Source organism: Mytilus californianus, unplaced genomic scaffold (genome assembly GCF_021869535.1).
Source record: "Mytilus californianus isolate M0D057914Y unplaced genomic scaffold, xbMytCali1.0.p SCAF_6, whole genome shotgun sequence".
NCBI classification, from domain to species: Eukaryota; Metazoa; Mollusca; class Bivalvia; order Mytilida; family Mytilidae; genus Mytilus; species Mytilus californianus.
Window position 1 is genome coordinate 109,853,740 of NW_026262712.1, and position 144,179 is coordinate 109,997,918.

The 144,179-nt window shown below is 32.3% G+C and overlaps 4 protein-coding genes across 8 annotated transcripts; 3 read left to right on the forward strand and 1 right to left on the reverse strand.

Annotated features, from left to right (window-relative positions):
* Positions 1 to 3,291: 3,291 nt before the first annotated feature.
* LOC127704856 (low molecular weight phosphotyrosine protein phosphatase-like) lies at positions 3,292 to 24,239 on the reverse strand. Its single transcript, XM_052209082.1, has 6 exons — positions 24,132 to 24,239; positions 19,755 to 19,828; positions 18,356 to 18,472; positions 16,484 to 16,545; positions 5,017 to 5,116; positions 3,292 to 4,115 (listed from the first exon to the last, which is right to left on the reverse strand). Exons 1-6 carry the CDS (start codon positions 24,166 to 24,168, stop codon positions 4,029 to 4,031), a joined length of 477 nt encoding a protein of 158 aa, XP_052065042.1. The 5' UTR covers positions 24,169 to 24,239; the 3' UTR covers positions 3,292 to 4,028.
* Positions 24,240 to 24,270: 31 nt separating this feature from the next.
* Positions 24,271 to 35,434, forward strand: LOC127704854 (transmembrane protein 237-like). The gene is made up of 5 exons (XM_052209080.1): positions 24,271 to 24,563; positions 31,018 to 31,288; positions 31,914 to 32,232; positions 33,660 to 33,834; positions 34,911 to 35,434. Exons 1-5 carry the CDS (start codon positions 24,273 to 24,275, stop codon positions 35,085 to 35,087), a joined length of 1,233 nt encoding a protein of 410 aa, XP_052065040.1. The 5' UTR covers positions 24,271 to 24,272; the 3' UTR covers positions 35,088 to 35,434.
* Positions 35,435 to 42,874: 7,440 nt separating this feature from the next.
* On the forward strand, positions 42,875 to 67,205 carry LOC127704440 (heat shock 70 kDa protein 12A-like). Of its 2 annotated transcripts, none has more exons than XM_052208486.1 (9): positions 42,875 to 43,018; positions 43,633 to 43,667; positions 52,125 to 52,277; positions 52,759 to 52,797; positions 54,287 to 54,355; positions 56,706 to 56,993; positions 57,914 to 58,147; positions 58,659 to 58,818; positions 66,121 to 67,205. In XM_052208486.1, the coding sequence occupies exons 2-9, from the start codon at positions 43,644 to 43,646 to the stop codon at positions 67,176 to 67,178; spliced, it is 2,025 nt and encodes a 674-aa protein (XP_052064446.1). In that variant the 5' UTR covers positions 42,875 to 43,018; positions 43,633 to 43,643; the 3' UTR covers positions 67,179 to 67,205. The 2 variants fall into 2 exon arrangements, with proteins under 2 accessions (XP_052064446.1, XP_052064447.1); XM_052208487.1 differs by lacking the exon at positions 66,121 to 67,205 and adding an exon at positions 60,053 to 60,242.
* A 9,530-nt stretch (positions 67,206 to 76,735) lies between these two features.
* LOC127704635 (uncharacterized) lies at positions 76,736 to 99,470 on the forward strand. 4 transcript variants are annotated; one of them, XM_052208766.1, is made up of 2 exons: positions 76,736 to 76,773; positions 78,217 to 81,163. In XM_052208766.1, exon 2 carries the CDS (start codon positions 78,219 to 78,221, stop codon positions 80,103 to 80,105), a length of 1,887 nt encoding a protein of 628 aa, XP_052064726.1. In that variant the 5' UTR covers positions 76,736 to 76,773; positions 78,217 to 78,218; the 3' UTR covers positions 80,106 to 81,163. The 4 variants fall into 4 exon arrangements, with proteins under 4 accessions (XP_052064726.1, XP_052064725.1, XP_052064727.1 ...); XM_052208765.1 differs by lacking the exon at positions 78,217 to 81,163 and adding an exon at positions 96,950 to 99,470 and having other exon boundaries at positions 76,745 to 76,773; XM_052208767.1 differs by having other exon boundaries at positions 76,746 to 76,773; positions 78,700 to 81,163.
* The last annotated feature ends 44,709 nt before the right edge of the window (positions 99,471 to 144,179 follow it).

Here is a 144,179-nt window from a genome sequence, read left to right on the forward strand (position 1 = left end):
CAAGCCTATTAAAAGAATTACCATGTCACAAAAAGCAACAATATAAAGTTTGAATGACAAATTTTTAAAATTCAAACTCTAACATAATTTATAATCTATTGATAAGGTAGGATGTTTTGCTTTACTAAAAGTTTTATTAGAAAGAAGTCATTTTTTTGTGCATGAGCACAGACTTTACAACAGTGACCAATGTAAACCACTGAATTTACACTTCTGACTTGGGACAGGTACATACAGAATGCAACTAAGTGGGGTTTTCCTGTGTTATTCCACTATTTGTCATATTGGAAGCAACTCTGCATTACCTTGATTTGAAATTTGGCATAACATTGCTTTGGTATAAGTTTTGATGCATTTTAATGTCTTGCACTTGCCTGTTTTCTTTATATTTTTGACTGGGTGGTAAGAGCCTGCCTAAATTCCTTCTGCAAAAATATGTCAATTAGAATGTACCCTTTTCTATACTAGACTGAAATTGCCACCTCTTAATTCAAGTCTGTAGAAATATGCGACACAATAATGAAGCACAATATTCTGACAAAACAGGCCTTGCGGTCATAAAAATTTGAGCACGATTATAGTACTCAGACTTAAATCAACCAATCAAAATACTGGATTTCGTGTTTCGAGTACAAATTTTGTACTCCGAGAACTGAGTAAAGTTTTATGACCGAGACCCCTTGGCTCTCGGTCATAAAACTTAACTCAGTCCTCGGAGTACTAAATTTGTACTCGTAACATCAATTTCAGTATTTTGATTGGTTGATTTAAGAGTCTGAATACGATTATCGTGCTCGAAATCTTTATGACCGTAAGCCCAGTACTCACTCCTAGTTTGCTGCATGCTTTGCAGTGAGTCAACCACAGAGGCACTTCCTGAAGATTTTAACACATGTGTTTGTTTGTTGAATCTAAAGGTCAGTGGCGGATCCAGAGGGGGGCGTAGAGGGCGTACGCCCCCCCCCCCCCCTTTGCTTGCACTTTTTTTTTTTTTTTTTTTTGTAAAATGATTAATCAGACTAGACTTCGTAAACTTTGCCATTTCCCGTGTATTTAATTTTTATGCGACAATTCTTTACTTATAAAGATATTTTTCGCTCGTATTTAGTGTAATATATTATTGATTATGTCAAAGTCATGTGATTCTCTACGGTGGAGCTGACCAGTTCGTCGAAAAAAACGTCACTCAGTCATTTTGAAATTCAAATCACAGTAACACATTGCTTAGGCTGAGGATGACAAGCACGACGCCTTCAAAGCGACAAAGTATTGAGCAAGAACGTATTGAATTCTATTTCACAATTCCACCCAACAGAAAGTAATACTCTATTACACTCTCATGAAAAAAGTTCCACAGCAATATTATTTACCTACGAAAACATGTTTAACCCCACACGCCCCAGCCCATTAATAACATTGCTGAATAGTGATCCCCAGTCAGTAAGCTATAGATATAGATTTAAAGTCTAAGGTAAGGACCATTTGATCTGAGGGGGCAATCTCAGATTTTTAAGAGAAAAATTCTGACCCTGATTTTTGCCTTAAACAAAAATTCTGGCCGTATCTGGATTGAAAACAATAATCTTGTCCACTTTTTTGCTATTAGAAAAAATATTTTCAACAGAATTATTTAGCATTAAATGAACATGATGAATAAAAAATGGGCGTAATTTTTTTTTTGGGGGGGTTGCATGTGAATCCCATATCTGACCGGAATGTCTGTTTCGCCGAACTGATATACTGAATACTTTTTCAAGGCCCGACTGCAACCTGTCTGCTGGGTGTGGCCTATATGTCTCCATGTGTCGACCGTCATTCACAACTTCATTGTCATTTCCGACTAATTCGTAGCCTTTGGTTGATTTGGAACCCCTCACTTCCCTTGTTGGGTAAAACATTTCAACCAAACATTTGGATGAAAATTGCTTGTTTGTCTTTCTTTGTGTCGGTCGTATTGTAAATTTCATTGAATAGCTGTATATCTTGTTTACAACAAGAAATCTGTGAGGTTATGCTAACTAACCATACAACAAACGATTATTTTCCATGTCCATTTTTTACTGACAAATCCCACATCAAATATATTAATTAGTACATAGCTTTGGATCCATCCAATCATAATAGACAATTGGTGGAGAGAATACGGCACCAAAAATGTCCAACCCCTACACTTTAACTATAAAATGCATTTTACACTTATTTTATGTTTTTTAGCCAAAAAAAGGTCCAAAATATTTTTTCGCCTCGCTTCGCTCGGCGAAGTTTATTACTACGCCCCCCCTTTCCAAAATCCTGGATCCACCCCTGAAGGTGGTAGGTATTTGAAAGCTTATAATGCAAACAATGTTGACATTACACTCTTGATACCAATTCTCAAGACTAACCTCAGTTTTGATTCATAACTAATTGAACCTAAAGGATGGAGTATTTGAAAGCCCATTGCTTAAGAAGGGGCCTCAGTGGCCGAGTGGTCTAAGTAGTTCATCTACTGTATCACTAGCCTGTCAACACTGAGGTTGTGAGGTTGAACCCCCTCAGAGTCTGGTGCGTTCAACTTCAATTTTAATTGGCTAGAATGTCAGTTTTCCGGTGATTTTCTCCATGCGCTCTAGCTTCCTCCTCAAAATTAAACTGACTGCCAAGAAATAGCATATAGTGCAGAAAGTGGCATTAAACACCAACAATCAATCAATCTTAATAAGCAATGAGATTAGTATTTTTGGACTGTCCCATGGATTTCTGTTTCTTACTTTCCTACCAATTTTATTTGTTTGGTATCATATATTGTGGATTCATTTATTTTCGTGGGTACCAATTTTTCCTGGATAATTGAGTTGGTGGTTTTACCAAAATTTGCATATTTTACCTCTAGAAAATGTGTCCTTAGATGTACAGTTTAATTTGTGGTTCATTTATATCTATGAATACTGCGAAAATTGGTATCCCCTGAATAATACTAGACATTCAAATAGAAAATAGTGTGTTTGGTGTAAATTTTTGGAGTTTTCCAATGTTACTCTAAAAAAGAAGCATTCTTAATGTTATCATATCATATCATATCATGTATCATATACTTATAGTGTTTTTAGTTTTCTAAACATATACTGAGGAAGGTTTGGGTGATGAAATTTTATAAAGTGCAATTTTCCAATTTTCATCAATTTTAGTTGTAAAAACGTGAGGTTTATTAAACAAAGGGGCATAACTCAGACTTAATTGGTTTTGTTTTATATACTGTGGTTGTTGTGCTATTTGCAACTGATAAATATCAGAAAAAAAATAAACAAAAAATGCAGAATGGATGCTTTTATGATTAAGAAAATGACTATTCACCATACAATAGTTCACCTGCACCAAAATATGCATTACCCCAAGTCTTGTAGACATATTACAGTCAACTCAAAAAAAAAGAAGAAAAATACTGCAACTTTTTACAATTTGTTTGGTTTGCAAAATACTTTTGATATCAAAACATATTGTTGGTATGGTCTTTAAATGAGCACTTAAATTTACAACAGTAGCACCAGCTATAAATATGTTTATAAAACTGACATCAAATGTAACTAAAGTTTCAATTCAAAAGAACTTTGACCTTGACATATTTTGTACCTTTTTAAATCTCATCCTCCTTCGACAAAAATATGAATGCTGGCAAAACTTAAGTCATATATTTTGTTGATTTAGAAAAATAAATTAATAAAATATTACATTAAAGAAAAATAGCAAGCTAGGTGAAATGAAAAATGAATATAAAAGTGTAGCTTTATCAGTCATACATTTTTATAATGTATTCCATTAGTTGAGAGGACTGATCTGATATATTAAAGCTACATGTCCTTTTAACCAATAAGAATATGCAAATCATTTTTATAAAAATCTGACGTAATCTGTTTAAGCCATACAATATTTTAAAGCCTTAAAAATGTAAAGAAAATACCCATGCTAGGACAAACATTCCTTTCCATAAATAAACATGAAATATATTTTTTTCATTTATCAGGTAATTAAATCTACTGTATGATAATTTGTTAAGATCCAGTTACAGCATTAAAAAATCCTTCACAGCATCTACAACACTGTTCATAAACTTTATCGAAATCCTTCATATCATTGCCCTGAAAATATAAAAATACAAATAAAAATCCCTGTTCATGAACTAACTTGACCGTGTGTTGTCTTTGTTTGAATGTCTGTTTTTTCCCGAGAAGTTGTGTGTTGGTGGTTGTTGTGGTCTGTTGTACTGTGCTTATTTTTGGTGATTCTTGTTACCCCTATTTATATATTGTTACACATACATTTTTAGAAAAAACAAAATTGATACACAATGAAAAGCATGTACACAATGAAAAGCATGTACACAATGAAAAGCATGTACACAATGAAAAGCATGTACACAATGAAAAGCATGTACACAAACACATTACTTGTATTAATTGTATTATTTCCAATTATGATCATATTCTGTAAATCTTGTTTTTATAATGCAATTCTCTCTTTTCATTTGTTATTTTTCACATTGCTTAGAAGTGTACACAGAAATGAACTTTATAGTCCTAGCTATGATTCCACAATTATTTGCATGGAATTTTTGCTTTATTATTAATCTCTGCTTCTAGCAAATGTATTCCTATTCATGGATAACCCTGGGTGTTTTTAAAATATACCTCTAAAAGATGAGTAACCAATCTGAAAACATAAAGAATCCAATTCTGGATTCATGCCATCTCTTACTTATTGATAGCTGCTACAGTTACTCTTACTTATTGATAGCTGCTATAGTTACTCTTACTTATTGATAGCTGCTAAGTTACTCTTACTTATTGATAGCTGCTATAGTTGCTCTTACTTATTGATAGCTGCTATAGTTAATTTTAAATTTTATTTTTTTTGCTATATGTTAAGTGACTGTCTCAAAGACATTTATCAATATCTGTACATTATATAACTGCTATAAACACTGAACCTACAATGGGTTAAACTACTGTCAAAACTGCTTCTTATTCTCTAAATACTTACAAAATATGGATCTACAATAATAAGCTCTTTCTGGGGATCATATTCACCAAGCAGTACTGTTTTAGCATGACAGTTCTTAGGCTTTATACCTTCTAAATCACTAAAAAACAAATTTTACTGGTTAATAAATACAGCTGTATTTGTAAGGAGAAAGATGGTATATTTTAACGGTATATTCATCACCTAAAAGATCCTAGAACACACACATAAATTATTATATTTTTACCTGAAGTTAAAATGACACTTGATTTCTAGGCAAATTTTTTTTTTACATTCAGGAATTGTCATGCATGGAGTAAAAAACTCAAATTAATTATTTTACATATGCAATAATATAATACTACTTGTTTCAAAGTTCAAACAGTACAAAGTTTGAAGTTAAGTCAATTTATATCTTAACGTAAAAATGTAATAGAAAAAGAAATGAAAAATTGTAATATTTAAAAAAAAAAAATTGTAAGGGGTTCCATGGAATCCTGTGCCTCGCTGCATTTGCTGCTGTCAGTAAAAAGTGTAATGTTGACTTTAAAAGTGAGTCCATTTATCAGTAAAATACAGAATTTAAAAAAGATTCAAATTTTTCTTTAGATGCTATTTCTTGGTATTGAAGATTAGCTTCTGTCCAAGTTTCATAACAATCCATGAAGGTTTACATATTTATCATGTCCAAAAAATTGAATCCCATACTGTCTGTAAATGTTAACTGTAAAAAACAAAATCCATCTGTCAGAAAAATACTAAAAATGAAAAAAATATATTTTTAAAGGCTTGCTTCAGACAATATCTCTTAATCATTAAAAAGCTTCTGTCCAAATTTCATAAAACTCTATGAAGTTTATGTGTAGCAAACTTTAACCCCAGACTGTATCTACTTGTTAACTGTAAAAAAAAGTAAGTCCATTTATCAGTAAAATATGTAAGATGAAAATTAACATTTTCCAAATTTAGCTCTGGATACTGTCTTTTGGTTATAAACAAGCTTCTGTCCAAATTTCATAAAATTCCATGAAGGATTGACAAAGTTATGGATGACTGAAAAACTTTAACCTCAGACTAAATCTGAAAGTTAACTGTAAAAAAAACTAAGTCCATTTATTAGTACAATACAGAAAAATGAAAATAAATTATTAAAAATGTTGCCCTGGATACTATATTTTGGTCATAAACAAGCGTCTGTCCAAATTTCATAAAATTCCATGAAGGTTTGACAAAGTTATTGATGGCCAAATATACTTTAACCACAGACTGAACCTAAATGTTGCCAACATCGTTGACAGAATCTAGGATCGCTGTCTCGCTTTCGCGAAATAAATTTCACAGGCTCTACAAAAATTCACTGATTTTTATATCAAATAAATGGCAAACATTGAAAAAAGGTATATATACTTTTAATCACAAGGATTAGACCAGAGACAAAAATACAATATTATACTTCTGATTAGACCAATGGCATTCTATACTTTAATATTATCCAGAGACGTGTATATATATGTCTCTGTGTTATCTAATTGGACTTGATGAACACCCCCCCCCCCCTTTTATTTGATTATCTATCAGACATTATAAATTTAAAGAATGATGAATAAAATTATACAGGTTTTTAAATATGGGATTTGTTTTCAGATAAGACGCCAAAGATTTAAAACAGAGCAAGTATTTACTATTTAAATTATTACTGTAAAAAAAAAAATACTTTAATCAAATTTTAATTTGTAGAGTTATCTCCCATTTTTTATACCCATTTTTATTTTTATATTTTTCACTCATTTTCACAATTTTTTCTTCTAAATAAATGTCTATGCACAATACTTAACACAAATGAATCATAAATTTGACTTTAAAAGACAAATTATTCATTTTCTTTACTTATCAATTGCAAACATTTTGAATTTTTAGGACCTTGAACTTCATAAGTAAATGTAAAACATATAAACTTTTTAATTTCATTTATTAATTTGCCATGGTGTTGTCTAGTCCTTTCGACTATGGACTAATTGTTTGTCTTTTTAAACTATTTGGAAGAACGACCATGTGGACATGGTTCAATTAACAAAAATTAACATTCCCAAACCCGCCCACTGCGACATGCAACTAAATATAATCAGGGAACTTTTGTGATCACTTGTTATATTTATGATGATTCTTGTTCCATATGTGCATTCAAGTATTTGAAACATACTATGTTAAAAAAATTATTAAAACACTTTCTATCTTTTCAATATTCCATGTTTAAATATCTGAAGTGAACAGATTATTAGTTCAAATTTGAATTTAGAAGGCAGAGCCTGACAACAGCTGATTCTGTTTGTAAACAAATGCACATGCTAAATAATGTTCATGCATAATAAAGACAGCACCTACCTAATTTACAGAGATATCCAATGTATAAATCCTTTTGAAATATTACACAAATTTTCCTTCCACAAAACATTTTTTGTTAATTAATCCAATAATCTTAATTGTATATAAACATGGTATGCAAAGTAATATGAAAGGTAAAAAAAGGTTTAATAATTTCAGTCACTAAGATGTTATAAAAAAAGAGCAAATAGATATAAGAAGATGTGGTATGAGTGCCAATGAGACAACTCTCCATCCAAGTCAAAATTTATAAAAGTAAACCATTATAGGTCACAGTACGGTCTTCAACATGGAGCCTTGGCTCACACCGAACAGTAAGCTATAAAGGGCCCCAAAAAATTACTAGTGTAAAACCATTCAAACGGGAAAACCAACGGTCTAATCTATATAAAAAACGAGAAACGAGAAGTATGAATTAGTACCATCTATGTCGGTTTAGATTTAGGATTTGGGTATAATTCCCTCACAAGATTTAATACACGATCAGGGATAACCTCTCTTCTGACGATAACAATAGTTTCATCAATCCTATCTTTATTCAGAAGCCTACTTTTCTTCCGTAGATATTGAGGATTGCTCCATGCTCCTCTATCCTGCAGCATTCTCCAGAACAATTTATATTTATATTTTAAATTTCTTATTCCACTACAATGTATTCCTTGCATGTGGTCTCTGTCCAACACCTAACTTATTTTGTCTATTTTGTCTGTTTTGTGTAACACACGGACTACAAAAACATTCGTCTTCATCATTGAGATCATTTTCAGCACTTTGTTGATCTGACCCACTTTGACCAGGGTGCTCAATTTGGATCTCCTGTAGTTGATGATCGCAATACTGGTATACCAGTATTGTCCACAATACTGGTATAAAAATTTTGTACCAGTTTTGTAACTTTTTAAAAAAAAAACAGCAATACTGGTACATTACTGATATACCAGTATTGTAGTTGTATTGTTCACTATACTTTAAGGTGTATAATGAAAAACGAATTTTAAGCAAAATTAGATATTGAAGATCAAAGGCAGATTAAATGAACTCAAAAAGATAATAGAGGATAATTGTGAAATCAATTAACAACCAGTTAAAAATAATTACTATACTTGTACAAATAAACAAAAGATTATTGTAATTAAATCATCTTATTCAAACAATTGTTAAATTATATAAATAATTGCTAATAATTTTATCATATTTCTATATTTTATTTAATTCAATTTAGATAAAATAAAATAAAAGCTGTATTATCTGAGTTATTATTTAATAAATCCAAGCAAATTATTACACTATAACACTGTAAATTCAGCATTTACATGTATGCCATCGTATATTTTTTACAGATATTTTAAAACATGTATACTAAGATTCTAAGCATTTGTTTGTCTTTATTTTCTTATCAGTCTTTCACAATAAGCATGATAAACGATGTCAATATCCATTAAACATAAAAAGTTGTTTAATAGGGGAACCTGATTATAATCAAATTAACTGCTTTTACTAGTTTGTCTACATGAATGTTAAGGGTAGTTAAAATAGTTGATTCAGAACCATGGGCAATACAATTTGTAGCAGATATATCAACTGGTACAAATACTCAAATACTAATACTAGACAAACACTCCTACAGTAAGAGAGCCGTACAGGTGCTATCTAAACAAGCTTGTAATCTAGTAAGCGTAAGAGAAAGTCCACAGACTGAATACATAAATATCAATATAGGAAGTGGGGATTGCAGAAATGCCATCTGAAGAAGAAATAAACAATACCAATGCTGATGATACAGAAGCTATAACAGCATTAATGTCAATATAAAATTCACTAAAATGTACTATTGAGACTTTGAAAGAGAGAGCTGGAAGAAAACATAGAAGAAGGTAAAGAGTTTGTTAAAATGCTGAGACAGTACGGTTCCCTTAAGAAAAAAAACATCAGAAGATTTAAAACTTTCTTTGATTACAATCACAGTATACCATCAATGGCATCATCAGTTAAACATACAATCATTCCATATAAAATTGTCATGTCATATGTTAATATCATTATCATGATTATGCATATATATGTGACACCTTTAATAAAAGATTAATTACCTATATGTATTGTTTATTTTAAAAAAACACAATACTGGTACAATACTGGAATACAATACTGGTACACAATTTTTATACCAGTATTGTGCACAATACTAGTATACCAGTATTGCGATCACCAACTACAGGAGATCCCTCAATTTCATCAGTTGAATTTAGATTGTTTTCTGCATTATCTTCTAAATAAAGGTTAAAAGAAGTACTTGGTGATATTATTAAATAAGAGAAGTCCCAATCATTGAGGCTAAAAAATGCCTGAATTGCAAGTTTCTGTTCCTCTGTTACAGACAAAGAAAGAACATTTTCAACATTTTGGTGTTTAGCTCACCTGACCCAAAGGGTCAAGTGAGATTTCCTCATCACTTGGCATCCGTCGTAGTCGTCTGTCGTCGTCCGTTAACTTTAAAAATAATCTTCTCCTCTGAAACTTGGCGTAAATCATCCTTAGGGTATCTAGTTTAAAAAATGTATCCAATGACCCCACCCATCAAACAAGAGGGTCGCCATGGCTAAAAATAGAACATGGGGGGTAAAATGCAGTTTTTGGCTTATATCTCTGAAACTAAAGCATTTAGAGCAAATCTGAGTGGGCTAAAATGGTCATAAGGTCAAGATCTATCTGCCCTGAAATTTTCAGATGCATCAGTCAACCCCTTGTTGGGTTGCTGCCCCTGAATTGATAATTTTAAGGAAATTTTGCAGTTTTTGGTTACTATCTTGAATATTATAATAGATAGAGATCTAACAGCAAATTTGTTCATCAAAGTACAATCTACAAATAAGTCAACAGGACCAAAATTGTCGATCAATCCCATAAGGAGTTATTGCCCTTTAAAGTCAATTTTTCACAATTTTTCGTAAATTTTTTAATCTTTTACAAAAATCCTCTCCTCTGATTTGATTTGATTTTGATTTTTGGTGTTTTAACGCCACTTTTAAGCACCGCTTTTGGGCTATTTCGTGGCGGCCAATTTTTATTGGTGGAGGAAGCCGGAGTGCCCGGAGAAAACCACCGACCTTCGATAGGAAAACTGGCAATCCTAGTCAATTAAGATTGGAGTCGAGTGCACCCGCACGAGCGGGGTTCGAACTCACAACCTCAGTGTTGACTGGCTAGTGATTACAGTAGTAACTACTTAGACCACTCGGCCACCGAGGCCCCTCCTCTCCTCTGAAACTACAGGGCTATATTAAACCAAACTTGGCCACAGTCATCATTAGGGTATTTAGTTTAAAAATTGTGTCCCATTACCCGGCCTGCCAACCAACATGGCCGACATGGCTAAAAATAGAACATAGTGGTAAAATGCAGTTTTGGCTTATATCTTTAAAACTAAAAGCATTTAGAGCAAATCCGACTTTGGGTAAAAATGTTTATAAGGGTTGAGATCTATCCGCCCTGAAATTTTCAGACGAGTCAAACATCCTGTTGTTGGGTTGCCACCCCTGAATTGGTAATTTTAATGAAATTTGTTATATCTTGAATATTATTATAGATAGAAATAAACTGTAACAGCAATAATGTTCAGCAAAGTAAGATCTACAAATAAGTCAACATGACCAAAATTGTCAATTGACCCTTTAAGGAGTTATTGCCCTTTATAGTCAACTTTTCACAATTTTTCGAAAATTTTTGTCATCTTTTACAAAAATCTTCTCTGAAACTACAGAGACAATTTTAACCAAACTTGGCCATAATCATCATTAGGGTATCTAGTTTAAAAAATGTGTCTGATTACCTGGTTTGCCAACCAACATGGCCGACATGGCTAAAAATAGAACATGGGGTAAAATGCAGTTTTTGGCTTATATCTCTGAAACTAAAGCATTTAGAGCAAATCTGACAATGGGTAAAAATGTTTATCAGGTTTAGATCTTTCTGCCCTGATATTTTCAGACAAATCAGACAACCCATTGTTGGGTTGCTGCCCCTGAATTGGAAATTTCAAGGAAATTTTGCAGTTTTTTGTTATGATCTTAAATATTATTATAGATAGAGATAAACTGTAAACAGCAATAATATTCAGCAAAGTACGATCTACAAATAAATAAAAATGACCAAAATTGTCAATTGACCCTTTAAGGAGTTATTGCCCTTTATAGTCAATTTTTCATAAATTTTTGTAATCTTTTACAAAAATCTTCTCCACTAAATCTACTGGGCCAAATAGAATTAAACTCAACATATGGCTGAGGAAAACCAAAACCAATAGAAGGAACAATTAATTTTTCTACTGGATCTGTTAATGAAAAGAATTTGATATATGAAATGACCAATGACATTAAAAAGCCAATGGGTGGTGGGAATCCAAACAGGACTACAAATAAAGACATGTTAATTGAAGTAATGACATTTTACATTAAAAACAATAAAACATCACTAGAAGATCAACATATGGCTGAGGAAAACAATGTACCTTTTTTGGACTGTTCTTTTACAACATGTAATGAGGAAACATCAATACAGAAACTTTTTGTCACTGCTGAATCATCAATCGAGAACCTTATTCAAAGAGAGACAAGCCATAGAAAAGTTTGTAAAAGTCAGTTACATCTTAAATCAAATGATATTAAAGGTCATGTTGGAGTATGCAAACTTAAATGTGATGAAAAACATGAACTACTCTGGTCTAGCTCACCCTGTATGGGAGACAAGTATCTTTGTAATTTAAGAATGTCTCATGGGTATTATGTGTCAGGAAAACTACCAAACCAATATTCAAGAATCTTATGAAACTGCTCTTTAGAGGAAATTGCTTCTTATGAAGAAATTCAAGAAGGGATTGATATTGTCATTGATGCAAGGTATGGTACCAGGAAAAACTCTATGTACACAGACGTAGTTTGCCTTGGTGCCAGGACACATAAGGTTTTACCTGTTAAAACAATTTTTGGATTGTACAAGTGCACAAAAACATGAACTTATTGGAACAGAAAGAATTTATGACTATTTCAAAAACCTTAAAGATGTATAGCAGGTGAAAATTTGCGTCAACTGTCATGACAGAAATACCAGTGTAAATAAATTGTATCCGTATTAATGGAATAGACTCAGAATCAACAAATGATACCTGGCATGCCACCAAAAACATGGCCAAAGAAATCAAGACCATTTGTTTTGGACTAATATGTAAGGAAGGACAAACATGGCACCCTGAGTTATCGGACAAAGCTGCTAGCATAAAAACCCATCTATATTGGGCAATGAAAAATTGCAATCAGGATCCAGTCAAACTTAAACTAAGTCTATTGAATATAGTTGAACATTATAAAAACAATCATGAACACTGTATTGAAGTATTGAGGTGTAAAACAGATCCGAATTATGAACCAACTAAATATGTAATCAAGGATTCCAAAGCAGAGATGTCATTAGGTAGGGCTTTAATGAACACCCAGGTTTACAAATTGCCAACTGATTATGTACATTGTATGGACAGTTATTATGTGGAAAGTTTCAATAATGCTATTCTTCAATATCATGACAAGAGAATTAACTTCTCCAAACAAGTGCATATTCTTCAGACAACCTTGCCCTATTGGATTGGAATGAACATGACAATAGGCAAACCACATCATTAAAAACTGTTCAAGATGCGAAAAAGTCACGTAGACAAGTACATTGTACAAATAAAAATTTTGAAAAGGAAATCTTACAATATGTGGTCTGAAATCTGGGATCAGTTAGTTCAAGTTTACTTGGATTTATGATATTTTTTCACTTTTTAAAAGTCAAATCATTAAAACATAATAGTAAGTTAATGTTTGTTTCCTTTATTTTTGTAATGATATCTACTACAAACCATAACTATTTTGACCACAGTGAATCAGATAATTAAATCGTCTGCTACAAATTCCTCAAGCATGTGCATTTGTTTTGTTTACATTTATCAGCTGCTGTTTATATACACATTGTACCTCCTACATCACCTTATGAGTCAAATCTTAATTGCCCATGTCTTCCCAATCAGGCTGATCGGATGTTGCTGGTTTAAGTGACATGTGCATCATATGTACATTTATACATATATTGACATAGACATTAAAAATTTACACCTGTGGCCTGTTGGACCTATATGTCACTTAAGCCTTATTGTAACATATTTGAAAACGTAAAAGTATACTAAATAGATAAATAGAATTAGACCTAAAGTTTTTATTTTTAAATTGTTGCCCCATGGGATATTTTCAAGTTTGGTAAGATGGTGTTTATGGCTCAGAAACCTACATGTTCACTCTTGGACACATAAAGCAAAAAAAATCAAATTTATCTTTCCATAAAACGGAATAATGCATAAACAAAAGTTACTGTCACACAAAAGACAAGTTTTCTAGGGTCTAAACTTCTAAATTTAAGAAAGGAACTTTATTTCCATGAAATTTCCAGCTTACCTGTAGTATTCATCTAGCTTTGAAAAAAGTCATGTTATTCTTTTTGTGAAAAGGTCAATTAACATGCGATGTTGACTGCAGAAGGGCACATTCAGTTTCAATAGGAAATATAGAGCAAAGATAACATTTACTTGTTAAGACTTTGATAATTGATAAAATATGTTTTCAACTCCACTTTATTATAAGTAATGTATAACATATGTTCACCATGTTTAATCGAACACTTTTCATTGTAAGAGTTTCTCCACAAGCATTGTTTTACTTGTTCTTACATCTCCTACGTAACTAAAAAAACATATCAGCAAAATTTCTTTTTCTTAACTGTTCGTTACAACCTCAGGCATTTTCAACTGATTTGGACCAAAGTCATCCACCTACATCTGAGGAGTTATCTATCCTTTGCATTTAAATTTGTCGGTATGTATTTTGTAACTCATAAACCGTAAGTTGTAGACCTAGGGATTTATATTTGAGGTCCATGGGTCCTTACTTGCAAAATGAGGTAAAGGTCAAAGGTCAAGGTCATGTTCTAAATTTTGACTTTTGCTTGTACCTGCATCTCCTTTGAAACTTTTAAAGATACATATAAAAGAACTAGTGCAAAATGTTTGTTTAATTGTGATGAAGATATGATACACTTGTTCTGAAACAATCCAATGATTTCTTATAGGAGTTATGGACCCTGAAGTTTTTTAATTTAAGGTTAATGGATTATTACTTCATTATGGTACATGATAAAGGCATAGGGTCTTTTAAAAAATGTGAAAGACATACCTTGTTAAATGTAAACGGGAGGTAACCTTAAGTGAACTGGAAGTAGCCATTTTTGCACTTTATTCAAGGAAAAGTACCCAGAAACCATATATTTTTATAATCAACATCTATAAACCTATCATTTGAGACTGGAAATGACTTCAAAAACCAGAAATAGCTATTTATCACCCTTATTACAGGCAAAAGTAAGTAGAAACCTTATATTTTTGGAATCAGTGTAAACACTGTTGTCATATGAAGCTGGAAGTGACATTTTCTAAACCTGAAGTAGCAAATGATCTCCCTTATTTCAGGCAAAAGTTTATAGAAACCATATATTTTGGGAATGTGAGTAAAGCTATCATAAAGAGACCTAAAGAGACATTTTCTAAACCAGAAGTAGCAAATTATCTACCTCATTTCAGATAAAAGTATATAGAAACAATATATTTTTTGAATCAGTATGAAGAAACCTATGATTGTGTAAGAGTTATCTCCCCAAACACGGTTTTACTTGTTCCTACATCTCCTCCGCAACAAAAAAATATATCAAAAAAATCTTTTTCTTAATTGTTTGTTGCATCCTCGGGAAGTTTTAACTGATTTGGACTGAAGCGATCCACTGACATCTGATAGGAGTTATCTACCCTTCACAATTAAATTTTCTGTATGTTTTTGTCACTCATAAACTGTAAACAGTACTACTGTTATATTTGAGGTCTATGGGTTCTAATGTATAAATTGTGGTAAAGGCCAATGGTCAAAGGTCAAGGTCATGTTCTAAATTTTGACTTTTGCTTGTTCCTGCATCTCCTCTGAATCTTTTAAAGATATATATATAAAAGAACTAGTGCAAAATCTATCAAACCCCAATAGTAACTTTGAGTAAACCAGAGATAGCTTCTTATCAATTATTTAGAAATTTAATGTGGAAAGACACTCATTTGTTCTTAAATTTTGCATTGATCTTTTCTGTGATATTTTCAACATCAAGCGACTCTACTGAGAATGCTTTTTTTTCAGTCAAGTAGAATGATTTCTCAGTCAAGTAGAATGAGAACATGGTGACGTCATAAGCCACATCATTGACATTGCCTTGGAATATAGTGATAAACAGATTCTCTGTGGTCTTTAAACTTGTGAAATTTCTCAGCTTCATATCATCTAAGGGCTATCAGCTTTTGATGAGATTGTAGCTGAGACCTTCTCATTTTTATTACCATAGATAATCTGTTAATAAATAAAACTAGTGTGACTATAAATGTATGATATCTATTTCAGAGTGTATTGCAAGTGTCCCTGGATTTACTTTCTAAGGGTACACTGAAAAGTTTAGGAATCAAAATAATTGAAATTATAATAAAGCATAAAAAGGGGTTTAAAATACCTACAAAAAACTTTAAGTTTATACTTGCATGAGGGTGTTGCAAATTAAGTTGAATTGAATTTTTGGTATTATAATTGTCTATTCTGACAAAAAATGTCACAGACCAAATCTTGTTTTGTCTTTTTTAGTTTTTTTAACAGATAAAAAGTCACAGTTAATTAATTTACTATTGTTTAAATATTGGTGAGAAAATTTTTGAAATTATATCTTTTTAAGAAAAAACCATTGTTTAGTGTGGGGATTTGTTTTTTTTTCAATTATACAAAGAATATACTTATTTGCACCATGAAACCAGTACTTTATTTACAAAGTTGTAAAAGGTATGATAATCAAGAAAAATTAGAAAATTATTTTTTAAAATAAATCTTTTATTTAAAAAATTTCAAAACTGAATTGTTACTTTTTGTGTGACTTTTTGTTGTGTGATGTTTCGTCTGTGACTTTTAGTCCTGTGACTTTCTATTCTACATTCTAAATTAACTACCTCATATTCTGATGGTCCATTCCAAATATATAATCAAATCTTTCAAAGTCTTGTGGCTTAATCTTCAAAGAGAAAAAAGAAATATGATACTCCTGTAAAACTAGAAAATTGTAATTGGACTATTGAAAGAATTATTTTTTTAATGGTTTATAACAGTTAATCAATGGTTTTAGTTGTATAAGCAGTTCTGTAGATTTTGTGACGCTGAACATGTGTGCTAGCGTGTATTTATTCATGATTGAAGAAATATTGATATGATTTTGTAATTTGTATTTTATTCCTTATTTGAATTTACTTTAAAATAAAGATGATTTTATTCCTAATTCATATTTGTGTTTTCGTTTTCAAATAGATTAATTACGGATTGTAATTAATTATGAGTTTTACAATTCGTATTTTATATTCAGACTTTGACGATTGACTAGTTTCGTCTTGATTGTTACTCACTTCTACTATTTTGATGGTCAGTATTTTATGATTGATTTGACCGCACACTTTCTACTATTTCATTGGTTATATATCTTTTGGCAGTTTATTTCTATTGAAGTCTATAGTTGATTGTGGATTGACGTTCAAACCGAACAGACGTTTCATATATTTTCTTTAGTCTGTATTTGCTGTTTCATATTTTGTATCATTTGTATTGGAGGAATTCCATGATTATTTCAGGTCAGTTTGCTTACTTATCTCTTCAGATATTCTGTATATCTTATTTTCATCGTAATTTTATTACCGGATTAATCAGTATTTCACGCACGAGTAACTTTCCATTTTAGCATGACTTCGTAGTAAGAATGTGTATCGTTTGATTGGTGAATGAATGTTGTAAATTATTTAAAAGGTTAACTTAACTTTTATAACAGGCACATTATTATTTTAAAGTAAATTCAAATAAGAAATAAAATACAAATTACAAAATCATATCAATATTTCTTCAATCATGAATAAATACACGCTAGCACACATGTTTGCTGTTTACAATTTATGTCTATCTTTCAAACAATGAACCTGTCTTTTTTCAATAATATATATGCAAAAATGACAAAATTGGTAAAAAAAAAATAGTTATTTCAGAGCAATAACTCTATTTTTAAGAAGTCAGTTAACCTGTAACATTCATATTGGTATTTTTGTAGATCTTGGTTTCATGATAATTTTGCCTGTAAACAGTGACTGTATATATCTATTATCTATTTCTAAATAATATGCAAAAACCATTAAACTGAATACATTTCATCATAAACATTACCAATTTGACAGTCATCTTTTTTATAAGCTTTTTTTCCAACCATGTTTTATCAGTTCGATATAAATTATCAATGACTGTTTAACATTCAGTCATTTTATAATTTCAGTAATAATGAAGGCAATGTTTCATGTGAATATAAGAAAGGTAAACAGGTGAATTAAAATAAGAGAATTAGAACACAGTTTTTTGTTCAACAAAGCTATTCTGTGAATTCTTTTATTTTTGTGGGTACCAATTTTCTTTGAATCAAAGAAAAAATATTCAAGGATACAGGATTTTATGGTTTTCACAGTTTCTGCTTATACACCGACAGGAAACAATTTTTCTTAAATATCTTTAAATTCATGTTTTACCTAATCAAAGTTCACACCCAAGAAAACTACAAAAAAATAAGTATCGAATGGAAAATAATGAATGCACAGTATGCAAAAAGAGCCTCTTACACATCTGCAGAAGGTAAAGATTCACAATAATTAAAATTAGATTGTACCCAGGTTATGTTCAATGTATTAATACAGTAATCAATTTGTTCATTAAACCTTTGTGTTTCAGCAATTAGACTTCAAAAATTTACTTACTTTATTGACTGTATAATGCGATATTAGTCTTGTTATAATTAATACCTGTCTAACTATATGCTTGTAATCTGTTATTCCAAATTTCTTCAATGTCACAACTGTACGTTCATTTGGTCCCAATCCAAGATGCCAGTCTCCCATAGCTGCACTATCAACATCCCACTAAAAAATTATGCAGACAATCATGATCTTTTCTGGTAACTCACCAGTCTAGCTTAATGCTTATAATCTGTAATACTTAATTTTCAATATAGCAATTGTATGTCGGTTAGGCCCTTCACCAATATCACAGACAACTGAACTATCAACTACTCATTACAAATACACCAAAGCAAGAATAGGTGTCCACAGGACACCATGCTTTACTCGCGCTATCACATGTTCATGTTTAGTGAACTGTGAAATCTAGGTCAAAACCCTGATTTCACATGTACCTGTATTTTTAAAAGTTTACATTATTATGTACCATGTTTCAACTTGATGTGACCAGAACTTCATAATATACTACTGTTAACTACCTAAACCAAACTATAACCTGATACAGGACAGACAAACAGACATGACAGACAAACAGACAGACGGACAAACAAACAGACAGAAAGACACACAGACAGACAGACACACAGACAGACAGACACACAGACAGCAGACATGACAGACAGACAGACAGACAGACAGACAGACAGACAGACAGACAGACAGACAGACAGACAGACAAACAGAGACAAACAAACAGACAGACAGACAGACAGACAGACAGACAGACAGACAGACAGACAGACAGACAGACAGACAGACAAACAAACAGACAGACAAACAAACAGACAGACAAACAGAGACAAACAGACAGACAGACAGACAGACAGACAGACAGACAGACAGACAGACAGACAGACAGACAGACAGACAGACAGACAGACAGACAGACACTCAAGACTCCTACAGTTATAGACAGCGATTAAAATGTATTTACAAGCTTGCCTAGAAATGGTTGATTAGAACACAGTTTTCTGATCCTCTCTTTATATTCAGTGATAGTGTCTGTTCACAAACTAATAATGAAATCTTAAATTTTCATTTTTGGTAGCCATCTGTTGTTATTACACTGATGACATTTTTTGGAATATTCATGCAGTTCTTATAATGAATCCTTTAATTACATTTGTAACCACAATTCACTGCAATATACTGAGCTTTTTATAATTATATACCATAATAATGATGGGGTCATATTATTTACATATATAAGGGTGGCAGAGTATAAACATAAGGAAATGTAATAAAAACTAAGATTAAAAATTGAAATAAATTTTAGCTTAAATTCACAGCATTTCTCCCTATTTCCATGAAATACAGAAAATAATGTTCCAAAATCAAGTGGAATATAAAATTGCAAAGAAAGTGAACAAAAAACCCTTTATCACTCCTCTCAATAATATATTACATTCTGTTCCTGCTTTTTTTCTTTAAGTAACCTCAGAAAAACAGCTTCTGCTATTGGTGATCTACAGATATTTCCTGAAAAAGATAAAATATTTAAACATAATAACAGACATTTACCATACTCATTTGTCATACTTTTGAACATTAATCCCAAATTGTTTCTGTTTAATTTATTCATAACATTTATAGACCTCGGGATAATTTAAGCTAGACATACAATAGGGAACCTGTCACATGTTGAAAACTGTATGATTTTGCCCCTGGATGCCCTTTAAATTTATTTTGTTTACCTATATTAGATGTTTGGTTGCTGTCTTATTAATGTATTACCCACATCTTCTTTTATTCATATACATTTTCATGAGTTAATATTGTCTACACTGGAATGATAAAATTATGTTAAAATAAAAAGAATATGTTTAAAAAGAGATGTGAGGTTTACATCAATGAAACAGCAACCAATCAAGACCATAACACACACACACACACACACACACACACACACACACACACACAGTATAGTCAGCTTACCTACAGTCTCTATATCAAATTTGCTTAAATTTTTTCTTTGGGTTTCTGTTTCATTGACGTTTTCACAAATCTTCTTACCGGTATATTCATAGTCTGTTACAGTACATTCAAACCTTTATTCAGGGAGTCTGTTTTTTTTTTATTTTCTATTTTTTTGTCATTGAATTGCAGTTTCATTGATGTACAAATCAAATACAGGATTACAAATCTATCAATATCCTTTTTACTGAAGTTCCTACATATTTTCTAACTTTTAGCCTTTTAAAATGTAGGCGTTAAACAAGCCACATAAAAAGGGCATTTTACATGTAGTCTCCATCAAAACAGAATAAAATTGTGTACCCCTTTGACTGAGATGAACAAAATTGACCAGGCTTTGTTATTGAAAAACAAAAATAAGAAAATGTCATAAATATAAGCATTCATCATGTACATGGTCACCACATTTGATTTTGCTAGCTGGTTAAGTTTAAAATGGTAACCTTTTATATACACGTGATATAAGAGCCAATTTGACCTCATGTTTTATCCTCATAACTAAAACTGAATATTTCTATACAGTAGACAGTAAAACCACTTACCAGCATAAATGTTAGAGAGTTTCATTCAACCCAATTTATTCTATTTTAAATATATCTATTAATGAAGACTTTGTAATTTTTCCATAAGAAAAAGTAAATGAAAAAAGATTTGCAGCCCTACATAGATTTCTTCTTGCTTTCAGTTACCAGATTGCATTTGAAAAGCATAAACAAGTACCATTCTTTATATTGTTAGCAATACCTAGTTTTTATTTAAATAAATGAGTTCATGAAATCAGTAAATATGTTTAGAAGAACTGTTTTTATGTCAAATTCAGCAGATACATCCTATTTAACATCTATCAAATTTACATCAATCTGAAAAAAAAGGTGAACAACAATAACTTAATTCGTTATCTGATTTTATTATATGACTAAAAAATTTCTCTTTTCTCATAAAAGCATACAGAGTTTTCTTTGATAAAACATTATATTCACCACGGGAAAAATCACTAGAAGTTAATATAAGATTTGGAACAGCTAACGTGTACCTAAATATAGATATTCCAAGGCAAAGTCAATGACATAGGTTTATGACGTCATGCAAATTACCGGGTTTTTTTCCCTTTTTTTTTGTGGTATTTTTTTTATCTTCTTCTGTTTTCATTGTATTTTTTTAGGTAAACTTTATTAAATATTTTAACTTATGAAAGTTAGCAACTGCAAAAGCAGATGATATATTTAGTATAAAAACAAGCAGTTTTAAAAGCATCTGGAGCAAATACTAGAAATTGGTGAAGGATAAAATGTCATATATTAAAAAAAATTGTTGACTTTTGATTTCATTTGATTCAATGATTTATCAACACCAGAAATATGACACTGTTGGGCTCGGTGAATATCATATCTCTGGGGTTGATAAATCATAATGTATTAACCTCATCAAAAGTCAACAATTGTATATTATCATGTTTATCTTCAGCACAGAAAAAGTTTCATGACACAGACCAAGACAAACAGTTCCATGTTATGTTATTTAAAGAATGTAGAATAAGAAAAAAAAAAATCAATATTAAATATTACTTTTGTTGGAAACAGTCAGGGATTTTGAAATCACTAGTTTTCATAAAATTTTATGCAAAATTATTGCAAATAGGAGTTATATCTACCTTAATTTCAAACAGTGTATCTATTTTATTATTGCCAATTAATATGTCCTATATCTGGGTATTCAGAAATGATTCTTAAATACTTCCATTGACTGTTAAATGGAGTTAATATTCAACAAAAGTTATGTTTTTAACATGTTTAAACAACTGATTTATAGTTTTAAAATCTTATTTATATTATGTATGACAGCATATTTGTACAGCAATTTTGTATGGTTCCACAACAGTTTGAGCTTGATACTATCTAAAATACAATCATAAATTGCTTAATATAAAATAAATTATAATAAACCAAAAAAAAATTTTTTTTAAGATATTGTACAGAGTAATTCATGAAAATGATAGACTATTTTTTTCAAATCACATCACAATAAATGAAAATTATTCTTTAAAACAGAAGTGATTTAATATAAGGGTGTATTCTTCTGACATTTTAGTCTCGTTGAAATCTCGTTCTGGAATTATTTCCAAAACATGTGATACAAGTGGAAAATATCAATGAATTTAAAAAATATTATAATCAAACTTAACTCTGTGAAAAAATTGTGTATTTGCAATAAGAAGTTTTTGAGTAATAAAATTCTCAAATTTTATTACCAATAAAGTCAGTCTCATTAGCCAAAATGTTGAGAAAATGGTTGAGGGGTACAAGAAATTATTTTACCAGAAACATGTACATCCCATATCATTTTTTTCTTTTCAAATTTCTTAGATATGTATTTTTTTCAATTATTTATAACAAGGAAGTTGAAATGATATGCTTTTTGTCCAAAAAAAAGAGAAAAATCCCAAATTTACAAAATTGACAGCATGGTAGAGGGGGGGTAGGAGGGGTCCTGATCCCAAAATCACGGGCTTAAAAACATGGAATCCCGAGGTCCCAAATTTAAAAAAATTTAAATCCCGACATTCGAAAAAAGAATTCCCGGATCCCGAAAGGATCAATCCCAAAATCCTGAGCTTAAAAACACCCGATCCCGGAGTCCCGATAAAGGTCCTACCCCCCATGGTACATTTGACACAAAAAAGCAACAAAATTCTATAAAACATTCTTATATTAACACCTACCTATAATAGTTTTTAAGTTAAATTTATTCAGATTGGTCCACTTCATCTTTATTGAAAGTATGAAAAAAAGGTTAATTGTGAAACTGTGATTTTTTTCATAATAATAGCCCAAAAATGGGTAAAAACTGATGAAAAATGGGAAAATCATAAGAATTGGGTACTTTCAAATGGCCACAGAAAAAAAAAGAAGTGCACCATCATATGATTTTTTATGCACCAATTATTTTTTACAGTCATATAAACCCAAAAATCAGGTTAAGAAAACAAGTTTAATTCTAGAAATTTTTGGCATCTCAGAGGTGTACATCCTTAATTTCAAATATTTTCTTTTCTTGTCATTTAATGTAAACATGGTAAACATTTTATAATCCCAAGCATCATTTGATATCATAATGAATAATCATTATTTTTGTACTGTGCCATTTATTTTTCATTAGACAGCTTACATGATACTTTATTTAACGGGATAATTAGTGATTGATTTTGCTCAACATGAGCAACCTGGATAAAAGTTTTGAAGGAAGTAAATATTTTCCATAAGTGACAACATTTGCATGCATTTTCAGTATAAAAATCTGTTGTAAAAAGTGTGAATAAATCTGCAAAATTCTTATGGTGCTTATGGGGCTGCAGCTTTCTTTTTTGAAAAAAAAAATATTTTAAGGGTACTCAATGATTCGAAACAAAATTTTGGAATAGTATGAAAGAACACAATGATTCCAGAAATGTCCAATTGCATATTTTTTTTATTGTACATTTAAAACTTTGCTCTCTACACTACAGAGAGTTTCCTTAAACAATCTCTATATTTAGACCAATAGCAGACATTTTTTAATCACTGCTTCCATTTTCATTTCTTAATAACAGGGAAGCAAAAAACAAGTTTTAGCTATTATTTTGGATGTGAAAACTTAATATAACCAAAATTTATGATCACTGACTGAGGGTCCTGGCAGTTTCCTGTAAGGCTGGCAATTTATGGTGATTGGATGTATCATATAATCCTCAGAGCTTTCCACCCCTTTCAAATGATGGAATGTAATTAATTACGTTCTTACAAATTGAATAAATGATAAAGAGTTAGATTACCAAGGCAAATAAATAAAACTGAATGCTTTTTTGACATTTTCCTGCAACTAAAATGCTTTTTAGGAAGACTGCTGGTGGATTCCGAAACGAAGAGAGTTATCCGAAAGTTACCGGAAGTTGTATTGTTTATTGGATACAAAAATGGCTGACAATGTAAATCCTCCCAAGAAAAAGAAATTGCCACCAGTTACACAGGAATCAGAAGACACTGATGCTCAGAAAAGACCAGTAAGAAAGAAGAAAAAGAAACCAACCGAAGCAACTGAAAATGGCGAGACCGGATCAACGGTCACTACTCCTAAAAAGAAGAAAGCACCTGTCGCAACAGAAGATGGAGAAAAACCAACGCCAAGGAAAAGAAAGAAACGCAAACCACCAGAACAGATTGAAGATGGACAACCTACATCAGCAAGAAGTGGTGCTAGTCAAGAGGTTAGTTATGCGTCATGCACATCTGCTTATATTTTAAAACGAAATACATGTATACGAGATATAGAAATTTTGAAATGATGTGTTTGGACTTGAACGGGTAGTAAACTAGTATATATGTACAACGTTAGTCAAGAGGTTAGTTATGCGTCATGCACATCTGCTTATATTTCAAAACGAAATACATGTATACGAGATATAGAAATTTTGAAATGATGTATACATGTACAACGTTAACTAACCCACCAATTGGGGAACAGGTTTACCAGATGAGTAACTATTGAGAAATATTTTTACTTCTGTAACATTTTTTCCCCCAGATGATATTTCATCCGGATAGAATTTTGCTTTACATTTACACCATGAAATTTTCTCTGAATGCAGCCAAACTGTGTAATTCTAATAGTTTTAAATCCTGGCAGCACCTAGATATATACAAGTTGTATTCATTTTGTGTTTTAAAAAGAAAAAAACTTTTGTGGATTTTGCTAAACATTTTCTTTCCTTGCCACAGGTGGTGTAAAAATAAACAAAGTCATGTGAAATCTTTGAGATGGCCCCCCTCAGGTAATGATTGTATTGTATCATATTGATGGATATGGACAATAGAGGGACAATAGAAATCTACTCACAACAAAGGTGATTTAAATAGTGTAAATGAGTGGACTGTATCAAAGAAAACTCGGTGTTTGTTTATTTCACCATCTTCTGTGGCAAGCAAAGAAAATGTTCATCAAAATCCATAAAGTGTTTTAACTTTTTGCATACCGTCAACTGACCCGGATCCTGCGGGTGTGACCAGAGATTTTCAAAATTCTGAACATTCTGGAACACCTGCCGGGTGACCAAATAACCCGGGAATTTGGAAAATAACCCGTTTTCACGCGGATTCCTTAGCCTTCAGACTGATTAGATATAAAGTGATTTCAATGAAATACCGGCAAATTCGTAATTCTTCCTGGACAAGAAGTTCAACTACAAAAATGTAGCTGTGTAAACTCAGCTCAACTGACCCATTTCAGTGCATGGCTTCACTTGACAGCTTTGGTGTCAAACACACTGTTAATAAATACCAATTATGTTTTTTTTTGTAGAAAGATTAAATCTAAAATGAATTGAATTCACAAACATATCAGAATAATACTTTTACTTATTGTTCTAAGGTAGAACAATTAAAAAATAAAAATTTTGAAAATTACTTTTTTCATCTATACCTCCTCTAATTGTTTAACTATATTTTATTATTTTCTCTTATATCAACAAATATGTCTTCTACTGTTAAAAAGCTGCACAAATGTATGTAAAGAAAACACAAATTGGCACGAATGAATATGAACAGGAATTTAGGCAATATAACACAAAACTATCAATGGCCTCCTGGTGCAATGAAATTATAATATGTACAATTTTAAATTACTTAACCATTTGGACATGATTTGGAAACTTTGATATAAATTATAAGAAAAATGTCCCCTAAATACTGAAATTCAGCTCGAAAAAGTTGGTACGCGTTATGTCCTGAGATTTCATTCTTCTATGCAGGTCATCACCTGCATTTTCATTGTCATAGGTTGACAGGTATGTTTTTGGAACATAAATTGGATATAACATTAATTCATCTAGGTGCTGCCAGGCATTAAAACTTTTAAAATTACACAGTTTTGTCTGTTCTCAGAGAAAATTTCATGGTGTAAACACAGCCATTTTTGTTAAAGTGTATAGATGAACCTTAAATAGAACAAAGTCGTTAAAACTTTGTAATACTTTTTGGTAATCAGATACATACAAATTTGGGGGAAATAGTATGCGTTACAACATGGTATCAACTGTCAACTGTTTGAATGCCCTAGTACTAAGAACTGTTGTGAAAAAAATTAATGATTTTGGGTTCAGCTACAATGTAGTATATTGATTTTACAACTACTGTTATGAGGGTAGCTGTTTAATGTCCAGAGGCAAATTTAAATGCATATCCAGCATTGTCCAGGACTAAAACAAAATAATGTGATATGAATATAAACCCTTCTTTGTACTTGACTGATACGTTAAGCCATATTTTTAAATGTGCTATATCACAAAGTTTGATAGTTCGCAGGAAGACATGTCACCTTGCCCAGCACATAATTCTAACTCTGAGCCAACCAGTCTTTGCTTTTAATCCTTAATGCTGCATACTTAGCGGAGAAGCAGCAAATCCCAATTCCTCGAGTCTGGTTTGACCCAGCTGGGTTTGGGACCCATGACCTCTGTAACTTGAGGTGAACACACTATCACAAGACCAAAAGTTGTGTCTACTGTTATGAGAACTTTGTCCTCTATATACATGTATAACATATTTAAGACTTTTGATATGGTGAGATTTTAGGTATCAGTCAGCAGAACAACATACAAAAAAGTAACACATTAAAAATAACACAACAGAAATAACCAGTAGCTATATAGGTCAACTATATGTGGTGTATGGAATGATTGTAAGGGGTACATGTCAGTCTGGCAGGTTTCATCTGACCTTGACCTCATTTTCATGATTCATTGGTGAATGTTAAGTTTTTGTGTTTTGGTCTGTTTTTTCAATATATAACCATAAGTAATATAGGTCAACTATATTTAGTGTATGGAATGATTGTAAGGTGGACATGTCTGTCAGGCAGGATTTATCTGACCTTGACCTCATTGTCATGGATCTTTAAAGTGTTAAGATAAAGTTTATGTGATACTTGTAGTAGAACCTTTTTCTTTAAGACTTTCAACATAAAATCAATGGTCAGTTAAACAGGCGAGATATTTCAGCGTGTGCACTCTTGTCTTGAACTGTCATCTACTCAGACCAGTGCAGAAATTGTTGGGTTTTTGTCTTGCCTTGACAGAGTCAAAAAGCGAGACAAAGGTACATTGTATGCTGTTTCCGGCGACGGCGTCAACAATGTATTAGTTTGTGATTAGGTCTAGTTCATTTTGAACCACTAGTGGTAGGTCAATGATATTTGGTATGCAGTTGTATTAGCATTGGCACATCTCATTACCATGGAGATTATTTGGCCCCACCCCCTCAGTCAAGGTCTATTGACTTTGAAACTTTTCATAGTTTACATGTATTAGTTTGTGATTAGGTCAATTTATGGGGAACCACTAGTGGTAGGTCAATGATATTTGGTATGCAGTTGTATAAGCATTGGCATATCTCATTTCCATGGAGATTATTTGGCTCCGCCCCCTTTGTCATGCATGGTCTGTAAACTTTGAAAATTTTGCTAAGTTAACATGTATTAGCTATATATATAGTTTGTGATTAGGTCAGTTCAAGGGGAACCATTAGTGGTAGGCCAATGTTAATTGGTGTTCAGTTGTATAAGCATTAGCACATCTCATTTCCATGGAGAATATTTGGCCCCACCCCCTCAGTCATGATCTATTTACCTTGAAACTTTTGCTTAGTTTACATGTATTAGTTTGTTATTAGATCAGTTTAAGATTAACTGCTAATGTTAAGTCAATGATATTTGGTATGCAAATTTATTGGCATTTGCAAGTATCGTTTCCATGGAGATTATATAGCCCCCTACCCTGATCATGGTTCATTGACTTTGAAACTTTTACATAGTTTACAAGTTATTGTTTGTGTTTCTGTTTGTTTAAAGGGTACGACTTATTATAAGTCAATGGTATTTGGTATGCAGTTGTATTAGCATTGGCACATCTCATTTCCATGGAGATTTTTTAGCAATGTACCTTCATTCATGGTTTATCGACTTTGAATATTTGCATAACTTACATGTTAAAGTATTGCTATTTTAATTTCAACATTTGCATTATCAAAATTACAAAAAGGCGAGACATATCTCTGTGATAACAGTTTATTTTATCCTTACACTGGTGTGCATACTCACACATTTAAATCGTACTGAGCAAGAATAAATTTAAGGAAATGAAATAAGTATCTTCACAGTTACATGTATCAAGCCCTTTAACCATGTCAACTCTGTTTGTGGAAATTTTCACCAACAACCACATAAAAATGGATCAACATTTGTATACCTAGCATTACAAGTTGGAAATTTTAAAAAATTTTTAATGTATTCCAGTCTTCACAATCATGACAATAGACTTTTGAATTGAAAGGCCCGAAGCTGAATTTTAAGAACATTTTAGTTATATTATATTGGCCTGTGGAGATGATTTTTACAGCCCCGACAGAAGTTTTACAAGCCTGGGCTGGTGGGCCTGTGGTTAAGGGGGAAGACTGGGATTCTGAAAGAAAAATAGGTTTTCACAAATGTTCTTTAAAGTATTACCTGTGTCAGGTGTACAGAATGATGGAATCCATGTAAATGTTCAATTTGAGATGTGGTAGTGAGATAAAAAAAAAATCCAGAATAGAGTTAAACAGGTTTGATTGGTAGCCGTAGCCAAATCAGAAAAAAAAGTTCTGGATGCAGATTCCCTAAAGGGATTCAGTAACTATCATTTCAAGTAAAATGACTCGGCTAAAAATATTTTATTTTTAACACTTTCAAAATATTACTTATTTGAAGGATTGTTACTTTTTGGGTATAATCAAGATGCATTTATTATAAATTCTAAAAGGTTATGAAAGGTTGTATCAAAAGGGGAATTGCATGCATAAATATGAAAGACTCAGATCGACATCTGGTCTCTAATCATCGTCTGTTTCCTCAAATCAACGTCCAAATCTGACATCATAATGAAATAAGATTCCAAATCGACGGCCAATTCTATGCCCGCCTAATGGAATTATTTTTTGTTGTTCTCAAATTGATGTCCAATATTTTGCTTCTCTAATGGACATCCTTTTTACAGTCTTGCCACAATGACGTCTCAATTTTATTTGATGAAAGCAACTGTCATATTTCTGATTTGAAACAGTAAATTCTGAAAACAAATAGTTGGTTGAACCTTAAACTAAAAAAGTTGTTAAAAATATAAGATTTTAAATCTTGCAGAGTCCAAATAACGATATTTTTCAACGATTGACTGTACTTCTTTATTCTGTCTGTTGTTTAAGACTGTACAATGCATATTGCTCCCTACATGTAGATGTCTTTCTATTATCTTTATCGTTGGGTTGTTCACTTGTTGTCTCATTGTCCTACAAAAATGAATATATCCACATGTCATTTATTTATATGAATATGAAAGGAATAAGACCATGCAGATCGAGTGGATGAACTTCTTTCACCAAAACATTAATATGCATGTACATGTAATATGATGTTGGTGTTTGTCTTGTTGTCATTTACTGATGTTTGTCCTTTTATTGTTATTTAGTTGATTATTTGGGACGGGATGTTGTCTACTTTGTTGATCAATGAGAGGAGACTCTGATCGATTGCATGTTGTTTTGGTAATACATGGCGTCATATTGGACATCGATTAGGGGGTAAAGATATTGGACACTGATTTGAGAACGTGACTTTACATTGGACTACGATGTGATGAACCGATGTCAATCTGAGTCTAACATTCATGTATATATGTATGTGCTGTTTTAAATTGAAAAGTTACTATTTGCAAATTTTTTTTTATACTTGCTGACATGTTTTTTTCTATCTCTCCATACCATTTCATTTTTTAAAATGCTGCAATAAATGTTTAGTCAGCATGGTTACCAAAAGTAAATGTACTACAGATTGTTATGCCTTAAACCTCTAAAACTAATAATTTTCTATTCCCATGTCATCAATCATGTGAATAGTTCTTATAAAATGTTCTCAGGTTTTGAAAATGTCAGAGAACCCCTTATACATATAACTACATGTATAATCGCGCAAATCACATTTCATGGACATGTTTAGTTAATTTCTCATCTACACGTTTGTTGTTTGAAATTTGAAGTGGGATACTGTTTTAAGCCTAAGCCTTTTCTAGTGGTTTGACATTTTTATTTATTACACAATACAACCAATAAAGGAAATCAGAACAATCCAGTAATTACCTTCTGCTCACTACAATCAATTTACTCAACATGGGTGTCAGAGGGTGTTGCCATTAGTTCAGGAACAATTTAAGCAAAAATTCATCAATGGATTTGTAAAAACAGAATAACTATGTGATACATATTTTAACATGTGAAATAAGATTCCAAGCGATCATGTCAAAACTCTTCACCTAGCAGTTTGTCTGCAATTTTCTGAGTACACATAAAAATTGTTTGATTAAAAAACTTGGTTCAGATGTTAAGCAGGTAAAAAATATCCAAATACCTATTAGCCAAATGAAATTTTTTACAAGCCCATTGCCGATTTAACTGCCTGGAATGTTAGACTTCAGGTTAAGTTTAAAGACAAGTAAAGTGTAGCTTTCCAGATGGAGGCTTTCTTCTAGATCTTAAGCAAAAAGGTTATCGTACTGTAATGAAAATTTAATTTCAATTTAATTCTCAGGTAAAGAAACTTTTCAAAACAGAAATTTTAATTTCTTGTATTTCATTTTTTTTCAGGAAGTTGGTGGTAGTAAAACAAGCTTAATATCTAAAGATGATAAAAAGACCACACCAAAGAAAAAAGTTAAGAAAAAAGTGAAGAAAGCATCACCTAGAGTTGGAGATGAGTTTATGGATGCAGCATTTGCTGCAGACTTGTCTACCATACAAGAAGATATTGTAACACCAGACGACAAGAAAGATGAGGATGTTATACCTCACCCCTACTCTACAGAATCTATTGTACTCAAAAGTCAGCCATTAGATAATCTATTTATAGAAACTAATTGTAAGTACAAGGTTTAAGGAAGATGATATTTTTTTACCCATACTTCATTTAAATCTGTTATAATAATACTTATAAGTCACACATTAAGATTATTGTAAATCAGAATAAAAGATACCTTGCGGAGAACAACAATGAGACATTTACCCAACAATACACAACTAACATTAGCATACCAATGTACATGTATGTCAAAGGATTGCAAATTAAAATTGCTAAACCAGTCTAATTCTACTACAGACAAAGTCACAATCATAACCTAAATTTAACAGAGACTACATAAAGTATGCCATTAGCAATGATAAATGGTGAAAAAAGATTATTAAAAAAACAAGTTTGACTTAGAATAGTCACAGGAACATTAAAATGCGTGTTTATGTTAGTTTAAAAGTTCTCAACCATATAATGGGCAAAAGGTATATAGAATAACGATTAATGGCCTAAAAAATTAAAGAATACAGAAATGAAGGACCCCTCATCCAGACCCTCAACCATTCTTGATCCCTTTGTTCAAATTGAAATTTCAAACATTTTACAGAAATGTATAAACTCCATGAAAATAATTTGCTTAACATTATAATTGATTTTTACATACTGACAAATGACTGAAGAATTTATTTCATTTCAGCTGGATTTAAAAGAGAAAACAAAACAAAACTAGCAAGGAAATGGGCTGAAGAAGAAAAATTTAAACAGGAAGATCAACCAGAAGGACCTGTTAGCTCTACCATTGAATTTGCACTTAGCACACATAATGTTTTTAAAACTTTCTGTTTATTTATTCATGGACTAACTGCAGGAATTGCCATGTGGCATATAACTACTGTTTATGTACTTTTATATCATAGTGACCTTGACTTCCTGTCACATTACCGTCCTCTAGCACTTCCTGTACAGTGTATGTTCTACATATTGTTAGTGCTCTGTACCATTTCTGCCTGTGATAGGTAAGTTTAAGGTGATAGGTACATCATTTAAACTTTACAGTTCTTAATTAAAAAGAAACAAGAACCTACCTCCTTAAAGGGAGAACAATATGTAATGTTACAGCATCAGTCTGTAAAATATAAAACTAAAGATTTCTTTGTGGTTCACATACTTTGATATATGTAGGTGCAAGCAGCAGCTTTTAGCTAAAGCAAAGTCTGTATGATTACAAAATATTTCAATCAAGAATAACAATTGAACAGTTCCAAATTAATGATGTAATAAATTGATGTTTGTACCATGAATGATTTTCAACTTACGATTAATCAAAAACAATGTAACTACATGTACGTTACAAAAAGTGTTAAACAAACAACTAGTTAGAAAAGTGTAACTTTGAAATAAATCTAAACACCCACTTATCACGATGTTCACACGTTGCTAACTTGCTACTAATAAAATAGTGCAACCTAGTGTCTTCTTGTCAAGCCATAAGCATTATAAGTTTACTGTCAGCTATGATTATACAGATATACATTATTGATATCAGTGGATAGGATAGGCATACATGTAGTAGGTATTACAGTGGTTAGAAATCATTTGAACACAGAACATACAAAGCACATGTAAAGCAGGGTTCACAACATATAGATTTTCAAGAGTGGCAGCTGTTCATGTAGACACACAAAAAAAAATAGAAAAAAAAAGTTTTTGTCAATTTTATACCTTTCTCCAATACTATTATGTATTAAATATACACACACATATGACTGTGTGTATCTTTTTTTAGAAAAAAATAAAAACTTGATAATAGTCACTCAAAATTATACTTATTAAGAATTATTTATCAAACTTACCATATAATCTCAATATTTACTGCTAGTGCTGAGTAAATCAATATGGTGCTAAAATGCAAGAGTGAAGGAGCATAAAATTGAGAATGGAAATGGGGAATTTGTCAAAGAGACAACAACCCGACCAAAGAGCATAAAACAGCCAAAGGTCACCAATGGGTCTTCAACACAGCGGAAAATCCCGCACCCGGAGGCGGGCTTCAGCTGGCCCCTAAATAAAAATGTGTACTAGTTCAGTGAAAATGGACGTCATACTAAACTCCAAAACATATAAATGAACTAAAATTAAAAATCATACAAGACTAACAAAGGCCAGAGGCTCCTGACTTGGGACAGGCGCAAAAATGCGGCAGGGTTAAACATGTTTTGTGAGATCTCAACCCTCCCCCTATACCTCTAGCCAATGTAGAAAAAACAAACACACAGCAATAAGCACAGTAAAACTCAGTTTAAAAGAAGTCATGACTGTATAATTGCTTGTGATGGCTTTGAGTCGAACACTTTTTTATATGTACAAATGTATAACTGAAAAAAAATTAAGTGAAAAAAAGTTGACTACAGAATGAAATAATCATGTGCTCTGTTTATTTCAGATTTGATATTGCAAACCCCACAAGACGATTTCTACTACGATCTTTTACTTTACAAACAGGGACAGTTTCTATCGTTATATACTTTGCAGCATTGATATTGAGTCTTAGTATAGCAAATATTGAAGACAGAATGAATCTCTATAACAGATATCCAGATCTGTGGTTAGATCCAGGGGTAGGTTTTATTATTCTCCCCATGTTCCAAACATGGTTTGATCTTCATTATCACGTTGAGCTATAAGATAAAGGATTGGTGATAGCTTTGAATTTATAATTGGTACATTTAAATTCAAAACTAGTTCCACTTGACCATCATTTTTTTTTAATCTTCAGTCAACTTCAGTGGTGTTAATGTCCTGATCTTAGCAAGTTACATTTTGAAAGATAGATATATATCATTTTAAATGAATGAACACCATTTCAAAGATACATGTATGTCACTCTACTTGCATGTCATATATATATAAGTTGCATTTATAGTGGAGTATTAAGGTTAGGTCTTCATAGGGTTATGTCAGTCATCTGTTAACTGTTGACATGTTAAACTAGATGTGTCAGAGTGACATGAATGCTCTTCCCCTCAAATGAATCACTAAATTGATCTCAAATTCATACTTATTAACTTATAAACTTAAAAGCTTGCTCAATATCTTCAGTCATTATGAAAAATATATGTACAGCTGTTGTATTATTGAAGAATGGAATGACAGATATCCATCATGGGTACCACACAGTATAAAGGCACACACACAATGTAAAGGTACACACATTTTCTCTTCTGAAACTACTATGGCTTTAATGCTCTTTGGATAAAGTAAAAGTTTTATTTTTTGTCACTATACCAATGTCTCTATTGGGTTTATGGATACCATACAGGAAAGATGGGATTTTCTAAATATGTTCATAAAAATTTATGGTACCTACAAAATAGTTTGCATTGTTGCTTCCAAACATGTGAGCTGCATCGGATAGAAATCAATCTTATGCAAATGAATATCAATATACATCTTTTAACTTATTTTGGGTTGATTAAATCTTTATGCAAAGTCTGTATCTGTTAGAAAATTGAGTTGATATATAAGAACCCTACAAAACAGACCAAAATTCATCTTTTTATTTCGTATTTGAATGTTCTTAAATCAATCCAAGTCTCATACATGTACATGTATACATGCACTTGCATAAGGTCAATTTCTATCCAACGCAGCTCATATATTATTAGAACAAAAGTAATTTTTTATATATTTGTAGGAAACCTCATCAAAAATAGAATTATGGACAAATATAAATACTGCAAGAGGATGTTTAACAATTTTGGCTTGGATTGTTTTATCTATTACCTCAACTACAGACAGATTGGGACAAATGCTTAAAGAGGGAGATGATTTTATTATTGGAGACACTGTTGAATTAGCCAATCCTGCATGAACTATAACATGATGGTGCTAAGGGGAGATAATGATAAACTGTGATATATAGTTGTTAATAATCTATTGTAAAAGTGTTTTATATTTTATATATTTAATATGTGAGATACATCTGTCATGACTGTAATGATTATAGTAAATTTTATTAGCAAAGAACCATGGACAATGTATTAATTGCAAAAGTAACTGCTCAGTAATTAGCTTGCAAAATATCTTTGCATTGACAAGAAGATGATATTTAGAATTTTTTAAATGAGGTATTTAGCAAACATTAAAGTATGATCTGTGAGGTGTATACGTCTGTTAGTGAGATAATCATGTAATGAATAAACAAATATTTAAACAAAAGAGATTGTTCAAAATAAATATTTTATTAGTCGGGCCATCAAAAGTAGTCATAACAGACTCTTGATGGATAGATGTGAAATTAGGAAAATGGAAGATATCTATATAAAAATGTTATCTACAGTAAAGATTTAAGTTGACAAAAGTAGAAGACAAATATTATACTGTTTTTATATGTCTATCTGTGGAGGAAATCCAATATTTATGAATTGATTAGAAAAAATGCTTTAAAAACAAAATTTCTACTACTGGTATTGTATTTTTTCAACAAAAAAGTATGAATATTAAAATTGACTGTTCTTAAGGATTAAATTACATTAGAAACAGACCATTCTAAGTTTAGAAATTGTTTTTATATAATCATTAAATTTTACATTATTTTATAATTACTGAACAATTATTTATATCATAAACACAGAATAAACATAGGTGTGTTAATCTTTAAGTTCCAAGGTTGAAAACCTTCTTAAAATGATGTCAATCAAAAGTTACATAAGTAAATAAAATTGAGAATGGAAATAGGGAATATGTCAAAGAGACAACAACCTGACCAAAGAGCAGATAACAGCAGAAGGCCACCAATGGGTCTTCAACACAGAGAAAAGATCCTGCACCCAGAGGCAGGCTTCAGCTGGCCCCTAAATAAAAATGTGTACTAGTTCAGTGAAAATGGACGTCATACTAAACTCCAAAACATATAAATGAACTAAAATTGAAAAAAACATACAAGATTAACAAAGGCCAGAGGCTCCTGACTTGGTACAGGCGCAAAAATGCGGCGGGGTTAAACATGTTTTGTGAGATCTCAACCCTCCCCTATACCTCTAGCCAATGTAGAGTAAACAAATATACAGCAATATGCACAGTAAAACTCAGTTTAAAAGAAGTCTGAGTCGGATGTCAGAATAGGTAACAAAAGACACAAATGTCTTCATCATATGAAAATCAAGCACAATCCCTCCCATTAGTGGTTTACAAAAAACTGTAGTATCATACCATCATAAAATATATGAGAAGAACATAACCCGTATCATGCTAACAACTGGTTTTAGAAAATGTGTAAAATGTGGTAAATGTTTTTATTTCCAATGCAAAGACCCTATGAGTGAATCAATATTAATACCAAAATATGCCATCTTTAATGACCTGACAACAGTATCATAACCATATCCCTTCTACATAAGTCTGTTTAAAGGTTTTGTTAGCTATTGAGGTGAATGACGACATTTTTGTGCTTTGTATAGAATATTACCATAAAAGATAGGATGTGAAATACCTGAACGTATTAGATGTCTGCAGGTTGATTTATATTTACGAATGATGTCCTTGAACCGATGATAAAATTTAATAAGTGTTTTGACTAGTTTGTGATATTGAAAACCCTGGTGTAATAATTTTTCAGTAATACAGAGATTTCTTTCTTGAAAATCAAATACGTTGTTACAGACATGAGCAAATCGAACAAGTTGAGAAATATAAACACCATAAGATGGTGACAAGGGAAGGTCACCATCTAAAAATGGATAAATAACAATAGAAAATGAAATGAGGACTGTCTCAGAAAAAAATGTTTTATTGGGTATGAACGTATTGATTTACAGTGGATGTTGGACAATTAAAAGAATGCCACTAGACTGGATTATCTGCATTATGGAAGTGTGGTCAGAAGAAGTTTTGTCGTTTACAACTAATGTTGTGTTTCCTGGTCAGGACCATTTGAAAATGTATCTCATCTACAGTTAGTATATACCAATGAGGCCAGTCGCTTTGTCATAGTATACTGATTTGAAAATTTTGCTATGGAAAGAAATTTTTTTGTGAGAAAATTATATATAACTAGAGTTAGGAGTGAACTCACAAAAGGATACCCCTGCACTGCAAATTTCAAAAATAAATCCATTATAAGTTGTTGGACCAGAATAATAGTCCTTTATGCAGATCCTCAGGGGATGTTCTATAACTTAGTAATATGTAAATATCAGTCTACTCATGTAGAAAAAGTTGTGCTTATAATTGTTTATAACCACATATTACAATACTGAGTAGTAACATGTTCTACATATGTGTAAAGTTACCAATAACCATCTAGTGGTTAAGGAGGAGTTGTGCTTATGAGATACTATTACCACAAATAGCAACATTGAATGAAGTAGCTTCAATTATCTCCCCTGTAATATGTAGGATAATAAATTCCTTTATGAACATCCTCATGTAATGTTCTACAAATATGTACAGTTTCATAAATATCAGTCTAAAAGATAGACAGAGTGATTCTTATATATCCTATACACCCAAACCCCCTTAAACTTAATCACATACAATACAGACTGCCTGACTTCGTATAGGCAAACAATTTGGAAAACAGGTCAAAAGTGCTTGCCACAAAAAATAAGAGGCTCATGAGAGTCTGATATCACTCACCTGTAATTTCAGTTTCAGGCATTTGAATTATTTGTAGATCTATCTTTGCTGAACAATTTCGTCATTTACACTTTCTCTCTTTCTATAATAAAACATAACCCAAAACTAAAATTTCCTAAACATTAACTATTTCTGGACAGTTACCCAACAATAAGTTGACCTATTGGTCTGAAGATTACTAGACAGGTAGATCTAAACCTGTTTAACACTTTCACATATGTCAGTTTTGCTCTTACTGCTTTAGTTTTTGAGATGAAAGCCAAAAACTTCATTTGACCCCTATGTTCTATTTTTATACGACCCCAAAATTTTTTTGCGGTCATATATTGGTATCACGTTGTCGTCGTCGTAGGCGTCGTCCGATGATTTGATTTCTGAACAATAACTTTAGTTTAAGTGTATGGATCTGTATGAAATTTAACCAAAAGGTTCAATACCACAAAAATTTTTTTTGGGAGGGGTCAATTTTTTTCCCCTCAAGATTTAAGAAATTGTCAATTTTCCAAAGAAAAAAATTGGGCTCAATTTATTTTGCTAATTCTTTGTATATAGTCTGAAAACAGATTTACTAAGTATTGCACAACAGCAAGAAATCTTCAATTGAATATAAATTCAAATCATACATTTGGATTCCAGACAATAACTTTAGTTTAAGTGTATGGATCTCTATGAAATATTATCAAAAGGTTCAATACCACAAAAGGAAGGTTGGGATTGTTTTTGGGGGACAATAACTTGTGTATAAGTATTTTGATTACTCTGAAATTGTACCACAAGGTTCAATACCACAAGTAGAAGGTTGGGATTCATTTTGGGGGTAATTGCCTAAACTGTTCAGGGATTAGGGGCCAAAAAGGGTCTAAAACAAGCATTTTTCTAGTTTTCAGACAATAACTTGAGTTTAAGTGTATGGATGTCTCTTAATTTGTACCACATTTTACAAAAAGAAAAGTTCTTTAAAATTATTTTTTTTGGAAAGGGGGATGGGGGAATTATCAATTTTCCAAAGAAAAAAATTGGGGGTCACAATTTATTTTGCTAATTCTTTGTATATAGTCTGAAAACAGATTTACTAAGTATTGCGCAACAGCACAGTGTATTGCACAACAGCAAGAAATCTTCAATTAAGAATTGAATGCTTCTTTTTGTAACTTCATTGGGGTGTAAAAGCGTTGACCGAAGCTCATTTTGTATGAAGCGCAGAAGCGCTTCATTCTAAAAATGTGCGCACGGTCAACGATTTTACAACCCTATGAAGTTACAAAAAGAAGCATTCAATAATTACATTTTATAGCTAGGATCATGAAAACACGATTTTTATCAAGTTTTTATTTAATTTACCTGTGCACTTTATTGTGGGACCTCGTGTCATCATGAATGATAAATTTCATTGTGTAATGAAGTTGATTAAGGAATAACGCGAGATTGTTTTTGGTACAATTTAGAAATTAGATACCCTAAGGAACATTCAGTTAAAGTTTGGAAGTATTTGGCCCAGTAGTTGCAGAGAAGAAGATTTTTTAAAAAGTAATAGACTTGCACGAAAAAAACCAGTTACCCTAAGGAACATTCAGTTAAAGTTAAGAAGTATTAGGCCCAGTAGTTACAGAGGAGAAGATTTTTAAATGTTAGCAAACATGATGAACAAATTGTGTAAAATTGTCTTTAAAGGGTAATAACTCTTTAAGGGTCAATAGACAATTTTGGTCACATCAACTTTTTCGTAGATCTTACTTTGTTGAACATTTTTGCTGTTTACAGTTTATCTTTATCTTCAATAATATTCAAGATAGAAACCAAAAACTGCAAATTTTCCTTAAAATTACCAATTTAGTGGCAGCAACCCAACAATGGGTTGTTCGGTTCGTCTGAAAATTTCCGGGCTGATAGATCTTGGCCTATTGAACATTTATACCCCTGTCAGATTTGCTCTAAATGCTTTAGTTTTTGAGATAAAAGCCATGTTCTATTTTTATCCATGGCGGCCATATTTGTTGATGGATTAAAACTTCGGATACAATTTATAAACTAGATACCCTAAGGAACATTCAGCTAAAGTTTGAAGGTATTTGGCCCAGTAGTTTCAGAGGAGAAGATTCTTGACATAGTTTACGACGACAGACGACGGACGCCAAGTGATGGCATAAGCTCACATTGGGCCCTTCGGGCCCGGTGAGCTAAAAACACAGTCATCTCGGGTTGCAATTGCTGTTTGTTAGAGACTGCCTTTCAAGAAAAAAAAATCAGAAACAATTAGTTACAAAGAGAAAGTACAATTCCACCTGAATTCTGCATAATAGTAGTTAGTCAGTTCAAGTAATATCTAAATTTAGTGATGAGCAAAATCAATTGCCAGAACAGTCACAGACAATATTTCATCAGTAACCTTGAATAAGTTCACTTGTGTAATGGTCAGGCAAATCATAATCATATAGATTGAAGATACCAATTGGCTGTATTAAAAATTTGCTCTATCAGGGAAGTTATTGTCTTTGATGCAAGCTCTTGGTTTGCAGATAAACTAAAATATTAGCAAAAGCCATGCAGTAGAGAGTGGTATATGTATACTTAACAATACAATTAATGTGCCGCATCCTACCATACATAGTAGTTTCACATTTTGTTTTTGTTTTTGAAACAAACTTGTGGAAATCTATTATATTTTAACCTAACCTGTAAATTAAGGCAGAAATTATAGAGTAAATTTCATTTTAGAGGCGACAACGTAGATTTCATAAATCAAAAGTTTGGTTAAATTTTTTAAATTACATATTGATCATCAAACAAAAATTCGATTAAGAAACTGAAATCAAAGTCATTTTCGTTGTTTTCATGTCAAAAGATACTCTTGACTTTAGTTTTTACATTTTTTTGTTGTTTTTTTTTTGTTAAAAATGAGTTTTTTGAGATGTCAATAATTAAAAATTAAGAACATTCTCGTTCGAGTGAATTAAGTTAAATTTTATGCCATGGTCAATAATTTTATGGTTATATATCAATTATATTTGACCTTTACAGTCCTTCAACTACATGTATCGTCAATGTCTTGTTAAATCTTGTTTATCGGTATTCCAATTCAACACTGACATTTCACCACTGCACTTCTCTTGCAAATAAGGGTTTTGGTGTGCATCAACTGACTGCAGAATATAAAAATACGGAGATGTGGTATGATTGCCAATTTGATAACTATATATTAAAGACAAAAGGACAAAGATGTTAACAATTTGAGGTAACCGTTCAGGAATAAACGACTTTAGTTATTTATTTATTCAGGTTCATTTCTCAGAAGCTTGTTTAAAAAAAAATATTATTTAACCCCTACAGCCTTAAAGGAAAACGCTGTCCAGGCAACATTTTGATCACAATGACATACAGGTGACCAAACCTAATAGATAAATATTCAGTGTCTAAAAATATTATTTTATTTAATATAATAATATTATTCTTTAAATAATACAAGATGGTCTAGAGTTGTCGATTCTGGGTGCTGAAGTTGTGTATCTTTTCATTTACTTTACAGTTTTCTCCTTATTTGTCGTTGTGCTATTATGTCTCCTTTGGTCGTCCTACTCTTGCCGTGTCGCGGTATTTGTGCATCCAGCTATTGTTTTGTATTTTTTTTAGGCTTTTTGGTTTTGGGCATGCCTGATGCAGGTGGGTCCAGAAGTACAATTCGAACCCAAGAGGTTTTTACCGTGTTGTTTTCATTTTGTTTACCCTTGTATTTCTATTTTATTTACTTTGGACTTTATCGGGAAAACTAGTAAGGCATAAGGTTTTATGTACTATCAACTACAAAAACTTTTTTGTTGGCATCTTTGTCAGATTTATTTGTATGTTTGTTTGAATTTTGTATTCAGTTGTGTTGCATGTCTGCAGTGTATGTCTACACAAATTGGGCTGATGGATCCCAATTACTGTCACTTTAAGCACTTATTTATGTTTGGGTTGCTCACCAAATTCTGTCAGTATAACGGAACTATAAACACTGTCATGTATACAAGTAGGAGGTTTAGCTAGCTATAAAACCAGGTTTAACACACCATTTTTTTTCTGAAAATGTCTGTGCCAAGTCATGAATATGACAGTTGTTTTTCATTTGTTCTGCTTGTTGATATAGTCTAACGGTTGAGTTTGTCAGTTTTTATGGACTTTCACCTTTTTTGTTACCTTGGAGTTCGGTATTTTTGTTGATACTTTTTTGATAGGTCAGGATTAGTTTAATTATACGTCAATTTCTTTGAGACTTACAGTGATATCCATCTTAAATACTGTGCAATTTGAAAAATGGAAAACAATCAAATAATTTGAGATAGATAAATCATGAACCACAACAAAAGGGCTTCCGAATTCTATTAAACAAATCCATTTTTTTAAATTTTTTTCCTGCAAGTTTCTTAAATATATATACTAGTAAATAATGTATTTTGATTACACATCTATGGTCTGTTACTTGTAACAGTATCGTTTGTATACATTACAAATAAAGAGGTATAAACAGTTTATCATTATTGTCCAGGCGAACTCTACGTTATGTGTCAACAAGATAAAAAGGTCGGAAATTAATTGTACAGATAGTCATCGATCGTTAACTTATTAATATATTTTGAGAACGCGGAAGAAATTTATCGAATTAAACTATAAGTAAGCTAATATATGCATCTATATATATACATACACCAATCGTTTTCTTTTTTCTTTAAATATTAACTGATTAATAGTTGATATTGTATTTTTAATAACAGTTTTGTGGATTATATTAATATCATAAGAAACATCTTTGTTGATGTAAAGTGAAAAAAAGCAGTAATGTAAAAATGAAATTCCTTAATTACTGACATTTTGCATTCAAGTATGGTCCCGATTTTGCCTTGAGTAAAAAAAAAAAAAATCAATCGCGGGGATCATCAGAAAATTGATTTTAGTTTCGTATATCAAGGACCTGCTTCCCCTTTAATCCTTTCTAGTTATACAGCTTCAGTTGTACACTGCCATTAAAGGATATAATAATAATCACGTTTAATACTGCGTCAAGGGAACCTCACTATTTTTGTTACAAAAAAAGAAACTTTAAATGTATGGATAGTATTTTTAGCTATTTGTTAAGTTCAAAGTTTTAGAATGCGGAAGATGTTTTATTTTTAGCAGTATATCGACAGAAAGGTAAGTTTAAACACCAATTGTTTTATGTCTACTTTAAATGAATTCGTATAATGTGATGTCAGGATGCATTTAAGGTCACTTTTACACAAAGCGGTCAGAAATATCATTATTAACGTAAGAGGTCGTAAGAGAAAAGGGGCGAGCTACTGTTAAAAATAAAGATCCATATTTAATGACATTTTATATACAAACATTTTCACGTATGAATCAACATACCTGTGTAACCAAAATAACACTTTTAAATAAGCTCGGAAAAGCTATACATGTAATTACATAAACCGAAAGTTTTACATATTCACAAATGAAATTTTGCAATTTTCTGCAGACAAATGAATGGTCAAGTCGCGAGTCAAGAAAAACATATTAATTATATTGTGTCTTCTCCCTTACAAAAGCTTACTGGGGTTTAATTAATTATATCGTGATAGTCTAAGTTGTATTTAAGGGTTTTTGTTTTGTTTAGAATTATTCAGTTTTGTCATGAAATTTCAGTTTTATTAACACTGTCTCGCTTGGGTCTATTCCAGTCGTTCATCTTTCTTTACAATAAGGCAAAGAACTCATCTATTTTGAAACCTTGCATGTATGAATTATCATATTTCTTTTTATATTAGTAGGTAAAATAATGGGGAACACATCGAGCAGAAAGGTAGGTATCTTTCACACCAATATGTATATATTTGTCTGAAATTTAGCGCAACAATGTTAGACACAACCTTTTGTTTTTCCCTCGAACTTTGACATCGCTGCAACACCGCCTGAGCTATCTCAAGACCACTAGGCCATATACAAAGAAGCTTTTTTTAGTCCGGTAATTGGTTTCCTCGTCGGCTTTATTTGGGGTTGTAACACAGTGCAAGACAAGACAAGACAAGACAATATTTTATTTGAGTTTCACCTCTTATAAAACATTTACATAATATTACAACTTCACATATATAACAAGAGCCACTCTAAAAAGAGTTATGAGAGACTATAAAAATGATATATAAATTTACATAATTATATATATATATATATATACACACATAAAATATAAAACATAAAACATAATAAAAGTATACATTTTAAGAATATAATAAACATTTTCTTTTCAATAAAATATCATAGCAGATTTTGGCAGTATAAAAGTAAACATTTTCATTATTAAATAAAAATACAAATTTATCGTCATCTGACATACTATTAAAATCATGACAAAAAGAATTAGCATGACTAAACAATACAGCACGAAAATCTGCATATAGTGCACATTTCAAAATTACATGCTTCTCATTTTCAATTGTATTATTGGTACAATTAAAACATATTTTATCATTAATAGGGAAGTTCTGATACCGGCCCGTTTCAATTTTTAGGGGCGCAACACCACAGCGAGATTTTGCAAAAACACTTCTATATTTCCCTGCAATAGTTTTACAAATATAATTTTCTACCTTATAAGTACGTAGTTTGGCATATTCATTCGAAACCAACTTATTATGACATTCCGTTTTATATAAATCAACAGCTAAGCATTCTCTATCCTTAATTACATTTTTAGTTAACAATATATCACAATTACAATACGGTTCAAGATTATACTCTTTAAACTTCGTCATTACTCTGAAGCACCAATTTTTAATTGGTTTATTTCCATACTTATATGACCACATAAATACTCGTTTGTTCAATCTATTATTGTCCATTTTACAAAATCTGGAACATAATCTAAAAACAGCTGTCCATTGCTTTACATTGCATGGAATCCAGCCCATATCACCATACAGAGATCAGTTTGGTGTATATTTTCCTACACCCATAAAAAATCTCATCGCTCTGTTTTTAACTGCATTTATGCAAGAGAATTCTCTTGTTCCCCATTTTGAAGCACCATAATCGATGACTGACCATACAAGTGTGTCAAAAAGCTTTGTATAAGTAGAGTAACAAAAACCACCATTTGATTAACATTTTGCGATCAATAACCCAAGAGCTCTACTTGCAGACTTGGCAATGGCTTTTGCCAATAAATCATAATTTAAAAATTCTGTAAAATGTAAACCAATGTACTTATATTGTGTAACAATTTCAAAATTAACATTATTACCAAGTATAAATTTATAAATATACCTTGGAGATGAAGGTGTTCTAAAATGAATAATCTTAGATTTACTTAAATTAACACTAATATCATTTTTATGACACCACATATGTAAAACATCTAAGAGCATTTGTAAGTCTGATTCATTATCAGCAAGTAAAACAATATCATCAGCATAGAGCAAAATACATACTTTCTCTTCCTCTAGCGGAATACCAACATTTAAACTTTTAACTTCATTTACTAAATTATTAATAAAAATATTGAATAAAATGGGCGATAACACACACCCTTGTTTTAGACCACATTTAACATCAAACCATTGGGTTAAATTCCCATTAACTTTAACACATGACTGTACTTTATGGTATAAAGATTCTAAAGCATTCAACATTTTACTACTAATTCCTATTGACTCAAGTTTACAAAATAATAAAAATCTGTTTACAGTATCATACGCATTTTTGAAATCAATAAAAGCTGCAAAAGTTGATAGTTTACACATTTTTCTTGTTTCAAATATATTAGTAATTGTTGACAAATGATCAATAGTACTATGATTAGACCTAAAGCCATTTTGTTCATCATGTATAAAATTTAGTTCATCAAGCTTTACAGTTAATCTTGAATTCAGTACTCCGCAATACAGTTTATATAAAGTTGGCGCCAATGTTTTTCCTCTGTAAGACATCGGGTCTCGAGGTCGGAAGTCGAACTCTTTGGTATCGGGGTGATTATCCCTCTACTCCATTGCTCCGGTATCATTCCGGTATTATAACAAATATTGAACACTTGAGTGTGGGCGTTTATAGTTGTCGGATTTTTATACATCTCCATCGGAATTTCATCACAACCAGGAGATTTTCCCGCTTTTGACAATTTTAAAATATTGAGAACTTCTTCACTCGTTATTTCACTATCAAGAATATCATCGGTTATTATACAACTGCTATCATCATTTGCATGATGCATAGTGGCAATTATAATAGACAAAACTGATTTGAAGAAGACCATTCGATTTGATTTGACAAAAAATAATTAGGTACTTACATCTTATTTATGAAGGAACACATCTTCCTGAGAAGATTATAAGAAAAAAAAACTATGAAACTTAAAAAATTTTAATTAGGTTTTTGAATGACTATATATTTATTACGTTTCTATGACATGTTATTCAACAACAAACACAACTGAACAGGACTTACTATGCTTCACCTTTGTGCCAACGTATTGCTATATTCTTTATATTCGTATGATGAAAGTATGCATACAGAGACTTCTATCGTAAAATGAAAAGAAATACTTTTACCGATAAGTTCCATTCATGTTCTGTTATTAACACGATGCTCCTAAACTATTTTATGACCATCACCCTATACCATTATATTAAAAGTAAAGACCACCAAAGACATACACAGAATTTAGCCATGACCATGTCAGAACCACATTTACGACAGAGATGATTATACAATTTTTGTCATTATGAACTTTCTATTCATTGATATCCTTATGATGGTTTCCTGCATGCAAGGATTCAAAGACGAATTTAAAGCCACCACCCGCCATGACTAAGTTAATCATTACAAAATATCTTATACAGACAATGGAGGATAGTTTCCAGCTCTATCAGAATTAATTTCGCCTTTCGTCCTTTGTCATAGTCATAGCATATTCAATTCAATTCTTTATTACTTTAAGCACATTATGCTTATCGGTATAATAAATACAAATACATTTGTATAACATAAAATGGCATAATACATCAAAGAAGCAAATAAGCATCAAGTATTGTCCATTAACAGTTCAGTCCTATGATTAAGTAGGTATGGGAGTATAAATAAAGAATGATAGAATTTGTTCATACTTTGCCTAAACGTAGTATAATATATTGTGATAATGTTAAAAAATATAATAAAAATGATAGGTCACCGAGCATTTTCTCAAACTACAGGTTGTGACAAAATGACACATTTTGTATGGATTATACAGGAAAAAAATATCATTATGTGATTAGAAGCTAAACTAAATGATAGAATTGTAAAATAAAATACGCGAAGATAGCTTTTAGAAAATGCTTTGAGAATATCAAAAGAAAAGATAGGGTCACCGTACGTTTTTTCCGGCTAAAATATAAAATAGCAAAATTTCATGTAGATTCCTTCAGAAAATGCACTATTTCAGAGTTACCGCCCCTGAAAATGCTATTTTAAAAACATTTAAAATCAAGCAAAAATAATCTACGCTTGTAAAATATAAATAAATGTGTTCTTTGAAATGAAAATTCACATTAGTTATCTGCATTTCTGCATCAAATTTTGCTAACTTGATTGAAAATCGGGACCTTAGGTTCTCTGTTATTTACAATCCAATAGTCAATAGTACATTAAATAGGAATTTACACAAATTACACTAATCTTTTCAGTGCTGAGAAGTTGAACTAATTTGAACGACGATGGACGCGTATAATAATAAGGTTTATTAGGAACAAAATAATCTTATCACCGAAATTTACACTAAAATCTCTTAATTAGTGCAATTTATAAAGCACAACATGTCAGAGTACCCGAGTTCAACGCTCAGGGACAATTTATTTTCACCATTTTGTCTCTGTTCGTCAAAGCCATGTCCATCATGCGTACTGATGAGCATTTCCTCATTAAATCTGTGCATTCAGCAATGGCTAAGGTGGGGATATTTACTTGAAGTGGCTGTGAACATTTCTTAGGGTTAGAAGAGTTACTTTCGCACTTTGCTGATGAATATATCATGCATTAGGATAATTATTATATCATTCTACATGTATATAAGATTAAGAAGATGTGGTATGATTGGAAATGAGACAACTCTCCACAAGGAACCAAATGATACAGAAATTAACAACTATAGGTCTCTGTACGGCCTTCAATAATGAGTAAAACCAATACCGCATAGTCAGTTTTAAAAGCCCCCGGAATGACAAATGTAAAACAATTCAAACGAGAAAACTATTATAAACGGCCTGATTTATGTGCTAAATAATGAACGAAAAACAAATATGATATACAGCAACAAACGACAATCACTGATTTACAGGCTCCTGACTTGGGACAGGCACATACATAATGTGGCGGGGTTAAACTTGTTTGAAGGCACCAACTCTCCCCTAACCTGGGACTGAGGTGTAACAGTACAACATAAGAATAAACTATAAAAATCAGTTCCCGTTAGATTGATACAAAGCAGAAATATATCTAACAATAAAATGCTCCGCTGTGCGCAGCTTGATACGATCGCAGAGGTCGAACCCTGAACAGTTGGGGCAAGTATGGACACAACATTCAAGCTTGATACAGCTCTGAATTTGGATTGTGATTAAATATTTGACACAGCATAGGTTTCTGACACAGAATGAATGTGGTATAAGAACTTTAAATTTTTTAATTTACCTATTATGGTCCAATATCCAAAATCTAAATACATGGTTAGATTCAGCATATCAAAGAATCCAAAGAACTCAATTTTTGATGAAATCAAACAAAGTTTAATTTTGGACGCTTTTGACCTCAATGTGGACCAATTTGATAACGGGGCCCAAAAATCAAAATACATGGTTAGATTCAGCATATCAAAGAACCCCATATATTCAATTATTGTTGAAATCAAACAAAGTTTAATTTTGGACCCCAACTTGGACCAACATGAAAACTGGGCCCATAATTAAAAATCTAAACACATGTTTAGATTCAGCATATCAAAGAACCCCAAGAACTCAATTTTTGTTAAAATCAAACTAAGTTTAATTTTGGACCCTTTGGACCTTAATGTAGACCAATATAAAAAACGGGACCCAAAATTAAAAATCTAAATACACGGTTAGATTTGGCATATCAAAGAACCCCAATAATTCAATTTTTGATGAAATCAAACAAAGTTTAATTTTGGACCCTTTTGACCTCAATATGAACCAATTTGATAGCGGGGCCCACAAATAAAAAATCTAAATACATGGTTAGATTCAGCATATCAACGAACCCCATATAATCAATTTTTGTTGAAATCAAACAAAGTTTAATTTTGGACCCCAATTTGGACCAACTTGAAAACTGGGCCTAAAATCAAAAATCTAAATACATGTTTAGATTCAGCATATCAAAGAACCACATATATTCAATTTTTGTTAAAATCAAACTAAGTTTAATTTTGGACCCTTTGGACCTTAATGTAGACCAATTTGAAAACTGGACCCAAAATTTAAAATCTAAATACACGGTCAGATTCGGCATAAAAATAAATAAATGTGGTCAAAGATTTTACAAATCTAATGCGCCATACTGTGCAATTAAAGATTACTTCTTATTTGAAATTTGAAAAAAAAAATAATATTTGAAGAATAATTCTTTTTAATTTCTGAAATCTGAAATGAGAAAAAATTGACACCCCACAATTTCTTTACCCCCCCCTCTTTTTCCCACAAAAAAATATTTCCCTCAAGATATGGTCATAATCTCAATTCATATTTCCAATGGAGTTTGCAACCATAGTTACCCAATTAAATTTACCATAGTGCTAACTTAATCTATTTTATAATAGAATTTAAAATATGGTGTCAAATATTTCGTATGGATTTTTTTGTAAAAAAAAAAGATGCAACATTTACAGATATTTTTACTGGTCTTCCTTTATAAATATGCATTTCTTTAAACTTAATTTAAAAGCAGTGTAAGGGAAGTAATCAAAACGTTGTATTAGGATTACCTCCCTTACACTGTTTTTAAATTGTCTTAATTGTTCATTAACCATTACTTTAAACATAATTTAAAAGCAGTGTAAGGGAGGTAATTCAAATGATGTATTTGATTTATCTCCCTTACACTGCTTTAAATTATGTTTTGTACTAAAGTATTTGTCCATTAACCAGGACAACCTTGTTTTTCCCCCTTTTTTGCCCCTAATTTCTAAACGGTTTGAGCCATAACCCCATAAAGCAAATCCTAACCATCCCTTTGTGGTATGGAAACTTGTGGTATAATTTCAGAGAGATCCATACACCGTTCCACAAGTTATTGTCTGAAAACTAGAAAATGCTTATTTTTGGCCCCTTTTTGGCCCCTAATTCCTTAACTGTTGGTCCCAAATTCAATCCCAACCTTCCTTTTGTAGTATTTAACCTTATGGTAAAATTTCATAGAGATCCATTTACTTAAACTAAAGTTATAGTGCGAAAACCAATGTGTCTTCGGACGACGACGACGACGACGACGACGCCAGACGACGACGACGACGACGACGACGCCAACGTCATACCAATATACGACCGCAAAAAATTTTTGCGGTCGTATAAAAGCACAGAGTGGACGTGGCAGAGTACTTGTACATCCCAACAACAAAAAGACCCTTAGTGCAGATCTCGCAGCAGGGGCGGATCCAGCCATTTATAAAAGTGGGGGTTCCTAATCCAGGATAAAGGGGTGGGGGGTTCCAACTATATGTGCCCATTCAAATGCATTGATCGTCAAAAAAAGGGGGGTCCCAACCCCCGGAACCCCAACCCCAAGATATTTATACGGACGAAGAGCGTAGTGACAACGTAGTGGAAACGTAGTGGAGTCATGGTTCAATCGTAGTAGACTCGTACTGAGATCGTAATGTGATTGGGAAGGTATTGGTAGAAGCGTACAGAGATCGTGTAAGTCCTGGTAAGGTCCTTTACGAGAAATCATACGACGTAGCAAGAGCGTGACAAGATCGTAACTAGAATGTATTACTGTCGTAGCGGAATCGTAGCAGGATCTTATCAGGATCGTAGCAAGGTCGTGGTATGAACGTGAAAACTATGAAATATTGAATATTCAAGCCGACCATACCACGATCCCACCGCGATCTTATTTTTTTATAGATCGTAGTGGGATCTTCATGGTCTTGGTCTAGTGTGATGGGGGCCTAACAGTCAGAGAAAAACACGACCTTGTGCAATACCAAGCTACAGGTATCGACAGATTGTAGAGTCATGAATGTGCATAATTTGTATATACAAATAATATTTAGTTTGATTTTAATTTACTGATAACAAAATCAATGTTAATACCAATAAAACAATTTTCAAAGATCTAATTATAGTGTTGGACTGGTAACCTTTTAGAATAAGTTTATTAAAAGTATCGATACGTTTACCCGGATCGTATCTAAATTTCCGGACTTAGTAAGGTGTCAGACCACAAATTCAAAATCCCTATCTATTCAACCAAATTCTGAAATTTTCACAGCTTTTTTAATATTTTACCTTAATAAGTTTAACTTCATAAAAACCAGGTATATCCTGAATTGTACATGTATCACCTTTCTACATGCCACTTTTCAACCCATGTTTAAAATCTTGTAAGAAAGAACTGCCTTTCGGAAGCCAAGTACTACTAAACATAACCCCTGGTTTTCTGGAAATCTTAAATTAGTATACTATGGAACGCATTAAACCTCAATTTTTAATGCAAACTCATAAACAAGTAAATTTAGGCTCAAAATGGTCTAAATATATTTCTCTTTCACCAAAAGTTTGTTGGTTAGTTTAAGTAAACAATGACATCAAAAGCACTATTTTGTGTCAGAGTAGGGCTACTTTTACATACGTTCTAAATTAGACGGAGTGAATTGGTGCTCTGACACCTAAACATCTCCGTAAAAATTAGGATTTGCTATCCCGTTAAGAATAAGTTTTCTACACATACAACTAAACTTCCAAACCAAACCAAATCTTTATATCTATGGAAAATTAAGTAAAGGTTTTAAGTAATTTGTGGTAACGAAATCGCTAACTTAATAACTAGATTAAGTTTATTGAAATCCAAAACGTCACAACAGACACGGCCATGGCGAACGAATTGTGATATATAAACACCATATGATGGTGTCAAAGGAACGTCACCGTCCAATAAAAGAAAATTAACAATAGAGAACGAAATATTAGTTTAAGAGTTTCCCGTGTAAAACTGAAATATCTAAATCTAGGAAAGGACAATTATTACCGATATTTGCCAATATATTGTATAGAAGAAGCACAAGAAGAAAAAGACAGAAAGAATAAATAATGGAGACGAATCTGACAAAAATGACCAAACAGAAGAAGATATGATGCCACATAATGTTCATAATCAATTTGGTGATGGTAAAGCTGGTATCCAAACGGATAACGTTAAACCACAGGTATTAAATTTAACTATGTGGCAATTGTTCGGTCATCAATATTAGCTAGTTTTACTTTTATTTGTCATGGTTACGTCAGATTCTCTATTAGTATTCTGAATATCAAATCATGAATTACTCAAGAGAGCCACGCCGAAATCAGAGAGTGCTTACACTATTTCAATATCATAGTGAAACTTAAGTGTTTCGTGATCCTCAGTCTGTTTTATGTATTTTTCGTTCATTTTTTTATTTTTTGTCGAATCGTTGCTCGTCTTAGTCTTTTTGTCTTGTTTGAACATTTACTTCATCATAGTTTTGAATCCTCTGACTTTTCAATTATTCAGTTCCCTGTTAACCCAGTTTCATACAAGACCTTTTACATTTGACCATCAGTTATTAGAATACGCTATTCAAATTATTTCAATAATACAAAATTCCTATAATATCAAATTCAAATTTAGTCGTAATGCTTTGTAATATGATATCTTATATTTTCCAGGACTTCACGGTCGAAGTTTGTGTAGAGAGACAACCAAAAGTAAGCATCACATTGTTACTAGTTAAAATAATCTGCTTTGAATTGATAAATTGTTAATACCCATAAGCTTGTTAAAATCAGTGACACACAAAAGCGTGAAAAAGATGATTTCTTGATTATCTAATAAGGTACTTTGAGTTTGCATCGAATAGCTTAGCATTCCTTAATACTCTTAAAGGGGCATTAGCTGTTAAATTCACATTCACCGATTTGATTCAAATTCTCATATTTGATTTATAACATACTAAAACGTATATCCATATTATAAAAAGTCTAAAATAAACAATTTACGATGAACAGACTCGATAATAAGAATCAGCATTTCGCGTGTATTTTAGTCTAGACGCCATCTAATTGACCATCGAGGTGACATCCGAAGACTGCCGAAAAAAATGACACATAATGTTTTAGAAGCATCTTTTTGTTTCAAAGGAAATTGATATAGTGGACTAATTTCCTATGACGTTTTTAATTCTGTAGTCAAAACTTTGATTTTTGTGAAAAATGGGGGGATATTATCGTAAAATACGTAGCTTTTGGTGTATAGGTATAATGTTATTCCAAATTTTACTGGTGTCTAAGTTGCAGTAAAAACAACTTCTTTAGCTAATAAATAAAAAAAAAAAGAAAACACAACGCAAAAAAAAAAAAACCACCTAGAAATTTTCAGAAACCTTTAGTGCTAGGATTTAAACTTACAATTGCGATATATGTATATTATGCTATTGCAAATTGCTTCATAAAGTCAAATATTAGAATTTGAGAGAAAATTTTGGGGGAAATGTGATATACACATAATTTTTGTGGAAAGAAATTCATGCATTTTTAAGAAAACAAGCTTTTTGTGGTGTGAATAATATGTTAATCCAAATCCATCAGCAACCATTTTCTAAAACTGCTTCCAAAATACATAAACCATTCATGGAGATTGGATTTAAACGAAACTAAATATCTATATAAAACATAACCTGAAATATTAATATAATAATATGTAGTGACAAAATTTCCGAAAATTGATTGATACCCCATGGACATGTTTTGATTTGTGTGAATATGCATTGAGAACGTGTTTCTGTTTCCCTCACAAAACAAAAGGTGCAAGCGGGGTCCTTCCTGAAATGTCGGTTCCCTACTTTCATTGATTCGTCTTTTGTGGACTTGTTTTTTAATTTTTTATTAGATAGCTAGTTAGCATGTAGAAAATGACATTAGAGTATCAATACTTTATCTATAAGCATATGACGAAGGCATATTGCATATGATATGTGTAGCACTTGTTTGACGTAATTGTGTTTTAAAATCGAATTTAAAATTTAATACTGATTATCAATTAATTAGGATAATAGCGAGGAAGGCATTTTTATTCGAATTTTAAAACACGGATTCTTATGATTTGAAATAAAATATACTGATAATTGTGAATTAAATTATATATGACTGTCGAACTCGATGCCTCCACCAACAATTTTCTAATAATGATTTGGTATAGGAGGACAGTGATTCCATGCCATCCATAAAAACTGTGAAGGATGAAAAAGATGAAAAGACAACGATAAAGGTAATCATTCAGATTCATAAAAAAATATTTTCAATATCATAATTCCATGCTTGAAGCAAAAAAGCTACTAAGTGACTCCAACCCCCCCCCCCCCCCCCCCCCAGAATTTGAAGACATAAGCCATCAGAACAAATACTGATTCGTAACATGAATATCATACAAAGCATACACGTTCAAATAAACCAATATAAAATAATTCACGAAGGAAACAATATCCTAATTCATTCACTAAAAGAGGGACGAAAGATACCAGAGGGACAGTCAAACTCATAGATCGAAAACAAACTGACAACGCCATGGCCAAAAATAAAAAGACAAACAGACAAATAATAGTACAGATGACACAGCATAGAAAACTGGAGACTAAGCAACACGAACCCCACCAAAAACTGGGGGTGATCTCAGGTGCTCCGGAAGGGTAAGCAGATCCTGCTCCACATGTGGCACCCGTCGTGTTGCTTATGTTATTACAAATCCGGTAAATAATCTAATTCGGTAGGTCACATTCGTGAAAAGGGAAGGGTATTGTAGTTACGACTTAAGGAACATATTCGATATGATCTGTGAAACGGTTATTCCATAACGGTCAACCAACTCGTGATGGCGTCCGTAAAATTTACGAAGGGATGATTTCAACTTCACCATTTGGAACTCTTGGTTTAATAGCTTCCTTGTGAGCAGCAATCCTCTATCAAGGAAATCATGGTAGGAAATACAAGCCCGGGAATATCGTATCAATTGGGAGATATATACTCCGTATGCAGGCGCTGTTGGAATGTTGCTACATAGAAATGGAAAGTTCACAATTGGGAAGCTGAAATCATCTCTTTTGTCGTAAAGTTTTGTTTTCAACCGACCCTCATTGTCAATTTCTAGATGTAAGTCAAGATATGAGGCAGACTTAACTTAACACTAGTAACCCGAAATTTTGTCTTTATGTTAGATTAATTCAAAATTGCATAATTTATGGCTTGCGAAATAAAACTGTTTTATTTTAAATCATTTTATTGTCAAAATATTGACCTATTCATATCATGATATTTACGGAGGCGATAGGTCAGACGGTATTATGGTCCGTTTGGGTTCTAGAAATCTTCAAAAATAAATGACTAAACATCAGATTTGCTAATTGATATAAAAAAAGAAGATGTGGTACGATTGCCAATGAGACAACTTTCCACCAAAGACGAACTGACGAAGAAGTTAGTAACTATCTGTAACAAAATGGCCTTCAACAATGAGCAAATCCCTTATACCTTACAGATAAATCCAGAAATTCGCTTTTAAGTGTTTTTTTTATAATTTATTTGGTCACCAGCGTGGTGAAGTTAGAACACGTGTCGAGCCTAACGAAATTTTATTATACGTATTCTTTGCACATTGCCGTGTATCGAATTCATAACTACGAACTAAAATATGCATGATCGTTTGTTTTTCATTGCAATCTTATTCATTGTGAAAATAGTTTAATTGATAAAAATAATCCACAAGAATTATAGTATGTCATTCGCCATCTTCGATGTATTATTCAATATTACCCCCTTTAAAAAAATCCTTTTGCTTTTCTTGATACAGAAGATCGTTAATGCTTTACAATTAAAGTTTATCATTAATACTACGACAGAGGACGGCAGTAAAATAATCAAAATATATCGCATAGCAGTTCGTTAACGAAAATGAGCAGCGAGTGAAAATTCTTTTGCAATGCATAAGTCTTCTGAAATAACATTCGCGGTCAAATATTTTGGGAGCCAGATCTTCAAAATATTTAGAACTTCATGTGAAGAATTGCATCCCTTACCCGAATAATTGGTAAGACAATACCTGTTAATGATGAACCTTGACATGTGCGTGGAAAGAATCAGTTCATGAAATGAAAACTTTGTTACTCAAAATTTGTTGCTCCTATCTGATGCAGGTAAAAAATGCACATTGTGCTCATGAAATTCGGTTTGTTTTACATTGAAACCAAAAATTGGGAAACAAATAAAGATGAAACAAGAGGAGAGAAAAAAGGGACCTAAAAGTAGCAGAGTAACCCAAGTTACAAGACTTAGTGCATCTTACGTCATAAAGTCTTCTTTACTGTAGAATAGTTTTACTCAAGTACCAAGTCAGGAATATGACAGTTGTTATCCATTCGTTTGATGTGTTTGAGCTTTTGATTTTGCCATTTGATTAGGGACTTTCCGTTTTGAATTTTCCTTGGAGTTCAGTATTTTTGTTATTTTACTTTTTTCAAATAGAAATTGAAAACTATAACCTTCAAGTGATAACATATAATATTTTAACTTCTAATTATTTGAAAGCGAACTACTACACATATTTTAAAAGAACACCTTTTTTTCAGAGCAAGAAACACTTAAAGCTAATGGTTGCTGCGATTGACTTTGGAACCACCTTCTCGGGATTTGCACACTGTATGCGAGCTGATATGACAAAAATATATTGCCACGATTGGAAATCGACATATGGAATTACAAATAAGGCACCAACGTCCGTATTATTCAAACCAGACATGACTTTCGACAGTTTTGGATATGAAGCAGAAAAAAAATATTATGAACCAGAAGAGTATGGGGATCTTAGTAAATGGTATTTTTTCAAAAACTTCAAGATGATTCTTTACGAATACAAGGTACACAGATCGTAAAAAGGTGGTACTTAGATATAAGAAGATGGGGTATGAGTGCCAATGAGACAACTCTCCATCCAAGTCAAAATTTATAAAAGTAAACCATTATAGGTCACAGTACGGTCTTCAACACGGAGCCTTGGCTCACACCGAACAGTAAGCTATAAAGGGCCCCAAAAAATTACTAGCGTAAAACCATTCAAACGGGAAAACCAACGGTCTAATCTACTTTAGTATATAAAAAACGAGAAACGAGAAACACTTATGAACCACATCAACAAACGACAACTACTGAACATCACTACCTATATGTCCTATGAGTTCTTGTCGGAATCTCGACGAAAGAACGGCATTAAATTACGACAACATACAGTAGTCCTAAAAATTTTGGATTAATGAGTTGATTAAAAACGTAATATATTAAAAAAAACGTAGTTGTATATTTTTGCTAATTGTTTTGGTATATTTTTTTTTTAAGTTTCTAAAACATTACGGCTTATTTCTAAATGTCAGACTTTTTTTATAAATGCCTAAAGACAAACCAAAATTGCAATTTTGAAAGATTTTTGCAAAGTTAACACAAGGCAACAGTGAGCTCAATATAGAAGAAGAAATATAGTACTTCATTAGAACAATGAAAAATTTCCAGAGACATTTATAATATCTGATCCCAGGAGGATGTTTTGTTTTGACATCAGAAGCTCATAATTGCAATCTGATTGTAATATATCAATCAGTTGAAGCCGGTAGATTTTGATTTCTCTTTATTAACGCTGTGAGTGAAACAAATATATGTAAAAAATGTTAAAAAAAAGCCCATATCTTTTTTATTTGAAAAAAATGTGTGACAATTTCCATTTATTGGACGTGTATTTCTCAGGTAAAATTAGTTTAATTAGCTTGGTTTCATGGTTTTGTTTCAGAAACAATTGAATGTTGAAACAGAGATTGATGACATGGTTCCTGGACCCCAAAAGACAAAAATGAAGGCAATTGATGTATTTTCTGCTATTATTAAATACTTTACGAAACTACTGCTTGAGAAATCACAAAAAAGTTATATAGATCTAACAGAAAATGATATACTCTGGGTTATAACAGTACCAGGAATATGGGATCTAAAGGCAAAACAATTCATGAGAGAATCTGCTATTCAGGTGATTTAAGTTTGCCAACTGGAATGTTTTCAGTAAATTGCAACTCCATCAAGTCAAACATGGGTGTATCAAGTTTTTTGTGTCCCTTTGAATAATATAACTTTCCCATTTATTTTCATATCTTACTTTGCAAATATTCGGTGCCAGTGCATTAATATTTATGAAAAGGGAAAATCCCAAAATGTGCATTGCAAATAATTCGGTTCATTTTATCTGAGAAGACTTCTTGCAAAAGGCTACATAGTTAAAGCATGGCTATCTTTGAACAATTGTATTTTCTTTCTTTAGAAATGACATCTTTGTCATCGAAAAATGTAAACATTTGCAAGTACTACTAAAAGTAATTTTATGACGTCGAAAACTACTCCCGAGTCTTGATGACGAACCATCAAAATCAAATTTATACATACCTTAACAGGTTTAAAGCATATGAAGTTCCTAACTTTCCAGGACTGTACACATTAAAACATGGAACTGGCGATTATATGTTTTACTTTTACTAAATTTTTAGGCAGGAATTCCTTCTGACCAGTTAATATTAGCGTTAGAACCAGAAGCAGCATCTTTATATTGCAGAAAAATGCCAATATTTGTAGAAGAAAAACAGGATGGTGACAAAACGATTTCACAACTACCAATTGGATCGAAATATATTGTTCTTGACCAAGGAGGTAATAATGACAAATTATTTTAAACAAAATAAATAAAGGTAAATAAAAAAGTAATAACCAGATATAGCAGCGTATGTTTCCCAATCTTCAGGGTTTAATCATAAGCCTGATATCTTTGACGAGTTTTTAACAGTTTACAATGACAGTTTGCTTTGTTATTTATATGACTATCTAGTATATTAATTTAGAGGGGGTCTTATAACTCTGTGCAAATGTGTGTTAGCTGTAAAACCGTTGGTGAATGTAACGGGCATGGGGGTGTCATTTTGCCAACAGTCGACGCATCTGTACTACTTTCTTAAAATGCTCTACCAAGTCAGGAATATGGCAGTTGCTATCAAATAGTCCGTTTCTATGTATGTTGGCGTTTATTTTTGTTGCAGTTCAGTGTTTCTGTTGTTCCGCTTTTTTCCTCTTATAGTTGATATATTTCCCTATGTTCTGGTTAGTGACCCGGATTTGTTTTCGCTTAATCGATTTAAGTCTATTGAACAGAGGTATACTACTGTTGCCTTTATATATATGCCATATATATGTTCGACCTGCTAGTCAAATGCGTTTTGTTAAAATATACTTTTTCACTTTTTTGGTCTTTTGGAAAATGTTGTTTGTGCTGTATTTAGCAAGAAATTTGTTTTGCATGCACTCATATAAAAATTGCGGTTTTAATGCAATGCAATCATAGGTTTGAACGTTGTTTTCAATTAAGACTTGTATATATATATATATAATAATAAGTACGTCTGAATCAGTGAAGACTCTACAACAGATTTTATCCATCGGATCACCAGCAGTGATGGTGATACAAGGCTGAAAATACATTCTGTATTTATAATTCGTCTAAACAACAGCCCACCAATGTTAGATCTGTAAATTTGCCGAAGAAAATTGTTTTGTTCTTCCCTGGCCGGGATTCGAACTCATGCTACTGAGATATCGTGGCACCAAATCGCCTTGCACTATGCCCGACGCGCTAGACCACTCGACCACCGAGGTTCTATAATAATAAAGCTTTCGGTGGCCGGGTGTTACCTTTCCTCGTCAGAGTCTGCGCTAAAGTGCGATGCCTCCATACGCTAAAGTCCGATGGTCCGCGAAAGTATAGACATAAGAAACGTAGTTGGATTGTGACGTTAACAGTCGTTTATACAAACCAAAAATGAATATACCGTAAGATAAATTAAGAATACTTGATTGACAACTTTAAAACCAAATTTCCATGACTTGATTTCAGATCTTACCGTGCTTTGTCGGCTGAAGCAAATGTGTTTTTTTGGGGTGCTGGAAGAAGGAGTTGCAGTCGACCATTTTACTATATAGATACAAAATAGTATACGCATAGGTATCCTGTATCCTGCTACTGTTGGAAGCGAACGGATACATTTAAATCATTAAATAAAGGTACATGTTTTTAGGCGTAAATTATAATTTGTCGGCTAAAACACAAGTTTTTACAGTGTGGGAAAATATAACATGTATTAGTATTCGGTACGAAAAAGGAGAAAGCTCGGCGAATATCGCAATTTTCTTGCATTTAAACTAATGCTTCAAGCCTTGTACAATTAATGTTACTTATTCCGACAATGAACGCATTTTGTATTTGTAATTTACATGATGACGACTGTAAAAGGGGGATGTTAAGATTGGGTATTGATAGACTGTGTGAGCGACAAGCTACACCAATTATCCAAATATTTGATACGCCCGAATTTTAAAAATTCATTTAACAGGAAATACAGTATTTTGTCACACCTAAATTACCTTTTGAGCAATTATTACGTGGTCGGTCTTCTAAATTTAGAAACAATCACCCTAGACTACCGGTAGATTATAAAGCCTGTCACATATGTTATAGTCCAATCAATCTAGCTAAAATAATCACCCAACCTCAAACTATAATTGCCTTAGCACACTAGCTTTTGCAAAATTACTATAGATATTTTTAAATCCATTTATTTTAACGTTTTAGTCCCTCGAACCTTACCCTATTGGTCCATTGCACTTTAGCGTGATATGCATGTACCATCGTACTTTAGCAAATAAACAACCATCGCACTTTAGCGTGAGACACCATCGTACTTTAGCGTAGACCATCGCACTTTAGCGTGGCCATTGCACTTTAGAGGACCATCGCACTTTAGAGTCCTATATATATATATATATATATATATGACGCGGTCATTTATTTGTAATTAAATTGTTTAATTCATTAGAAATACTAAGGTTTTTCTTCCTCAATGCGTAGCTAGCTCTTGTTAGATTTCGCATAGCATTTAATGGATTTTTAGCAACTGAGACCTTGCTGCTTGGTGTAGGTTCGTCAGAACAACATATACGATACAGCGGAGGACTCTGGAAATTTTACGCAAGCTTTGTTCATATTTGTTTCTGTAAGGGGATATTTATTGAGGATTCGTGAATGCTAGGTCTCCATTAGCATACACTTGTTTGTTTAACCTTTCCAATTAAACATTTAAAGTATTTTGTTTGATTCTAAGTGAAAACTTTTGCCAATGGTTGACAACAAAACTACATGTATTTGGATTGATATAATTCCGTAATCTGAAAATATAAAATCGTTTTTGATAGAAATACCACGCCACCTTTTTTCACCATGGAATTCTAAATTATGCTCTCTCTTACTGTAAAATTATATACATGGATTATAATTATTATTTGTTCCTCTACATTTTGCTGTAACAGAATACAGAACGACAAAATAAGTCTTTGTAGAAGATCGTAGAAAATTGGCGTCAAAATTACCACACGAAAATTCCGAAAGTAAACAAACGTAGTCGCATGCTAATTTCGGGTAGCTGTTAAGTGATGTATTGTCAAAGGAAGTTTCTCCCTTTTATCAAAAACTTTAATAGAAGGTACCGAGACCTAAAAGAAAAATAGTGTCATTCGAGGCGTAGGGCAGATATAGGAAAAGGACATGTTTCAACCTATCGAGGGATGAAACCAGAGCGACATGAAAACAATCATTTTTAACTAATGCTTCAAATGTTGAAACAAGAATAAATAGTTTCAAATCAGATATAATAGTACCTATGTTCCTTTCCTCCAATGAAATAATTTAGGAACACGAATTTCTCGAATAGTTACAAACTTTGTCCTGGAAAATTATAATGTCAATGTCTCAATGTTAGCGTTATTCTTTTTTTCAACAAAGTATGTGGTGTCATTTTGCTCGACTTTTACAAAGCGAACATCCTTGGTCCAACGTTTTCAATTTTAGCGTTACTGTTTGTAGATTAAACTTGCATGTTCACACTGTACGGACTTCATTAGCAGGGATGTGCTCCTTAAACAAACATTGTTTCAACAGATATATGAGGAAAAATGACTGAAATCGACACAATATAAATTTTACGCTAACCATCACAAGTTGGCTGACTGGTACGATATGTCGTTGTCTTAACTTTTTAGCGATATGTTTTTTCGCGGACTTAGATCCTTATTTACCAGTTTGGTCAACCGATTGTGACAGTTATCGTCTTATCCATAAGAAAATACTATTTGATTACAGATACTTTCCTATGCATCCCACGATTTTCACTAGGAACATTCTAATTGTACATCATTATCTACGAAAGGAATTGCTATCGTGGTCTAATTTGTAGGAAAAAAGAACCTACGAATAATAGCCAAATCCGTCTAAGGTCAACTTTGCCTGAGGGAATTGAAACCTTTGTTAATTACATTACAATTAGTTTTCAAATACTTTTTTGCTACGAACTTTATCATAAAGGTTAAAAAATGTGAACCAACTAGTATGAGGCATTCATGCACTGTTTAGCATTGGAATATCTTTATAAGCATTGTTTTAAATCTAGAAATTTTATATTTCATTTTATATTTTAATCATTAAAACCCATTTATCCTGCAATTGGGAATCTTATCATACATTTACAACCAGATATCAATCTACTGTAAATGTATACTATACGTTAGCTGTTTTAAACTCCGCTATTAAATTCCAGACTTCTTGTGTGTATTGCATGCGTATGACGTATTGTGTAAACTTCTGTGATCTGTGACTTATGACAAATGACTTACTGCTTATGCATTCGTGAACTTGCGGTTATTTTACATTTCTGTTGTTTTTAACTATTCATACCAAGTAGCATCAAATAAAAATTAAAAACTAACGTCTTCCCTTCTTTTAATCGTATATTCTATTACATCAACCATGATCCGAAAAGTTCTTCCGTACAGATCCGAAGCGAAAAATAAATTTCCGTTTAAAATTTGACAATGTTTAGTTATTTTAAGTTTCTGATTGAATTAGTTGTTATGTTATAACTTAAAATGCATAATCACTTACGTAAATCTTTGTATCTTTTATTGGCCATGTGTGCTTCTTTTCGCGTACCAGTCATCAGCTGATTGTGCCGGTTAATTTCCTTTCAGATTATAACGCGAGGCCACAAGGGGAAAAAAATAAAAATATTTGCCTCAGCTATGAGAAGTCGTATGTGTTAAAGCAACAACACTGCACTTAATTGATTGAAGGATACAGACAACAGACAATACGTGCTTAATGTCTTTTAATATAAGCTATATTTATACTCGGCTCGAAACAGAAGAAATGCTCACTGAATTTCGCATTTCACCCGTTTCCTAACCTCGTACAAATGCAGCTGATATTTAAAGACACTAAACAGACATCTGTTATCTAAGTTTACCTCACACACAGCATTTTTTGCATGTCATTCTTAAAACATACTAATTTTTGTCTCTTTTTCCTCAATTCCAATTCATATTTCTTTTACTTAACCAATGTTTGTCAAAAAAGAAGGTATTTTACGATATATTAAATAGGTAAACTAAATGTTTGCACTACTCAAATTTTTGCAAGGAAGAAGCCTTTTACATGACAATCAAGGACATTGTTGTACTTAATTAACTAGTTAATATTAAGTGAAAGAATGTATTCAAAGGCTAAGATTTTAGTTGAAATACATGTACAAAGTACAATCGTACTAATATAAATTAAACAGAGATACAGTGCATCAAAAATTATAGAATTCCCCCTCCCTATTGGGTAAATAAGTAAGTTCATACTCATTTGAAAGAAAAACTAATCAGTGTTTACGGCTATCAAAACCATGTTGTAACATTATTATTAAAGGTTTCTGCTCAATACAGATATATTATTTATTCGTGTTACTTGTATTATTGGCGCAAGTGAAATATATTAGTTTGGCGTAAATGACATATATTATTTTGGCGCAAATGAAATATATTATTTTGGCGCAAATGAAAAAAAAATGATTTTGCGCAAATGGAATGTTTTAATTTGGCGCAAATGGAAGGTTTTAATTTGGCACTAATTAAATATGGTTTGTGGTGCAAATAGATTTTTTTTTTGAGCAAATGAAATTCTTTTGGCGCAATTGATTGAAGTAAAATATTGCGTATATGGATGTTACAACTATTTGTTTAGAACATTTGTTGGAAAAATAGGTTATGAAGTTTAGTCAAATTTAATTTCTCGCCATTTTCATTTCATTTTAAACATTCGTTTATAATGACTTTTCTTCCAAATTTTGATAATTTTAAAATTCAAAAGGTCAAAATAGGATGTAGACGGTTTGACACTAAATTCTGCCAAGTGTTAATTTAAAAAAATTAGTTCATGGCATAATCTATAAAATTTTTGGGATAACACTCGAACATTTTACGATGAACTTCTGTCCAATTTGGAAGTACATGAACCTTCAGATTTATAGAAAGCTTGAATAAATATGTAAAATACATACGGAACCAATAATTTTTTTTTTACATTAAAGAGCAATACAAACTACAAAATTTATAAGTCATATATTAATTTTATTTAACTGGGACGTTAATTCTATACTTTCAAATTAAATCTGTTCAAATAATGTATTTAAAAGGTAAAATTTCGAATAGTTTTTCAGATTTTGATTTTTTTATGACTTTTATCTTTTTGTATAAAAACTCGTTTTTTAAAACATACCTATATAATATATTTAATAGTTATATTGTCATCGAAGTACTCTTGGATTGGTACTTTGTGTCTTTTATCTTATGTTAGTTTATTTTTGTTGTGTGTTGCTTCGTGTCCAGCTTTGTGCTGATGACACAAAACATTTCCTACTGATGTTTACCGTGTTGTTCTAATGTTGTTTTGTTACACCACTGTCCCAGGTCAGGGGAGGGTTGACGCTCACAAACATGGCTCCGTATTGAAGGCCTTACTTTGAGGGTTTACTTTTACAAATTGTGACTTGGATGTAGAGTTGTCTTATTGGCATTTATACCACATCTACTTATATCTATTAACCCCGCAACATTTTGTCATTTCAGGGACTTTTAACTATAGGGTATGAGTGTTTCTATTCGTTGAAGGTCGTACGGTAACATATAGCTGCTTAAATCCACGTCATTTGTTGAATAGTTGACAATCATACCACATCTTTTTATTTTATTCTACCTTAATCTAGGAACTAACTATAATCACTAGTTTCAATTAGATTTGATGATATTACTTTCTATCAACTTAAATGTAAATACAATCAAATACCAAATTCAACATTATATTATCTTGAAAGCCCCATAAGTCATGGCAATTTATCCAGTTTTATAATGTCTTCGAAAAGTTGTCCTTTATTGGCAGCGAAATCGATACGACGTTAAAATACAGGGTCTACTTTCCCCAACCAGACAATAAACTGTGTCCACACTTATCTAGTTTTGAGTCAAAATAAATAAGATTCATACGTAAAGCTTTATTTGATATAAGTGTGAGATATATCTTAAAGAGGCAAATATTCGCCTTATGTATTATCTGAAAGTTGACAAATGTAATGATGAAAGGACATGCTAGAAGCAAAAAATGAAAACAACACGTTATATAAATTGCATGCGTTCGAAGCGCTGTTCTGGATTTACCTTCATCAGGAACGCTCAAAGCCAAATAATTGAAAGCCAAGAATTTATAAGAACCGAAATAATTGAAGAGCTATATGACCAAAAATAACCTAATAAAATAGACAAATCCATCTAAGGCCAACTTTGCCTGAGGGAGTTGAAATCGTAGTTTCTTTATAATTTCAAAATTTATAAACGGACAATTCTAGAAAGGATTGTTATAAATCATGTCAGTACCGAAGTACTGACTACTGAGCTGATGATACTCTCGGGGACTGATAGTCCACCAGCAGAGGTATCGACCCAGTGATGTAAACAATGAAAACAACACGTTATATAAATTGCATGCGTCCGAAGCGCTTTTCTTGATTTACCTTAGTAAAATATTCTATTCAATTTTAGGTGGAACAATTGACATTACAGTTCATGAAGTCATGGCAGAAGGGAATCTGAAGGAAATACATCAAGCTTGTGGAGGAGTTTGGGGTTCAAACACAATCAATAAAGAATTTAAAAACTTCTTATATCAGGTTTTTGGGGATGATGTAATGTCGACATTTCGAACAAACAACCCTGACGATTATTTTGAAATTATGAATGAATTCGAACTGAAGAAAATAAGTTATACTGGAGAAAGAGAAAGCGAGCGAATGAAAATCTCGTATTCTTTAATTGAATGTTACAATGAACTTAAAGGGGTGGAAATTAATAAATCTCTAGGAGAAACAAAGTTTGAGGGCAAAGTTCGTTTTGGCAAAGATAAAGCTTTTCTCCAAAAAGAATTCTTTCAATCGTTTTTTGACAAATCAGTTGCGGCTATTGTCGATTATTTGGGAAACCTTCTTAGAAAGAAGTCAATAAATACTGAAGACAACCCAATCAAAACTATTTTAGCAGTAGGAGGGTTTTCAAAATCCCAAGTTCTAATAGACGAAATTAAGTCAACATTTCCTGATCTTGCAATCGTTGTACCTGCAGATGCCGATTTGGCCGTACTAAAAGGAGCAATAATATATGCCTTTGAACCAGAATCTGTTACTTGCCGTGTTTCCCAATATACATATGGAGTTCCAAACTTTACACCTTATGATGCAAGAATTCATAAAGATAGACGAATATCTAGAATAGGTCCTCAAAGAAAACCAATGATTGACGATGCATTTGATAAACATATTGAAATAGGACAGATTTTAGAAATTGGACAATTTCAACAAGAGCATGAATATTATCCTACTACCGAGGAACATAAATCAATCGTTCTGGACTTTTATGCATCAGAAGAAAAGAATCCTAAATTTACTGACGAAGAAACTTGCTATTGTTTAGGAATTCTTCATTTTGATATAACACGTCGAGCTAGAATATTTGTTAAACTTAATGCAAGTGGTACCGAACTAATTGCTGTTGCAAGAGTTGAAGGTGAAAATCAAGAAATTCAAGGCTACTATAGTCTTATATAAATAAAGAATTTGTTTATTTGTGCAGAATGTTTCGTATGAAAAGACATCACACTTTATTTATTTTTGAAACCTTATCTTCTACTTGAAGTCACAATTAGCTCTCAATACCCCATGTTTTCGTTTTATCGAAATATTCATATACTTTAGTTTAAAGTGTTCTGTAATCTCCTATTAACAACCCTTTTATTTTACATCGCTGACTAATCAGCAATCAATCAATATATTGCAATATTGTAAAATTAGTTTATATATAAAATCATGTATCAGGCATAATTCACCGTATCCGAATTTGGCTGTCTTTTAAGTCTCTTTATTTTTACGTTCTTAAATGATTCATGCGATTGAAAATAACGTTGATAAATTGTATGCATTCTAAGCGCTTTTCTGGGTTTACCTTCATCGGTAAAACTCAAAATCAATAGTTGAAAACCAAGGATGCATAGTAACTGAAACATGTGAGATGTTTCTTGACCAACAGGGACCTAAATATCATAGCCAAATACATCTACTGTGGATTCAATATTATTCGTGGGTACAATATCGTGGATTTCGAATTTAAATGTTTAGCGAAGAACACACTTTATATGGGCTTATGTGCGAACTATGACAAAACCACAAAATCATGTATTAACGAACACACAATCTTTCCTTAATCCACGACAATGTGTACCCATGAAAATAAATGAATCCACAGCAAGTTAATTCGAAAACACCAGCGAACATACAGAAATTACACGCCTAAATAACTACACCTTGGTTGGTGTCGCATTTAGTGAAAGTTGTCTCTGATAAACCAAAATACTCAGTAGCCTGTGCTTAAATACTAAATCCACAGTAGCCCCTGCTTAAATACCAAACGCACAGTAGCCTATGCTTAAATACCAAACGCACAGTAGCCTATGCTTAAATACCAAACGCAGAGTAGCCTGTGCTTAAATACCAAACGCAAAGTAGCCTGTACTTATATACCAAGTGCACAGCAGCCTGTGCTTCATATCAATTGCATAGTAGCCTGTGCTTAAATACCAAATGCACAGTAGCCTGTACTTAAATACCAAACGCATAGAAGCCTGTGCTTAGATACGAAACGCACAGCAGCTTCATCTTGAATACCAAACGCACATTAGCCTGTGCTTAAATACCAATTGCACAGCAGCCTTTGCTTAAATACCAAACGAACAGTAGCCTGTGCTTAAATACCAAATGCCTGTGCTTAAATACCAATTGCACAGCAGCCTTTGCTTAAATACCAAACGCACAGTATTATGTGCTTAAATACCAAATGCACAGTAGCCTGTGCTTACATACCAAATTTACAGTAGCCTGTGCTTACATACCAAATGTACAGTAGCCTGTGCTTAAATACCAAATGTACAGTAGCCTGTGCTTACATACCAAATGTACAGTAGCCTGTGCCTAAATACCAAATGCTCAGTAGCCTGTGTTTAAATACCAAATTCACAGTATCCATTGCTTAAATACCAAACGCACAGTATTATGTGCTTAAATACCAAATGCACAGTAGCCTGTGCTTACATACCAAATTTACAGTAGCCTGGGTTTAAATACCAAATGAACAGTAGCCTGTGCTTACATACCAAATGTACAGTAGCCTGTGCTTACATACCAAATGTACAGTAGCCTGTGCCTAAATACCAAATGCTCAGTAGCCTGTGTTTAAATACCAAATTCACAGTATCCATTGCTTAAATACTTAAACTATTAAAATCAAAAGATGCATTAAGGATTGTTACTTCTAAAAAAATAGTCCTTCGGGGAATATTTACATCAGAATATTTCAGAATATGATAGTTGTTTTCCATTTGTTTGATGTGCGTGAGCTTTTGATTTTGTCATTTGATGAGATACTTTCCGTTTCGAATTTTCCTTGGAGTTCGGTATTTTGTTATATTGTTTTTCACTTTCATCTGTCCTTTGTAAGGCTCTTCAATCGTTCACATAATTTGGTTCTCAAATTATTGGTCTTACTGGTAAAGGTTAACGTTACTGAGAAAATAACCTAAAAAGTGAAAAGTATATTTTAACAAAACGCATTTGACTAACAGGTCGAACAACTGATTGTTCTTAAACCCTGCTGACTGCCCTTGACGATTGCCAAATAAATTGATCACCAGATGTAACATGGATCTTATATTTAATTTAATACTAAATAGAAAACAATAAACTTGCGGAGAAGATGGTATACCGCAAACATTCTTCAGTGATGTTAGGGATCGAAACGGTATTTGGAAGGCCATATAATTTACCTCAATTTAGGATAGACTCTTGAATTTTGAAGAGTCGAAATAGGATGAACGGATCATATAAACCCGAAGGAAAATATAATACAAGCCCAAACGAAAAAATATAAAGGAGTCTAAATTGAAAACAACGTTCAAACCTATGATTGCGTTGGATAAAAACCGCAATTTTTATACGTGTGTATGTAAAACAAATTTCTTGGTAGAGGGGTCTAAATACAGCACAAACAACATTTTCTAAAAGACCAAAAAAAGTGAAAAGTATATTTTAACAAAAAGCATTTGACTAACAGGTCGAACAACTAATGTTCTTAAACCCTGCTGACTGCCATTGACGATTGCTATATCATAAAGATCTTTTATAAACTAAAAAGACATCTTAATATAACATTGAGCTACTTTTTCATACTATTTTGTCACCTCATTATTCTATAATGGCATGTTACTATCTTATTACGATAAAAATATATTCTATACAATCATCTCGATATAACATGGAGCAACTTTTTCATACTATTCTGTCATATTTCTATCTTACGACGTTAAAGTCGTATACTACAAAGACATATTAATATAATTTAGAACCACCTTTTCATACTTTCTTATCACCTCACTATGCTATTCTAACAGATTACTATATCATAATAATACATCATTATATCATAAAGACGTATTAGTATAACAGTTATGCTGACCAAGGAATATAAAAAAGGCGCAATTTTGTGTTTGTTTACGTCGAATTTAATAAATTCCAGTCAAATATGGCATGTTAAACATTGCCTCCCCCCTTTTTAAATGAAAAAAATTCCATAACTCTGGAAGGAAAAATCAAAATTTCACCAAAATTTATACAGACCATTAGACTAGTATATATTCATAGTGATAAAATTTCATAGTTTTGTTATAAATCACACTTATTCAGGTAATATAGAATAACTTTTGATAAGAAATGATACTTATATAATTTGCCATATGGTAAATGTTGTATGCCCATGTAAATTGCACTTTTTACAACTTTCTCAAAATTTTGATGCCCCGTAAACAAAAAAATAAAAAAATCGTACGATTAGCCGCCAGGTTGCTCGTACGATTTTTTTAAACCAATACAAATTCCGGAAATTGTTTGTATGATTATTTGGGGCGCCGGACGTTTGCGCTTTTTTTCCTTGAAACATGAAAGAACATTGCGCTTCAAACACTATACATTTGCGCTTTAAACTTTGATAGACCTGAACAAAATTGACAGAATATTTGCGCTTTTTACCTATGATAGTTTATCTATAATCTTAACAAAATTTACCAAAGTCATGGGAAAATGTTCACGTGTTGTTTGAAAGTTCTTCTAAACAAACGAAAAGAAAAGAAAAACTATTCGGGTAAACATAGACATACGATAAGAAAATATAGGATATGTTTTTGGGTAAACTACAGAGAAAACGAAACTTTTATTGATGGAACATTTAAACTTTGCCCTAAATTCTTCCTGTAGCTTTATAATTCGTGTATTTAAAATTTGAAACTGTATTCCTCTTGTGTCCATTCTGTGGCATGAATAGTCCGAGGAACTGTACCATCGAAGTTTTTCTAAGCTTGTAGCAATTTGTGAGGACCGAACTTTAATTTTTAAATCACCTGCTGTACATGTTGACGTTTAGAAAGAATCATGGTTGTTATAAGGAATTTACTTTCATCCACCCTCTTGATATGTTGTCGTTTTCATCTGACACACGAATAAGGGATAGGTTAATTTTTTTAGCTGTATATAGATATATGAATGTTTTATGTTTTTGATAAATAAAGATTTTTGAAACTTTTTCACCATGATAACTCATATGTTATGTTGATAAATCGCAAATGCCTATTAAAAAAAAGAAAATATCATGAAAATAAAACCGGAACTGTTCTATCAAAAAGCACAAACGTCCCGCGACGATTAGTTGCGAGACTCCTGGTATGAATACCAGGAAAATCGTCGTACTAAAAGAGGGGCGAAAGATACCAGAGGGACATTCAAACTCATATGTCGAAAATGAACAGACAACAACATGGCTAAAAAAGAAAAAGACCATTAACTGCGATGATTGTTCACCAATTTAAAAGATAATAGACAGAGTTCAAAGTAAATACAATTTACTTTATTTCTTTTTAAGTTAGTGTAGGCTATTGATTTCCAGAAGGAATTAAGAAATGTGTATTCGCAATAGTTTCATAAAGAAGTGTGAGCTAGACTCTGTGTTCTTTAATCAAAAATCTTCAAAAACAATATAAGGGAAATGACATTGACATTTACATGTAGTAACAATTTCGTTAATGAATTTGTTATTTCCCCCCTAATCTGTGCAGCTCGGAAAACAACAAAGTCTCGTTTTTCAGCTTCTGAATTGTTGGCTCGTGTTTAATGCATTTCATCCAGTTTTGATTTTCTTGCTAGTTCAAGATCTTGTTTTTTACGCTTCCATGTTAGCATTACTGTTATTTCAATACGTCTTTATAGTATAACGAGGCGATAGGATAGTATGAAAAGGTGGCTCTACATTATATTAATATATCTTTGTAGTATACGACTTTATCATTGTAAAATAGTAACACGACATAGTAGTATGAAAAAGTTGCTCCATGTTATATCGAGATGATTGTATAGAAAAGAATTTTATCGGAATAAGATAGAAACTTGACTTAATAGTATAGTGAGGTGACAAAATAGTATGAAAAAGTAGCTCAATGTTATATTGAGATGTCTTTATAGTATACAATGTATCTTTATGATATAGCAATATCACATAATAGTATAGTGAAATGACAAATCAGTATGAAAAGGTAGCTCCATGTTATAAAGATGTCTTCATAGTATAAAAAATATCTTCATGACAAAGTTAAATTACAGAATAGTATGAAACGGTAACTCTATGTTATATAACATGTCTATATAGTATATAAATGTATCTCAGTGATATAGCAAATCGACAGTGTAGTATAGGTTACAATACACCATTAGATTTTATGGGTGCAGCCATTTTATGCGCATAACATGGTATTCAGAATTAAGAGTATAGCTAATCCTGATTGGTTGATATGTGCGCCCGTTATATTTTGTTATTAGAGACTTCGTGCATTCTGCATTATACCAAAGGCCAAATAAATTATTTTCCTTAGCCCTAACGGAACTGAGATGTCTTTTAAACGCTAGGATGAGACACGTATTTTTAAGTGCAAAATTGATAGGCATGGGAGATAAGTACAAATTACGCTAAGAAAAGCAACGCGAACCTATATTTTTTGGACCAAAAAATACTGTCCTAATAACTTTTCTTTAATTCTAGCAAGGTTTCGTTTAAAAAATCAACTTTCTAAAGTCTGTATCTCGAAAAAGGCTATCATTGTCGCCTATGGGGAAATTAATTGTTTATTTCAATCTATACAGCGTCGACATTTCTTTATCATAGTGCTCAAAAAGTGTCAAAAACAGTAATTTTACTTGATATTTGATGTGAAACCGTATTTTTTGGTGACAAATGAATGATTGATTAACTAGTTTTTAAGCTATAGTCTGTTTCATATTTGTATTGCGTTTTACCTTAGAAACAAGGGTGGGTTCGACTTTTGACTTACTGTGGAGAGAATATGTCATTTTCTGAACTTCTGCTGATTTGTTTGGAAAAAGCACGTACACGTCTAGAGTTTGGATATACAAATCGATTTTTAAACATGACAATCTCGATCCAAGTGCTGTTATCGAAATTACCAAATTCAGTGAATATGTACAGAAATGACCCCCATTGAACAATGAAATGTTCACTCGAATGGCAGACTATAAAAATTAGAATAGGCATGACATTTTGTAGTTAACGAATAGTTTTCGATGTATAAACACAAATATTTACACATTTTTCATATTTTGAAATGCTATAGTCAGTTTCAAAAATGTACTTTTATACGAAAATGGTTTCATTTAAAACTGTTGTTCAAAATTCACCGTAGTAGTTACATATTGGATCGGTTTTGGTATCAATATAATCAGTACTTGATGACATATAAAGAATCATTGGAGAAAGTGGACATTATCTTCAGGCCCTTTTTAGCAGTACCGCATTTACTCAAAAAATCAGAATTTTTTTTTTCACATTTTTTGACTGGGGTCACCTCTGATAAAAAATTGTGAAAATTCAGAGAGTAATGCCAGAACGTTTTGAAGATGATTTTTGTGTGGCATATATATTTGTGCATCTAACGAACTATGAATTGCATGATTCTAGAAAGTATTAAATACCGTATAGGTTACAATACACCATTAGATTTTATGGGCGCAGCCATTTTATGAGCATAACATGGTATTCAGAATTAAGAGTATAGCTAATCCTGATTGGTTGATATGTGCGCCCGTTATTTTTTGTTATTAGAGACTTCGTGCATTCTACATTATACCAAAGGCCAAATAAATTATTTTCTTAGCCCTAACGGAACTGAGATGTCTTTTAAACGCTAGGATGAGACACGCGTATTTTTAAGTGCAAAATTGATAGGCATGGGAGATAAGTACAAATTACGCTAAGAAAAGCAACGCGAACCTATATTTTTTGGACCAAAAAATACTGTCCTAATAACTTTTCTTTAATTCTAGCAAGGTTTCGTTTAAAAAATCAACTTTCTAAAGTCTGTATCTCGAAAAAGGCTATCATTGTCGCCTATGGGGAAATTAATTATTTATTTCAATCTATAGGCAAATGTCGTAATAGTATAGACAATTTGCTTTATGTCATATTTCAACCGTTAGTGATATGATTATCGCTATCATAAGGCAGTTGTGGCGTTCCATACGAACACATTGTTGTAAATATAATTGAATTCTAAGCAACTATAATAAAAGTGAGATATTTAGCTAGCTATAAAACCAGGTTTAATCCACCATTTTCTACATAAGGAAATGCCTGTACGAAGCCAGGGGCCGGTTTCACGAAGCTATCCTTAGACCTGTCATAAGATATATCTTAGGACATGTCTTATGATCCTCTTATGACTATCCTAGGACATATCTCAGACCACGCCTCGAAGCTGTCTTAGGATGATCTTAGCTAAGATATCCTAAACCTGTCGCAAGTTCTTTAAATTTTTAAATATTAACATGGATTCATGTAAATGTATTATGTCTTTCCAATAAATTACTTAACGTATTGATTAACATTCCAGAATTAGATATTTCGTAAAATTAATATAAAGCATTAGTTTAATTTATATAAATAATCTATTAATAATACACCAATATGCATATAAAAATTCAAATAAAAATTCGAGAAAAAAAAACAATAAGCTGATGATTATTTGACTTTGCACAAATGAGTTGAATTCAAGTTTTCACTGTATCGGTTATAAAAAGGTTAAAGGATAAAATCGTGCATTTTTGAGATAAATAAATCGAATGTTCATTGTTGATAAATCATTGTTGATAATCCCCCAACCTATAAAGATTTTGTTACGAGTAGAACAAGGAGATTACATAATCAAATAATAATAACATAATTTGCAAAATTAATATAAAAAATAAGTGTTATTCATAAAAATAAACTTATGACTATCCTAAGACCATCATAAGACACCTCTCGTGTAGTCCTAACTTTATGACCAACTTTAAGAGATGTCCTAAATTAGGACCACTTTGTGAAACCCACTTAGGACTAAGATATGTCGTAAGACCATCCTAAGACATATCTTAGTCCTAAGACAGCTTTGTGAAACTGGCCCCAGGAAAATAACAGTTGTTTTCAATTCATTGGATTTGTTTGAGCTTTTGATTTTGCCATTTAATAAGGGATTTCCTGGGAGTTCGGTATTTTTGTTATTTGACTTATTAAGAGATTTGAACATCGGAATACTGTTGCTTTAAGTTTAAACCCATACCTTTTGAAAATTATGATATATTATGGCTTTTTTAACAAGAAAACACTCAGCCAATACAATCTTTATACTATGTCAATGGACCAGTAAAGCCGTTTACTTCCGTAAATAAAAAATCCCGTAAATAGCAACTGTTAAAAAAAAGTTTAAAGACGGGAGAAACGTTTCTGTAATTTTAATGTTTTGTATTTAAATGCATCTTAAAACAATTTAAGGAAATATATGAAAAGGAAAATATTACCGTGTGACAAGGAACTGTTACAATTGGAAAGACAAAGAGAAATTACGATTTAAAATGACAATTGCAATGATTTGAATAAAAGAAGCGATCATTGCAAAGATGTATTACCAGTGTGGCTTTGAAAGAAATTCTGATATCATGTTTACATTACTGTCCAAGTCGTAATTTTGTTTATTTATCTATATAGTCATGTTGTAACACAACAGTTAAATGCGAAAGATACCAAAGGGTAATCAAACTCATATGTCGAAATCAAACTGTCAATGCCTTCGCAAAAAAAAACCGAAAAACGACCAAAAGATGGAAACAAAACAAAGCATAACATAGATAAATAAAACAAAAATTTTCGTAAATGTAGCATATGTACATTATAAATAAGAAGATGTGGTATGAGTGGCAATGAGACAACTCTCCATCCAAGTCACAATGCATAAAAAGTTAAGAATTATATGTCAAAGTATGGCCTTCAAAACGGAGCCTTGGCTCACACCGAACAGCAAGCTTAAGCTATAAAGGGTCCAAAAATGACTAGTGTAAAACAAGGCAATTCCATGAGATCCCTGAGATGATTACGTGGATAAAATGATTAATATTAAGATATTTAATTCATTGTGAGGCTGTCGATATTGCGGAAGAATTCCGGCTTTGAATGCTCACATAAACTAAGAACTAATCTGTGGAAAATTTCCCTGTGAATTGCAACTTTCATACAAGTGAGAGGTTTAGCTAGCTATAACACCGGGTTTAATCCACCATTTTCTACATAAGAAAATGCCTGTACCAAGTCAGGAATATGACAGTTGTTGTCCATTCGTGGGATGTGTTTGAGCTTTTGATTTTGCCATTTGCTTAGGGACTTTCCGTTTAGATTTTTCCTCGGATGTTGGTATTTTTGTTATTCTACTTTTGAATAATAATTAATTCAACACAATCGATGCAAATAAAAGGAACATATTATGTTAATTATGAGACCACTCTTAGTCATGTTAGCTTCCTTTACTCTTTTTGTAAATAATGATCTTACTAAATACTAACAATAATAAGTAAACATCACATGACAGATATTCTATTAAAATAGGCCAACAATGAAAAATGAGATTTGGGAATTTTATGAAAAACAAGGAAGACACTTGGGTATATAAATGAAAAATCTTTATTTTTACCGCAGTCAAGAAATGAAAAGTTACATGCATACTGAATTAAAGTAAGTGACAGTTTTGTTGTATATATTTTTGTCTTTGTTTTATGCATATCATTTCATTTTACCCGTCCCTTTAACTAGGAATGTATCGTTAATAAAAATAAGAATTAGAAGTTAAGTAAATAAAAAGGATAAAAAAAAATTATACACTGAAACGAGTGTCTGAAAAATTATATAATATATACGACAAATCATTCGTCTAGCGATACAGATTTTAAATGATCAGTAACTATTAAATGTCGGTGCATTTAATAACAAACGAACAACAAATTTTGTTTTAAGAATTATGTAAAAATTGTTAATTTAAGCCGAATCGATACCAAAAGCTTACATTTAAAATCATTTTTGTAATTGATAAATATAAATATTGTTTAACTACAATCATATAGTTTTAGCATATGCCTACCATTTAAAAGAACGTGTTTTATAGCAACATTTAATTGCACCAATTTTACTATATAAAATGTGCATTCTAAGGCCTCTCTCTCGGGAGGGGTCGAGTGCGGACCGCTGTCTTAACCGTTGTTTGGACTGCCTCAGCCTTGCTGCAGCTCTCGCGGTCGTTGTTTCCTCCGGCGACTTACATCCAATAAGATGTGCATTTCGACAATTATTATCCCTTCTTTGACATTCAATTCAACTTGAACTGTGAGTGAACTCACAAAAGAATACAACGCCGCCGCCCCTCCCCAATATTTGATTAGTACTATTTTAACATGTATGACTGGGATTTATGCACACATAACTTTGTAAAGTTTATTAATATCAGTTAACCCGCTTAGGAGGATATGCCATCAATTATTTCCACATATTGCAACATTGAAGTAAGTAAGTAAAATTATCACCGCTTTACCACACAAGACCGGACTTATATTTGTATATGCTCAACAACATTTATTAGAATGTAAAGAACAGATGAAAAAAACACCACAACAATAAATATACACATGAAGTATAAACTCACCAAAGATACCAGCTATCGATTTCACAAAAAAACTTACGAGAAAAAATTCTCTAGAGTCCTGAACATTTCAGTATAAGTTACGATCAATTGTAGTCGCAAGATTTATAGTGCGTAATATGGTGGTAAAGAAGTCTTAGTATTCCAAATGATTTAAAAGTTATATATATATACCAAACTAACACTCGAAAAAAAGATGGTTATTTTTTTTGGCGGGGGGGGGGGGGGGGGGGGGGGGGGGGGGGTATTCTATGTTCTGTGGTATTATGTGATTTATTATGTATTGTGTTAGATACAACACCTGTTTATTATTATAACATGTGTCATTGCTTCTATCACTCTGTATTATATTAAAATCTGAGAAAAACAAATAACAGGTTTTAACACTTTTTCTTAATTTCATGCCCATTAACAGTGGCCGTTCTAAAGAAAAACTGATATTGTTTCTACACTGATTCAGATATCATGCTATAACTCTTTTGTAGAAATGGAATTTTCATATGAGACGCTAGAGTCAAATTTTTCGCTTGAGCTATTTGATTTTCTTTGCAAAGTTGTTGGCTCCGAAAAAGACGTCCGATCACGAAGGATATTCTTTAAAGTGCTAGATCATGCTTTACAGTACAGTCCTCAATGGCGAGTAGTGACTAGTGGAAGTAAAGCAGAAGGCTTAGACTTACCAGGAAGCGACTTGGATATTATGTATATCAACCAGATGGACACAGTATACAATACAAAATCTGAAATACCGAGTGACTTGCCATATGCACTTTATTTTGATTTCGAAAATACACCACCGGGGTATGTAAATATCAAGCTTCATCTCAATAACAGAAGTGGGATGCAAACTAAACATATGTACATAAACTCTGACAACAACATATTTTTATCAAATGGACACTACAAACGATTGATACAAAACATGTATAATGATAAAGATAGTTTCGATGATTCGATGTCTTTTTCAGAGATACATGGTCCTTGCACCTCTTCTATTTGTGGATCGTATGATTTCTTATCTACTTATAAATGTAATTCCTGGCCGAGAAATGCGACAGAGTGGATAACAAGACCTCGCAGTTATCAATGGCCTCCAACAGAATTAATTGAAGATATAGTCCGAGATAACGTCTTACTGGCACCTATTGGGAATAAGTCTAATAACAAGAAGGAGGATCCTTACGAATGGAGAATGTCTTTCTCAATTGCAGAAAAAATGCTTGTTCATTCATTTAATCATACACAAATTCTGTGTTATGCGTTACTAAAATATACATTAAAAGAAGTAATCCATCGAAAAATAAAGGGAACCATGTGTTCATACTTTATGAAGACGGTATTATTCTGGATGATCGAAGAATCTCAGATTTCTGAATGGCAACCCAATAGGTTATTTGAATGCTTTCAAGCATGCATAAAAAGACTAATGTTTTTTGTACAGAACAATGTCCTTCCCAACTACTTTATACCACATAAAAATTTGATAGAAGGAAACATTGATGTACAGAAGAAAACGTTATTACTTTCACTCTTGCAAACGTTCTTCACCAATGGAAAACATTCCTTAAGACAGATACAAAATTTTTCATCATTTTTTGAGCATAGAGAAGCCCCTTTATCTTCTGAATTATCTACTTCAAAATATTATAATGTGGACTCAATCATTTATCCACTTTTACATTATATGCACGGGATTGGATTTGGGGGTAGTAATACTATATTTCAGCCAATTTATTGTTTAATGGCTCATAGAAAATGTAAGCTCTTAAAGCACATATGCTTCATTTGGTTTTCAAAACTTTGCGGATCTTTGTTTAAGCATTATTCATTTATGATATGTAAGAATAATGAAATAACTTTGCAAAATCCAAAATATAATAAAATGTTTTTTTTAGACTACAAGAAATGCCTTTGGTATAGCGTACTAGGCTCATTTTCTGATTCCTATACCGGTTGGCTCTTACTAGCCGAATTCTTTTTTCAATGCAAACAGCGTGAGAAAGCTTTACAAATTATTCAACTATGTCAAATAAAAAGTTCGACCGATCATCAAATAATAAATACCGAGTTAAAGCCTTCCCCACGAAGTAGAATGTTACAAAAAATTGGAAAACATTTTCTGCAGCGATATAAACATTCATGTTCTGATTTATTTTATCTCATTCCAAAGACAAAACCACATTTAATGTTTTATCATGAAGATGTTCTTTGTCTAAGTCCTGCCAAGGACATCATTATTGTCAATCCGCAGATACGAATGTATTATTTACTTTTTCTATGCCATCATTATCTCGGGAACAATATTGAAAAGTGGAAGGCTCTACGACTACTGAATGACTTTTCTCTACAACGTACAGCCTGTATGGAATACTGAGATTCGTTGATTCATTTATTGAAAGCAAGTTTAGTTGCTAACACAATACCAGGTTTTGTGTTAACAGACATTTTTCGTCACCAATGCAAAACTGTGTTTATGTACATAGATGGTTATTTAAAACAGCTTAAGCCAAATATACGTGCTACGAAAAATATGGCAAGAGAGGAACTTCAACCCTTGATTGAAGAGTTACCACATCAGTACGAGCGTGATTCTATGCCGCCTATTCTGAAAAAAGGTTTAAGTTTTGTATCTGATTTCTTAAATATTTAAATGAAGAAAAAAAAAACAACGCCACAGAAGAAGTGCTGGTTACAGGGTTTGTGATATCCTCGGGGACACCCACCAACAGTGATATCAACCGAACGGTTGTAAAAACTCATCAGCGATACCATACTTATAATTTGTACCCCAAAGAGGTCAAGAGAGGTCAATAAAGTTTAATGCATTATCACGTTTATATTTTAACATGCATGTTGTATTATATTTGCATATAAAAAAAAATGCACAGAAGACAGGACATAAAAACAATAGTAATGTACTAGCATAATAACATAAAACATGTGAATCACATAAGTTCAATCAAAACTGAAAGGTCATGTTTTCTGTGATAGAACATCACGGTCATGTTAAATGCAATGGATATATAAAAGTGTGCGAAAGATATGATACGAAAACAGAATGTAACGTTAGAAGCTGAAACAATATTGATATGTTTATTTTCTTCAAATTTACTGTATATAAAATGTGGAATTATTCTAAACACAAAGGTTTACTACGCCCAAATATAGATTTCCGCGGCAGTATTTGGCTTAAATTTTATAACCTTTCGGTTTTTAAAGCTCTACAATTTCGTATTTGATTTGCTCTTTTGACCATTTTAATTCGGGCATATATTTTACATAGATAATAAACTGATTTCTCTTTTGTTGTAGCTATCTACCTCGTTGATTTAATTTTTGTTTTTCCACGGGAAGATTCGAACCCCTGCTTCTGTAAGATCCAGGCCACATCGCTAGCACTGTGTCAAACACTCTAGACCTCCTGTCCAGCTAGGCTATAAAATATATCATTCGTAAGTCGAGTATATCAAGAAATTGTTTTTATTAGAAACTAACATAGCCCCTTCTTCCAAGATGAGTTATCTCGAATTATCACTTATACTTATTCCAAACTCTAAATATCGAAAACTAGAAATTCTTAACCTCCTTAGTGAACCTGTACAAGTTTCCAACTTAAACATAATCTACTGATCACGTTACAACGGTGACCTCAACTTTTTCAACAACACTAATCAACGAAATTCGATAGCACAAAAGATAATTGTAGAAGCACTATTCTAAAATACTAATGTACGTACCGGAATTATGTCATGGATTGTTCCAAAAAGATAAAAAGAAGATGTTTCAAACTCTAAACGAATGGACTAAAGCCGTGAAGTCAATGACACAAACAGAAAACTAAAAGAGCCTATAAATCACAAAGCTATATTTATATTAAAAAACCCCAAATAATGCTTAAGGTCTGTTTTTTTGGTGTTGTTATGAACATATACATTACATTAACGAATACGAATACTTACAAATACTTTATTAAAACAATTATCGGCTCATAAAGAGCATGTTACATATAAAGATTGAAAATAGACATAAGAAAAAAATAATATATAACGATAATGCTTATGATAAAATGAATTTCTTATTGTAAATAAAGGCAAGAGTATTATACCGCTGTTCAATAGTAATAAATCGTTTTAACTGAAACAATTCCGGGTCACAAACCAAAACTGAGGAAACATATCATCTATAAGAGGAAAAACGGAGCAACAGAAACACTGAACTGCTACAAAAACAAACGACAACATACATAAAAACGGACTATGAGATAACAACTGCCATATTCCTGACTTGGTACAGGATATTTTAAGAAAACATGGTGGGTTGAACCTGTTTTTTATGGCTAGCATAACGTTGTTGTTAATGGTCCTCAATGCTCTTCCACTAAAAATAAGGCTGATAAGATGTGCATATTCTTTCAAGATATACAATCACTAATTCGGGCCCAGTTTGAAAAAACAAACAGAAAATTAGTACACATTTTAAACAAAAAAGTTCCTACGCATAGCGGTAAATTTGGTATCAAATGGAAGTGAAAGCTTAAGAACCTTTGTTGAAGGTTTATTTTGAATAATAAAAAATATTTTAATAGGAGGTCACATTTGCCCTGTTGTTCTGATCAACAGTGTCTGTTTTTGCACTACAAAACTTCTGTGAACAACTGCGCTCTGATATGCAATTAAAGGTATGTTGAATATTTCAGCACAAGTCCGAATAAGGTAAAATTTTGACATCAAGTGACTGCCACTTTATTCAAACTTAAGACGTTACAGAGTAGCCAGTAATGCTTGAAATTGCAAAAACATAGAAAGCAATGGGGCTATGAATTAGTGGTTTTATTCCTTCAAAGCAATTTAGTTCAATTAAAGTTTTTGATGGAGTGCATAATCTTTAATTTGCCATGTTGTGTTTTGCTGACCTTTAGTCAGTACTTCTGTGTTGACATGAATTATCATTGTTCAAAATTATAGATTAACTGTTTATAAAACTTTGAACTTTTCGAAATACTAAGGATTTTCTTCCCCAAGGAATGGCTGTAATTGGCAAAACCTTTCGGAATTGTTGGTCCTCAATGCTCTTTCACTACATACTTAATTTGGTCTTTTTAACTTTTTTGATTCGAGCGTCACTGATTAGTGTTTTGTAGACGACACGCGCGTATGACGTAGAACTTTTTAATCTTGTTATCTATTAAGAGTTAATTTATATGTTTCTTTTTTTTTTGGGTCATGGTTTTGTCAATCTTTGAATTTCGCATTTGGTTGTACCCTTTTATCAATAGTAATAAAAAGATTGAAACAAAAAAGCTAAAAAGTAAAATAACAAAAATACCGAACTCCAAGGTAAATACAAAACGAAAAGTCTCTCATCAAATGGCAAAATCAAAAGCTCAAAAACATCAAACCGATGGAAAAGAACTGTCATATTCCTGATTTGATCTATTCCTAAATGACCAGAAGCTACTTCTCCCCAAAATTCATTAATAAGTTATATCAACGGATTCGACTGCACTCAATGGCGGATTAGTAATTGATTCTTATCTAACCCTTAGACATCACAAATTTCGTATACCATCTCTTTAGTCGTAAAGTTTTGTTCGAAGTCTACCCTCGTGTCAATTTCTAGATGTAAGTCAAGCTATAAAGCTGAATATCTGTATATCTTGTGAATCATTTTAAGTTCGATGGGATTGATGCGTTGACATGATTGTATCACCATTAATGAGTTTAAACATTGATAATACTAAGTGTCAGAGTCTAAATAAATCGAAAAATATCAGAACGGCATATGGACGATATTTTGTGAACACATATTGTTGCGTAGATGACAGAGAAAAACTGGGTTTGAGCGTACTTGATGAAGTAAAAAAATGTTCTTCGGACGGACCTTATTTATTACGTGTTAAACTCAAATAAGCGTACACTCACCCGGTCGAATAATATTTAATGGCTATCCATGACCTTGGTGGATAAGATTTTTAGTAACTGCTACTTCATTATTTGTAAATCTGTTGTCGTGTTTGCCCTTTATTTTTCCTCAACTGCTACTGAATTGATTCTCCACATTAGCAATACGACTGATTCCACTTATAAAATAAGACATGTCGACCCTTCTTGGGCATCTGGAGTTGCATCAGTTGGTTTTTGTATGTTTCATCCTTTAGTTATCTGTTGAATGTTTGAGTATTGTCTAATTTTTTATCTTTTCTTTAGGCAAGGTTTATTCTGTCCTTCTTGAATTTACCATTTTTACATTTTTTTTTATACAAACAAAGCAAGACAAATTTACCTCGCTGATGTACACGATGTCCTTTTTTCAAATTCATGCAATACCTACTGTTATCAATTCCGTGTTATTCACTGCACCCAGTATCTGCATTCATGTTATCTGAATTAACGCCTTTATAATTTTTCATGTTGAAACAACAACAATGATAATTAAAAACCAATTGTTCAAAGAACAATTGAAGGTCTTTCCACATCAATTTTCTAAATAATTGATGAGAAGCTAATTCTGGTTTACTCAAAGCTACTATTGGCGTCCAATCATAGGTTTCTTCATACTGATTCAATTAACATATGGTTTCTATAGACTTTTGCCTGAAATAAGGGAGATAATTGTCAACATCCGGTTTAGAAAATGTCACTTCCGGTCTCATATGATAGCTTTATTTACACTGATTCCAAAAATATATGGTTTATATATACTTTTGCCTGTAAAAAGGGAGATAATTGGCCACTTCCGGTTTAGAAAATGTCACTTCCCGTCTCATATGATAGATTTATTTACACTGATTCCAAAAATATATGGTTTATATATACTTTTGCCTGTAAAAAGGGAGATAATTGGCTACTTCCGGTTTAGAAAATGTCACTTCCGGTCTCATATGATAGATTTATTTACACTGATTCCAAAAATATATGGTTTATATATACTTATGCCTGTAATAAGGGAGATAATATGCTACTTCCGGTTTATAAAATATCACTTCCGGTCTCAAATGATAGATTAATGTATGACCATTCAAAAAATATATGGTTTCTATGTACTTCTACATGAAATAAATGCAAAAATGACTACTTACGGTTCACTCAAGGTCACTTCAGGTTGACATTTTTCAAGGTCATATGTCACCCAACATTTTGCAAAAGATCATATGGCTTTATCATGTACCAATATGAAGTAATAATCAATTTACCTTAAAATAAAACATTTCAGGGGCAATAACTCCAATGAGATGTCGCTGGATTGTCTCAGACCAAATGTATCATATCTTCATCACAATATAACAAACATTTTGCACTTGTTCTTTAATATATAACATTAAAAATATCGGAGAAAATGCAAAAACAAGCAAAAGACAAAATTCAGAACATGACCTTGACCTTTGACCTTGACCTCATTTTCGAAGTTAGGATCCAAGGACCTTAAATAAAAAGACTATAGGTTTATACGGCTTACAGTTTATGAGTAACAAAAACATAACGACAAATTTATTTGATAAAGGTAGATAACTCCTATAAAATTTCATCGAATCGCTTCAAACCAAATTAGCCAAAAATTCCTGAGGATGTAACGAACAATTTAGAAAAAGAATTTTGTCGATATCTTTTTTTGTTATGAAGGAGATGCACACAGATGATAAACAGTGAATAGGGAGATAACTCTTGCAAAGAAAATGGTTCGGCTTAGCAGGGTGAAATTTAAAAGCGCATAAACTATACGATACAATATGAGAAATATCTAAGCGACATATTGCGAAACAAACATTTATCGCAAGAACAAAATTTATCGGAAGAAAAAAAAAAAAAAAAAATAATTAAAAAACAATTGTTCAAAGAACAATTGAAGGTCTTTCCACATCAATTTTCTAAATGATTGATGAGAAGCTAATTCTGGTTTACTCAAAGCTACTATTGGCGTCCAATCATAGATTTCTTCATACTGATTCAATAAACATATGGTTTCTATAGACTTTTGCCTGAAATAAGGGAAATAATTGTCAACATCCAGTTTAGAAAATGTCACTTCCGGTCTCATATGATAGCTTTATTTACACTGATTCCAAAAATATATGGTTTATATATACTTTTACCTGTAAAAAGGGAGATAATTGGCTACTTCCGGTTTAGAAAATGTCACTTTCGGTCTCATATGATAGATGTATTTACACTGATTCCAAAAATATATGGTTTATATATACTTTTGCCTGCAAAAAGGGAGATAATTAGCTACTTCCGGTTTAGAAAATGTCACTTTCGGTCTCATATGTTAGCTTTATTTACACTGATTCCAAAAATATATGGTTTATATATACTTATGCCTGTAATAAGGGTGATAATATGCTACTTCCGGTTTATAAATTATCACTTCCGGTCTCAAATGATAGATTAATGTATGACATTCAAAAAATATATGGTTTCTATGTACTTCTACATGAAATAAATGCAAAAATGACTACTTCCGGTTCACTCAAGGTCACTTCCGGTTGACATTTTTCAAGGTCATATGTCACCCAACATTTTGCAAAAGATCTTATGGCTTTATCATGTACCAATATGAAGTAATAATCAATTTACCTTAAAATAAAACATTTCAGGAGTAATAACTCCAATAAGATGTCGCTGGATTGTCTCAGACCAAATATATCATATCTTCATCACAATATAACAAACATTTTGCACTTGTTCTTTAATATATAACATTAAAAATATCGGAGAAAATGCAAAAACAAGCAAAAGACAAAATTCAGAACATGACCTTGACCTTTGACCTTGACCTCATTTTCGAAGTTAGGATCCAAGGACCTTAAATAAAAAGACTATAGGTTTATACGGCTTACAGTTTATGAGTAACAAAAACATAACGACAAATTTATTTGATAAAGGTAGATAACTCCTATAAAATTTCATCGAATCGCTTCGATCCAAATTAGCCAAAAATTCCTGAGGATGTAACGAACAATTTAGAAAAAGAATTTTGTCGATATCTTTTTTTGTAACGAAGGAGATATACACACTTGATAAACAATGAATAGGGAGATAACTCTTACAAAGATAATTGTTCAGCTTAGCAGGGTGAAATTTAAAAGCGCATAAACTATACGATACAATATGAGAAATATTTGGCGGAAGAAAAAAAAAAAAAATAATAATAATAATAATCAGAACAAATACAATAGGTCTTTCCACAGAAAAGTGGAAAGACCTAATAATAATAATCAGAACAAATACAATAGGTCTTTCCACAGAAAAGTGGAAAGACCTAATAATGGTACATTTCAGTGCGGATAAAACGATTTTGATTTTCATGTACACAACCCGGGTTACTTGAATTGTCCTCACCAGATGACAAAATATGCAAACATTGAAAATGATAGGAAGCGAAAAAAAAAGCGCATTTTAAAGTAAAATAACAAAAATATCGAACTCCGAGGAAAATTCAAAACGGAAAGTCCCTAATCAAATGGCAAAATCAAAAGCTCAAACACATCAAACGAATGGATTACAACTGTCATATTCCTGACTTGGTACAGGCATTTTCTTATGTAGGAAATGATGGATCAAACCTGGTTTTTCAGCTACCTTAACCTCTCACTTGTATGATAGTCGCATAAAATTCCATTATATTGATAACAATGTGTGAACAAAACAAACAGACATCATAGGTAAAAATGTCAAAAAATAGGAGTTATAGAACTAAATTGTACCTTATAGGATTTTCTTCAATTTTTACGTACATAAGTTTTATGAGGTTGAAATTAACGAACGATATATTTATTATTTCAGTCATACTAATATTTAACGATTGGAGAAGGTAGTGTGCCGGGAATAGATTGTAGACAATATAGAACAAAATCCATGTAACTGATAAATGCATGATTTCAAGATACATTTTTTTCATATAATTTTCAAAAAACCAAAACCGCTATAAAAATGGATAAAATGATTATTTCATATAGAAATATATTTTGAATAAATTATGAAAGAGATGCGAACATCCCAAAGAAGTATTCAATCTCATAACTTGACAAACAAACTAATGATGCCATGGCGAAAAATGACTTAAAGACAGACAAACAGTCTAAAAAACACAACATACAAACCTTAGCAATACAAACCCAACAAAAAACCGGAGGAGCAGATCATATTACAGATGTGGCGTCTGTCGTGTTTTTAATGTAAGTACAAATCCGGTGATAAGTCTTATTTGTTTGGTCACATTGCAGGAAAAGAAGGGATTGTGGTTACGGCATTTGGAACATATCTGTCGTCAGGCATTTTGTTTTCTCGTTTGAATTGTTTTATATTTGTTATATTCCGTAATGTATAAACTGAGATGCATGTCACTTGGCTACATACACCATACATGCTTTCACTTGTAATTTTTAAACCCACTTTGTCATGTCTGTGCAAAAGCGTGTGCACATAGATTCTTATTGTTGGGTTGGAAGATTTGATACTTTTTAAATTGAAATAGATACACATACGTTTTGTGAAGTCATAAAACAAAGGCAATAAAGGGTAACTCTTTTATGCGGCACATTTTGGAACACAATTACTTCCTAGCTCTTCGTAAAATCCCAAAACAAACAAAATAATGAAAGAAAAAAACCATAATAAAATGAAATGTGCAAATAATATTTGGTAGATGATACCGTCGGGGATTCACAGTCCAGAGTAGCGATACTGATCCCTTGATAAACGTAGGATACACATAAGTGTGGCAGTGTCAATTGTTTATGAAATTATCGTTGTAAACAGAATTAGGTTTGAAACGGCCATTTTCATCTGAAATGATTTTAAAAAGACCAAAGGACGGATTAGTAAATTGAGGAAGGAAATATTAAGGGATCAATTAAAAATCATCAAACGTAAACAACAATAAGAAAGGTAAATAACAATAAGAAAATTAAAGACTGAGCATGTTAAACCCAACCAAAAACAAGGTAGGAAATAAAGTGTTCAGGAAGGGTAGGCAGTTCCTGTTTCTCTAGCGGTCATGACAGATACACATTTGGAGATAAGATGCATGTGATAATGTTTCAATCGTGGAAAAGAGAACGGGATTTAGGTCGCACCAATGGAACGTTTCCGTAGTTATATGTGACAAAGATATCACAATAGATAAATCAAATTAAAAGGGTGTCTGTATAACTTTCGAAGTTATGAATTCATTTTTACAATTTAGAACCCTTTTTCAATAGCTTCAAACTAAGCTGCAACTACCTTTCTAAGAGAATTATGATAGGAAACGCAAGATTATCATAATACCTGGAAGAACAATGACATTGAAATGAACTCATTCGTCATAAATTTTAGTTCTCTGCCGCCCAAAATTTTCAGTCTTTAGATTTTATTCAAGATATGATGAACAAAATTAAATCTTTAAGTCGTATCCTTATACCAAGTTGAAATGGATAGATGCCATCAACATAGCCTTCTTTTTAATTTTGCATTATTTAGTTAATGATTTTATCTGCATATCAGAACATTAAGTTAAACGATATAGTCAAATCCTTCCATTCTAAAAGTCAAACGCTTTTTACTATTGCAAGAGGAAAGGGTTTCTAGAGAAGGTAGTTTCATAGTAACTCTAAAGCTCAGTATTGATTGCTGATAAAATAGAACTAAATATTATTACGTTGTTTGTAATGACACCTGCGTTATTATATTATCCTGTGCAGTGTAGCAAGATTCATTTGTTTTGGTTGACATTCAACAGAAGCATTTTTTGTTTGACAACATATATGTGTCCTTAATGAAGGGAAAAACTAGTAAAAACGCTTAAAAAGGGTGCCTAACAATATTTGGATATTTGAAGATGGACCTGCATCAGTACGTTTCTAAGTGTTTTTCATGTGTCATTTGTATCAATGATCTTACAGTCATAACCAATTTGGATATCGTATTTACGTCTTCGGTTTTGCGTTCTCTTGATTGCCTGGCATAATCTCGGACCAAAGACAACTCGGATCAAGACACCTCGGGCCAATTTAAATACAACTCGGACCATAGTAAAAGACAACTCGTACCAGTTAAAAAACAAGTCGTACCAGTTGGAAAGACACCTAGGACCAGTTGGAAAGACAACTCCGACCAGTTTAAAACACCGACCAAGTCCATTTAAGCACGCTTATAATTGTAAGTTTCAAAAACATCTCTTAAAAAAATACGGCATATAAATATGGCCATTTGTATTTTTAATTATTCTACGTTAACTTGAGTTGAACGTGTCTCTTTCTGGAACCTTCTCAGTTTCCCCTTACTAACCATCCTTTCTAGGGCTACTAAAAGGCTTCGGCAAACATTCGATTTATCAAACAAACACGTTTAATTAGCTTCGGACATGTGTACTTTTTACGTGGCCTTCAAGTACTGTATATCTATTTAGATTACTATAATTTACCACAATTAACTTTCGAAGGAAAATGTAGTTGGGTCATCGAACTTTACCTTCTCCAGCAAAGGGATGTGACACTCCCACCTTTAAGGGACATCAGCTGTGGTGAGGCATGCATCGAACGCACTGTTCTTTGGAAGGGACGTAAATAATTTCCAGAGTAAGGAGAGTCGCATACTCCTGTTGCACATAAGGACATCTATATCACTGTTAAAAAATAGGTTTCGTTTGTGACCGATATTCAGACTACATTTTGAGACCCTAGTCAACCTATTTTACTAGATCCAAACCCAAACTTGATGTTCATCTTATAATTAAAAGTCTCGTGAACGTTGCCTCGATATGGTATGCTTGTTTTGCTGGGGTTTAAAAAACAACCTTAACAAATATATTAATGATGTAAGGGTCTTTTGCTGTTTGTCTACAGGGACGTTAATAAAAACTTGTTTATTGGAGCCATCAGAGTAGACGCCGTTCTGGGCAGCCCAAATTTCCCGAAGATGAACTGTTTTTCATGCTTTATCCTGTATTTTGCCTTTTCCAGAGACATTTGAACTGGTTTTTAATATAATCATTTTCAAAACTCATATTTGAATGTGCACTCTAAAGACTATCAATTTGAATTATTGATATCATGTTCACATTTTAAAATTTGGCTTTTTCAGGTTTTGTGAAGATTTTACGAACACTGTTAGTTTATTATTTTGATTTGTCGAACCCGTAACTTTGTTCTTATTTGCGAAATTACGTGTTCTATCAAACATCCCATTGAATATTTTCTCAGCATTTTTCTCGTATCGAGAAAATATTTAGCTCGTGTTCTAGATTGGACATGATCTTCCAAAAGATCACTGTTATCAGGCCTTTGTAGTTCTATATGGAAAACGGTCTCATTCAAGTAAGATCTATATTTATATGATCCATCGCCTCGTAAGATTTATCGTTGGCTATTATGCAGATATTTTATATATATATTTATATATATATATATAATCAAGTCTAAATTGAAAACAACGTTCAATCCTATGATTGCGTTGGATAAAAACCGCAATTTTTATACGTGTGCATGCAAAACAAATTTCTTGGTAGAGGGGTCTAAATACAGCACAAACAACATTTTGCAAAAGACCAAAAAAGTGAAAAAGTATATTTTAACAAAACGCATTTGACTATCAGGTCGAACAACGGATGTTCTTAAACTCTGCTTATTGCCATTGGCGATTGCTAAATAAACGGATAACCAGATGTAACAAAATGGATCTTAACTATTAATTAAATACCAAACAGAAAACAATAAACTTGCGGAAAAGATGGTATACCGCAAACAAAAGTACAGCATATCTAGATTTTGACAATTCATGTCTCTTCAGTGATGTTAGGAATCGAAACGGTATTTTGAAGGCCATATAATTTACCTCAATTTAGGATAGACTCTTGAATTTTGAAGAGTCGAAATAGGATGAACGGATCATATAAACCCGAAGGCAAATATAGTACAAGCCCAAACGAAAAATATAAACAAGTCTTAATAGAAAACAACGTTCAAACCTATATATATATTTTTTTATATTTATATTTATATTTCCAGAGATACAAACAATTAAATTGAAATGGATCTACAATGTATATATAAATGCAAAGAATGTACGTGAAATGAGATGAAATAATTTATATTATAAAACAAGGCCTGATCAGACGACAAATCCTTCTTAACTTGGTGAATAGAAATAGACACATGGGAGTATAAAGCAAAGTTTAACAATCTATACTGCTAAAATGTTTCAATATGCAATCCGAGAAACGCTGAAAAATATTCAAATATATTTTCTAAAATTTACCAATTTTTTAACAGAACGGCAACATGAGAATGTTTTGGATAATAATAAAGTGTTTCAATTCAAGAGAAAGCCTAAAACTTAAGGAAAAATACTTACATCAGCTGACATCGATCCGTCTTGACCAAATATCCCTGTGTTAAAGAAATGTGGAGGATATTAATAAAGTGTGAGCCCACACTATCGTCTTAATTGTAGCCACAGCCCGGCCCATTCAGCATTAGCGGAACAAAACATTCACACTTCCGAAACATGTATGATGTATTCTTCTCATATCTGAGTGTCGCCACGATGCACGAAGATATGAGATGATTACATCTGATTTGCAATGAAGTATAGATAAGTTTTTTTTTCTTTTCTCTTGTTCTAAAAAAATCAATTAGTTTTGATTAAACAGGAAAAGTGTCATTATCTAAAAATTTCCAGTTTTACTATCACTTTCAGAAGTTATAGATTATGAATGAAATCTTCAAGTGAATTGCCTCTATTTTTTCTGTCATCTAATTGATACCTTATCACTGCCTTTGTATGGCAATATATATAGCTGTACTATTTTGTCTTTTTCTGGTTTAATTGCCAAAACCTAAACTTTTTACTGATAAATGATAAAAATTTTAGGGAAAAATGAGTTATATACCCGCTATTGACGTTGTTTATGTTGATCAATCATTTGTTTGGTGTGTACTATTTTATGAACTGTTATTTATCTTTCCGTTTTTCTTATCTTTTGTAAAACTTGTTATCAGTCCTTGTTTCTGATTATTTTCTATTGCCCCTTTGACTGCATTTAAAATAATCAACAGGAAGTTGGTAACCTTTTAATATACAAAATAACTTGGAATTTAAAAAAAATAGTTATAATTATTATGGTATGATATGAAGCGCTGAATACTGGATGAAAGTTGATATCGATAAATGGTTCAGTGTGTTTAAAACCACGACATGACACAATCTAATTGAGTCCTCGTCAATTTTGATAGACGTGACCACGAATCCCAATAACAGCTTTATCTAAGCAACTAACAAAGATTTTTTCCGTTTGAACTGTCTATCATGAAACGAATGATTTCGCCCTGTGCTGTTATAAAACCATACAGTTGTTGCAATGAACTATTTCGCATTATTTCGTATACAGATTTATCCGTGGAAATTATTGATAGACTGATATCATATTATTGGTATCAATTGAAAAAACTAACAGCATTATCTATTTACTTACATAGAATAAACCGGGATGCGGTATTCAGTACGTAGGTGAAACTAGACGCTTTTTATCTAAACGCACGCAATTGTCTGGTCATTGAAGCTGGCATATTTTGGTATTAATATTGATTCACTCATAGGGTCTTTGCATCGGAAATAAACACATTTGTTCTAAAATGTGTCGTTGGCATGATACGGGTTATGTTCTCATATATTTTTATGATGGTATGATACTAAACCCCTAATGGGAGGGATTGTGCTTGATTTTCATATGATGAAGCCATAATCTTTCAATCAGTTTAATTGAAGTCTGAAGCTGGCCTTTGTTAGTCCTGTATGTTTTTTTAAGTTTAGTGTATTTATATGTTTTGGAGTTTATTATGACGTCCATTTTCACTGAAGAAGTACACATTTATATCTAGGGGCCAGCTGAAGCCCGCCTCCGGGTGCGGGATTTTCTCGCTGTGTTGAAGACCCATTGGTGGCCTTCTGCTGTTTTCTGCTCATTGGTCGGGTTGTTGTCTCTTTGAAATATACCCCTTTTCCATTCTCATTTTATTCTTCAGGCAAATAGATTATTTTTTTCACGTGGACTGTCTCACTCCTTTTTGAGTTCATGCGATTTTCTAAATTTTTGTTTGTTTCCTTGATTTGTCGGAGCATTTGATCACCGATAAACTACTGTCGCTTTATTTTTAAACCCATAATTTGATACCTTTTTTGCTCACCTGGCCTAAAAGGCCAAGTGAGCTTTTCTCGTCACTTGGCGTCTGGCATCCGTCGTCTGTCGTCCGTCGTCCGTCGTCGTCCGTCGTCGTTAACTTTTACAAAAACCTTCTCTTCTAAAACTACTAGACCAAAACTTGGCCACAATCATCATTGGGGTATATAGTTTTAAAAATGTGTCCGATGACCCGGCCCGCCAACAAAGATGGCCGCATTGGCTAAAAATAGAGCATAGGGGTAAAATGTAGTTTTGGCTTATATCTCTGAAACCAAAGCATTAAGAGCAAGTTTGACAGGATGTAAAATTGTTTATCAGGTCACGATATATCTGCCCTGAAATTTTCAGACAAATTATACAAACCATTGATGGGTTGCTGCCCATGAATTGGTAATTTTAAGAAAATTTTGCAGGTTTTGGTTATTATCTTGAATATTATTATAGATAGAGATAAACTGTAAACAGCAATAATGTACAGCAAAGTAAGATCTACAAATAAGTCAAAATGACCAAAATTGTCACTTGACCCCTTAAGGAGTTATTGCCCTTTATAGTCATTTTAAAATCTGAATGGAGCAAAAAGGTTCAGAACTGTTCTACCAATTGTCCATATACGTCAAAACTGTTTGACAAATTCTTATAGGAGTTATTGCCCATAAATGACAAATTTTACCATTTTTTTCATTTTTGCTTATTATCATGAAAACTATGATATTTAGAGAGAAACATTTCTTTCCGTTATGCCTTATATGATTTAAATTATAATAGATAAATAAACACTTTAAATCACAAAAATGATCAGCAAGGCAAGATCTATTACAAAATCAAATTTGGCCGATGTAGTTAGTATTAGTAGACTGTCACTCTTCATATGAGTGATTGCCCTTGAATGAAATTTTTTTTTTACCCTCTTTTGTGTTTTGAGCAAAAACTAAAGAAGATAGAGAGAAACTAAACAGACTAAAAGATCAGTAATACAAGATCAACAAAATAGATATTTTTGTCATGAAGTCTATTCTCGTCTACAATGTTGGAGAGTGTTCTTTGTTTGATATGCACATAGAGCGACACAGGCTCTTTAGAGCCTCTAATTATATTATAATCTATCATTGTTCCTGTTCGACAGGACAACATTAAGCCAACCTGACAATAGACGAATATAACTTTATTCATCGTTTACTTCCGTAAATAAAAAGTCCAATACAATGACAACTGTTATACAAAGTTCAAAGACGGAAGCAAATTTCTTCTTTGCTTTTAGTTTTTGGTATATTGATGCATCTTAAAATAATTAGAGGAAATATGAAAAGGAATATATTACCGCGTGACAGGAAACTATTTCGACTGGTAAGAGGAAAATAAAATAAAAATTGAAATGACGTCAATGTAATTACTTTTAACAATAAAACCGATTATTGCAAGTAATATAACAAGTGCGGCATGGAATAAATTGCTGTTGTTTTCATTACTCTCCCAACTATCTTCATTAATAAAACAAACAATTTCGGTATATGTGACATGCCTATGAGAACAATAACATGTTAATGTCTCAACCGGTTTTGTATTAGAAAAACAAGCTGGATTTAAAGTTTAACGTACTAGTTCAAAAGGTAACTGTCCAATGACTTACTACACTAGAGTCGCACTCGCTATAACGAGAGCACAGAGGCGGATACGGGGAACTAAATTATTATTATTAAGGAATTGAATTTAATGTAGGGCTGCCAATATTGCGGAAGAATTCCGGTATTAAATGCCCACATAAAATAAAAACCAATTTGTCTTAAATTTCCTTATTAACTGAATAAGACATTATTCAACACAGTTGATGTGAACAAAAGGCACATATTAAGTTAATTATTCAACGACAGTCATGTTTGCTTCCTTTACTCATTTTGTAAAAAATGGTATTTTCAAATAATAACAATAAAAGTTAACATCACATGATAGATATTCTATCAAGATAGGTCAACAATGAAAAATGAGATTTGAAAATGTTATGAAAAACACGGAAGATACGTAGATATATAAATACAAAACAAATATTATTTACCAAAGTCGACATAACAGGATATGAAAGTTGTATTCATACAGGAATTGAAGTAAGTTACAGTTTCATTATATATTTTGTATGTATTTTAAACGTAGCATTTCATTTTACCCGGGGCCTCGGTGGCCAAGTGGACTAAGTAGTCATACTACTGTATCACTTCCCAGATAACACTTACAGAGAAGATATTGGAACATCAAATTATTTGTACACTTTGATATTTTTATTAAATAATAGTTATTTACGATGGTTTGATTCCTCCCAAAAGCATCAAAACGTAAGAAAAATGTACCTGTTATGGAAACCAAATCTTGAAAATCAATAAGTAAAAAAGAACAACAAAAAAAACATACAAACCAATAATTATCTAGCAAATATAATTAATAGGCCAATCTGTATCTAATATTTCAACAATAAACCAAATTTATATTCAGAAAATTAACAAAATATATATACCTTGAAAGAATAGATAAAAGAAACAAAAACAAAAATAATATAAACTCATTAAAGATACCATGCTTATAATTTTGTATGTTACTTGTGGGTTTCGTCCACATAAGACTCATCATCTGCTAGAATAAAAAAAGTTGTAATGCCAATTCAATGATCAAATTAAAGTAAAGAGCATTACTATCTTAATTCATTCTACAACACTAAGCTTAGTCTGGTTAAGGCCATTTGTTCCTGGTGGTCGAGAAACCTTAGTAGTTCGAATGACTATAATGTTATATAAATAGCAAATATACACACGAAAAGTTGTTTATTTGTTTAGTGTTATGGTATTTTAAAAAAAGTTCTGTGGTGTTCTGTGATATTCTGTGGTGATAACGCACCTTTTTATTATTATAACATATGTTATTGCTTCTATCACTCTGTATTATTATCAATTCTGAGTAAACAAATAAGAGGTCTTACGACTTTTTCTTTATTTCATGCCAATAAAAAGTTCTAAAGTAAAACTGATGTTGTTTCTGTTATTATTCAGTTATCATGCAATGATTCTTTTGTAGAAATGGAGTTGTCATCTGAGACGCTAGAGTCGAATTTTTCGCTTGAACTATTTAATTTTATTTGCAAAATTGTTGGCTCCGAAAAAGACGTCCGAGCACGAAGGATATTCTTTAAAGTGCTAGATCATGCTTTACAGTACAGTCCTGAGTGGCGAGTAGTGACTAGTGGAAGCAAAGCAGAAGGCTTAGACTTACCAGGAAGCGACTTGGATATTATGTATATCAACCAGATGGACACGGTATACAATGAAAAATCTCAAGTACCAAGTGACTTGCCATATGCACTTTATTTTGATTTCGAAAATACACCACCGGGCTATGTTCATATCAAGCTACATCAGAATAACAGAAGTGGGATGCAAACTCATCATATGTACTCTGACAATATGATGTTATCAAATGGACACTACAAACGGTTGATACAAAGCATGTATATTGATAAAGATGAATCCATGATTTATACAGAGATACATGGTCCTTGCTCCTCTTCCATTTGTGGATCGTATGATTTCTTATCTACTTATGAATGTCATTCCTGGCCGAGAAATGCGACAGAGTGGATAACAAGACCTCGTACTTATCAATGGCCCCCAACAGAATTAATTGAAGATATAGTCCGAGATAACGTCTTACTGGCACCTATTGGGAGTAAGTCTAATAACAAGAAGGAGAATCCTTACGAATGGAGAATGTCTTTCTCAATTGCAGAAAAAATGCTTGTTCATTCATTTAATCATACACAAATTCTGTGTTATGCGTTACTAAAATATACATTAAAAGAAGTATTCCACCGAAAAATAAAAGGAACCATGTGTTCATACTTTATGAAAACGGTATTATTCTGGATGATCGAAGAATCTCAGATTTATCAATGGCAACCTAACAAATTGTTTGAATGCTTTCAAGCATGCATAAAAAGACTAGTGTATTTTGTACAGAACAATGTCCTTCCTAACTACTTTATACCACATAACAATTTGATAGAAGGAAAAATTGATGTACAGAAGAAAACATTATTACTTTCAATCTTGCAAACGTTCGTCACCAATGGAAAACAATCCTTTAGACAAATACAAATATTTTCATCATTTTTTGACCAGAGTGAAGCCCCTTTATCTTCTGAATTATTTAGCTCAAAATATTCAAATGTGGATTCAACCATTTATCCGATTTTACATTATATGCACGGGATAGGATTTGGGGGTAGTAAAACTATATATCAGCCGATTTATTGTATAATGTCTCACAGAAAATGTAAGCTTTTAAAGCAGATATGCTTCATTTGGTTTTCAAAACTTTGCGGATCTTTGCTTAAGCATTATTCATTTATGATATGTCGGGATAATAAAACAACATTACAAAATCAAAAATATAATAAAATGTTTTTTTCAGACTACAAGAAATGCCTTTGGTATAGCATTCTCGGTTCGTTTTCTGATTCTTATACTGGTTGGCTCCTACTAGCCGAATTCTTTTTTCAATGCAAACAGCTAGAGAAAGCTTTACAGATAATTCAACTATGTCAAATAAAAAGTTCGAACGATCATCAAATATTAACCCCCGATTTAAAGCCTTCCAAAAGAAGTAAAATATTACAAAAAATTGGAAAAACTTTTGTGCAGCGATATACACATTCATGTTCTGATTTATTTTATCTGACCCCAAAGGCAAAGCCACATTTAATGTTTTATCATGAAGATGTTACCTTTCCAGGTCCTGATAGGGACATCATTATTGTCAATCCGCAGATACGTATGTATTATTTACGTTTTCTATGCCATCATTATCTCGGGAACAATATTGAAAAGTGGAAGGCGCTGCGATTACTAAATGAGTTTACTCTACAATGTAAATCCTCAAAGGAATACATAAATTCGCTGATGCATTTATTGCAAGCAAGTTTAATTGCTAACACAATACAAAGTTTTGCGTTAACCGATATTTTTCATCACAACTGTAAATTACAGTTTATGTACAAAGATTGTTGTTTCAAGCAACTTAAGCCATGTATACGTGCTGCGACAAATATGACAAGAGAGGAGCGTGATTCGTTGCCTCCACTTTTGAAAAAATGTTTAAGTTTTGTATCCGATTTCTTAAATGTTTGAAAGCAAAAACATTCGACCAACGCTTCTAACGTTTTTTTATATTCTATCTTTCGTATATTTGTATGTAAGAATTGAATGCCTCTTTTTGGTATTGGTTTGGAAAGAAAGCCCTGACCATTAGATACGAGTTTTAGCAAATTTTCGTTGGTTCTCCTACGCATTGTTGGGAAGTTGTCATGAGAAGCACGTGCTGTCATGAATGTTGAATTTAAATCAGAAATACAATTTGATATAGGAATGACTGGCGATTGCTTTCAGCCAATCAAAAGTACGGTTTGAAAAATACATGTATAATGTAATTATATATCCATATCATGCAACATATTGTTTTTATTTTATGTCTTCTGTGCATTTTTATATGTAAATAGCATACAACATGCATGTTAAAATCTATTATAAGTGATACTACATTACCTTTATTTACCTTTCTTTTACTGTTCATAAAATGTTGAATTACTGGAAACACTAAAGTGTGTCCACCACCAGGTATAGATTGCCTTAGCCGTATTTGGAATTTTCTTTTTTTTTAACAATACATAAATAACAACAGACTACTAGCAGATACTGACATGCCAGCTCCAGACCTCAATTAAACTGATTGAAAGATTATGTCTTCATTATATGAATATCAGGCACAATCCCTCCTGTTAGGGGTTTAGTATTATACCATCATAAAATATATGAGAAGAACATAACCCGTGTCATGCCAACAACTGGTTTTAGAATAAATATGTTTAATTCCGATGCAAAGACCCTATAAGTGAATCAATATTAAAGCCAACAAATGCAATCTTTAATGACCTGACAACAGTATCGTAACTATATCCCTTCTTAATAAGTCTGTTTAAAGGTTTTGTTAGCTTTTGAGGTGAATACTGACATTTTTGTGCTTTGTAAAGAATATTACCATAAAAGATTGGATGTGAAATGCCCGAACGTATAAGATGTCTGCATGTTGAGTTATATTTACGAATGCTGTCCTTATACCGATGATAAAATTTAGTAAATGGTTTGACTAGTTTATGATATCGAAAACCCTGGTGTAATAATTTTTCAGCAATACATAAATTTCTCTCGCTAAAATCTAATACGTTGTTACATACACGAGCGAATCGTACAAGTTGAGATATATAAACACCATAAGATGGTGATAAGGGAACGTCACCATCTAAAAATGGATTATTAACGATAGGAAATTAAAAATCATCTCTTCTATCATAAATTTTTGTATTAAGCTTCCCGTTAATGATATATATATATATACCAAGATCGAGGAAAGGACAGTGGTCATTGTTAGTATTAGCTTTATTTAAAGTAAGTTCAACAGGATAAATTTCTTTAGTATACATACTGAAGTCGTCATTATTGAGACTATTGAGACTTTATTTTTTGAGACTATTGAGACTTTATTCATGACTATTTGCATCTTATATGAACGAGGTGTTAGTTTTATAACATTAAACATTTCAGCATCGCCGGAAAATAAAGCTTTGAGGTAAATATCTTCTCATTTAAATTATTTTGACATTGGAAACTGGACAAAAATATAGAATCTTATGATATTTCCATCAACCTAGATATACAGTATATCGCACATCCTTTTCTTTTTAAATCAGTCGGAAGGAAACTGTCATGACAGTTTCATTTATTTTTTACCACTCATCCCTTATTTCCGTCTATATTTTTCTAGAAGTTTTATCTACACCAAATTAGGAAATGGTAACTGGTTCAACATCTGGGTTGTTTGGTTATAGAAACCCAAATTCTTGGTTCTATCCGAGTTCTTTTCTAATATTCCCGTTGAACTTTGAGAAGATATTCGCAAGTATCCGAATAAAGAGATAAAGTAGGTCAAAGACGCTTACCTTGTTTTATATCATTTATACATTCCAGCATCGCCGTAAAATGAAGCTGTAAGGTAAATACCTTCTCATTTTGATTATTTAACATGAGAAACTGGACAAAAATATAACATCGTATGCATCTATATCAACCCACATATACAGTATATCTAACATCCGTTTTTATACGCCCGTTTACGAGACGTATTATGGTATACCGTTGTCCGTCTGTCCGTCCGTCGTCAACATGTCAGACATTAACTCAAAAACGCTTTAACCAATTTGCATAAAACTTTGGTGAATTGTTTATATCTATTGACCTGAGCTTCCTTTTGTTTTTTATAAATTTTAGATTTTACGTTTCCGAGTTATGGGGTTTTATTCATTAAAAAAAGGGGGATTTTCCAGTTTTCGGACAATAACTCGAGAATGCTTTTCACCAACTTGCAAGAAATTGTGGTGAATTGTTTATATCTATTGACATGAGCACCCTTTCGATTTTTATATATTTTAGATTTTAAGTTTTCGAGTTACAGGGTTTTATTCATAAAAAAGGGGGGATTTTCCAGTTTTCGGACAAAAAATCAAAAATGCTTTCAGCAGTTTGTATGAAACTTTGGTGAATTGTTTATATCTATTGATGCAAGTTCCGTTTAGAATTTTATAAATTTTATATTTTACATTTCTGAGTTATGGGGTTTTATTCATTAAAAAAGGGGGGATTTTCCAGTTTTCGGACAATATTTCAAAAATACTGTCAGCAATTCTCATGAATTTTTGGTGAATTGTTCAGATCTATTGATGTAAGGTCCCTTTACATTTTCATAAATTTCTGATATGACATTGAGAATTAATTGAACTTTATTTGTTTATAGTCTGACAACAGATTTACTAAGTATTGCGCAACAGTACAGTGTATTGCACAACAGCAAGAAATCTTTAATTGAATATAAATTCAATTCATATAACCAATTTCAAGTTCTTTGACTTCATTTATTCAGAAACCTATAATATGTCAAATATTTAATACAATCCAAATTCAGACCTGTATCAAGCTTGAATATTGTGTCCATTTTTGCCCCAACTGTTCAGGGTTGGACCTCTGCGGCGTATCCAGCTGCACTCAGCGAAGCAGTTTATTAGAATCAGTCGTTCCGTTTTCATATTTTTTTCACTACTCATTCCTCATTTTCGTCAATATTTTCCTGAGAAGTTTTAAAAACACTGATTAGGACATGTCGTTCATTTGGCCAACGATATGTGCATATAGCACTTCGATCCTTTTATAGTAGCGTTGAGCATCTGAGACATCCATTTCCTTTTTCATATATTTTGAAAATATGTATCCTATCATGCAATGCGGGATTAAGCTGTTCCGCATAGAAATAAATAGATTTGACAAAAATCTGATGCACATGACACCCCACCAAGACTATGTCTCTAGTTAAGATTAACCACAAGCCCTACTGCCATGGCCAATATATAAATCGGTCAGCTAAATTAATTTGTTCACCAATAGCCATATGACCTACACCAGTAAATTTCATCACTGGTAAGAGGCCTTACAATTTTAATACAGGCAATGTAAAGTATAAGAAATTTGATTTAAGATTGATTTTCGGTCTAGAAAATCAAGAAGCTTTTCAAAGACTGAATTTGCCCTGAAAAAAATGCCTCACAAAGCCATATAAACCAAAAGAAATTCCATGAATTACTGATTTTCGGGTTTGTAAGGGAGAATTTTTCCTCGTACCAGGAGACAATAGACCATATCGCTAATTGAATATCAGAACACTTGACCTGATAATCTGCTACAGTTGAAGTATTGACGTCATACAACAATCACTTTTCCTTTGTGGCGTCAGACATTTTGTATTGTGAAGTCAAAATTTTACGGGAACCTTTGTGATGTCCAGAAATGACAGACAAATAGCGATAAGTTCTATCCAGTTTACCAGAAAGTTGAATGTGTTGTTCGCATCTTAATTGGACGGGTCTGAAGGGAACAAGTATCTGAAATTCTTTGTGGGGGTGGGGGAGGGGGGGATTTATCTGACATAACATTCATTTTCACCTGTTACTATAGAGGCTTACCTTAAAGTCTGATAATATTGTGCTCATCTAGCAAGTTGGTTGATTTAATAGTTCATATCAATAAAACTGAGGGTCGAATCATTTCACAAGGATCATACGTGTCATGATTCAGGGGCGGATCCAGCCATTTTTAAAAAGAGGGGTTTCCAACCCAGGATAAAGGGAGGGGGGTGGGGGGGGGGTTCCAACTATATGTCCCCATTCAAATGCATTGATCGTCAAAAAAAAGGGGGGGGGGGGTTCCAACCGCCGGAACCCCCCCCTGGAACCACCACTGCGATTCCACAGCTAATACAAATGTTGAAAAGGACCCAAATCAGTTAAGGAACCAGAGCTACAGTATATATAATAATAAGAAGATGTGGTATGATTGCCAATGAGACAACAACTCTCCACCAGCCTGAGACCATATGTCATTGAAGTTAACAACTATAGGGTACCGTACGGTCTTCAACAATGAGCAAAACCCTTCTTGCATTGTCATGTATGAATATAAAAGGGTGAATGTCACTATGAATACTATGTAAATAATGTTTAAGAAAGGAGCACACATAGATTTATGGACTTAAAATAAGATTTACTCTAATACATATACTTGAAGAAATTAATATGCTACATGTTTTTATGGGTCAAGCTAGTCCAGTATATATATATATTTTCATTATTTAGTGTTTTTAAAGGGGCATTAGCTGTCAAATTCATGTTCACCGATATGACTCAAATTCTCATATTTGATTTATAACATACTAAAACGTATATCCCAATTTAAAAAAAGTATTAAATAAACAATTTGCAATGTTTGAACTTGATAATATGTATCAGAATTTCGTGTGTATTTTAGTCTAGACGCCTCTCATTAACCATCGAGGTGATCTCCAAGACTGCCGACGGTCATGTAACCTGATATAAACATGAATACAGATATAAATAGATAGCAAACAGGTGCAATTGGATTTTTCTTGGTCTGTTTGATTTCATATTGTAGGTTAAAAAAATATGTTAATCATCGTTTTTTCCTGTATAAGAATGAGTTTTTGTTGATCGAATCAGTCAACCAAATGGTTTACTTTTGTTTCACTTTTTGAGTTTCAATGTTGACATTCTTTTCCTTTTATTAGCTGAACATGCCTAGTTTATGCCTAATCAATCTCTAGCTAAGGGGTTTTATTGAAGGTCACATAAAAATGGATTTAATTAGGTCGAATTATTCACTTGCAAGTGAATAATTAATCAGCGATGTTTCTTAGCTTATTTTGACAAAATTGAACCAAACTGGCTGCTAAAAGCGAATTATCATTTCACTATTTCACTTTCATAAATGATTGAACAACATAGATAAGTATTTTTTCCATATCTCGTAGCTCATGTCCCTTTAAAGCTGATATTTTCATTTCTTGCTTTTTTTTTAATTTTGAAGCTCGTGACAGCTTGATTATAAAAGTTGAAAATAGCAAATAGCAAAATGAATGAAAAAGAAAATACGAAAAAATTAAAGAAAATGTAAATATCGCCACACAATGTTTGTGCTTTAGGACTAGGGTCAAGCAAAAAACGGAACATAAATTAAGATGTAAAATGAATCTACCCATGGGATTGCAATTTCATGAAATATATCCAAATAGGGTATATTTCTCCAAAACGAATGACATTGATGAAATTGCACCCTTTTTATACGCCCGTTTACGGGACGTATTATAGTATACCATTGTCCGTCCGTCGTCAACATGTCCGACAATAACTCAAAAACACTTTAACCAATTTGCATAAAACTTTGGTGAATTGTTTATATCTGTTAACGTGAGCTCCCTTTCGTTTTTTATAAACTTTAGATATTAAATTTCCAAGTTATGGGGTTTTATTCATTAAAAAGGGGGATTTTCCAGTTTTCTGAAAAAAAACTAAAACACTTTCACCAATTTGTAAGAAACTTTATTGAATTGTTTATATCTATTGACGTAAGCTCCATTTCGATTATTATAAATTTTAGATTTTACGTTTCCGAGTTATGGGATTTTATTCATAAAAAGGGGTGATTTTCCAGTTTTCAGACAATATCTTTAAAGTGCTTTGCGGAGTTTTCATGAAACTTTGGTGACTGGTTTATATCTATTAACATGATTAAGATACCCTCCCTTTAGTTTTTTCATAAATTTCTGATATGACATTGAGAAGTTATTGAACTTTATTCTTTTAAAAAGCGACGGGAGTATCATGCGCTCATGGCGCATCTGTTTATTTGATAGTGAATAGATCTGGGTGTTGTTCCATAATTATAATTCGATTTAATTAGTGGTTCAGATGTTTTTTTTAATAGATTTATCTGTGACTAAGCAGAAGCACCAGGCTTGGTATGGAAAACTTTGGTAAAGTGAAGTTTAAATGGAGGTTTTCTTCAAATAATCATGCATTTTCTTGGGGGTGGAAAAGGATGGGAGGGTGTAAGTAGTTTTTTTTTGCAACCACGAGTAGTCATTTTGAACGTTGGGAGGAAAGCAATATATTTTTAACACTATATTCTACATGAATATCTACTTTAAAAGGATTGTGATGTTACAACGAAAACTATATATTTGCAAGATTTTATATGAAGAATATAGACTCATTGATTGCTTGAGGCCAGTTTATATTTTACTGTGAATGTAAAACTAAGAAGATGTGGTATAATTGCCTTAGAGACAAATATGAGCCCAAATTGTCGTGGATGAAAGACGTAAGCAACGTTACAGGAAACTCATTTTAAGCAATTTCTTTAAACATTTATATTGGTCAGAATATTTATCTGTATTAAAAACTATACTGGATTTTCATTTCTCGTTTCAGTGTTTTTTAAGCAGTGGCTGTACCTTTCCGGTTACTATTCATGTGTTGTGTATTATGTATCGTAACACTTTATAGTTACTGGACAGGTTGAATTTAGGCGACAAAACATCCAAACAGCACCAGATCATTATGATCATTTGCGATTCCAGCTGATTTCAGATAAGTAATAAATGATAAAAGAAAGTTAGAAAGCTCTAGTTCATGTAACCGATTTTATTAGATGATTGATAAATATTGAATACAGAAAAAAGCTTAACAATGATCGTAATAAAGAAAACGTAAGTTCTGTGATTGAAATGAAAGTAAATCATGACATAATGTGCCTACGTATGGGAAGTTGTATACAGCAAGTCCAGTGATATTGGCAATATCCAGTACGTATAATTAAAATAAAAATTTAAAAGATTTTGCATTGTTATCAAAGTGGTACATGCATGACATGTATTATTGTATGTAGGCAACTGGGGAAAACAGATCTCCTTGTGAAATGAAAACAGATCATGACATGATGTGCATATAGCAAGTCCAGTGATATTGACAATATCCAGTACGTACAGATGAAAGAGACCAGTACTGATAATTAAAATAAAAATTTAAAAGATTTTGCATTGTTATTAAAGCAGTACGTGTATTATTTATGCAGGCAACTAGGGAAGACAGATCTCCTTATGATATCTTATATATTTAATGCCAATATATACTTTAATAAAAAATGGGGGTTTGTCATAGACACAAAATTATAACGCAGGCTTACAGACTTCATATGAAGCACCTTAATAAAGTGCAGTCACCAATCTGAATAGTAGAGTGTATGTCTATGATATCATTTCAGCAGGCTATGAGGTTAAGCTCACTTTCAGTAACCCCAAACACTCTTTAATACAATATAATATTGTATATTACTGTTTAGTTTTATTTGTATTTTTGTAATTCATCACAATAATAGTCACCAGTTTTAGATTTATGCGCTTTTCCTATATATTTTTTATATACCGTAAATAATAAACAAACACCAAATATGTGAAATTTTTTTAAATGATAAAAGTCTTTTCAATTGAGCGATTAAACTAAATCACCTGGTCAAATATATATATATAAAGAAACGTATAATGCAAAGATGTCAGCCTTTAAACAAAACGGCCACCGGCTTTCACAGAAACAGATGCCAGCATCCAAAGGAAATGACTGTCAGCATTCAATTTATAATGTGTTGAGATAACTTTTACTTACAACTAGGATTCCAGCATCCCTGAGATTAACTTTAAAGGATGAACATCCAATATTTTTAATGGGATGGCAGCATCCAAAGAGAAAGTTGAGTCTGCATGCATATAATTGGGATGCCGAGGCGGAGGGGGCATTAAGTTTTACCCTTGTCCGTACGTCCCAAAATTGGTTTCCGTTCTCTAACTTAAGTTTGCCTCAACCAAATGTTATGAAACTTATACACAATGCTTATCACCAAAATACACAGATCAAGTTTGAATTATGGTGGCGTCACTTTTACTGTTCTAGAGTTATGCCCCTTTACAAATGGAAAAATTGCTAAATTTTTCATTTTTTTTCTAAAAATATCAATGATGCCATTGTTCAAGTAATTTATATACGACCGCAAACAAATTTTGCGGTCGTATATTGGTATGACGTTGGCGTCGTCGTCGTCCAAAGACACATTGGTTTTCGCACTCTTACTTTAGTTTGTGTGAATGGATCGCTATGAAATTTTACCATAAGGTGCAATACCACAAAAGGAAGGTTGGGATTGATTTTGGGGGTTATGGTACCAACAGTTAAGGAATTAGGGGCCAAAAAGGGGCCAAAAATAAGCATTTTTGTAACTTCCAGACACAACTTGTGTGTTAGTGTATGGATCTCTCTGACATTGTACTACAAGGTTCAATATCACATAGGGGATGCTGGGATTGATTTTGGGGGTAATTGCCACAAAATTTTAGGAATTAGGGGCCAAAAAATGGGCAAAAAACAAACATTTTTCTAGTTTCATGACAATAACTTGTGTGTAAGTGTATGGATCTTTTTAAAATTGTACTACAAGGTTCCATATCACAAAGGAAAAGCTGGAATTGAGTTTGGGGGTAATTGCCCAAAACGTTTAGGAATAAGGGGCCAAAAATAAGCATTTTTCTAGTTTCCAGACAATAACTTGTGTTCAAGTGTATGGATCTCTCTGAAATTGTACTGCAAGGTACCATACCACAAAGGGAAGGCTGGGATTGATTTTGGGGGTAATTCCCTCAAAATTTTAGGAATTAGGGGGCAAAAAGGGGCAAAAAACAAACATTTTTCTAGTTTCAGGACAATAACTTGTGTGTAAGTGTATGGATCTTTATGAAATTGTACTACAAGGTTCCATATCACATAGGGAAAGCTTGGTTTGAGTTTGGGGGGTAATTGCCCTAAACGTTTAGGAATAAGGGGCCAAAAAACAAGCATTTTTCTAGTTTCCAGACAATAACTTGTGTTCAAGTGTATCGATCTCTCTGAAATTGTACTGCAAGGTACCATACCACAAAGGGAAGGCTGGGATTGAGTTTGGGGGTGATGAATCATAAGGGGGTTCAAAAAATTGGGGGGGGGATTTTTTTTTCCTTTTTTTTCTTTAAAATTTTCCATTTTAAATTGGTTATTTCTGATTTATATATAAAAGCAAATAATAATGATATGGTCTGAATAGGTACATTAAAAATGTTTAAGTTCTTAGACCACATTCATTCTGTGTCAGAAACCTATGCTGTGTCAAATATTTAATCACAATTCAAATTCAGTGCTGTATCAAGCTTGAATGTTGTGTCCATACTTGCCCCAACTGTTCAGGTTTTGACCTCTGCGGTCGTATCAAGCTGCGCCCAGCGGAGCATTTTTTATCAAAATTGGAGTTATCTTCCTTTGTCCATGATTATAGTTGAATCAACTACAATCAATGCTTTATACAATGCAATGTTTAAATTTGCCTTCCACTGATAAAACACAGATCAAGTTAAATTTGGGTAGTGTCACTTTAACCATTATTGAGTGATGCCCCTTTATAAATCGAAACATTGAAAAATTTTTAGTTTCCGTTCTATAACTTAAGTTTGCCCCAACCAAACATGAAACCTATACACAATACTTGTTACCACAAAACTAAGATCAAGTACAAATTTGGGTAGCGTCACTTTTATTGTTCTTGAGTTATGTCCCTTTATAATGTTGTATGCAAGCGGGGGCATCATCTGTGTCCATGGGGACACATTCTCCATTTATTTTGATTTAGTAAGATATCATGTATACAAACATAATAGTTGTTAATTGTATAAAACAACCTCTCAACTACAAAAGGTAATGAAAGAATTATATAGCATCCCATATTTTTTAAAACCAATAAAATTTGTTCAGCAGAATCTGCTACCCATAGAGATGAAATGAATCCGTATGCTTGAAGTAAGATTAGCATATGTTGATACTATATTATCATACATGAAATTGAATATTATGTCCAGAACAATGCAAGACATAGAGGTGTATACGAATGAAAATTATGATAGATCCGAATTTTATTCAGAATGCACCAATAAGAAATCGTAGTTTTTCTTCAATTTATTTACCTAAAACTATTATATCAGCTGCAAAATTATTATTATATGTACGCCTACATTGCATTACACATTGAAAATTAACAATGTATATTTATATAAACGATAAAACTTGTAAAATAAAAAGAAATAAAAGAGAAGAAATGACGCAAATACAAATACACAGAGTATACTTATAATTATATTATTTGCAGAAAAAAATTGACGTTTGTAACACGAAAATAAAAACACACAGAGTCATATATTATTTTGTTAAAGAGAGGCGAAAGATACCAACGGGACATTCAAACTAATAAGTCGAAAATAGACTGACGACACCATGGCAAAAAAAGTTAAAGACCCAAAGGACAAACAAGCGCTGCTGGAATGCTCCTACATAGAAATGGATATTTCACAATTGGGAAGCTGAAATCATCTCTTCTGTCGAATTTTTTTTCTTAACTGACCTTCATTGTCATTTTCTAGATGTAAGGCAGACTTAACTATCTGTTGTCCTATAGTTCAAGTTCGATTGGATAGATTCTTTCAATAAGTCCGTCTCATATACGAATAATCAAACAAGTCGGCAAGAAGAGGGGCACGGTTGGTGCCCATGGGAATGCCAATTGCTTGTTGTAAAACACGTCCTCCAAACATAGCAAATATGCGATATCGTTTTAACACGATAATTTCTAAAATTTTACTTCAAGCTAAGCGAGGAATTTAACATATTTAATTATATAACTTATTTTTTCTTTTTATATTTGGAGGCTATCACAAAATACTGATAAGAATTATTTAGAATTAAATAAAAAGATATACTGAATTTGTTATTAAAGATAGCAAGCAAATACAATAACTGGTTTTGCATCTGAATAACGTTTTTTACAACCTTTATGGAGCAGTTTTTGTCCTCAGATCTGTGACAAAATATATACACAGCTAACAAGTATGGACCTCCCTTCTCCTATCTTATATTGTACAATTTAGACAAATAAGAACAAGAACACATAAAATTAGGGAAAGTAAGTTGAAATGTTAGAAGAATTGTAAATAAAAAACATAAACACACAAAAAAAAAGAGAGAAAAAACGAGTACATTCCGCTAGCGCTTGTGGTAAACCACATACAATGTTTACCCCCTTGTCATAAAACCAAAGAATTTGCATATGAACTTCGAACTTTTGTTTATTTCTCGATTTATGGACCCTACAATTTATACTAATATGTACAGTAATTCAGAGTCATTAACACAAAATAAACAAAAATAACAAGTATGCGACTCTCCTTACCCTAGTAAACAAAATCCGAACGGCTACATGATGTTAAACTTCCTATCAATCTAATGTTGCTAACTTTTATACTAATAATTGTAAAGATACATATTTGATTCATTTAATACGGAATTTTAGTTCTGTTTCAGGACTGAATTTTACAGTGGTATTTCATAACTATTTTTTTTACAACTGTTTCAGACATTTTTCAATACTACTTTATACTGTTAAGTACTGATTTTTTTTCAGTAATATTTTAGTACTGATTTCTCCAGAAATATTTCAGTAGTGATTTTTCAGTACCGTTTCAGAACTATTTTTTTGTGGTAATTCAGTACTGATAAATCAAGTACAATAGGTTCATTCAATTTTGATATAAATGTCTCAGTAATAATGCACAATATTGTGCCAATATTCATGTTTTAAAATAACTCATTTCTTTTTGAAGTCTTATTATTTCGGACGAGGTATATCATGTGCTGTCATAGCGAGATATAGCTGATGTAACAAGACATTTGCAGTACTATTTCAAGATGATTCAATACTGACATAAGTAAAATTTGCTTTGTGTCTTTTTAAAACAGTATATAATCGATAATGCTTTTTAAATGTTTCTGTAATAATGCACAGGATCGTATCATCTTTGTAAGTCGTTTTTAACTCTTCTTAAATTTCGTTTGAGGTATTACTTTTTAAATGAATACATCATAGATAGAGGGGCCTCGATTGCCGGGTGGTCTGAAACAAGAGAGGCGAAATATACCAAACTCATTAAGTAAAAAAACAAAGTGACAACGCCATTGCAAAAAAAAGAAAAAGACCAAAAGACAAACAACAGTATACAAAACACAACTAAGAAAGCTAGAGACTGAGCGAAACGAATCCCACCAAAAACTGTTGATGATTTCAGGGGCTCATGAAGGGTAAGCAAAGTACTGTATTACTAACCCTTCAACTCTGACGTTGTGAGTTTGAATCCCGCACGTGGTAGGTGCGCTCGATTCCAATCTATTGCCTAGGATTGTCGGTTTTTCAACCGATTATCGGTGGTTCTTTCCTGGCACTCTAGCTTTCTCCACCAATACACACTTACCGCCACGAAATACCACAATAGTACTGAAAGTTGCAATAAACGTCAAACAATCAATCAATCATAGATAGAGGCGCTGGGCAACCAACGCATCGGATGGACATACGTTCTTTAATTATGTTCAGTGCACCAATTTTTAGTTCTAGTGCTTTAATGCGATTAATCTCAATTTTGCAATGACCAAAGATTACGTCAAACATTTTCTGTTAGGACGCTATAGAGTTATGGGAAAACGTTTTATTAAATTTTCTTTAATTGCGGATTATCTCGAAACTGGTGTACGATAACAAATATATAGATAATGAACCAAATATTCAAAAAGGAAAAGCAAAAACTACCAAATATCCAAAAAGGAAAAGCAGAAACTAAACGACCTTATCGCTAATTGGGAATCTGCCTGACTTGAACTAGTGACGTTATACAAGTTGAACACTCACTTTTCCTTTGTGGCGTCGGGCATTTTCGATGATTTTCTCCTCTGACGTTAACAGTTCACAAAATGATAATAAGGGGACGACCATTTGATATTCTGGGGGGGGCCAGGAGGATTTGTTTTGGATCGGTTATTTATTTTAGTAAACTAAGAGGACAGATTATCTATTTTCTGCACTATTGAAGCAAGATTTTTCATTTTCATTAAAGCAAGGGACTGATTATTTATTTTCACAACTATATTTATAATATTCGAAAACATACAATTTTTAAATTATTTGTTTATTATAAATAATTCATGTATAGTCAAGTCATATACCATTTAATCAGAATTAATTATTACCCTCTGCAGAAATGAATCTTCTATATCCCCCAATGCATATACATGTATTGCATACATACACAGTATTAAAGTTTGGTTGTAACTAAGGCTCTTTTAAAAGTATTGGCAAACATGTTTCGCCGAGCGGAGCAAGGCAAATTTTTTTTTGAAGGGTTTTTGAACCGCTGAAGGCCCAAGAAGCTATAGAACACATGATGCCAAATCATGCCTTCTGGGTGTTCCCCAGACCCTTTCTTAAACTGAAAATGCAAGTTCTGTTTTAATAATTTTATGACAATATTTTGGTCTCAAAGCAAAATCACGTTATAGATTCAGTGTAAGACTTAAGTTTCTAGGAACAACATCAAAAGACAAATATGCATGATAAAGCAAAAATGTAATTCACATAGTTAAGTCTGTGGCTGCTGTGTTTTTTTTAAACTCATGATCAAGTTAATAATAAAATTACTAAATTACAAAATGAATGCAACACTAACAGAATACAGAAGGGCAATCAATGAACAAAAGACAAATAAATAAGAAACATTGATCCCGAAAAATCAGTGGCTGCGTCTGAGGGAGAACAGAACTTGCTTCTTGCAAGGCACTCACGGTGAACACAATTTGATATGGAGACAAGCGTTTGGTTTTGAAATTTCCTACATGAGGCATTTGTCTCAATGTAGTTACGGCCCTGATTTAATAAAAGTGAGGTAAGTGTTCCTGAGACAATTAACCTCAAGTTAAATGAAACCAATTTTCTGACATTTCAAGTATATTTGAATAATATTTATACTTTTATTATTAAAAGATATGGGAAGTGTTTCCCGATTTTTGTTGTTGAAAAAGATGAATTTATGAAGAATCTGGTGCCATCTCATACATGTGTACTTTCGATTAGACCTGCTGAGTTATTTATTTTCAATACATTGCAAGTCAGGTAATTTATTTTCAAACTACCACAGAACAAACCATTTATTTTTGTGATTATCAAGGCTGAGTTATTTATTTTCAAAATCCTCCTGGCCCCCCCCAGAATATCAAATGGTCGTCCCCTAACAAGCACATTAAACGATTTAAATAAATACAATTTCAATAAATAAATATATTAACATGTTTTTTTTTTTATATTCAACTCTTAATTTTGGCTATAAAACAAATCATGCTTGTCAACCTTTTATGAAGTTGCCCATTAAATAATAAACCTTACTTCATTAATTTAAAAAAGAATAAAAAAATCAAGTCGTAATAAATAACACTTTAATCTAGAAGATTTTGATATTTTAAAATTACTGATGTTGGCGAACTTCATTTTTATGAATAAATGGTATAACGTTTGCGCGAAATCACCTATTCTAATTCTAACATAAACTTTACGAAATTTTTGTGTTAAAATTTAATTATATTGGTAAATATATAGACGTCTTTATTCTTTTATTAAAACTTAAATAGATGTATGTAAAAAACAAAATCTTGAATGAAATACAGTGTGTATTTCGTGGAAAGGAAAATTTTATGTATATAAAACAGTCTCTATGTTCTCAACAGGAACAATCTATAAGTCAGTCCGTGTATGCTAACCCAGCGATTCAAGATAACATGGACGTGAAATTTCCCTGTTTGCAAACAAAATTTATCCTTAATTCGTACTTATCATTCAGTAAAAATTTGGCGCAAGCGTAATGAGTTTTGTCGTACTCTGATCTACAAATCAACTCAAACTTAACGCCGGTCGACTTATTACTATACTATATATAAAAATATTAATTTTCGCGAACCATTTAGGTCACGGAAATTCCAATTTTTGCCATCAGTAAGGAGAGTTGTACAAATAATGTGAATACACAGAACCCCGATCCAATTTATCTTTTGCTAAAAATATTTATTATTTTCTGTTTTGTATCTCCTAACATCATTTCATTTTTCTCTAATTTCGATTAAACAATGCCAAAACCTGCAGTAAAAATAGATGTATGCCCCAATTGGTTGAACTACTATGGCGTCGATGTAAAGCAACGCAAGCCTCGATTTAAAGCAACGCAAGCCTCGATGTAAAGCACACGCTTCCCAAGAGTAAGGAGAGTTGTACAAATAATGTGAATACACAGACCCCCGATCCAATTTATCTTTTGCTAAAAGTGTTCATCATTTTCTGTTTTGTATCTACCAACAACATTCCATTTTTCTATAATCCCGATTTTAAACATGTCAAAACCTGCAGTAAAAATAGATGTATGTCCCAAGTAAACATTCCCCGATTGATTGAAAAGCTGTGGCCTCGATGTAAAGCAACGCAAGCACACGCAATAATTTCCGTTGATATGTTGAACTTCGACCCCGAGATTCAGCCGATTCACAAAGATATTTTCTTGCGCTCAAATGTAATTCTAAGTGAAGTATCCTGGTAAAGTAAAATTATATTCTTTTACAGAAATATTTACACATTTTATCATTAATGTATTGTCATGTTTCTGCATATTTACGCTGAGCTTTAGTTAAATATAATTCTATACAAGTTTTGTTACGTCAAGCATTAAGAGTAAGAATATTTCGCGCCAAAAAAAGAAAATAACCTGTATCACCAAATAAGTTTATCAGCATCTTTCTGAAATTTTCCAATAGAAAACAGCGTTCAGTATAGAGAAATGTTGGTAAGTATTAATTATTAATGTTAAGGTTCTCCAGATGTGGTTCTCTAGACCTTCTTGGCGGTCAATTTAATCCCATTTATCAATTATCCCCGATGACAGAATGGCAACCCAGTCGATCTGTGTCATGAGTGAAAATCTTATCTATTTGATGGAATAATTTCTTCATTAACTGTACATGCAGCATTTTTGTATTTTTTGTTAACCGTGCACATACCCTTTGCATTTCTGCAAGATAAATGGGTTGTGTATGCGTAATAACAATAATGCTGGACGATAAAAGTTTGTTACGTCAGTCAGTGATCACGTGACATTATTATTTGTAAACAAACGGACTCGTGTAACACGTGTCGGAATTATCCACACAAGGTGCAATCAATCTTATATTTCACTTTTTGATGATATTTCTGTGTCTGTTAGTAGGTGTTGCAGATCAGAAGTCATAGTTTCATTGTACCAACGATACTAATGTTGCTGTTCAGTAGTTAGTTGTGATTTTTTTTTATAGAATTAGAAGGTAAGTTAACTAATTCTGTGAAAAATGACAACTCTACCTGTATTTTTTCCTCAATTTTTGAAACACACATAATATTAAAGAGCATTTGCTTCCCTTGAACACTCCCCCTTCATCCCCTCCCCCTTTCCCCAAAACTCATAGTACGAGATAACTCTGACGTCCAAAGGCTGTTTTACGATTCCGACATTTTAACTTTTTTTTCAAATGGATATCAAGTTACGAGAGACTACACGGCCTTGAGACTGAAGTATGCTAATTTCTGCATTTAACGTTTAGTAGCCAACCTCGATAACATTCGGAACACACTCGGCCATTCAGCTTATTTGCATCGTAAATGAACGAGGCGTTAGATTATGTATTCATATTGACCCAGGGTCATATGCATAAATCAGCTCCCATAATGCATTGTAAATTACTTTTTCTCGTTGGTCACGTGACAATCTTTCAAAGTGAAAGTTAAAATGCCAGAATCGATGGGTCACTGTCAAAACTCTCCAAATATGATAAAATAAAGGGTGGCAGGTACATGTAGATGAAACTTGCATAAATGAAGAGATAAATGAAAAATGAACAAATTGAGGCCCGATTTACATGGATCCAGTCAGCTCTAGAAGCAATGAAGCAGCACATCCATTTTGGACGGCAAATATCCACTTTTTGATATGGGAGCTACCATTTGAATTTGGCGGGGGGGGGGGGGGGGGGGACAATTTATGTAAAAACAAGTCATAAAAATCTAATGAAAGCTCCCTTATAGTGTTTCCTTCGTAAGGTTTTGGAGTGGTATGGCACCTGCAGTTTTCATACGCCTGTGCATGAGACATATTATGGTATACCTTTGTCCGTCTGTCTGCCCTGATCTGTCTGTTGTCAGCATGTTCCCAGTTGCATGAAACTGTGGTGAATTGATTATATCTATTGATGTGAGCTCCCTTTAGATTTGTAGGAATTTTAGACTTTACATTATTGAGTTATGGGGTTTTACTCATAAAAAAAGAGGGATTTCCATGTTTTCGTACATTAACTCAAAAATGCTTTAAGCAGTTGTCATTTGTCATGAAACTTTGGTTAATTGTTTATATCGATTGATGCAAGCTCCGTTTCAATTTTATAAATTTAAGGTTTAAGGTTTCAGAGTTATGGGATTTTATTCATAAAAAAGGGGGGATTTCCCAGTTTGCAGATAATAATTCAAAAATGCTTTGAACAGTATTAAACTTTGTTGAAATAACCTCCCTTTATTTTTATGCCCCCGTCGTAGTGGAGGGGGCATTAAGTTTAACCTTTGTCCGTACGTTCTAAAAATAGAGCGTTACATCAAATAGTTGATCTGGGTCCCAGTTGAAATTGTCTTTTGCTCAAAAAGGTAAATGTGCTGATGTAAATAGATTACGGTCTTCTCTGTGTTTATCAACTCAGTGTAAGTTATCATAATTATTTTGGTATTGCTCGGGATTTATGATAATGAAATTATGAATTAAAACGAAAGTAAATTTCCAGTAAAAATGTTGAATAGAAGCATGTTTTCATGGAGTGTGTGTCTGAGCGAGAACATCTCTATGTTCATTACTTTACGAATATTAATTTAAAACACAGATTTCACTATTCAGCCCATTAGGGGCCAGCTGAGGCCCACCTCTGAGTGCGGGATTTTCTCGCTGCATGGATCCCATTGGTGGCCTTCGGCTGTTATCTGCTCTTTGGTGGATTTGTTGTCACTTTGACATATTTTCCATTTCCATTCTAAATTTTATTATTTCAGCTTCTTTTTGATAGTTTGATAGCTGAGGGATAGTTATGATAACTAGACCCAGCTAGTGTTACCAGGAAGCGTTCCTCAGACGCACGGGTTCATGAGCTCTGACATCCAGACAGAAAACCATGCATTTATGGTGACTATACGGGCCTTAACGAGAATATTGTTAGTATGACAAACACAGGTTTCATCTCCATATGACTAATCCACGGTGCAACAATAAAATTAGTTTGTAACAGTGAAACGCCAAAAAACAAATATATAGTTGAATAGCATTGGAAACCAAAAGTAACAATAAGGGACAACCAATGACCAGATACTTTTATGTAAATACAGTTAAACAAAAACTTTCATGTATTTTTTGGCGTTTGAACAGTTGATAGGACTGGCAAAACTGCCTTACAGGATCCAATGTTCACAATTACTACATACAAATCTAAAAATTTAGCCACACCTACCCCAAATAAACCGATGGGTGATCGAATGTGCTCTAGAAAGGTAATTAGTTACATTGTACTGCATGCCCCACTAGTGACACCAGTTTATATAAATTTGAGAGAAAATACAAAACTGGCTGAACAGTTAAAACAAACCAGACTAAGGTTAAACGAGCAATTGCTCATCAAGGTATAAACCAAATAAAAGAGCCATCACAGAAATAATGAAAGAAACATATTTAAATCATGGAAGAACATCTCGGTTTGGTATAACTTCATTATAACATGCCTAACTTCAATATTTTGATGAAAAACCCCAATACTTTAAAGAGCTTGGTGGTGAAAAACCCAATTGGATATTTGTTTGAAGGGTGAATTGGCGTTAATAATGCAATTGAAAAAAACTATTTCACTCAATTACACAAAATAATTCGTAAGGGTTCCGCGGAACCCAGTGTCTCGCCTACTTTTGCTGTTTATCGCAGGCTCAAAAAAAATGAGGAAAAAAAATTAATAAAAATATTCCTCTCTATACTATCTTTTGATTGTAAGTAGCTTCTGTCCAAGTTTGGTAAAAATCCAGGATGGTATTTGAATCTAATAAATGATTTTAAAACTTTAACTGCAGACTGTATGTAAAGTTAACTGGAAGAAAAACTAAGTCCATTTATAAGTAAAATACGGAAAAATGGAACAAAATTTTATCAAAGTTTCCTTCTATATACTAGCTTTTGATCATAAACAAGCTTCTGTCCAAGTGTGGTACAAATCCAGGATAGTTTAAGAAAGTTGTTAAAATTTTAAAAACTTTAATCACAGAGTGAATGTAATGTTAACTGGCAGAAAAACTAAGTCCATTTATAAGTAAAATACGGAAAAAATGGAATTTTATTTTTACAAAATTTACCTCTAGATACTATCTTATGATCATAAACAAGCTTCTTTCCAAGTTTGGTAGAAATCCAGGATAGTTTAAGAAAGTTATTAAAATTTCAAAAACTTTAACCACAGAGTGAATGTAATGTTTCCTGGCAGAAAAACTAAGTCCATTTATAAGTAAAATACGGAAAAAATGGAATTTTTTTTTTACAAAATTTACTTTTGAATATAATCTTATGATCATAAACAAGCTTCTGTCCAAGTTTGGTAGAAATCCAGGATAGTTTAAGAAAGTTATTAAAATTTCAAAAACTTTAACCACAGAGTGAATATTTGTGGACGCCGCCGACGACAACGACGACGACGACGACGCCGACGACGCCGACGGAATGTAGGATCGCTATGTCTCGCTTTTTCGACAAAAGTCGAAGGCTCGACAAAAAAACATTTGTGAATTCTTATGTGGAGCTCTGTTGTATGCTGAATCTGATTAGTTCAGTTTGTGGGGAACCAGTACTGGTAAGTCAATAATATTTGGTGTGTTGTTGTACGTGTATCAGAATTACAACATCTCATCCATGGGGATTAGTTGTCAATCCCCTTAGTCATGGTTGTCATGGTCTATTGACATTAAATCTTGGGCATGTTACAGCTTAAAATTAAAAAATTCAAACCTCAGTAAATTACAATAAGACCACCATCAACATCATCTTATAAACTACATGTATATGCACATGCATATTAATATTTTGGTGTAAGAAGTTCATCCTCTCAATCTACTTTGTTTTACCGTTGTCCGTCTGTACGTCCGTACGTCCAAAAGTTCGTTTCCGTTCTCTAACTTTAGTTTGCCTCAACCAAATGGTATGAAACTTATACACAATGCATATAACCACAAAATACAGATCAAGTTTGAATTTTGGTGGCCTCACTTTAACCGTTCTAGAGTTATGTCCCTTTACAATTTGACAAATTGCTAAATTTTTCGTTTCCGTTCTCTTACTTTAGTTTGCTTCAACTAAATGCTATGAAACTTTTAAGCAATGCTTATTAACGATCAAGTTTGAATTTTGGGGGCGTCACTTTAACCGTTCTAGAGTTCTGCCCCTTTACAATTGGAAAAATTGCTAAATTTTTCGTTTCCTTTCTTTTACTTTAGTTTGCCTCAACCAAATGCTATGAAACTTATACACAATGCTAATTACCACAAAATACAGATCAAGTTTGAATTTTTGGGATGTCACTTTTATTGTTCTAGAGTTATGTCCCTTTACAAATGGAAAAATTGCTCAATATTTCGTTTCCGTTCTATTTAGTTGCCTCAACCAAATGTTATGAGACTTTTAGACAATTGTTATTACCACAAAACTCAGATCAAGTACAAATTTGGATAGCTTCACTTTTACCGTTCTTCAGTTGTGTCCCTTTATAACTTTATATGATGTGCAAGCGGGGGCATCATCTGTGTCCCATGGACACATTCCCCATTTTTTAGTACACGTAGTATTAGCTATAGGTTCAACCTAACATTTTATGAAACTTTGATTTCATTGTGGCTAGTCTGTAAAAAAAGACATCAATTAGAGAAGCCAATACTATTGGGCATTAATTTGAGAACAACAAAAAAGATGTCTATTTCAGGGATATATAATTGGTCATACATGTAATTTGAAATCTAATTTTATTATGACGTCGGATTTGTATGTCAACTTCAGGAATGGAGGTTGGGTAGAGACTGGACGTCAATCCGAGTCTTATATATGTATATATATTGATTCAGTTGTGATGGTAAATAGACACTAAAACATAAGTCTGATAACATTTTATAGACACTAAAACATAAGTCTGATAACATTTTATAGTTGTAATGTTTGTTCACCTTGATGGAAGTATGTTCTTATTTAAAAAGAGGACACTCAGCAAATATTATTAATTAATGCATGAACTACTTGCTAGAAACTGAATGTTTTTACCACAACTTTGTGTGTTTTAACTGGGATACATATACGTACATATAATATAAAAAAATACATGTCTTTTTCAGGACTTCTGATCCATGTTTGGCATGTTTGTAAGGTCATAGAGGTGGTTATGAAGGTTGGATGTTCATGACAGTCCTTTATTACAAAGTATATCACTGGATTGAGCTTTTTGTCCAAGTGTATTATTAAAGTGCTTTGCTTTGAGTTCAGTTCATTGCTATGCAAATGCATTCTTTGTGAAATAAAGATTTGACAGACAACTCACATCTGCACATGATCTGATGCAAGGTAAGATGATTAAAACTGTCAGAACAAGGAGTTGTACCATCCATTCAATGTAAGTATTTAAAGGGAGATAAAAGCATTTTATTTTAATACTCTTGAACCAAACTTTTTTTGTCCAGAAGCCATGTATGTGAAGTTAGCAGCCGGTTCGTTATTCGATATTCGATATTCAAAATTTAGTTGAAAATCATAAAAAAATTAAAACATTTTATAACATTAAAAGCACGATTTTCATAGTTAAGAGGACTGATATGATACGTAGGAAATCGTTTAATGACCTCTTCAATTTTCTCAATGTCGAATATTTTTATTGACTGTACAATCGCTTGCAAGTTTACTGTACAATCACTTGGAGCTTTCCTGTACAATCACTTAGAGCTTTCCTAGCCAAATTCACTAAATACATTACATATGCGTTTATTTGGTTATGTTTTGTCTGTGCTATCATAGTCAACTATGGTATTTGAAATAAAAATGAGCACGAATTCAGTCATTAGTTGCTGATTAATAAAGATAGTTAAAAATCTATCACGGAAACATTTTTGAAGGTGTCTATTATATCAGACAGAAAATCAAGATTCGAATAATAAGTATACAAGACAAAATAAAAGGAAAGTACACATGTAAAGAAACCACTAAAAAAATAGTGCTCGTACAAAAATAAATAACAGACAAGATGACTAGGTGCTCCGGAAGGGTAATCATATTTTGAAGTTAACTTAATTTGTTAATCCAAACAGTTTTAAAAAAAATATATATACGTATGTTGACAATACAACAAAGAATGTTTCATCACAGGACCGGGATATTCTAACTTGATAAAGGCATTCGAATGTGGAATGGTGGTAGCTACTCGCTGAACAAAGAAAAGACACGTATGTGTCAATAAACATGATATAAAAATAAGAAGATGTGATATAATTGTCAATAAGATGGCAAAACGAGTCAAAAGCTCAAACACGAATTGACAACTGTCATATTCCTGACTTGGCACAGGCACTTTCCTATGTAGAAAATGGTGGATTAAACCTAGCTTTGCTACTGGTGGTAAAAAGCTCTTGTAATAAAAAAATGTATCAATGATAAGGGGTGTGAGTTGTTATCTTAATGACAAAGAAAACACAAAATCCTTATATTTCATGAGTTACTTCATAATAATAAGCAGTATTAAACAGTTTTTTTGAGTTTGAACAACATTTTATCAAACCACATTTCTATCGTCAATATGAAAATAAGGAGATGTGGTATAATTACCAATTAGACAACCATCCACAGAGTTCAAATGAAGTGGATGTAAGCAGTTATAGTCGGCTATAAAATGTCCCGACATAAAAAATATGAAACAATTAAATTTCGAAAACTGACGGCCTAATTTATAACAAAATAATTTCCGAAAAAACATATGACAGACATGAGTCAACGACAACCACTGAACTAGAGGCTCCTGAATTGAGACAGGCAAATAAAGATAGCGGCGGTGTTAAATATGTTTGTCTGCGCTCAGTCCTCCCAAAAACTGTTACAAGACCAAACTATAAAAATCAATTGAATGATCAGTTCATCATGTAAAACTATCATGGACGATATCAGACCAGACGGGGATCCAGCCTTTCTGAACAAAGGGTGATCCAAACCATGGAACTCCATGAAATGTTCATAAATTAAAATAAAATCGAAAAAAATGGGGTTTCAACCACCAAAACACCCTTTCCCCGCACACCGGATCCCCTAATGCAGACTGCATCCATTAATTAAACATAAAACCCTCAAATATAAGTGACACCTTCTTATTTGTTTTTGAGGCTTAAATAAAAAAAATTGATAACAATATCAAATACCTGTTATTCAATCGTTACAAAACAAAGAAATCAAACTCATGCCAGACATATGTTGCATTGGATTGCAGCAGTTTTATTGAATATTTATAAATATGACATAGATTTCATTGAAAGTAAAAACTGTATTTGAATGTTGCAGAATAGATAGCAATAAGCAATTCCTACTTGAGTGTCATAATTATTCATATGCCCAAAACGTAAACACTAGCGACTATTATGTTCCATTAAATATCAATTCGCTTTTTGGCTTATAATGAATTCCTCTTTATCTCCGATTTGGAACAGCATTGGAAAACATATCCTAATGAAATGTTTTAACCATTAAAAAATGGGTCATTTCCTTTTCTCTTTTAACAGGGAGATTGATATAAGAACAACATTGTTCTGATTTTTTTGTGTATAACTGCAATCATTTTTTGTGTTTCATATATTTCAAATAAAATATGTTTTAACTAAAATCTATATATCACGAAAATATGATAATGCAAAATAATTTTAATGACATTTTTGTCATTAATTTAACCTGCAATCGAAAATATCAGTGCTAAGCCAGTTTTTATATAGAACATTTTTAATCATTTAATTACGAATCATACAAATCAAGTCAATTACGATATTTCTTCTTCCTTTCAATTTTTGTTTACCAAACTTTTGCATTTAATTGACCAAGCGATTGTACATGAAAGCTCCAAGTGATTGTACAGTAAACTTGCAAGCGATTGTACAGTCAATAAAAATATCCGACATTGAGAAAATCAATATTTTTGAGTTTCTACTTGGACAATGGCTTTTAAACTTTCAGACAGGTAAGACTATATATCAGAAAAGGTACATGTGAAAATTCTGGTAGTGACGATGGGTTTTTCGATGTTTATTTAACATTTTTGATCGCTGCTCCGTGACAATTCTGATCCATTTACGCGGAGCCCCACCATTCTAAGGAAAACGTTTGGATGCATATGTCGTTTTACTATTTTATTGCTTCATATATACTGATAGAATGTTTTGATTACAAAAACTTGAAGCAGAAACATACTATAGTAACATTTGAGTTCATCAAACTTTCCATCATGCAACTTGTTATTGTTTCGAATGTCGGAGCCCCGCTTGACAGTCTCCCGAATGACCAAAACATTATAAAACCGTACAGTTCCGTTCCCACACTGTGTACTCGTGCTACTAACAATATGAGCTAGGTGGTTTTGTAACACTTTTTAAACTTCTATGCTGCCTGCTGGTGAGTCATGAGTGTAAATGATCATTCACTTAGGGAGCTACCATTTGATTTTTATGGGGGGGGGGGGGGGGGGGGGGCTAGGATGAAAAATTTTGACCTGTATTTTTTTTAAGGTGTATTCTCTGTCCTGCATTTTTATTTTTCACTCTATTCGGTCCTGCATTTTTTTTATTAGTTTATCCTGACTTTATTAGTGGCTAGGTGGCCGAGTGGTCTAAGTAGTTACTACTGTAATCACTAGCCAGTCAACACTGAGGTTGTGAGTTCGAACCCCGCTCGTGCGGGTGCACTCGACTCCAATCTTAATTGACTAGGATTGTCAGTTTTCCTATCGAAGGTCGGTGGTTTTCTCCTGGCACTCCGGCTTCCTCCACCAATAAAAACTGGGCGCCACGAAATAGCCCAAAAGCAGTGCTTAAAAGTGGCGTTAAAACACCAAAAATCAAAAAATCAAATCCTGACTTTATTATGCCCCCGTCGTAGCGGAGGGGGCATTAAGTTTTACCCTTGTCCGTCTGTACGTACGAACGTACGTACGTCTCAAAGTTGGTTTCCGTTCTCTAACTTAAGTTTGCCTCAACCAAATGTTATGGAACTTATACACAATGCTTATTACCACAATATACAGATCAAGTTTGAATTTTGGTGCGGTCACTTTTACTGTTCTAGAGTTATGCCCTTTACAATTTTTTTTTTCTAAATATCAAGTAATTTTAAAAATTGGAGTTATCTTCCTTTGTACATGATTACAGTTGAATCAACTACAATCAATGCTTTATACAATGCAATGTTTAATTTTGCCTTCCACTGATAAATTAAAGCAATTTTTACCCTTCATTCCTAAAAATATTTCAAAGTCTTCTTTGAAAATTGGAGTTATCTTTCTTTGTGCATAATAGTAGTTGAATCAACTTAAACCAATGCTTCATACAAAGCAATATTCATTTTTACTTCCTACTGATAAATTAAAGCAATCTTTACCATTCAGTGCTTACAAGCTGTTTGATTACCGCTCTAGGATATGCCCCTTTACAAATAAAAAAACTGTAGAATTTTTCATTTCCATTCTCTAACTTTAGTTTGCCTCAACGAAATGTTATGAAACTTATACACAATGCTTATTACTACATAATACAGATTAAGTATGAAATTTGGTGGTGACATTTTTACCATTCTTGAGATATGCCTCTTTATAAACATAAAAGTTGCTGAATTTTTCGTTTCCGTTCTCTAACATTAGTTTGTCCCAACCAAATGTTTTAAAACTTATACACAACCGTTCTAGAGTTGTGCGTGTTTACAAATAGAAAAAAATGCTGAATTTTTAGTTTCTGTTCTCTACTTAAGGTAGCCTGAACCAAATGTTATGAGACTTACACACAATGCTTATTATCACAAAACTCAGATCATGTTCAAATTTGGGTAGCATCACTTTTACCGTTCTTCAGTTATGTCCCTTTATAACCATATGAAATGCAAGCGGGGGCATCATCTGTGTCCACATGTGGACACTATCCACATTTATTTACATAAATTGTCATCCTGCCTTTTTATTTACTGAAAACTCCTATCCTGTCTTTTTTTGCAAATTTCATCCTAGCCCTCCTCCCCCCCAAAAAAAATCAAATGGTAGCTCCCTTATACATATATACAGGTAATCAGTGTTAGTAAGTATAAATTAATTTTTTTAATCCTATTGTCCGTCAATCCTGTTCATATCTAAAAGAATTTAAATCAGTTTGTAGGAGTTATGAGCATCTGTATTGGAATCTGCCGAATCTGGTATATTATCGTTACTTAAAACCATAATATATCTTCATAGAAACAATTTCCACATTTAAACAAAATCTTTTACTAATGATACTGGAAAGATCCTGAGCAAATTTTCAGTTTTATGTGGACAAATCCAAGTAAGAAATGACCACATCAAAGGAACATAGATAAAACCATACAAATATTACATGCATGCAGGTTCTCGGACACCATCTTCCATACTAAAATCACATCATGCAGAAATGCACCTAATGTGGTCCTCTTATTTTGAGTTTTTGCTGCTATCCAAAATCAAATTTTGGAACTTATTTATCGGAATCATTTGGCAATCCTTCCAATCTTCAACTTATTTTTGTAAATCTCTCCAGCGTTGGAGCACACTCAACTAGCTGTGTTCCCTTATTGGATCATTTTTAAAAATGTTAATGTATTCATATGCACATAGAAGTTATTTCAAAGTTAAAAAGTTGAAAGGAAATACTCCAATGAAACATTGCATATGCACAATTTTTTTTTACAGGAATGTTAATATTATATACACGAAGCACTCATAGTACGTTGGCCAGTATTTAGATGATTTAATATTAAATGTCTAGCTAAATAAAATCTATGAACGGTCGGCACTGATTTAAAGTAGTGTCTCCTCCATGACAGTCCAATATTAAAACTCAATATTAAACAGGTTGGCTGTCACTGTTCACAACAGTTCAACATAGAACCCTATGGGGGGAAAAACTAGAGAACTCTTTTTTGTCAGAAAACACTGTCAAACATCCAAACATACTATCCGCATTGATCTGTGTCCACACTTGTATGTATGTAGCAAAATATTTAAAGAAAACGTAAACAGATACCAAAAGAGCGAATTTAACCCTCTAACAACCGGAGAGACAGGAGGGACAAATATGTCCATATTAACATATCAAAAAGTGCAATTGCTTCAAGAAACAATTTTAATTAAATAAAACATTTTTTTTTCAAACATTGACAAAAGAAGCGAAAGATACCAAAGGGATATTCAAACTCATAAGACTAAAACAAGCTGAAACTACCAAAAGACAAACAACACAACGTAGAAAACTAAAGACTGAGCAACACGAACCCCATCAAAAACCGGGATCATATTGGTCACGATGTAATCATCCTTTTGAAAGTTTTTCTTCTATCTGGAAATATTCTATTGATATGTGCTTAAACTGTAAACTTGCGATCGCAATATGTTCGTTCAGGCTATTTCGTTTTTTTCCCTAGTAAATGTTTTTTTATATGTAGTCTAAAAATGTTCGACATAAAGTATTCTGTAATGTATTTAGGGTGTTACATTAATTTGAAATGATAATGAATAACCAGTTCAATTTTTAACTTCAGCCTGCGTGTAGTATCATGTTTTCCTCGATAGAGGATTGCTGCTAACGATTGAACAAAAGGTTTCTATCGGCAACGTTGTAATCATCCTTTTTTTGTCATGGCGTTGTCCGTCTATTTTCGACTTATGAGTGTGAATGTCCCTTTGGTATCTTTAGCCTCTCTTTGTCGAAAGGTTTACGAAACGCTCATACCAAATAACACGTGTGGAATCTTTGACGAGTTTTTATCATGATTATGATTACGGTTATAAAATATTTATGTCACTTAATGGCCACGCGTATGTTCCACTTTTCGCTCAATCCTGTCTTCTTAGTTTAAACGGTATTTATTAATGAAAAATTAAAACAATAAAGTATTACAATGTTACATGAAATTCAAATATGGGATTCGGAAACAAGTTTGGAAAAACTTTTATAAATCCGTCTCCCCAAAAAAAAAAAAATAATAATAATAACATCTATTTAACAAACAATATGACGTGCCAACAGTATATTCAGTTTAAGGTAGCATATAATAAATTTGAATAAATACCAAAAAAAAAAAACCAAAACTAACAAATAAAAAAAAAAACCCCAACGAAACAGTAAACTTTTACCTTCTTGATAGACAGTCACTGGAACCACCACACATGTCCGATTATAGTCGATTACGGGCAATCCACTCGATTTGACATCAATTTATATAACTAATAAAAACATATACAAGGTCAACTTTCAAAACGTTTTGTTTTATTTATATATTCAGAAACTTTATGAAATATTTGCATATTGTCCGCATCAGACTTTAAACTGTCCCCATATAAGATAATCTTAAGATTGATACAAGAGACTGTCCCGATAGTATCCCTTCGAATTTCATTATATTTTGGACATTTAAAGAAGTAATGAGAGGTAGTTTCTACGTGACCACAGTAACACAGTGCGTTTTCGATAAGATTTTTTTTTAAATGGATGGTCCCTTAGAACACTACTCTGGAGTCTGAGTCTTGCTAAACATATCTGTTCTCTTCTACAGCCTAAGTGAAAATACAAAGGTATTTTATTAATATTTTGAAAGAGATACGTCTTAAAACCAGATTTTGATTGATTTAAACGAATGTCTTCTGGAATATTATTCCAAAGGTTTATAACGGCTGGTAGAAATGACTTCTGTTAATAGCTTGTTCTGCATAATATAGTTTGTAAATTTGAAGACCCCCTAGTCCTGTAGTCATGTAGATCTAGCCTCTGATTCGGAACTAATACAGAAAGACAATCAGGACAATCTCTGTGAAACATTTGGTGAAATTTTAACAACTTCTGTTTATTACGCCGAGACATGAGAGTTTCCCAACCTGTTTCATCGTACAGCAACTGTCTCGATGTTATCTTGGTACCACCTGTGACAATTCTTGCTGCTTCTAGTTGTAAGTTTTCCAAAGATGTTTTTAAATAATCAGGGATATTATCCCAGACAATATCACCATATTCTAATCCTGTCTACTTGATTGTTGCATCACCGGGTGTGACATATAGCTGCGTTTTACTTGCTACAAACACCACAACGTCTGCCACTAGTGCTCACCGTTACCGAACACATGTGTACATCCCCGGATGTTGGTGCAGGGATTTCTGTTACCCAATTTTTAGTTTTCTGGGTGGTGCTTTGTGTACTACTATTTTTTATTTCGTCGTTTGTCTTTTTGGCCATTGTAGTGTCTTTTTTTCTTTGGCATGTTTTTCCAGTTGCTATATTAACTAATAATTAATTTGAAATAAAAAAAGGAAGATGTTGTATAATTGCAATTTTACAGGTTCCCAACCAGAGACCATATGACGTGAATATAGCTATAGGTCGATACACGGCCTTCAAAAATGAACAACACCAATTGATTCCATTTTTAACGTAAAAACATCCTTAACATAAGGTAACGGAAATTAATGTTGAATTTATCAATCAAAAGGAATTTAGACGCATCTTAACTGAGTTTATTCATAAACTGTGAATCATAACAAAACAAGAACAAGTCTTAAATTAAATGGGGCACAATTGGAGCCCCCGGAACTACCTATAGCATATCTATCAACTTTATTGCCACAACGTACAAAGATGTTTTAACAAGGAAATTTTACAACTTTAATTGTCTCATCACACTTCAAGTAAGTGTGTCTGGGATAAATACCGTTTCTCATACAAAACGTTTTTTGGGGCAATCATACAGACCTTCTAAAATTCAGACTGACCTTTTTCCCGTGCATTCATCATTCATCGTCCATTCTACATACGTGTTCTGTTCATTCATCGCCAATTCACCGCACGTGCGTTCATCATTCATCATTCCGTGTTTTTTCCATTCAACGTGCGCTCTACGTTCATTCATCCTAAATCGTGTACAATGCGCTCATTGTGCGTTGATCCTTAATCGTGAAATGTGCACTCAATGTGTGTTAATTCTAAAGCGGGTGATATTCATTCAGCCTTTAATTCATTTTGTAACTTTTATGAATACTTCCAGTCTTATATAACCACTACGTACTGATCAAAAAACATCTTTTGAATAAGGAGACATTCTGAGAGTATTAAGTTTCTTATCTATATGTATATGGTTTTGTTATAAAAAATATGTTAACTTTAATGTGTTCTTATTTAATAGCATTGAATTTGAAACAGCAAATATCAAATCACCTGATCTCGATTTTGTGCTATAAACTTTACTTAATAGAATAGAGTATGGAAACGGGAAATGTGTCAAAGGGACACGACTCGACCGAAGAGCAGAAAACAGCCCAATGCCACAAATGGGTCTTCCACGCAGCGAGGAAATGCCCAATCAATAATGTTTACTAGTTCAGCGACTAGTTTGTGTTTGTTAAATGTTGTGTGATGCGTCAAGGGTGACGGAAAATTAGTCTCGGAAGCCTAGGAAGGCATCCTGTCTGGGAAAAGGAAAACTCTGATTTCAAATCCCGACTTGTGGTAACCGTTAGTTCTTTCAAGACAACCACTCCAGCTACTGCCCAAATAGTGGAGAGATCACTGCCCCGGTGGAGGATAGTTGTCAAGCTACAACGGCAAAGGGTGTAGGAAGAAAAACAACGCCCCACCGACCAGCGGCCCGTATGGGGATGTTGCATTCCAGATGCCTTTACAAAACTATGTACGCTTACTAAACCTCAAAAGTCTATAATTAAAAGGATACTTAGTAACCAACTACTTGTAATTTCTTGAGTCATTTCACCAATGTTGAGTTATGCTAGATTATTCTTCGCTTATTTTGGCAAATTCATATTCAACTGAAATATTCTCATTTAGGTTTTGATAAATATCATAACAAATGTATCTTAATTTTACGTCTTTGTCTCATCTCCTGATAGTCATATGTGTATGAGGGTATTCCATCAAGAATATAGAATATACATGGTTGCCAGGTCTTTAAGCAATAAATGTGGGTTGCAGATTAAGAAGTGGGATGTTAAACTTTAATTAACAGTCACTGTGGCGATTTAAACACGGATTTGTATTTTCTATTAAATACTTTTTTCATCTGCTGATCTTTATTTTTATTTAAACTTTAAGCTTAATACGTTTGTGAAAAAACCTACAAGATATTTTTTTGAAGGACCCTTGTAAATAAACAACTATAAGATCCGGAAAATATATCAAGAATCCCTTCAGAACATTTATATATAGGAGCTTACTTTGTTTGACCTGAAATTGTGTTTACGGGTACCTTAAAATATAGTAAATTATTTTCTGACAAATCAATTAAATTTCGGCTATGTCTTTTTTCATTAAAATAAACATTTCTCACTTTCTCGGATTTTTAATTTTCATGATTGCAAATCCGTTACACGATTGTTTTGAGGTAAATTCTAATATATATTTCAGGGATTATTTCCAAAATAGTTATTTATTTAATAACCCTAATGGATTGTTGAAAATGATGGAATTGTTGTTCCTTAGGATATATTTTTAAAAATTATCTTTATACGAGTTGCAGCATATTAATTTGTAATAAAATTTTTCAAAGAACCATATAAATAAACAATTTGTACTTTTTAAAGTTCTTTTGAATAATAAAAAAAATTTAGAATAAGGATAAAGGTAGATAAATAAACAAACAAACTCTGATGACAAACTTAGGACTTACAAGTACTCTGTAAACATCCTGTTATTACACTTTTTACGACAAATAATCACATAAAGTGTAAATGGCTAAACTAATTAATTCATCATAAATTGGTAATAAATAAGTTCTTTAAATGAGAAAAGAAGCTCAACGTCCTTGTTTTGCATATTTGTCATCAATTAAAATGATTTATATAGTGATTTAAAATTAAATGACGATATTTAATGCACATGTGCAATCCATCAACAGCTGCATATCATTGTTTTCATGTGTTTAATGTAATATTTGATTATAATTATAATTCCAATATGTACATAAAACAGAATCAAACAGAAGTCTTATGCAAAAGTATTTTAAGAATATTTTAAATAAGAACTCAAGTCTATCAAAGGTCTACCAATATACACGTTTTATATGTTTATTCTTTCATCTTTGATAATTATATAGAAATAGAAATGGATATACTAGTAGGTGTAATCTGAGTACTTGTATGAACGTTTTTAAATACAATGTACTATCATATTTGCATCGCGAAAGTAGCATAGACAACATAAGGATTAATAGCATATTTCCAGTATAAAGACCTAGAGATTTTGGGGATCTGTAGTATACTGAATATGCAATATTTTCTTTGAAAAGACTAAGTAAAACTAAGTCATCGAGAGATTAACTGATGTAGGTTCCAAAATATTAAGCATATGTTTTGATGTTATTTATTATAAGACATATATATTTTTCCACCCCAACCGGGGAACATAGAAATAGCAGGTGACTATCTATGGTAACTCTGGTTCTTTTTCGTTAGGTTAATACTTGCGAATCTTTACCAACAATAAATTTTATTAGATATCACAAATGTCATTGACATTTTCTTGAATTGCTCTGTTCAGTTTAAACACATATTTTGTTGTTCCAGCGGAAAATGCCTCAAACAATATTGTGACCATTGGAATGGCTCTAAAAGACTTGGAATTCACAGCAAAACTGGGAATCCTACATATATCTCTACGTTAAAGACGAAAGATTTAAGAAATCACAAATCCGTCCTTCCCGCCTTTGATATTTACACCAAAAGGATGGTGAAAATCTCAGTATCTTTATACTAGATACCTTACTTTCATAACAATCCTTATAAAGAACCATATATGTCCGGATCGTCAAGATGTTCGACTAAACATTTTTCTAAAAAAAAGAGGCGAAAGATACCAAAGGGACATTTAAACTAAAAAGTCGAAAATAAACTGAAAACGCCATTGCAAAAAAAAAAGAAAGGACCAAAAGATAAACAACAGTATAAAAAACACAACATAGTCACTTAAGTTCTAACCACCATTCTTTCCACAATAGAAGATGGCATTCAGAAATATTGGGGTTATGTACAGTCAACCAGCGGTGTCAAATCAGATGTTGACTCTTAAAGATTCTAAACATTTGCTTCAAAATCTTCAATCACAATATTTACAATTCTGCAGTAATATCAAAACCTTTGATTTTTCTTCGCTTTACACTACTATTCTCCATGCTCAATTTGAAAGATCGTCAATATTATATCATTTGAAAGAGCTCTGTCTACAAAAATGGAAAAGGAGATACAAATTCCTTGTTTTAGGTCCTGAAAATCTCACTTTTTATAGAACCACACTGATTCCCACAACAAAAACACCGAAGAAAAAAACATCAAAATGCTGGACTTTTTGATCGAAAACATATGTGTTGAGTTTGGTGGATTGATTTTCCAGCAGACAGTCGATAATCCAATGGATGCTAGTCGTGCACCACTACTCGCCGACTTAGTTTTGTATTCGTATGAAGCAGAAATCATTCAGAACCCGTTCAAAGACAAAAAGAAAAAGGCATATAGAAAAGTTCCCTAATTTCAATTTCAGATATATTGATGATGTTCAATAATCTCCATTTCAATGAATATTTACATATCATATGTTCCAGTGAACTTGAAATTTAAGATATTACCGAAAGAAAAAAAGTTCCATTTCAAATCTTGATTGTTTCATTGATATTGATACAGACGGGCGACTTCGAACTAGAATCGATGACAAACGTGATGATTTGAACTTTTAAATTGTCAACTTCTCAATTTTTATAGCTCCATCGTATGGCTTTTCATATCTCAAATAATATGTTACGTTAGTGAATGTTCACACTATACGGACAATGGTGTGCTCCTTTAGAAAAAACTGCCCCAACAAAGTTATAAGAACGACTGAAATCAACACTGCAAATGTTTCACGGTCAACATCACGAATTAGTTGTTCGATACAATGTGTCGGTGTCATCTTTTTGCGGTATTAGATCTTAAGATATCAGTAAAATTGTCTGATCTGTAATTTTACTGATTAAGTCCTATTCCCGATTGTGATAATGTTAATGAGTGTGAATTCGCATGGCGAGTGATCCATGCATAACAGGAAAGGCTTACCCTGTTAACGCACCCGGTCTCGCTCCTTTTGGAGTTCATACGATTCCCTAGTTTTTGTTTGTTTACTTGATATGTCTATCCCCTATCGGTATACGAGATTGTGACATTGGTCAACAATTGTCAGCTTAATTTACATATGGTCAAATCAAGACAAGTCAAAGTAACAAACAAAAACTGAGAAACCTCCAAAATAAGCGAGACAGGGCAAAGTATGAATATTAATTCTATACAATGAAGAAAATATTGACTTCGAAAAGTAATAAGTCCCAGTTTTAATCAAGTATTACTAAATAAATAATGCAGTAAATAGAAACTTTGAGTGTGTATATCTATTGCACATCTTTCATCTACAAAAGTCAAATGCATTATATTATCTGTGAATAAATTTGAATTAATTACTAGATAATGTTTAATAAATTATCTATCTTCTTTTCTTATGGATAATCTTTCTTTATCACATGTAAAACATCATCAAAGATACCGTGTCATGTAAAACTGTTTTATTTTTCAACCATTTTAACATTTCGTATAGTGTACAAATTATTTTAGAAAAAAAAACTGATTTATTGCCATTTTATTTGTTTTGTATCACAAAAAGAGTTCTTCAAAAAATTATTTGGCTCTACAAATGTTAAGTTAACAGCTATAGAAAAATTCGGGTGTCGTTTTCAGTAATCGATTGCAATCACAATTAAATGAAAGAAAATAAGTTGAATCAGACCTTAGTAATTGTTTTGGATATTTACATGTTAGATATTTAATACATATATCATAGCTAAAAAATATACTCAAAGCTTTTAATGTAGAGTTTTAATAGCATAGTTGAATAAAAGTCCCGTCCGATTAAAATAGAGTTTGGTATTTTCGAGGCCAACAATTGGATTACAATGACATTTATCTATTGCAAATTCGAATTTTATGCTAATGTTATCTAAATAAAAATACATGCAAACTTTCAGAAACTACATTGATCACAAAAGAAAAAAATGTTTTACTTCATTCAAAACAAAATATACAATTAAATATTCATACAACTGAAATTATATGTAATTTGGAATCTTTTGAGGGTATATAGGCTCATATTTCCTGTCAAGTGTTTTATATCTTTTGAACCCCTGTGAAGCCCGAATAACATTATACTGGAGTATCCTGATTTCAACAAGAAATTCAATTATGATCTCCGTTTTTGCATACAGAGTATATAGGGTCATTACCCTGTCAAGGTAACCAATAAAATTGCAGACCTAGTCGGAATATTTCACGTCAGCATAATTTATTATACTTCATAATTCTGATGGGTTATTACGAAGGAGACAATTTACTCTTTCCCGTGGCAAATACCCTATTACCTTTCACGAAGACGATTGATTATTTATGCGCTTTACTAAATAGGGATGATTGTTATGTACAAGACGTTATAGTTTATTACTTTGAATTTGAAATTTAACAGATAGTAATAACAGAACATTCAGCATAATAAAGTAAATAACACATGATAATACATCTGATATGAAAACTGACATGTTATGATCTTTTTATCATATGCTTCAACGATGGAGAAAAATAACAGTTTAATATATTGATCCTTTTAAGTGGTTCTCAAGTAGAAGTTCAAAAAGTCAAAAGCTTACAGGCGTTGGTCACCAAATGTATTTTACATCTGATATAAAATCTTTCTATCACATGCCTCAACAGAGGAGAAAAACAACAGTATAATATATTTTTATATTGACGATAATAAAAAAATTCAACAAAACATAATGAACACTGTTTGGAAAAGTCAACATTTGTAAAGTAAATTTCGAAATTATGCTGGAAACTTTGAAAAATACATTTATTGTATCATTTGTTTGTTTTTGTTTTGCATTTTACATAATATATTTTCCTGTTTTCTTATAATTGGTTTGTACCCTTCTTTGTAATGTTTTTCACAGAAAACGTACCATTGAGGTGTATTTTCCGGAATTTACCGAGTAACGCCGGCATGCCATGCGATAACGTTACGGAGAGGCATGTGATAATAGTCGGAAGCATGTGATAAATTTTTCATATCAGCCCTCTAAACACCATTTCGGAAAATATGGAATTCATGTAAATTTAATGCTATTATTATACTGTAAAAAATTATAAGTTATTTAATCTAATTATATGATAAATATCAATACAGCAATATAGTGAGCATGCATTAAGGATATATACAGAATAAATAACTTATCTGAAATGAAATAAAGTAAATATCATAAATAACTTTACGTTTAATATTACTCATTAGGTACTTTGGGCCTTTGAAAGCCTGTAGATATATGTTACGGTATGGGTATTGTTGAAGGCTGTACGATGATCTGTAGATTTGTTGATATCCATTTTAAGCCTTTTTGTTTGTTTGGGTAGTTAACATAAGTATTGTATCTAACGTCCTTGATTATAACAACTTCAATATGACAATATGTATGTATGCACTGCTCACTGGAATATGACAAACTAATATAATAACAAATGCCAAATAAAATTATTCCAAACTTTGACGTAACTAGTCTATATTTGAATGAAGAAAGTAAAACCTAAAATTGCCGTAGTAATTAAAGTTTTGATTTATATTACGCAATTAATATTAGAATATGAAAAAGTATTCAATAAACTATGAATTTCTCTAAATAATGACCTAACAAACTTTTTACAACGTAACAAGGTAAACAAAGAAAACCACCAATAACATACTCCCAATGATAAAATCATGATACAACTTATTTTAAAGAGATTTAAAAACTAAAAGGAAAATTTCCATATTTGATAATAGTTTTATGACAACATCAAATATAATAAAATGATTTCAAAACAGAAAAAAAAGGTTGTTTTGAAATTATATATTGCTACTTAGACATGTATATGACTGCATACAAACAATTTTTTGGTACATGCATACTTTCTTGAAGTACAAGTTTCTGAATTAAATAAACGTAAAATTTAAGTACATTATTTTTAAAGAACCTAAATGGAAATTAACAGAACAGACAAAACATCTTGGAGAATGTTTAAATTTTAGTTTAGTTGTCAAAACAATCTTACGTTAACTTTGTCTGAGGAATGAGGAAGTTGCAACTGTCAAAGGGATATTAAAACTTATAAATCGAAAACAAACATACAGTGCCAATGAAAAAATAAAGAAAGGGTAAAAAAACAAACAACATCATACAAAATACAACAGAGAAACCTAAAGACTGAGCATATGGCAAAATTCGGGATAATTTGCATAGCGGCAACATTGCCTTTTCATTACATATACACGCCCCTGCAATAAAAATGCAAATATATATCTTACGTTAACTACGTCTGAGAATTGAGGAAGTTGCATCCAATTTTTGTAAAATTGATGAAAAAAGTTCAGATGAAAACTTATAGATTAAACCCACTTGGAACTCACAGTTCAATATAAGTGGTATTAAACTGAGTAGAAGAGTTCTTTCAACAGTGCTGATTTTAACGGTATGAAAATTAAGTATATTTTTTCTCGAACAGATATAAAAGTAAAGTAAAAAAAGATAAATCGTGGTGCATACACCTATAACGAAACATCAACCGAACTACCGTAATACATGAGCCAGTAATCGAAAGAGGAGTTTGTTAAACACAGAAAATTCAGATATTAATATTATTTTTGAAAGTTTTCATAGTTGTTGCAAAACATGATCAGGTTGTAAATTTTATACATTACAATCAACCTTTTATAATGATTATCTGAAGACATTCAAACAAATTTAAAGCTTATAACTGAAATACATTAACAAAAATGCGAATTAAAAATTCTGCAATCGTTTTAAAGAGCTTGAAAAAGGTACAACTAATATAAAAATAAGGAGATGTGGTATGATTGTCAATGAGACACTATCCATCAGAGTACAACCCTCCCCTAACCTGGGACAGTGGTGTAACAGCACAACATAAAACCAAACTGTAAACATAAGTTGGTATTGGCTTGACTCATCAGATCAACTCAAAACATACAAACCACTAACATAAATACAGCAGACACAAAGTGCCGATTTAGGAGTACAACCATTTACGAAAAGCTAGTTCAAAGCCAAAAACAACTAATGAATAAAAGAGAGACAAAAGATGTCAAAAGGATATTCAGTTCGTGTACAGATGAATGTTGTTTACTTTGAAATTTTCGGTCTTTTCGTTAATCGCTATATTAAATACTATATAATATATAAAAAAGCAAGATTCAAAATAGAAATCAAGATGCATGAAGAGATTGTTCATGATTTGTTCGCACCTTGCGAGTTGAATTCCCATGTTAAATAACTTTTATCTCACCTGCTTTCTTAAGTTTTCTTATTTGTCAAACAATGCTTTCATCCTTTCCATTTCGTAAAAAGTCAAATTTTAAGTATTTTCCTAGAGTTAAAAAAACATATTTGTAAATATCTGCTAGTTTTAGATCCAGGATTAATCCAATTAATCTACATGTCTGTTGATAGGTATATCTAATATGTAAAACACTAATAAATACAGAACATGCAATTAAATCAAATTCCAGTTGTCTAACATTTAATTTTCCTGACTTTCGTACACTTAATGTGTCGTCTGTACTATTATTTGTCTGTTTGTCTTTTTATTTTTGGCCATGGCGTTGTCAGTTTGTTTTCGATCTATGAGTTTGACTGTCCCTCTGGTATCTTTCGTCCCTTTTTTAATTTGTTACCTTTTAATCTATTTCTGAAAAATGGGACCATCGTTTTGACACAGCTATAAGTAGGATAATTAAATATCCAGGAACATATACTGGTATAAGCATGGTTTTATATATTTTAATTACTTATTTTTAAATGTTCTTCAAAGGTACCTTTTGTCGTTGATTGCTATTATTTTTAGTACAAATAGTCCAAAGTAAACAAATGTTCTTTTTTCGTCCTTTTTTATTTCCTTTTAACAGTAATCGATAGCTCATATTTCAAGTTAACGTCCCATGTAAAATTGCAGTGTCGTTACTTAATCACCGATAAATGAAAGAAAAAAAGAAAATAGAGGGATGATGATGGCGACTTTGATTTCGGGCTAAACTTCCAGTGGAATATATTTCATGTATATCAGTTAATGTGATATGAATATGAACCGTACTTGTACACGACCGACAAGCCTAGCAGGATTAGTTCACATGTTTACAGTCCACAGGCAGACATGTCACCTTACAAGGACTCATTATTCTGACATCGAGCCGGCATGTCTAATTCCTAAATACCATGTAATTACCAGAGCGGCAGCCAAGACCATTTTCAAGTCTTTGATTTGAGTCAACATAGTAATGTTTTAAATATCTGCATGTTATAGATTTTTTTCATATATTTTAGCTGACAAGATTACCATTAGTTGTAAGCCTTACAGTTGATTAACTATATTTTCTGTCCTGTTTGAATAAAATATGAACCTTTGAGGCAACCCAACATATTTCTGTAACACTAATGAATTGCAAATAAAATATTTGTACATTTAGAGTCCTTGATTTTGGACAGGTACATAAACATTTTTGGATTAAATATGTTTGCGCTCAACCCTCTGCTAACCTGGGATAATGGTGTAACAGCAGAACATAAAAACTAATTGTAAAATAAGTGAGAAATGGTTTGACTCGTTTGATCAGCACAACTAATTTGAATACAGAAGACACAAACCTATCTAAGAGTACTCACAGTTACTAAAAACTACTTCAAAGCCAAAACAATTAATAATTAAAAGAAAGATGAAAGATCCCAAAGAGATATTCAAACACAATATAGAAAACTAAAGACTGAGCAACACGAACCCCGCCAGAAACCGGGGTGATTGCATGTGCTCCAGAAGGGTAAGCATATCCTGCTCCACATGTGGCATGTTTTCTCACACTACAGTTAAACGGAAAATGCAAATATAATAATATTTTATTTTAGCAAAATCGAGTTAATCTACATTCTGTTGATAGGTATATTCAATTTGTAAAATAAATACAGAAGTAACATGCATTTAAATCAATTTCCAGTTGTCAAATATTTAAAGTCCAGGGCCCGTATGCATAAAGCTACTTAAGTTAAGATTTGTTCCGAACGGACGGATTTTTCTACATGTCCTACGATAAATTAGTACTACGATAGGATTTCTTAACTTAAGTGACTTTATGCATAGGGGCCCAGCTGATTCCCATACACTTTCTGATTGTACCACTTAATTAGATACTTGTTAACCTGTTTACAGAAAAGTGGGACCATCGTGATGACACAGCTATAAGTATGACAATTAAATACACAGGAGCATATAGAAGCACGATTTTATATATTTTAATTACTTCTTTTAAATTTTTATCAAAGGTATCTTTTCCGGTTAATTGTTCTTACATTTAGTACACATGGTCCAAAGTAAACAAATGTTCCTTTTTCGTCCTTTTTAAAATTTTCTTTTAACAGTAATCGATAGCTCATAATTTAAGTTCACGTACCATGTAAAATTGCAGTGTCGTTTTAGTTTTTTTGAAATTAATCACCAATAAATGAAAGAAAAAAAAAATGATTATGATGACGATTTTGTATTGGTGGTAAACAGGCCAAGATCATTACATTTCCTGACGTAAGTATATATTTGCATAGTAATTTCCCAAATAGAAGGTAAAAGGCCTTGAAAAACCGACCAATCGACTCAATGAACTACAATTCATTGTGGGCTACTACGAATTTACTAGCACATAAAAACACGTGGAATTAGTGGGAAAAATGTCAACTTATATTGTGTCTAGGACTCTCATAATTCATATTTTGTTCCGCCAATGTATTAAATGTAAAATTAATATCATAATCTTTAATTTGCATGCTCAGATTAACAAAATATAGTTTTCTTGCTACACGATTCGACTTGCTTTTTCGCCTTGTAAAAGTAGTTGAACAGGTTTTGTCCATTGTTATGCATTGTACCTGACAATAATTTTACGTAAAACATTAACATTTCCAATAAAGGTGACCACTGTCCAGTATAAAATTCATTTGAGCTATTTGAAACCTGTCAAAACGGTTGCATGCCTCTCTATATAAATGCTCTTGGATTTTTCTGTATAATGCCATTCCTATTGAAACATTGAAATTCGAAATTGTTCAAATAGACCAGGGCCCTTTTCCGTAGTGGTCGCATCGTCACTCATCAGGGTTTAGATTTTATATCAGAGGAATATAATCGTAAGATTTACAATGATATTTTGGTGTGGCTTACATTATAAAATGGGAAATAGTAACTAAGAATTACGATACTCTTGAAATTTTGACGGAGAATATTAACTCCTTACTTGGAAGAATGGAATATATGAACTAACCGAGACAAGTACATGAATTTAAATCCGGACCGAATCTGTTTCGAGAAGAATTAAGAAAAACAAAATACTTGCATGCATTAAACGAAAAAATATAAAAGGTTTAGATCTAAAGCTGTAATTTTCACAAAACATATCAAAGTTCACGTTCTTGTCGCACATAAACATTGATAGCATCATAAATTATTTTATTAAGATAGGCAAATATCAGATTCCGTTGAAAATTCAAAAATTTCCAATATCTACAATAGAAGAAAATAAACTTTGCAAAGACGAAAACAAATCGAAACTACAGCTGTTTGCAATAGTTGAAGAAAATATTGCTTCATTACCTTCAGAACAAAGGGAACAGTTTGAGATAGAATAACAATCCAAAAAACTGAAATATTGCAAATAGATATTTTGTTCACATTGTCAGACAAGAATAAAGAAATGTCTATAACAATTTTGATGAATTTATGATAGTTTTTATAGGTTTTTAAAATATACTGCACTTGTCAAATTATAAATTTATAAATATTACACAGAATTCTTCTCGAGATATTGGAAAACCAATCTTTTTGAAAGGTGTTTTTGTTTGTTTCTGAGAGACAAAGTAATAAATACATACCCTTACTCGTTTTAAATGACTTTTTTTTATCATAAAAGTAGGTACAATATAATTACATCAATTATGTGAAGAGCTGGGACATTTAAGTGACCCCAACAGATATTTGACACCCTCTAAGTCTTCCCCTTTTTTATGAACCCACTCAAAGTTCCAGGATCCCTTATTTTTAACTATCCGAACAAAAGTTCATCTTTTGGGTAATTATGTTTTTGCTGTAGTTCGTTGCTGCCTTGTGGACGAATATCTGAAATCTTCGTTGAATCATCAATACTATAAATGGCTATATGTTGGGTAATTCAAACACTCGTTTCTTCGCTTAGACACAACTAATCGTTAATCTGAGCATGGAACAAAGACTGTATATCACGGACTATAAATGTAGATAGAAAAGATGAAAAAACAAGCCAAATTGTTTATCCCGCAATTCATGAAAAAATGAGTTGTATTTCAGTAAATAACAAGTGTTTTCGGTTGATCGTAGTCCATCATGCATTGTTACTCATTCAGTAGATTGGTCAAAAACCCAGGTAAAAACAAAATGCGTCAAACGTAAATAAACAATGATATTAGCGAGGACATTAATATGCTAATTCATGCATATCCATATAAGGTAGTGTTCTCAACCTGTTAAACGTCCAGTCCGTGGAATATATTTCATGTATATCAGAATGAGAACATATTAATGTGATATGAATATTAACCCTACTTTGTATAAGACTGACAAGCCGAGCAAGATTTTTACAGTCTACAGGCAGACATGTCACACTACCGTGACTCATTTTTCTGACCTCGAACGGACATTTCTAACTCCTACATACCGTGTGATTACCAGAGAAGCAGTAAAGATCCGTTTTCAAGTTTTGGATTGAGTTGGTATATTTTTCTTTTGAATATTTACATGTTATACATTTATTTCATATATTACAGCTTAAAAGTTTACTAATAGATGTTAGTCAGACAGTGGATAAACTGACCTGTTTAAATAAAATGTGCGCTTTTGAGTCAACACATTAGATATCTGTGACACAGAAATATTTGTACTTATTTGTAAACTATTTGTACTTTTAACATTTTAATAGGTGTTTAATCAACATGTAAAGGTTCAGTGTAAATTACTACCACTTTTGTCATTCTCGTCAACGAAGTATTGGTAACATTTGTAATAGTCCTGCCTAAGTGTCTCTTAAGACCTTTGAGAATAAAACTTGTTGCTGTCGCATGACGTATACCCCGCCTCTCTTTTAATGCTTTAAAAAAAAATCCAACCCTCCCTTTAATCTTGGAGAGTTGTGTTAATAAGAACAAACTGTAAAAATAAGTTGGATAAGAATTTATTAGTCGGATCGGTACTAATAACAAAAACAAATACAAATAATTAACACAAATCAAAAGACAAAAAGTACCGATCTAAGAGTACGAGCAGTCACTGAAAAAAAAAAATTGTGCACTCTCAACTAATAAATAAACCGTGTTTGTCTAAACTGAAATATTAATATGTGTCATAAGCAGCCTTAAAAAAGCACGAACTTGTGTGCAATGCCAAAATATCAGTGTCGACAGTGTGTAGGACCATACGTTTAATTCCTGTATAGCAATAAATGTTTAGTTATAATGTAATACACTTTTAAAGTAAAACAAAACAAATTAGTACCAATACAGATAATATTCAAAGATCATTCTACAATGTTGAAATGATAAATTATAAGTTTTAAGTCAAGGTTTGAAGTTAATTGTGGTACATATATCTGACTTCAGAAGGTATCATTTAAACGTAGATACGTTTATTGACATTTTACAAATTTACCTCAGATATAGACATAGAAAACAAGTTAGGAAATATACTCACCGTAAGTAGGTGCCAACGGAACATTACCGTCGGAGAAAAAAAGAACATTTGCTCCTGTTGAAATTATCAAACTGTTCCCGTTAGATTCTCCTTCACAAGGACAATATGAATGACCTTCACAACAGATCCAACTGTTACTCATTAGAATCGCTTGAAATTCAATCTAGAAATACAAAACGTCTGTACAGTGTATGCAGATGGCTCTAAGGATTTCGGTAGAGTGGCGTTTCCTGTTGTCCGTTAAGATTGTTTATGTCCTTCGTTTGTCTCTATCAATGTCCAACTTCACTGCAAAAGCCAAATCAAAATTACCTGCACGGAGAATTATTGTAGCTTCGAACGCAACAATAAAAAATTCGATGATATTTGTTCTATCTTGAAAAGAAATTTTCCTTTTTGTATTTTCAAGGCCATGCTGGAATCAATTGAAGAAAAGTTGAAGAAAAAGAAATAAGGACATATTTAAATTGTACATATATACAATTTGTAAATTTGTAATAACTTCAGAATGTGTCCCTTGTATAAGATATCACGTTTATAATCCTGTGGAAAAATACACAACGTAAACAAAATAATATCAAGTAACACCAACATTAATATATTTTACAAATAATAAGAATATGTCTGAA

Excerpts from the sequence above, each read along its gene's own strand:
- LOC127704635 (XM_052208765.1), top strand. The coding sequence starts at position 96,952 with ATGGAGTTGTCATCTGAGACGCTAGAGTCGAATTTTTCGCTTGAACTA.
- LOC127704856 (XM_052209082.1), bottom strand. The coding sequence starts at position 24,168 with ATGTCAAAAAAGCATTCAGTTTTATTTATTTGCCTTG. Across the intron at positions 19,829-24,131 it reads AGTTTTATTTATTTGCCTTG|GAAATATCTGTAGATCACCA; the intron begins GTAATCTAACTC and ends TATCTTTTTCAG. Across the intron at positions 18,473-19,754 it reads AAAAAAAGCAGGAACAGAAT|TGGGATGTTGATAGTGCAGC; the intron begins GTAATATATTAT and ends ATAATTTTTTAG.
- LOC127704854 (XM_052209080.1), top strand. The coding sequence starts at position 24,273 with ATGGCTGACAATGTAAATCCTCCCAAGAAAAAGAAATTGCCACCAGTT. Across the intron at positions 24,564-31,017 it reads GAAGTGGTGCTAGTCAAGAG|GAAGTTGGTGGTAGTAAAAC; the intron begins GTTAGTTATGCG and ends ATTTTTTTTCAG. Across the intron at positions 33,835-34,910 it reads ATCTGTGGTTAGATCCAGGG|GAAACCTCATCAAAAATAGA; the intron begins GTAGGTTTTATT and ends ATATATTTGTAG.
- LOC127704440 (XM_052208486.1), top strand. The coding sequence starts at position 43,644 with ATGGGGAACACATCGAGCAGAAAG. Across the intron at positions 43,668-52,124 it reads GGAACACATCGAGCAGAAAG|AAGAAGCACAAGAAGAAAAA; the intron begins GTAGGTATCTTT and ends TATATTGTATAG. Across the intron at positions 58,819-66,120 it reads TATTGTTCTTGACCAAGGAG|GTGGAACAATTGACATTACA; the intron begins GTAATAATGACA and ends ATTCAATTTTAG.